The 144,179-nt window shown below is 37.4% G+C and overlaps 1 protein-coding gene across 3 annotated transcripts; it reads right to left on the bottom strand.

Annotated features, from left to right (window-relative positions):
* Positions 1-34,994: 34,994 nt before the first annotated feature.
* Positions 34,995-135,749, bottom strand: LOC113589306 (leucine-rich repeat transmembrane neuronal protein 4). Of its 3 annotated transcripts, none has more exons than XM_027028888.2 (3): positions 135,121-135,749; positions 130,810-132,350; positions 34,995-35,950 (listed from the first exon to the last, which is right to left on the bottom strand). In XM_027028888.2, exons 1-3 carry the CDS (start codon positions 135,122-135,124, stop codon positions 35,729-35,731), a joined length of 1,767 nt encoding a protein of 588 aa, XP_026884689.2. In that variant the 5' UTR covers positions 135,125-135,749; the 3' UTR covers positions 34,995-35,728. The 3 variants fall into 3 exon arrangements, with proteins under 3 accessions (XP_026884689.2, XP_026884691.2, XP_026884690.2); XM_027028890.2 differs by having other exon boundaries at positions 35,879-35,950; positions 130,760-132,350; XM_027028889.2 differs by lacking the exon at positions 34,995-35,950 and adding an exon at positions 129,494-129,727.
* Between the last annotated feature and the right edge of the window lie 8,430 nt (positions 135,750-144,179).

Raw genomic sequence — 144,179 nt, 5'->3', positions numbered from 1 at the left:
CCCATCACCTTGCACCTACATGGAATGTTGAGACATCGGAACTTATTTTTCATTAACCAATAAGACAGCATCTTAGTAGTGAGCAACTGCCTATTTCAGACAGCTTCCAAAACCAATGCCACTATCCTGGAACAATAAATTATAATTAACAATACAATGTTTAAAGAGGCACTCTTCATGTTCATTCTCTGCTCTCTGTCTGTGAAAAGCTGATTAATTAATTTCTCTCATCTCATCATTGGAATTAATTAAATTTAATTTTGTCAGCATTAATGTAATAGGAATGGGGAAGAGCAAGGGACCTGCTAATCAGTGAGCAAATCTGGCTGTGATCTACTGGGAAAAAAAAATTGTCCCTGTTTATAATTATCAATAATAGATGGATAGATAGATCACACAGAAAGAAACCATAGGATTTTGAGAGAGCAGTCTGGGGCAAGGCTTATTTTTATGGAATACCACTGCAGGTGTGCAGATCTGGTGATAGCACTGCTTTTATACCGCCTCATAAGCAGGGAGGAAACAATAAGAAATCGATAGTCTGCTTGAAATGCAGAAAAACATTCCATAGAATTTTGGTAAAAACTATGCATATGAATCATGCATCATCATAAACATAGTGTTAGTACACAATCTAATTATATTTGCCCAATAAAAGCAGTGTTGGACCTACAGAATAGTCATACAGTGAAGATTTCATGGACCCTATGTACAGAGGAGAAGCCAGAGAAGAGTTTGCACTGAATTTGTAATGCCATTTTTCTCATGCTTCAAGATTAGACCTTCACCCTCTACTAAACTGCTTTTTTTTTCTTTACCGATCACCATGGCAACAACATGACACACATGAAATCAATTTACATCTGCAGAAACTTTGCTGCATGGACAAGTGCTTGTGACATTGAGCTGAAAAAAGCTGATGGCAGTTTCTATTGTCTGAGCTCTAGCTGGCATGATTCAGGTGAGATATCCATGCTTACTCAGAATATTATGGCACTTGTATGTAACAATTTATAATACAATAATTCATTTTAATTTTTAGCCTGGTATAGCAATGGGCTGCAGGTATCCAACATCCACAATGTGATTTATTAATTAAAACCAAGATCCACAGTCTTTGTGGAACATTTCTATGTATATCCCCCATCCAGAATTATTTGCTGTCTTAATGAGTACAACTAGCAGGCCCCTGACCCTCCTGCTGCCTCTCTGCTGTGATCCAGCCCCTGACTCCAAAGCCATTCATCACAGAGCAGGCTGTTGTGCAAATTATGAAATGCCAACATAGCTAGACAACAAGCAGGCAGAAATAAATCTTTTAGACATGAAAAGTAATCTACCACAATATCTATATCATTAAAACAATGCTAATCAGTAGCATCGGCAACAAGCTGACATTAGTCCGAAGGCAACTTCACAGTAAAATGAGAAATGCTCTGCAGAGTGTAATTGTAACCATTAACATCTTAGCCTTGTGCTTCTTCATTTTATATCAAATAAAAATTAATTAAGCAGGAGTAATTATCTGTCTGTCAAGCAAAACACAAGCTAATTCAGTATGTATTTCAGGTCCTGTATCTAGCTCTTTCCACCTCTAAAAAGCCACTCTGATGTTTGTCCTTGTTTTATCTTGGGCTTAGTGCAATTCTCTCATTTTAGCTTGCTTTTCTGTCTTCTGTTTACTTTGTCATGTGAGCTGTTGTTGGCAAAGGAGGGATGGGCAATTTTTCCATTGATGGTGATTGTTTATCCATTGGCTTTGCAAAGTAGTGAAGGCACTCACTTGACCTAGGGACCGCATGCATGTATACAAGCAATGATTGACATTCCATCAGACATTTCTCCTGGCTCTGATTAATTGTTTGCAAATGGCATTAGGAGGACTAGGTGGAACCAATCTAGCCTGATTTTTTTTAAATTTTATTTTATTTTTTAAATTTTTTTATTTTACAGATTATGTCTCATGTACCACTGTCAGGGAATAGTGGCAGTTTTAACAAATATGACATTTTATTCAGGCTACCTACTTAAATAAAGAAAAAATATATTAATAATATAATGTTTATCAGCTTGATCTTATACTTATAGTTTTGGTTCATCACAGTTCCAGAGTCATTAATTATAATTTATACAATCTGCTGGATATTTTTGAACAGATATTTGTACTGATTTTTTTTTAGAAGAACATAATAAACACCACCAACACTCTCAATATATCTGTTAAGTCCACCCAATATGGGATTTGATAAAACATTGATTATCAGGACCAGGTGTGCTAGATGAGGTTCAGAGTAAACTCTGCAGGAAGGTAAAATCAGAGTTTAACTCTGTGAATGTGTTAGAGAGTGTAAAAGATCCTCCTGCTTCTCAGGTGTATTGTTATCCTCTCCATCCCCCAAAAGCAAACAAAGAGTGGAGCACGTGTCTGCTACAGGCCTGCAGTGCATGTCTCTGACTGTCAGCAGACTACACAAATGTCAGTTTCTCTGTGGGATTCAGTATGTCCTATTTAACCTCTACGACTACATGCCAATCCCATGTGGGATTGAATGTGCAAGAGCGAGTTATACATGGCAATGGGCTGGCACAAAATGCCTGTAGACTGACATCTACTTTAACGCACACAAACACACACACACACACACACACATACACACACACACACACACACACACACACACACACACACACACACACACACACACACACACACTGTCTTAAAGGTGTTTTTTTCTAAAACTTGGTATAATAGTATGTTGAAGGATGGCCATACACATAGCTTTTCTAATTGTAGTTAAGGTATGCAGTATTCATGTTTTATTAGATATGAATGAATTTTTCTTATTCAACAAGACCTGTAGAACATGTGTTTAAGAATGGCAAAAAATAACTGCCACCTTATATATATATATATATATATATATATATATATATATATATATATATATATATATATATAATTTTTTTTTTTCTCTTGGGTGACCTAAATCTGTGTTTTCATGGAACAGTGGCCATGATTGCCCAATCATAAATTCTTTCCTCTGTGGGTGACCAACTGCCCAGCTATTTTCTGTACAACTTTTGGCATTTATCGTCTCCAGCACCCAAAAATCTATTTTCTACATGTGACTGTGATATGTAGTGGGACCAGCCTTCCTATTTTGTGCTGCCATATAGAGCAAAAATCATAAATTAAATTATTCTTTGTATAGAAAAAGCTTTGTGGAAGGCTATTAGTGCACATGTTGTGTGGGTGTCTGATAAATATGTGCTAGATTATTCCAGTTGGAACTGAATGAATAATGCTGAATTGTTCTGTACTGAAGTCAATTTCAGTGTCATTTCCAATGTGTTTCCAGAGAAAGACCTTTTGTTTTCCTGTGTTTAGTTTGAGACTACAACATATTTTGGAGGGTTCAAACAAATTCTAGTTTTGGTGCTACCTGAGTTGTTGTGTTCATCAATTTCTTGCTTGATGAATTAGAATGGTGCATATTATAATAAAGGTAAATTTTAATTGTTTTCCTACTGACAAAAGAGCTAGCCCACTTTTAGTGCACTTTTCAAAAAACCTTTTTCCAGTAATGTAGTATATTGTTAATATTTCCTGTGTGGGAGTTCTATGTGTATGTCAATAACCCATTATAAGGCAGATGACATATCATGGTTGGCCCCTCCCAGCAGCCTGTCTCCATGTTTTTGTTGCGTTCCTTACTTTCATTTTCTCTGCCTTTTATTTGCATCACCTGTTCCTTATTTAGTTCTTGTCCTTACATGGATATATACCTTTTGTTTGTGCAGTCCTGTGGCTGGTCATTGTGAATTTATGCCTCTTTCGTTGTTGCTGTTCGTAGTTGTTAGTCCTAGCCATGGATGAACGAAACCTTGTTTGTCATGTTTGCTCTAGCCTGTGTCGCTTTTTTCCAGTTTGGATTTAGTGTTGTTTTGTTCTAGCTGTTTTGTTCACCCAGATTTTTGTTTTCTGTAACACAAACTAAACTGTAGGGCTACTATCTGCAACTAAACTTCTTTTTACTTTACAAATTCACAGTAAATAATTTGAATTTGTTTAAATAATTGTGCAATGCCAAGAGAGTGTACAGAACCTCTACCAGCTTGCCAGTGACTTGTAATGGTGAGCGGTAAGGTGGCGGACGCATGTGTGGAGAAGAGCGAGAGTTATTGGGGTAAATCCAGAGTCAGTGTCGCTCTAACAGTCCAGGGTCAAATGACCAACAGGGAGAGTTTGGGAATACATGACAACAAACTCATGGCCACAGAAAAGGGAAGCAGGATATAACAAAGAGGCTAGGATTAACAAACGGACTAAACTTACAAACAGCGACTAGGTTTTAACACAGACTATGAATCACACAAGGTGGCTAGGAATAACATAACTGCTTCGATTCACAAACAACAGCTAAGCTTATAATCAAGAGCCACAAGGCCTTAAATGCATGAACTAATAAGAATGAAACAAGACACAGGTGCAAACCATAAGGGGTGGAGAAAACAAAACTAAGGAATGGAACCACAGCAAGGAAGTAACGCAAAACAAAGACATGAGATATGGTGACATGGTGGCCAATCGTGACATAATTAAATCTGTATTGCATAAATATGTTGCCTTGCTGTCTTCTGAACTGAGATTGATGTTGTCATTCTTGGAATCTGTTGATGCCTCTCCTCCATCTTAGGTGTCAAAACATTACACCTATCCAGGAGCCAGAAGTCACATCTCTGATCTCATGCTCAAAATCTTCCACTTGCTTATTAGATTCATTGCCCACACACTTTCTTAAGGAAATCCTACCTGAAGTAATTGAAACTTTACAACATTTAATAAACCCCTCCTTAAACATTGGCTACATATCTAAATCATCCAAATTAGCAGTAATCAGATCACTTATCAAAAAATCTAACCTTGACCCATGTCAGCTGTCAAACTACAGGCCGATCTCAAACCTTACATTTATTTCCAAGATCCTAGAAAAAGCTTTAGCTCAGCAGCTAAGCTTATACCTGAATGAGAATCAGATACATGAAGTCTTTCAGTCAGGGTTTAGGGTCATAGTACAGAGACAGTACTGATTAAAGTAGTTAAAGACCTGTTATTGGCTTCTGACCAGGATTATGTCTTTTAGTTTATGTTGCTTTATCTGAGTGCAGCATTTGAGACTATAGATCACAACATTTTAATAGATAGAATCAAAAATGTTGTTGTTATTAGGGGAACAGCCCTTTCCTGGTTTAAATTTTATCTAGCCAGTCGCTACTAGTTTGTTAACATACATGGAGACTTCTCAGTATAACACAAGGTTAGCTATGGTGTCCCACAAGGATCTGTTCTAGAGCCTTTGCTTTTTTCTATTTGCTATGTCTACCTTACTAGTTTCCACTGCTATGCTGATGATACTCAGCTATATGTCTCAGCCAAACCAGAGGACATATATCACCTTAGTATTGTTGACAAATACATAAAGGACATCAGACACTGGATGTTGAGGGACTTTCTCTTACTTAATCCTGACAAAACAGAGGTGCTTCTATTAGGCCCAGAGACAGCTAGGTCCTCACACTCTAATTATTCAATGAATCTCAATGGTCTCCCAATCACCTCTTTTCTAACAGTTAAAGATCTTGGAGTAATTATGGATTCCAGTCTCTCATTCAAAGCTCATGTAAATAATATTTCTATGATTTCTTTCTCCACTTTAGGAATATTGCAAAGATTAGGAATATACTCTCCTGACACGATGCAGAAAAGATAGTCCATGTATTTATCACTTCAAGATTGGACTACTATATTGCATTACTATCCGGCTGTACCATTAAGTGCCTAAACAAGCTCCAGCTAGTTCAAAATACAGCATCCAGAGTTCTTACTAGAACTAGAAAATTTGATCTCATCACTCCTATCTTAGCTACTTTACACTGGCTCCCAGCTACTTTACACTGGCTCAAATTCTTATTGATTATAAAATACTTCTAATGACCTACAAAGCACTGAATGGTCTTGCCCCACAGTATCTTAGAGAACTCCTAGTGCATTATGACCCACCATGTCTGCTTATATGAAAAGGTGCAGGCTCTTGATTAGTACCAAATATAATAAAAATTGACTGCAGGAGGCAGAGCCTTTTCCTGTAATGCTCCCACACTATGGATTAACCTTCCTGCAAATGTTCGAGACTCAGACACAATATTTAAGGCTAGGCTGAAAACCTAAATGTATAGTCAGGCATTTTATTAACTACTTCCCATCTTAGGTAAAGGTGTATATCAGGGGGTCCATGGGCATTGATTGTCCATGGGATGTTATGATGCTGTCACTGCACCTCTCTTTTGTCACTCAGGTTTGTTGACTGAGAGCGGCAGAGTGCTGTTGCTCCAGGGAGCCCTCATGCCTGTGGTTCCTTCTGGCTCTATGCTTTTAGCTATGCTGCCATAGCTAGATCTGCTGGAGTCCATCTTTGCACATTATAGTTCCCTAATTTACACACCCTTCTGCCTGGGCATGCCTAATAATCTATTAGTCTGGTATTTGCTGTTAGTACAGTCCATGGAGGGGATTATTCCTAAATGAAACAAGGTGGTGCCACTGAGATCAATGGTCATCTGCCATGCTCCCTGTGCAAGTATTTACTTATTTTTATTGTTTGCCATGCATCAGTCACATTAGCAAGTACCTTAACCAATGAGCTTTCTTGTAATCGTACTTGTTATGGCTGGTGGATTCTGAGGGCAAGGACTGGTGCCAAATGGTCCAAGATAAGGTGAGAGCAAGGGTTGAAGAGCTGTGTGTAGCCAGGATGGTATGTATGAATCAGCAGGGAGCATGGAAAAGCCATTGCATCAGATGATCTCCTGGTCTGAGTTTTGGCAGTCTGAGCCCTTCCACATTAAGTTCCAAAACAGTCAATCTATGATGTCCTTTCAAATCCCTCTAACCTCTTAAACTGGGTAAAGGTAGATGCATTGGCATGCTCTTTGTGCCTCAGGATAGGAATTCTAAAGCACATTCACAGTTGCTTCCCTTAAGGCACTAGGTGAAGGTTGCAACTGCTGGTGGCATGACTGAGGGCTATTGCTGGTAGTGGCAAACTTAAATTTATGGCATTTAGCTGATGCTTTTATTCAAAGCAGCTTTATGACTGAATACAACTTGGTGGTTAAGGGCCTTGCTTATTGGTTCAGAGTTTGTCAGAGTTCTAGAGAAACCTCAGGCCAAGCCAAAGGCAGCAGTACCAAGGTATGATGATCACATTCACCATTTAAACCTTTACTTATTATTTCTTCAAACAGCCCTAATAGAATGTGTAGTAATTAGTACAATTGCACATCTAACTAGGAAAAAAACTGTCACAAAACCTCAGCATACATCACATAGTAGTAATAAGTTAATCATTTTTTAAAACGAGAAAATTAAGTACAATAGAGATAACATTCAGAGTATTAATGTGGCATCGGGCAGTTACAAGGAGATCAGAAAAACCTTTCCAATAAAGTGTCTAGGACTCTTATCCAAGACCCTGAACTAACATCTCTGATCTCACACTCAAAGTCTTCCACCTGCTTACTAGATTCACTGTCACACAGTTTCTTAAAGAAATTCAATATGAAGTAAGTGAACCTTTACTAAATTTAATAAACTCCTCCTTGAACCTATATTCAAATTAGCAGTAAACAGACTACTTATTAAAATCTAACCTTGACCCACGTCAGCTGTTAAATTAAAGGCTGATCTCAAACCCTTTCCAGGACAACTAACTTTTCTCATCCCACAGAAATATGTTCACAGATATATGTTTATCTTTTCCACAAACAAACAAATTGACATTTAACCTACTATGATGTCAAATGATAATCTGCCAGTAATGTGTGTTTTAATATTTTAAAATTGTCACGGAATGCTCCTCCCCCACGGGTCACATGGTACGGCCAGCCACATGCAGGGGGACTGGCATGTGTCATTTGTAACCACGCCCCCCCCGGGGAAGCGTACACTTGGACAGGTATGTTAGTCTGTCTACTTAAACCCCTGTCAGTGTATGATCCCAGCTGGTCGTTGTCACCCTGTAATGTTGAAACGTCTGTGTAGCTGTCATACCCATTTGTATCGTCTCCCTTTGCATGTGAGTTAGCCATGTTAAGTGTAGAGTTATGTTATTCGTAAATGTTATATGTGAGTGCCACTGTCTAAATCGTATGTTAATAAATGACACTGTCACCATCAAGGGAGTCTGCGCGTTCTGTTCCATGCCCTACGGCACTCGGGCCAGTGTTACAAATATAATCTCCAAACTGTGACGTTTGCTCCTGTTATTTGATGTGTCTGTTGTTTCATTATTCTGTTCATTACCTCTTCTTTTTCAATTTGCATTATTCACCCAGATCAATTCATTCATATGTTGCTTACCTCATGATTGTAAAAAGAAATTGTTAATCACTTCTAGTTGTTTTTGCTAGAAATTCTATATGAACAAAATTGGACAATAATTTCAAGTTAGTAGTTTGTAACTTCTAGAAATTCCAAAAGTAATTAAGCTTATCCAATTGCTCTACCCCTCCCAGGATTTGTTTCACAAACTTCATTCTAAGACCAAGAGGTAGAAAGTGATAGTAAAAGTAGGATTTTCTTGGTTTAGTTGTTTATGTGGATCCTATGTTTTCTATGTCCTAGAGAAATAATTTTCTCACATCGCAAAAAGGCTATTGTTTATGCATTAACTAGGCATGCCCTGTCTACCAACATATAGCTAGAAAGGTTCTGCCCCCTTTTCAGACTGGTACAAGGTGTGAAGCGGCAAAGTGCCTACTGGATCAAAAACTTCTGTGAGGGAAGACAAAGACTCTGACCTTTTGTTTTCTAAACTAAGTCAATAACCTCTAGCTAAGCAGCAAGAAAGACTCCAGGTTATCTTAGTTTGTTTTACCATGTTTCAATTATAATGTTTTGTTTTTTTTAATTATTTTTGTTTATTAGGTTACTAGTTTCTTATTGTTAGTGTGTGTTCATCGGAATTTGCTTATCTTGTCTTATATCGAGCAAACTCATCTGGATGGGCTAATTAAGAGTGGCGGCTCTGCCGGTAACGAACACAAACTACTGCTTTGGAAAGACCTGCCCATGAAGGCCTCTGGCTCCCTGTTCGAATATCCAATCCTTCATTCTAAGAATCCTGGACTTCTCACCATAATCAGCCTTAATCGCTCATGTACTGCCATCCAGAATGATTTCAAAGAAAAGTGAACTCTCAGAGCAATCAGACAATACCAAGGAAAGGACGCTCTTTTTCAGTGCCATTTCTGCAGTTGGATGAGACTGACCCTTTCTCTTGTTTGTGTTAAGTTTCATTTGGTTGCCTTGTTTCGCTTGGTTGCCTTGATTGTTATACTATTGAGCTCGATACTCCTGGTCATCAGTAACATTTTAGTCAAAGATTGTTGTGCCAGTTTTTCCTATTTATGCTTATTTGTAATGTTCTTTGCACATGCAGACATGGAGTCCCTCGCAGTAAGGAGAATGCAGAGAAGAGAAGATGGGAATTCCACAGTCATAATCCAAAGTACTAGCCAAGGTCAAAAATCCAAAAATCAGTCCACAAAGCAACCGAAAGAGAGAGAACAGGCAAAGAGGGAAATCCAAAAAACAGGCAGAGATCAAACAAACCAGATATCCAGACAAAGATATACAAGGGCTCAGAAACATACTGAACGAGTACACGAGACTTTGAAAAGACAACTGAACAAACAGGGCTTATATACAGAAAGACAATGAGGACTAGCATGATACAGATGATTACAATAACAGGAGATTCTAACCATGGGGTGGAACTGACAGAAACCAAAACAAGCAAGCATGAGGAAACAAAATTGTGGGAACCATGATGCCAGGGAGGGGCGAATGTGACATTATTCAATAAACATACCTTGTTTATTACATCTGTGAGTGAAGAGTGATATTTTAATGTATGGTAGATGAGAAATAATCATGTATCAAACTGGCAACTTTCATGAATTGAGACTGAATCATTAATAAATTCATTGAAATTATTACATTTCCCATGTTACTCAGGGTGGTTCCCAATTAATTTTATCCACTGTAATTGAACATTTATTAAAAGTGTTTAAACCACTACACATAGTATAGACAAAAATAAGCTTCCAAGTTGTAAATCTGTTCATTTCAGAATTACATAAGTTATACACAAGTGTAAGACATGTATTCAATTCAAATTTATTTATATATATCACTTTTAATAACAGCCATTGTTACAAAGCAGCATTACACATGTCTGAATCCAAGCTTACAGTGAACAAGCCAAGGGCAACAGTGGCAAGGAAAAACTCCCTAGAGTATAGGGAAGAAAGCTTGAGAGCAAGAATCAATCCTCTGGCTCAAAATGGATAATGGACGTGCTACTGGCCAAAAAAAAAATTTTTAAATCCTAAGAAACATTGCTATTTGATGTGCAAATTTTGATAAAATAAATATTTGAATATATTTTAAAGTAATTTGTTTCTTTTTTATTAGGAATTTAGAGTTCTGAATAATGAAAATATCACATCTCAAAGATCAGTTTAAGAACTATGTATCCATTGTCATGGGTGACAGACATGCATAAGAGGGGCATAAATGAACATTGGGTATAGCATATGTTTACCATATATGTTTAGGCAGGTTGATGAGGAATATGGTTAAAGGACCCGTTTGTGAGTTATAGATGCAACGCAAAAGCCACAAGAAACATGACCCAAGAGACATGACCCAAAGCAAAAACCACAAGAGACATGACCCAATAAAACTTTTAGGGGGCCCAGTGTCTGTAGGCCCCCAAAAGCATGTGCCCCAGTATGAATGAATGACTAAGCAGGCTCCCCCAGGAGTTACAACACTGTGCTGAGATTGTGCTATGGGACAAGTTGGGCCAGTGTGGTACATCTCGCAATTTAGGGATTTAATATCCATGTAAAATGAAATTGGTGGAAGATGGTGTAGAGGATTAGTTAATCTATGTAAAACTCAATCTAAAATTTATTTCAGTTTAGTAGTATTAAATTGTAGTATTTATTCGGAATGTTTATGATTGTAATTTTAAAGTTTTATCTTTGTGAAAATTGACATTCCTAGCTAGGTAGCTGCCTAGTTGTCTAGGGTCAAACTTGGTGCAAACAGTGGAAGCGAATATATTAGAGTAGCTATTGTTTGAAAAGTTCCCCTCATGTGATTTTATTTAGGTGTTTTGAAGTGAGTTTATTTCTTTTGTGGAGAAGAGGTGTGGCAGTTTGGGATAAGAGGGCAGAGTAGTCAAGGTGAGGGGCATAGTCAGAGTCCAGTGCTCCTGTGCAGTGCTTCAAAAGTAGCTCACTTTAAGTGTCTTAATTTAGCCAGTTAACTACATAGACTTGTACAGACTTGTACACCAAGTTGGCCTCTTATATGTAAGGAAATGTAGGCCCACATGTACCTGAGGTTAAATGCTCATATGGGAGCTACCTGAAGCCCACCAATTAATTAAATAATTTGATTGCTCAATAAAACAAATAAAATGAATTAATTGTTCCTGTAAAATGGAGTAAAAAACATGTATATTTATGGCAATGTAAAAACATTTTTCAGAAAGCTTGCAATAATAGTCTCACAGCTTCAGATATAAACTAGCTAGATAGCTATAAAAGTACAATTTGAACTCCAAACAGGCCTTAACTGTTCAACTAAGTGGAACATTGTGTAAACAGGAGTATTCACTGACCCATTCATTTTTTTACAATTTAAAATTAAATTAAAAAAATGTATTGCTAACATTTGGTGTTTATCTTTCGATGCTAACGGTTAATGGTTGCTCTAGGTTTGTTTAGAATTAAATTAAAGTCAGACTTACAAACTCTCAAGCAACTTCTTCCTCATAATGGATGTACTGCAATACACAGTAGTTTCCCTAGGATAGGCACATGTGTCACATTATAATGTAGTGTTGCCATTATTCTGTGGTAATACTATTCTATCCTTGATGCATCGTTCTTTGATAATCCCATTTAGTGCCATGCTGTGTAGAATTTTATTGATTTATTATGACATATTGTATCATCAGAGATTTTGCTTATGGTTCATTTAAACTTAAACTGGTCTGCACAGGAGGCTGACTATTTTTAACAAGCTATGCTGAGCTGAATTATTATGCCTTATTGTTTGCAGTAGAGACATATAGACTAAAAAGTCTGGTTCCCATATTATTTATAGGATATATAAACACATTAGACATAAAATATTTATTTTACACAGCAATGGTACCAAAATTGGTCTAAATGTTGATTTCTGACTTCAGAAATATCTCTAAATGTCAGGAACATCAAATAATCCACAGTGACAAAAAACAATCCTGTTTACAACAGGGGGGGAATTAAGGTGGGAATACTCCAGGCCTTTGAAGGTTAGGGGAAGAGGAAAGTGAGTGGAGGGAAAGGGTTGTTAGTGGCTACTTATTATATCACAGATCACACTGTGAATCAGTGATTTTGACAACATTTAACATTCTGAACAATTTAACCAGCATTAAACTGACCTTGGATTATTAGTTCAACTGCAGCATGCAGGCTATGTCTCATGCAATTCCTTTGTTTGCATGCTAGAGCAAGTTTTGCCATTCTTTTGCATAAACTGTGGCACACAATTATGTACTATATGAATCTCTCATTTGTAATAGTTTATATAAAAATTAGGCTACACGTTTAAAAAACAATGTTTCCCAAATATGGCTATGTGGGTCCTAAACATACACTGGTGTGAGTATTTATAATCAAAATGGGCCCTGAATACTAGCCATCAAGATGCCCACTCCAAGCCCATGTGCGGCTCATGTTGGTTGGGTGGCGAGCGGAGGAGGATTCTCTGCAGAGAATTCCACCTTTCTTCTGAAGAGTGGAGCAGATGTGGGCGCTCATGCTGTCAACAGGTTGTCAATGTTTTTGTTGTCACTATATCTCAACAAAGTAAGGCTAGAAGTAGAACGCTAATTATATGCATCAAGTGCTTCAAGCTTCACTGGAAAAAAACAGGCAAAATATGAAACATATCTCTGATATACTCTATAATATTATAGAAGTAAATCCCCATAAGTCTGGGGGAAAATAGCATTTAAAGCCATGTCTGTGGTGACAGCAGGCAGTGGGCTATATTGGTATTCACTAGATGGGAGCCAGTTTACCATGCTGCCAACAGGAGGTCTGTTACCATCATATGCAGGCATATTGGGAAAAATTGTGGTTGTTGTTAGGGAGAAGGTAATGAGTATGTTAACCTGACCACTAAGAACAACATGCTATTCCTTTGTAGAGTACAACTTTTATTCTGATTATTAAAAACTTAAGTGCTCATGAGTTATCTTCATTCACCTATCAGACTTTATACATTATTGTTTGGTCAGAACTACTGTGCTATTAGTTTATTATTATCATTCTCTATTTCTTCGGTCAGAAAGAGACTCTTTGAAAAAAAAATGCTATAGAAACCATAGCTATATTACATTTGAATCTTTATCAAGCAACCAGTAAGTGTTAATGACAAATGTGACGTCCTGTGTGATGCCCTCTGGTAGAGGTTTAGAAGTAGTGAAAATTAGATAGTGGACATAGTATATTTTTGCAGGTGACAATTCACATAAAAAAACGTTAGGCAACTGGTGAGAGATGATCAATGGCCCTTCATATATATTCTCTTACTGCCATTCTTACAAATACCTGTGATAGATGCAAATGCTAATAGAAAAAAAGGTTGTGGTAGATGAGGTTGGGGAGGGGGTGGGGAATCCTGGATTTCCGCAAGTCATAAATTGCTGCTCTGTCAGGAAAATGTAAATCAGTGTGACAGCACCAGATTGATAGAGCCCTTTTTGGCTGGCTGCCCTTTTATTTCAGGCACAGAAAAAAATATCCTACACTGCCACTGACTGACACTGAGGTATAGAAGTTCAGGAATCATATTATGCTTTAAAAATGTTACTGTGTCGTGCAGAGGTTAGTTAATCATCCTGTTGGACGTTTTTAATATAGTGTAATATTGCTATGCATGATATTGTGTTGACCATTTTTATCAGTTTTGCCATTTTCCTTCTGTCTGGATTCCTCACAGTGATGGCTGGTGGTGTGTTGTTTTGTCTTCTCCATTTCAGGGGGTGTGATATGGTCTCTCGCATCTGCTACTTGCCCCTCATTAGGATGCAGTAGCACTCAGACCAAAACAAACAGCCTCAGCAGAAAAAGTGGGGACAAACACCAGCGCAACATGACAGCTTCACTTTCACCACCCATAAATCCTCACTGCTCCACATCTGAGAAAGAGCGAGAAGGAGAGAGAGAGAAGAAATATAACCTGCCCATGACTCTACAATATCAGCTGACCTGGGACTGACTGAGCAGTGAAACTGACAGATCATAGCTGAAAATCATCAACTGATCTCTAATCATTATTAATCATACTTTTTAGCTCCCTCTATATTTGTTGCTTCACATGTATGTGATTTAACTTCTCAAGCATCTCAAGGTATATCTTTATGAAATGTATATTTAAGTGGAGTAGTTCTTCCAAACCCACTATTTGGAGAAAATTGATATTTGTGTTCAGTTATTAGGTTGTGATGTTTATATTGCAGTTTCAGGAGTTTTATGTTACTTACAGTGAAAATCTTCCACCTGTCATCCCAACACTATGCCTCAAAATAATAGGACACAATGAGAACCACGTATGCACACACAGTCGAGCACTGATGGATGCTAGCCATCCTGTATTCTTCTTTTCTGATATGAGTCAGGTTTGTGTAAATTTCAAATTTCACTGGGAAAATCCAGGGAACACACAATGTCTGAATTATTTATAATGCGTTTTGTTGAACCTTTAGATGCAAATCATTTTGCACAATTTTTCAAACGAGCAAATCCTGAAAACTCCAGTTCAGTCTTCCCCATTTCAGGAGAACAAGCAGTTAGGTGCCAAGAGTCTGAGAACATTACTATTTATATGTACAATCCACAGACCACTCTGAGTAATGTATATCAAATGTCTGGATATTATGTAAGCCTTTCACTGAGTTTAAGTACCTGGCTCTTGCACTCTCTCAACCTCTGTTAATTGTGATATGGGATAGCCATTAATTGCATTGCCATGAAATTGCATTTTGCTCGAATCTGGGTTATCATTCTGTCAGGAACCAAGAGAACATTGCCTGAAGAACTGGCAGACAGAGCCCAATTGTTTACTTAGAGTGTCATATGGCAAACAAACATATTAATAACAAAGATATGTATGGCTGCTTTCTTATTCTTCCCATCTGAAATTATAAATATTTGCTGAATGTATCAGTTCAATCTGGGATGGTGTGATGAAAGCATGCAAATAACTGCATCCTCAACCCTAGTTGGGGTTTTTACAGCCCACATCAAAGTAGAGGTGTTAAAATTCCTGGTAAACTGTGTGATGAGAGTTTTCAGATATTCTAAATTCTTCAAAACCTAAGTGAAAGAAAATACAAGGGTTGAAACATTCATGGGATATAATACAGTATAAAGCCAAAACTGAAGACTTTATACTACAGCCTTTGCTTTGTATCTGTAATGTATAGAGCAGAGAATACATCCCACTTCCACAGTGTGCTTAGACAATTGGCTTAATTAACAATAAAAGTAGTGCAATCCCCCAGCACCTACACATGTGCATTACACTTTGTCATGCATGAATGCAAGCTTGCATACATCCTCTTCCTCATAATGGATGTACTGCAGTACACACTAGTTTCCTTAGGATAGCCACATATGTCACACCATAATGTAGTGTTGCCATTATTCTGTGGTAATCCTATCCTATCCTTGATGTATTGTTCTTTGGGAATCCCCATCCAGTGCCATGCTGTGAAGAATCTTATTGATTTATTATGACACGTTGTATCATCAGAGATTTTGCTTATGGTTCATTTAAACTTAAACTGGCCTGCACAGGAAGCTGACTATTTTAACAAGCTCTGCTGAACTGAATTAATATACATTCTTATACATTTAATTTGCATAATATTTACACAGAGACCTAATAAATATATCTCTGTGTCTTACCATGGGTTATAAGTGATCAATGCCCTGTTGTTTGCATTAGAGACATATAGATGAAAAAATCTGGTTCCCATATTATTTATAGGATTTTTAGACACTTCAGTGAGCAAGCTTTTTTGCATGATGGCTATCATTTATCATATTAACCTTATTCCTGATCCTGAATTAGCTTTGGAATGTTATTTTATGTAATGGGATGGATGTTTAGAGTGCATCATATAAAAAATAGTCTAGTCCTCGGTTTAAATCCGATTTAATCGAGGTCTTTTTAGAGTTTCAAGATTGAAGATTCAAGAGTTTTATTGTCATATATTCAGCTACACTGAACAATTACATTCTTATTTTGCATTCCTTTTGTTCTAGCTAAGAAAGAATATTGTAAAATATATAAATATAAAAAGCAAAAGAAAGAAGCAGGTGATAAAATAAAGGATCAGTAATAAAATACATATGTGGTAGGCTGTATTAAGCAAGTGCAATAAAACACATAGAAGAGTATTATTAAGTGCAAAATTCTCATTGAAATACAGTGGCTGACTGAGGGCAGCAAGACTTTTGAGTGTTCTTGTGCAAAACCTCTGCATTAAGAATGTGTCATGGGTTCAGAGTCCAGAGTTCAGCAGAAAAATCATGTGTGTGTGTGTGCATTAGATTGCATCATGCAGTTGGAGAGGTAGAGTTTTTGTGCCAGTGATGTTCATTCACAAGTCTGATGACCTGCGCATAAAAATTGTTCGTGGCCTGTGCATAAAAATTGCTCATGGATCTTGAGTCCACGCTCCTGTACCATCTCCCTGATGGTAGAAGTGTGATTTGTGTCCTTGATGATGATGTATGCTCTTCTGAAGACCTGGTGTTATAAATGTCCTCTAGTGATGGGAAGGCAGTTCCTATAATGGTTCTGGCAGTCTTCAACACCCTCTGGAGGGCCTTTCAGTCATGGATAGAATGATTCCTGGTATGATATGTACAGCAAACACACAATGATGACTATACACAAAAATACTACAAAGCTATGTACTATACACAAAGTCCAAGGCAGAGGTACAAAAAAGGCAAACCAAAGTCTTAATACCAGCAAAAATGATCAAAACATGAAGCAACAATTAGCAAAAGATGAGCAAAGCCATAGCAATACAAGTGAGCTCTGGGCTACTTATCAGAATCTGTGACATCTCTATTATAGTTGTCAGCTGCCTGGATGAGCGACACAGAATTGATGATGTCATTTCAGCAAGGAAAACACGGGTGGATGTAGTTCGGGGGTCTGGTGCAACAACAAAGAAAAGAAAAAAACAAGCACAAATCTGGTTCGTGCATTACAGGGCAACCTTGATGCCAGTGAAGAGGGCTAGGGGTTTGCATAAGTTAATCTACCTGGAATCAGCTATAGAGCACACACCCGAAACCACTGCATACAAATGCAACAAAGCTTAACATATGTTCTTCTGGATGTGGGTCAAGGCTACCCTTTCGAAGCACCAGTTGGTTGTCATTGAGGCAGGTTATTGGGCTCTTTTTGGGGAGGAGGATGATAGTCATTGTCATGAAGCAGGTGGGTTCTGTGGCTTGTGCAAGGGACATGTTGAATATGTCCACATCATCAGCCAGCTCCAGCAACCAAATCCTGATGGCCTGCCCGGGGGTTGCTGTCTGGACCAACTGCTTGGCATGGATTAATTCTCCTCAGGGTCCTGCTCACTTCTGCTGATGATACTTTGAATGAAGCACTCTGTGTGCTCCCCATTGCTACAACGCTCCATTGTGGATCAGTGTCGAGGACTTCAGAGTGGGCATAGAAATCATTCAGTTCAACTGGCAGTGTGGAATGGCAGTTTGTTTCCCTCCTGCTCTTGTCCTGATGGCCTGTGTGTTTCAGTCCTTGCCTTTTTGTAGTTGTGTCATCAGAGACAATACACAAAATGCAGTGGAGTGGGTGCGCAGTAATCCACAGCTTGGTTGGGATATGTCCTTATGTGTGTACAATGTTGTGTAAAATGTACAATGGGCTCATCCATACTCAGACACAGTTGCTTGTTCTTGGTCTGGGTGGACTAGGGGTCATTAGTGAACTCTTTTAAAGGGGGTGGATACATTAGTAGGAAAACATCTACTGAGCTGTGTAAGCGTTGTTTTATATATTCTGCAGCATTTGTGTTGTATACTAATAGCCTCTTTGATCATTTGAACATTTGATCTTTATTTTTTACCACCTGCAGCTTTGCCATTGGCTCTTCCAGATGACCCTTATTGCTTATAGAGGTCCTTGGCCCTTCTGACTGGAACCTATGGAGGGTATAGTCCCTTGGCTTGTCAAGATCAACAATCAGAGGAGGTGGGGGAGGGGTGTGGTGAATGGGAGAGGCAGACTATCCTGAACATAATTTTTCTCATATTTTTTCTCCTTTCTGTTTCTGTTCCCCACCTGTCTCAAATTCTAAGATGTAAGAAAAATTTTGCTAATAACCTTATTAAAGTAAAGATTAATCAATTAGATGCCAGCAGCACTAGCATCACTTGCATCAAGTTAGGTTTATTGAATGGTCAATCATTGTCATCTAAAGCAGTCCACTTGAACAATATGGCTAATGACAATAGCTTTTATGCATTGTGCCTAATGGAAAAGTGGGCCAATCCAAATTACTTTAAAGCCCTTATACCCCTCCTGGATATAATCCACATATGCATGGCTGAGGCAGGTATATGGCTACAATATGATCAGAGCTTAAGTATTACACAAAATAAAGACCATGAAGCATGGTCCTTTAAAATACTTCACCTAAGGGTGGTAGACGCACCTGGTCTCTATTTACATTTCCTTAATGAATTTGTTGATTTTCTTTACAAAGGTGTACTTGCTACAGATAAGGCTCTTATTGTATGAGATTTCAATATCCATTTTAACAAAACACATGACCCACTCAATGTGGCTTTCATCCAATTACTAAATGCTATGGGATTCACTCAGAATGACATAGTGCCTATACACTGATGTAATCACACTCTATATTTAATACTGTCTCTTGCTATTGAAGTAGACAAACTAGTCATTGCATAGCAGAATGACTTCATCTTGGACCACTATTTAATCATATATGAATTTTCCCTGAACCATAGCATCAGCCTGCTTCCCTGTTATAATAGCAAGCATATCACAGCTTCAAACATTAATGTGTTCACTGATAACCTACCAGAACTTTCAACTGCCTTTTTGTCTAGTCCTGATGATCTTGAAAATATTATAGAAAGTTTACAATCAATACATAATGTTGCATTATCAATAGATAATATTGCACCATTTATGATGAAAAGAGTTAGGAAAAAAGGATAGCACTCTGGTTCAATGAGAGTACAGTCACTGAAACAAAATGCTCAAGGCTGGCAGTGTAAATGGTCCAAAATAAAACTTGAATGCCTCCGTGTTTAATGTAAGAAAAACCTAGTGAAATATAAACATGCTCTCAACACTACTAGATCAAGGTATTTATCATGCATAATAGCGAATAACAAAAACAAACCTAGCTTCCTCTTCTCAACTATATTTAGATTAACCAATAACATTAAAAAGTCTGAAGACAGATTTCTAACAAATTACAGTAATGATTTTATGAAAATTTCCAATGACAAAATAGAAAAGATCTGACAACAAATTCAAAGTTTACCCCCAAGCACAATTATGGATGCAAATGAAATATACCACAATTGCTAAAGAGCAGTTAAAGTTATTCAATCAATCTAAATGAGCTGATTATCCTGATCAGCTGAACTAAACCATTGATATGTACAGTATATTTGATTCAGTACCAACACAGCTCTTCAAACAGATTATTCCCAATATTGCTGAATCACTCCTCACTATAATTAATTCGTCCCTCTCCATTGGCTATATTCTTAGATCATTAAAACCCACAGTCGTTAAACCTACAATCAAGAAACCAAACCTCGATCACATAGATCTTACCAATTACAGGCCTATATCAAACATCCCCTTTATTACAAAAATTCTTGAAAAAGTAATCTCAATACACCTTTGCTCTTCCTTGCAAAAGTATATTTGAAATCTTCTCGGCAAGATTCAGACCTTGCCACAGTACTGAAACAGTGTTGACTAGAGTTGTCAACATTCTTTGTCTGCCTGTGTCCTTCCTGTTCCTGTTTTTGACCCTGAGTTTGCTTCTGTTCCTGCTCCTTATCTTGCCCATTCTGTTCCTGTTGATGTTTTTTTGTTTGTTTGTTTGTCTTTCATTTCTGCACTTTGGGGCTGTCACAGTTGGGGCTTCTTAGCATATCTGTCTCCATGGCTTCCCTGTCTTGTGTCTTTGTATTGCTTCTGTGTATCATTTTCTCTGCCTTTCATTTATATCACCTTGTGTCTTGTTTAACGCTTGTTGTACCACATATTCAAACCCTGTGTCTGTTCTGTCATGTCACTGGTCATGCCTCGTTTGTGTTTTCTCTGCCTGTGGTTGTTGTTACATCCCTTCCATAAGTCCTGTTATTTGTTATAGCCTACTTTCTTTGCCCTTAATAAATCTCGGTATTTTCAGTGTATGCGTCCGCCTTGTTACACCCTGGGAGGGGCAGGACAATTGGATAATCAATTACTTAGCTAATTTCTTCACATTACAAACTACTAACTTTAATATATTGTCAAATAGGTTCATATAGGATTTCTAGTAAACACAACTAGGAGTGATTATCAAGTGATTATCAATTTGTTTGCATTGTAAACATGAGGTAAACAACATACAAATAAAGTGATCTGGGTGAATAATGCAAATTAATAAGGAACAGGTAATTAACAAAACAATGAAACAACAGACTCTTAGCAAATAACAGGAGCAAACATCACAATTTGGAGATTCTATTAAAATAGCCACAAATTACTGGCTGATTATTATTTGACATCATAATATAATATAATATATCTGTGAACACATTTTTGTGGCATGAGAAAAGTTGGTTGTCCTGGTAAGGGTTTGAATCTGATGGATTTTATGGTCAGTTACTTGAAGTATAACCAGGCAGGTAAGAGCTTCTTGCATTCCAATCTGTGGGTTTTATGACACCTAAGCAATGGTGGAAGGCTCAGAATGCTGTACACCCTCAAATGTAACTAGAAGATGAGCTATTTTTATAATATTAAATGTAGATATATGGTTAGCAACAAAATGTACAGCAACTACGTATATATTTATTTTTAAAACCTAGTTAGCTAACCTGTTACTAAGCCAACATTACTATTTAGCCTTCTGAAAGGCTGCACTTAATGTATCACTCATTGTGTTTTTTTCTCAGATGCCTGGAAAAAAAAAAGAGGCCAAAGTCTATTACTGAAATGTGGCAAAAAAGGGTTTTGAGTAGCTGTTGGTTTTACATAAAGAACATATGTTCGTATGACACATAGCAATTACATTTTGCATCAAACATGAGTGCATAGTGTTACTTTAACTCAAATAAATGGAGTTTTCATGATACTTGAATATTTCTTGTAGACACATCTTAAGTTGTTTGCTTTCTTTCCTTGAAACTATGCGATGCAATTACTTGGACGAAGCCAGATATGATGCTACAGAAATTGTGCATCTTCACAGTGCACGTACTTTGCATCAATGGCATCTCAAGTAATGTGAAACATTACAAAATCGACTTTCATCTATCTAAATACACACCAGCCAGTATATTTATCTAAGAATATTCTCATTGGCTGAATAATATTAACGCCAAGCAGTGTTGGAACTTGACAAGAAATTATAGTCAGGTGGTTTCATCTGACACTACCATTCTTTACATTTCACTCAATTTAAAATTGTGTAGCTATGTAGCTACATATTTCGGGAATATGGCTTGAAATCCATATTTCAAGGATCCAGCACAAGGTCGAGAATTATAACTTGTCACGGTATAGAGCCTCCTCCCAAATGTCTCCCCGTGTGCTTATGTGTGTGTATGTTCGTCCATGTGGCCACACATGTTCGTCCATGTGGCCACACTCTCCCTGTGTTCCACAAAATATTACCTAATACTATTATGTACAATTGTTTCTAGTATCACTTTACGTGACATTACATAATTATATATAAATATTTAAACCTTATACTTTATCATTTTTTATATATACATATCTTCTTCAGCCTGTCTTTTTTCCTTCAACCTCCTGAGAACTTGATGGTCCTGCATAGTACAGTTTTATCTGTTCCCAGGACTGCACTCTTCTGGACAGAGATCTCAGATGTTGTTCCTGGGATCTGCTGAAGCCTTTCTCCCAGTTTGGGGGCCTCAGCCCCAATAGTCTGTTTACCACGGAAACAACTGTTGCCTTTATTTACACATCTTTTCCAGGTCTTCTCTGCCCTTGATTTTCATGTTCCTTGGTCCTGATGTTGCAGTCACTTGGGATAAATCTAACTTTATGGCCCTCTTCTGCTGTTTATCCATCACTACTATGTCTGGTTAACCATTACCATTTTGTCTGTCTGTATCTGGATGGCCGATAGAATCTTTACCTGGCCTTTCTCCACCACCTTTGGGGGTGTATTCCACTTTGACCTCTGAACGTACAGCCTGTACCTGGCACACATATTGAGCTTTCTGCCTAATCATCTGAGCCGCAATGATGCCTAACAGGAGCTTCATTGTTGTGCAGAGGCAGGTTATCGGCCAATAGTTGGATGGAACTGAACCCTTTCTGGGGGTCCTTCAGGATCAGGACTGTCAGGCCTTTAGTTAACCATTCAGGATGGGTTCCATTCATTAGCTTATTATACTTCAATATTTTTTAAATTTTGCTTCCACAGCCGATGAAGGACCTCTGTCCAATATGCCCTGTTTCTCTAGAAATCTTGTTTACTGCCTGGCCAAAAAAAAAAATGTCACACACACTAATATTTCGTTGGACCGCCTTTAGCTTTAATTACGGCATATATTTGTTGTGGCATCATTTCCACAAGCTTCTGCAATGTCACAACATTTATTTCTGTCCAGAGTTGCATTAATTTTTCCCCAAGATCTTGTATTGATAATGGGAGATTTGGACGACTGCGCAAAGTCTTCTCCAGCACATCCCAAAGATTCTCAATGGGGTTCAGGTCTGGACTCTGTGGTGGCCAATCCATGTGTGAAAATTATGTCTCATGCTCCCTGAACCACTCTTTCACAATTTGAGCCCAATGATTCCTGGCATTGTTATCTTGGAATATGCCATCAGGGAAGAAAAAAATCCATTGATGGAATAACCTGGTTGTTCAGTATATTCAGGTAGTCAGCTGACCTCATTCTTTGGGCACATAACATTGCTGAACCTAGACCTGACCAACTGCAGCAACCCCAGATCATAGCACTGCCCCCACAGGCTTGTACGGTAGGCACTAGGCATGATGGGTGGATCACTTCAGCCACCTCTCTTCTTACCCTGATGCACCTATCACTCTGGAACAGTGTAAACTTGGACTCATCAGACCACATGACCTTCTTCTATTGCTCCAGAATCCAATCTTTATGCTCCCTAGCAAATGTTTGCCAGTTAGGCTACACAGCTGTTTAGTCCCAATCCCTTGAGTTCCCTTCACATTGTGCATGTGGAAATGCTCTTACTTTCACTATTAAACATATCCCTGAGTTCTACTGTTGTTTTTCTATCATTTGATTTCACCAAACGTTTAAGTGATCGCTGATCACTATCATTCAAGATTTTTTTCTGACCACATTCCTTCCTCGCAGATGATGTTTCCCCACTGTCCTTCCACTTTTTGATAATGCGTTGGACAGTTCTTAACCCGATTTTAGTAGTTTCAGCAATCTCCTTAGATGTTTTCTCTGCTTGATGCATGCCAATAATTTTGCCCTTCTGAAACAGATTAACATCTTTTCCACGACCACAGGATGTGTTTTTCCACATGGTTGTTTAACAAATGAAAAGGTACTCACTGCATCAGTTCGGGTTAAATAACTTGTTGTCAGCTGAAACATAATCACACATGCAGTAATTATCCAATGGAAGGCTCTTACCTATCTGCTTAGTTAATCCAGGTGGTGACCTTTTTTTTTTTGGGCCAGGAAGTGTGTGTGTATATATATATATATATATATATATATATATATATATATATATATATATATATATATATATATATATATATTGTCAGTTTCTTGGGTTTATTCAGTTTACTTATGCCTCTTTTCAAAATTATGAGCCTTCGACATTAGTCTGAAAATATCTGTTACTCAAGGACCGTGTTTACAATAGTAATTCAAAATGACTGAATAATATGTGGGTCATAATATGTATGTCTTCAAGAATAACATTACCAATACCTCCTAAATTAATTGCATTTGTTATTATTTTGAGATGAACCAAGAGAAGAGACAGTACACCCATCTACAGGAATCCCTGAACAGGAGGAGGCCGCTGGTTACTGATGAACTCATGCACAGAATGACAGCAGTGAAGACCACAAGGGCCTGGACTTTGAAGGAGATCACTCCATAGACAGGCAGCTGCGGGAAGATTATGAAGAGGATGATAATGAAGAAGAGCAGAGTAATGTGCTATCAACCTCCATTTGGTAAGTATATCTTTGTGTGGGTGTGTATGCATGTGTGCATAGAAACACTTTAGTTGTAACATTAAGATTGACATTTTTTAAAATATTACTAATAATTACATTTGTACTAATAATTATTATATATTATATTGTAGTTTTTTAGTAATTCATGTCCCAGTTCAGGTAGGAAGTGGAAATGCTTATCTGACTGTGTTTCCTTCACCTCTTATGCTAACATACAGTAGACACAGAAGCTCCAAAGCCTATTCTGTTTAGTCCTCCCCATCCATTAGAAGTAGATTTAGGAAGCATACAGCAAGCTGTGTGGTCAGCTACAAACACTTTACGTGAGCTTGTCATTTTTTATTCATGCAATTGTCACTGAGATCTGTCAGTTTACTAACTGGAAAGGATAGGAGCAAGTATTGAATGGTGTGTTGTGGGAAACCATGAAGGTTCTTGGATGAAATGACACCAGATTAATTCTATGGGTTTCTGGGGCTCCTTATTTACATGGGGTTAATTTCTCTACTTCATATCCACAGACACTGCGGAACCAATTCCCTTGTTCATGTCATGTGAATGTTTTAAGGCGTTATTAGCAGCCGTGCAGATGGGGATGCGGCTACAGAAAATAAACAGAATTATCTGAGGAAGTCTAAATTAATTATAAATTTTGAAGAATAGAAGGTAGGTATATCTATTCTGATTTTTTTCTTAAGTAACTCACAAAAATAATAAATAAATAAATAAATAGATACATGTATTAATATATTAATTAATATAACCACAAAACTCATCTCCTTCACCAGAGTGTCATGACTTAAAACAGGTCTATGTGTGAACTAAACAAAATGTTTGACCTTGACACTCAGGGGCCACACAAAATATTTGATTAAATATTGATTTATATTGTCTTTATATATCCTTATGAAGTTTTATATCATTAAAAAAATTATTGTCCGATTAAAATGCTGTTTATATATTGTCCCCGCCATTTACTATCATCACACAGCTGTTTCGTATGCTCCTGTGCCAAAAAAAAACAATGTTCCACTCAGACAGAAAAGGGTTAAAATAATAGGATGGGAGGAGGAATCAATAACTAAAAAGGAAATGTGTTCTGCATGTAAGGCATCTGATGACTGCACCTTGAAGGAACACAAAATGTTTATTCAAAATTGCTAAGTCAAAAAAAAAAAGAAAAAAAAAAGAAAAAGGACTTTGTAAGAAGACATGAAAACAAGGCTTGCTTAGTCTCTAGGATTCTGGGGACTTTCAATGTGGAGCACTGAAATCAGGCACCTGTAGGAATTAACTAGGAAGGTAAATTAACAAGGTACATGATTTAATACATGGGTGATTGAGAGAGGGCGCATGAATGGCATGTGAGTGATCGGTGCTGTCTGATTGGATACCAGCCAGGGCATGACAGACTGGAGTTGAGGTTTTGCCTTCTCCTCATCACAATGACAATACTGCGTTTGTTTTGGCTCCTCAACCTGGCGTAAATGTGTTGAAAAACTTAGTAGATCTGAGGCACATAGCTCCTTTACTCTTTCAGGCAGACTCTAATAACCTCCAAATAACGACTGGTATTAATAAAAAAAAAGGGACAACGTTATCACCCCACATGATTAATAACTAAATTTTATAATTGTATGATTAAATCATCATGAATAATTACTCATTTTTAAAAGTACATTAAAATATGAATAGTACATGTGACAGTTGCATAAAACTGTGGTATCTGTTAAAATGAAGTCTGCCTTAATATGCAGTATAAGTAAATGGTGAAATCATGGATCATAAAACATTGACAAAATGTAGTGTTATGTTTCTTATCCAGATCTGTGCACTTATCCCCTTATCCATAGCATATTCTAGCTGTCATTTAACTTTCAAAACTCACAATGTCTCTACTGCATCTCTTTCCACCATGGTTTAGAAACACTTAATGCCTTAGGGAACGTTCAATGCAAAGCACTGAAAAAGCTGTAGAAAATAGGCCAAGACAAAGCTATCCACAACAGGAGACTGGTGCTTGCCTTTCCTCAGATTTAATGCAATCTTTCAACCAATCTCCAATCCTTATCTTTCTCCCTAAACTATAAATAAGCATGGTAATATGGGGATAAATATTGAATCTTCTTGCAGTTTTACACTCATAAGAAACCTAATTTCTTTAGTTTTATAAATGCATACAAAAGGTTTATTGGTCCCTGTTGCTGCCACTGTAACATAACACATCAGTCCTCTTTTTGTCAAGGATGTAAATAATTACATAGGTGATGTCTGCTTGTTTAGTGCTAATATGTGAATGTATAGGGTCCTAAAATGTCTTAATCCATTCCTACCTCTTGGGTCTGTTATCAGAAACAGAGCAGGAGGTCTCTGTGCCAGAGGTGTCTTCATAACGGGCTTTGATGTGGAGAATCAGCTGTCAGATCAAAGCTTGAAGTACAGATCCACAAAGGGCTCAGCAGCCCAATCTCCAGCCTCTCCTTGTTTGCAGAGACCAATTAACACCTGCCTCTCAATAATCGTAAAATGTCTTCTGCAAGCAGAAATGGTTAGCACCTTATTAGTGATGCAAAATAAGACCTGGCCCTTCAAATCATGTGAAGCCTGCTTATTTAACCACTTCTGAAAAGCTGGAGCCATCATTTAGAGTGCAAATCCCTGGCTGAAGCTAGAAACAGGCCCCCAAGGCACAAAAGGAGGTCATTGCAAAGCCTGTGGGAAATGTGCTGCTTTTCCCAAACACTATACCTAAAAACTAATAAAAAACTAAAAGGGGATGCATAATATTGTGATATATGATGTTTGGAAGTTTTTTTTTTCTTAGTACTAACATATTTTTTAATGGAGTGTGGAGAGTGAAAGCTGATATGGTCTTGTTATAATGATCCTAAGATCAAATTTAAAGGCCTAATTTTTAAAACCTGGAATTATACTGGCTATTCCTTAGACAGGGGCACTGCTCCAGTTCCAGCGACAAGGACTGCAGCTTTTCTGAGAATGTGTAAAGAAGAGTATACTGAACTGTTCTGCTTTATGCAGCGTAGCACATTTCTGACCAGCTAGAGCTAACATAGAAGCTGCTAGATGATGTAGAATGTCTGCAGTGGAATAGTAAATAGATTCAGTGTAATCAAGTTGCGGCTTTTTTTGGGGCACTTAAGATGGCTTGCTAAATAAATTTAATGGCTACACTGAAGCACATACACAGCTATGTAAGCAGTGGCAAAAGGTAGATACATTTTTATTTATGATTACTTGTGAAAGTGTAAAACAGGAACAGGAAATAAACAAAATGTGTTTCTATCAAAATCTATCATGTTTGAAACAAGCATCGCATGCGTTACCTTTCCTTCCATTTGCATTCAATAGGCTTTTATTTATGTCTTTGAGAATATATTCCATTTTTAATCTTTCATTTCATTTAATTGCCTTAGCCCAACAAAAATCCACAAAAACTTAATGGATCTGAGGACTAAAATGTAATATCAGAGGTACAAAGGGCAATTGTTCATTGCTGTATCAAATAAAGTCTGCGCTGTCCCCCACCTCTCATAACCAAAAATATATGAAGAGGATTAAGTATTCTGAAGATGTACACTGATAGACAGTGCAAGGTATGCTGAATAGCTTTTAAAGTCTCAAATCCTTTAGTGACTGCTTTGAGGTCATCTATCCCGGTTGCTCATGCCAAACTTTAAATAGCATGTTCTCTTAGAAACAGCAAAGACCAAAATGTATAATAAATAAAAAGGTGACAGAAGATACACCAATTGTTATTTGTCTCCTGTTATGATGGCATAAATTTGTTATTCAAGAAGATATGCTAAAATGATGATATATTTGTCATATCTGAGGAGACTTGAGTTGCATTTTCTCATGTATTTATATGATTTGAAATATGTCTTGTGTTACAGTGGAGAGAGTCATTCACCATAACATTAAACTGATATGTCTAGTATTTTAGAACCAGCATGTTAAGTTCATGTTGACTTTCTTTTATACCTTATGTTTACGTTCACGTGGATAATAGAATCACTGTCAGTGAAGTGAAGTGCTTTCAAAATCAAAATGAGACTTAAATAAGAGCAATTTCTGCTGTACCTGAAATCTGATTCTAAGGATTCCATAACATGCTGTAACTCCTAATATCTGTGGGGCATTTTCGTTGTTTTGTAGTCATGACCTGTTAGGAAACATGCCTGGTTTGATCAAATGATTAGTGATTAGTATACATTTATTTATTTATTTCCTAGCAATAAATCAACATGGAAGGGGACAGAGGTTTTTTGGAAGTCCCAGATTTCATATTGTGCAATGGTTGTACGTTTGTTTGACTAAGATTTTTTTTTTTTCCTTGAGGTTGATTGAAGTCTTCTTTCATGTTGACTTCAGTGAGTGAAATTAACTTTGCTCTAATTGAATATCCAACAGACTGAGCTGGGATGAAGAGGATAGCAGCGTTTTCAGGTGGTGAGTCATTAAGCTGCATGATTACAATTCATAATTAGACAGTGATACTGCAATTATAGGAAGAGTATAAATCTCATACACCGTGTATTCATTTTGAGATTTATGGTCTTTTTCTATGGGTGATTTGGCATTAATATTAAACCCAGAGATGAGTGATTTTAAAATTGCTGTGACACTGTTCTTTGGATGTTATGAATCCCTCAAATGATATCCCACTCTAAAGTAGTACTTTTTAAATGTTATGTACATTTTGTTGCATGCTTTAAATGACAGAGGATCCTATTGCAAATTGCATTGTTTTTATTTCATGTTTAGCAGGAAGCTGATTATTCCTAAAACAGTATTAGTTCTCTCATCAAGACTCAGATACTGGAAAAAAGAATATTTATTCAGTATATATTTGATAAGTATCTGCCTATGCATTGCTGAATGAAACTGTCAGATAAGCAAAAATTGCAGTTCTGTAATCACAATAGTATTAACTAAACTGATTTTTTTGTTTTTTTTTTGTGTCAAATCTTGCCTGTACAAATCTACTGTAAATATATAAAGGTTTTGTCATCTGATACAGCATAGTATCGGAACACCTCTATTTAAGGAGCTACAGAGTAGAGAGACTGTAGTGGAGATGTAGGATAGAATGGCTCTATTTATGGAAAAGAAACATTGGTCCAAATACCTACTTAGTTTTTGACCTAGTTTGTCACTATCTTCCTCCACATATCATGTAATCTATTTTTCAATAATACCCAAGGGGTGCCTATTATGCTTTAGAGTGACAACAATCTTTTCCCTCTGAACAGTTAAATGTTCACACCTATTGTTAATTTTCTCTCCACTGGCATGTGAAACTGTAGAGCCATGAAACCCTATTAGAATCTTGGTCTATGTTTTTGTTTTGTTTTGGCAGTGCTTTGTGCTGTGTGATCTGATTTTGGCTCAGGCGAGGTCATTCGGCATCTTTGTCCATCTCCAGATAAGGGGCATAGTGGAGGAAAAGTGATCATAATGAAGTGGGCAACTGCCATTCATCCTGCCAAGGGCACTTCATATCTCCTGCATTCAAACTCTATCTATGTAGTTCTTCATTATGATTAATCCCATGTGAAGTTTTCAAATGAAGGCAAAACAGAAGGACTGATTCCCAGTCATGTGTTCAAAATGATGTTGTATATTTCCACACTCCTTCAAAAGGGATGTGACCTGATTTTATATATTTCATTATAAAATATAAATCTAATAGTATACAGTTCATTCTTTAGATGAAGAACCCATTTCTGTATGTGTCTGGAATCTGTGTAAAACATCTGCTTGAATGAGTGGAAAATAAATTCCTGGAGTATGCTTTGTTTTTTAATTTATTTATTTTTTGTCAGAGATGTTGTTATCCACAGCTATTCCTTCAATAGTGTTGAGATATATTAGACTTAAAAAAAATATCTCTTGATTTAGAGCATAATTGTGTGAATCTTAACACTCACTACATTCCATAGGTTATTGCTTCATGTGAAAATGTTTACTGTTTTTGTGTTAATTAAATAAAAGTTTTAAAAAATTAATCTTAATATATTGCTTTGTACTTTGTGTTTCTGTTTTTAAGCACAATGAGAGATGGCCTTCTGCAGGCAAACCTTAGCCAGTGTTGTTTTCAGGCACCATATACTCAGTAATTTATGCCAAAGTGTTTCATTTAGTCAAAAGTGAACTGGAAAAAAATGATGAATCATATTTTTCACTGAGGAAAATTGAGGATGTATTACTTTTGTCTATCTGCAACATTAGATTTTGGTATTCTTTTTGCGCAAAATGAAACATAGACACGCAAACCATAAAGGAAAAAAAACAGTGAGGTTGAGAAAAATAAATCCTCTGCGGTCCATTACCGTATTTCCGTTTGTTTTGGTTGTTGCTATTTGTCATGCTTTCCCCCCTCAATTTGCTGCAGCGGGCACACTATTATTTACCTTTGTAAACATTTGCAGTGGCAACCACTCAGCTTCCCTCATTTACCACAATGACTCACTGCCCCATTCCGACAAATTACAAAAAATCAGAGCTGCTAAACTGAATAGAGCACAGAGAAGCCCGCATAGAACAACCTTGACCCAGAGAACAGAACCCTCAGACCTACCTGGAGGACAAAGAGCTTTTGTAAGAGAGCAAGATCTGCCACTGAGGATTTAAAAATAGACTTGGTGGTGGCAGAAGTGGTGTCATTCTACTGTAGGCCTGTGGCCTGTCTACCTGCAACAGTGCAAAGTAATCTCAGTGTTGGCATTGCTCTCTCCTTCTTTCTCTACCTACTGCCTCCCCTGGGAAATCAGGGCCCTTCACAGTTGCCCTGCCTTCCTATTCCCATCCCTGCTATGACAGGACCTTGAAGAGTTGCAGAGAAGACTGAGTATACTAACAAAATAAACAGCAAAGTATTCAGCCTTCACACTTTCCCCAAACCACGTTTTTTTTTTCTCTGTTAAGCCCCAAAATAAGTCAAGAGTACTGCTCGGCCAGTTGGGTGTAAGCTGGCCGCACTATGACTGGAAGACCTGTTATTTTGTGAAAAGCTCTGCCGACTGGATGGATTTGTCAGCTATTCACACATGACAATGTGCAGTCTAGAAAAAAATCCTATTAAACGTGCATGGACACATGGCAGACGTTTACAATTCATGAGCATTTCTTTCCATACTATTGACTAGCAAATTCTCCTGTCTGCTTTTCACAGTGGTAATGAAGCACAAAGTTCCATCTATTTAGACTGATCATTTACCTCAGGTTACTTCCAAGTTGCCCTCATATCTTTAACATGTTCATATCCCTGATATACTATTCCATACACTAAAAATGAATCCCATCTAATCCAACCCAATCTCATTATTTTTACCATCCGATCAGCCATAACTGTAAGATGTAGAAACATCATGATATACATTTTAGTGCAATTTGTGAATGTGCAAAATATTGAAGTAACTTTGCATGTTGTGCATCTTCAAGTAAATTAGGTGAACCAGGTAATAGGACTCAAATCTAGATTGTGCTTTTGTGCATATATGATACAGAATAGCACCCTTGCTATTCAATTGTGACACAACTCTCAGGGCAATTTCAATAGCCACCTTTTTCATTAAAGGATTTTATAACCATTTTTAAAACAAAATTCATAATAGGGATTTTAATTTTGACAAAATAAAATAAAATATGCATACAATATACATACAAAATATACCAGCTATAAAATGAAACATGTGAAGGTGACAAATTCCATGTATCTTAACGTAAATTAATGTTCTCTATTAAATGTGAGCAAACTACACAAAACATCTTGTTCATGTATTTACTGATTTGCATGTTTTTTTTACCCATTAAACCTGAACTGTATTCATTCTTCATCAATTTATATCAATACAGAGATACGAGGCGTTTACGAATGCTAAATTTGCAAATACAGGATAGAGAGAGCAGCAAACAAAAGAGCCCTCAGGGGCAGAATCAAAGCACTTTTCGAAGTCTCTGCTATTGTATCTGATTCTTTGCCCTGTGATCATCCATACTGATAGAGTAGAGCATCACTGAAGTGAAAAAAGATGAAAGATACCAGGATAAATAATTATTTATTTAAATAGTATTTTTAAAAGGTATTGTGTGTATGAATCACTATATGGATGTGAATAACTACTGTATTGGTTCTTTATTTGCGTATGCTATCATGAGGCCAATTGAATCTTGGGGACAATGTGAACAACAAGCAAACAAAATGATGAAAGCAGTTAATGTTTCAGTGGAAAGTGTATGAAATTGCATAGACTGTTTGGAACAAGTGTGGAACAAATCTAAGTTAATGTGTGCAATTCAATATGAAAAAAATGGTTACATAGCTGTGCTTAATTTTTCTTTTCAGAATCTTGTACTGTAGAATTTATGAATTTGGGAAGAATAAAAAATGAATAAAATACACTACTGCAAGACTTTAGGGAAGCTCATCCCAGATGATTATAACTAGAGTGTAGATTTACTGCTGACAGAAAATAAAATGCTCAGTATGAAAATGCTTGTGCACTGATGAGAAAAACAGCGGATTACCAAACGTGTCTGCAAAGAACTGCAAAGAGTAATTTACTTTTGCTTGAAGCTGGGGGAGGAACAATAAGCTAGCATTTGCTGTGTTGGGTACTTTCTGTCTTCTCTCTCATCAAAATAAGGCCTGTAGTATAAAGCAGAGACAAGCTGAAATCTTCTAGACAGCAGTGGGTGAGACAGTTGATATCCTGGTGCTGTTATAGAACGCACACACTGGCCAAAAGAATCTTAACCTTTAAAAAATATATCTCTTCTTTCTGTGCTGACAATTTTTTTTCTGCCACTGACATATTTCCCTATGGAGAAAGAAACTAAATTGCTGAGAATATTATGTTCCACAGTGAAAATAAAATATCACATTAGGCTTGATTGAACATGATCAAAGCAACTGTCAAAATCTAGATGATATGATGGATGCATGATTTGTAATATTGCTGGAATGCAAAAGACAAAATGGCTGTTTAGGAAATATATAACCACTTCCCATTAACATGCTGATTTACTTTAAGTGCAAACAGAATAGTCATTCTATAAGGTCCATTATTGTCTGCAATGACATAGCTATAGCAATCATTTTGCATAGTATGTATAAGAACAACTGAGTATGTAATAATCCAAATTATGCTTATTTTTTTAAGCAAAAATCATGTCTCACACATAGGTTGTCATGTATATACATCATCAAGACACAAAATAAGAGACCAGTTGACAGTCAAATTTTAAGTTTTATACCTAATTGTATAGACAAAATGAACTTTCTAATTGCTAGCATACAGGGAACACAGTCAAATGATTTAAATGATTTTCACAGTCTTTTTCACAGAAAAGGAGGTGACCAGTGCCTAAAACATTTAATCTATGGACCATGGAAACAAACTAAATTATACAGTAACTTTTTCTTTTGTTTTTCATCACATAAATACTCATATAAAACATTTGGTTGGAAAAACATGTTGAGTGGTTAATGGAGAACTGAATTCTATTGCACACAGTTTTAGCTGACAGATGCATCCAACATATGTTGCAATTATTTAAAATGGTAAAAGAAATCAATGGAAAAAATTCTCCACATTTAAAACAGCAAGCCTAATATTCCAAAAGATATAGTCCATCTCTATTTCTCTTTCATAGACACAAACGCATATGCATGCAATTACACATGCATATGTGCCTGTGCATATCCACACAGAGACAGACACACGCTCAGCAGTTTACAATCTTACCTTGAATAAAGATAAGGCTCCTCTTCTAGATCACAAAATTGTATTTTTGAAGAAGCAAAGACATCCTTTTTTATTTACAGATTATTTACAAGACAAACAAGTCCAAGGGGGCAACGGCTGTACCTCTCCCTCTGTGTGTGTCCCTGTCATTTTATAGTTCTCCCTGGAATGTGTTGTCCAAAATTATATATATATATATATATATATATATATATATATATATATATATATATATATGTGTGTGTGTGTGTGTGTATAATATATATGTTTTATGTATATTAAAATGGGGGGTGTCAAAGCGATTCATAAAGGCACCTTATGAACATGAAATCCCCCCACAGGTGTGGATATTTCAAATTTTGCCAAGTGCTGGAAAATACCCCGCATTATCTTTTGGGGATAAAATGATTGACTACTGTATTCAGTTATCAACAATAAACACAGACAAAACCAGAAACATAAATGTTAAATATTTTATATATATATATATATATATATATATATATATATATATATATATATATATATATATATATATATATATATATAGACACACACACACACACACACACAAATATTAATTATTAATCAAAAAGTATGGAAATTTATATAATCCATTTTCAGACTAACTTTTTCTCATCTTACCTTGAATAATTGAATCTGGGTAGCTCATTTTGTGTAATTCACTCATGACAGGCTTGATGGACCATAAGCCCCACTGGCTGGCAGCCTCATTAGACAGAGCTGAAAGGAACTCTTTTTAGCTCTACTAAACTTTAATTTGTTCTACGATTCCGTCTCTCATTGCTCTGTTTCCCCTTCAATTCAACCTAATGAACACTTCTTATTTAATTACTTTCTCTGTGTAAATGCCAACATTCATTTATCAAAATGCGTACACATGATACAGTTGAGTCAATGCAAGCAATAATGGTTATTAATCATTTTGAGTCCTTTTAGGTTTTGCATTATTATGTCATCAACAATCAGGTGATGAAGTTAAAGAATCTAATGACCATAAATGTTAAATCGCTAAAGGGCTGAGAGAACACCTTATCACATTCCTAAATCACACAAATCATTTGAGTGAATCTCCGTCACCCACACCAAGAAAGCCCCAGTATAATCATTTAGTGAAGTTTTATTGGAATTTTCAGTTTTGCTGGACAACATACTCTGCCCCAAATCCCTTTCCCAATCAGTCCAGTCTGGTTCTTTGGGGATGGAGCATCAATCCTCTGGTGACATTCATGGAGGATAGAGGGTGTCTGCTTGTCTGTCCCTAAGCGGGGTTCACTGAGGCAGGGTAAGGATGTCTGAGAGAGGGGCTGCAGGCTTGGAGGGGAGGAGGCTGGAGTTAGTGGCAGAACCACAAACTCGTACCCCCCGCTCCTCCAGGGCCTGTGACGGAGCATCGAAGCCCATGGTGATGTGCAGAGGCTGGTGGGCTTGGCAGTAGTTTATGATGGGCTGCTCGTACCTATAGAATGACAATGTGCCCATCTGTTGAGGTGCCTGGAAAGGAGGAAAAAAGAGACAGAACGAGTGAGTGAGAAAGAGATTGCCATTGCACTGACACATTGAAATGGAGGATGGTTCTCTGTGTTATGCACCATATTGCACAAAGATGGGAATGCACTGTAAAGGCACTGTCCTACTGTAGTAAATACTTAGCACTAAAACAATGACCATGTTCTCATAAGTCAATAAATACATTTTTGTCATGGTACGGCCCCTCCTCCCAAACATCTCCCCGTGTGTTTGTGTGCGTATGTTTGTCCCTGTGGCCACGCCCTCCCTGTGTTCCACACCTGCTCCTTGTTGTGTGTCATTAGTATGTGTGTATAAATGCCTGTTGTTTATGTGTGACGGTTGTTGGTGTTTGACTCAGTGTTGTCTTCAGTGTTGTTTGTATTAATAAATGTATGTTCCTGTTTTATACGACTCGTCCCCACATCCTGTTTTGCCACCAAGCGTTACAGAAACACCAACCGACGAAGGATGCCTGAAAAGGGGGAGCAAAAGAAGGAAGGGGCAGAAAGGAGGCACATGCCCTTCCACAACCCTCGCAGAGAGACCCTCCATCATCCCGGCCTCACTCCATACTCACACAACAGGGGAGAAGGCCACTGGTGGATTTTGGGGGGGCCCTGGGTATGGTCCAGGGTCGGACTCTACGGAGTCCTACAGACCCCAGCCGGACTACGGGGAGAGGTACGCTGAGGATCAGTACTCTGACATGAAGTTCACTGAGTCCTACAACCCCTTCACGGACTATTGTGAGGGTTATGCAGATTATGGAGGGAACGGGGAGTGCAGCGACGTTAGTCTGCGGTCAGACTTGGGGTTCGACTGTGTGGAGGATCTGTCAATGGAGGTGGAGGAGGTCCTCTTTGGGGATCCTCCCACTGACAGTGACGTTGAGTCTGCAGTCTCCAGGAGCGACGAGCCTCCAGCACCTAAGATACCGCCCAAGGCTCCGTCCAGGAAGTGCCGCTCGGGAGCAAGCAAGCCATCCCTTGTGGCGCACAAGGGGTGAACTCATTTGAGGAAGAAACTCCCTCCACTAGGGCACACAGTCCTGGAACTCATGCGCCTATACCGAAGCCTCATAGAGGCAAGAAGGAAGCGACACCAGTGCCCACCCCAGAGACGACCAAAGTAACTGGTGCACCTCCTGAAAAGTGGCAGGAAAAGTTACCGCCCCCCAAATTGGCTAGTGGCGATCCCCCACAGGTGGTTTGGACTTCAGCCCAGCTAACGACTGGAGGACAGGCCAGGGCGCTTTTCCAGCTTATTTGGACTATTTATTAATTCTCTATGTAGTTTTGTACCTGTCCCTGTCGCTGTGTCTGTTCCCATCACGCTGTCTGTGCCAGTTGCTTTGTTCCACTTTGTGTCAGTGCCTGTGCCTGTCAGTGTGTCTGTTCATGTGTCTGTTGTCATCCTGGTCTCTGTCCTTCCCTCCTCTGTCCTGCTCGCGCTGGTCCGTGTCAGGTCGCTAGGTCCTCCGGCTTCACCATTTGGCATTGTCTTTAGGGCTGTAGCCTGTTGGTGAGGTGCTCTGTCACGGTATGGCCCCTCCTCCCAAAAGTCTCCCCATGTGTGTTTGTGTGTGTGTATGTTCGTCTATGTGGCCATGCCCTAGCTGTGTTCCACACCTTGTTGTGTGTCATTAGTATGCATGTATAAAAGTCTGTTGTTTATGTGTGACAGTTGTCGGTGTTTGACCCAGATAGCCTGCGAGCTACATCTTTAGTGTTGTTTGTATGCATGTTCCTGTTTTACGTGACTCCTCCCTGCATCCTGCTTTGCCTCCTAAATGTTACACTTTTCACCCAAATACATTTAGAACTGATATTAAACCCTACAAGAAAGTGTACGGAAGCAAGAAGCTTGGAAAGTAATTGCCAGTAAATATCCATTAAAACTACCAATTTCTTTCTTCAAACCACTTTAATACTGCTAATGTGGCACATGGAGTCATGGAATGAAAATGTTAATAATGTGAGGTACATGGCATAAGGATTGTATCTAAAGTGATGAGGCAAGAATTTGATAATTGAAATATTTAGATTATATATTTTTTGTATTATTTTATTATATGTAAGCTCCAATTAATCACTGGGTATCTTAAGCAGTGATAACTGTTTAACAATTGTAATGGCCCGAGTGCCGCAGGGCAAGGAGCAGGATGTTCAGACTCCCTCGAGAGTAATAGCCATTTATTGTGAAACACAGAAGACAGGGGCACTCACATACTCATCCACATCCAACAACTGACAACACAGCACACACCAACGTCGGTTTAAATACGCAGACAATATACACACTAAACCATCTGCAGGTGTGCACAGACACCAGAGGCGTGGCTAAAAACAAAAACAAGTACACTGCATTCCACTGAACGTGGCGGGCCGAACCATGTGACCAGTGGAAAGAGGAGCAGTCTGTGACAACAATTAATTAACATTATCATTAATGCATTGCTTTTCAGGGAAATTGTACCATGTGATGAATTTATAATAACATAATTAGCAAAAAATAAAACTCTTGGCACAGCACTGTTAGAATTAAGATGAAATTATAATCAACCATTATCAACACAAATCTTTTACGTTACTTTTTCTCTGATGTCTATGGTGCATGTGTGCGTGAAAACCTTGGAAGTTTGGTAGCTGTGGATGACATTTGAAGCAGATCAATGTCACAAACAGGGACAAACACCAGGTAACATATCTATCAAAGACTTCATCAGTCTCTACCCACATCTGTGGCTGGCCCACTCAGCTGATGTAGTGCTGATTTATATGCATGTCCAGACCTGACAGAAAGAGAGAGCACATATATACCATTTCCTTTATTCTCTTAAATGGAGAGCCTGACTCCATTAAGCAGAGACTGATTATTACATTACAACCACTTTGCTGATACTATGGGTCTCCCACTTCCTTTCCAACCTCTGCCTCTTTGCTGTTTTGCATTACATACAATTAAGTGATAATTACACAATATTAAGTTCATTCCAAGTATTTCTAAACCCCATATTAGAAATAAGTATGGTGTGATGAAAATAATATTCATCTTAACAGGGAGATATACATATACATTAAGTATATTTCACAACCTTATAATCAATTCATGCCAGAAGAGTAAGTGAGGAATAGGGCATACTTTTAAGTAAAATTCTGACAATAGCAATGTATAAAAGAGAGGTGCCTTTCAATAGATATTTGGAACAAAAAGGACTGACACACAATTGATCATCAATTGTTTCACCATATGCAAACTCTCTAAACCAGTCACATACAGATAATGGCCTTTAATTCCCTAAAAGCCAGAGACATGGGAAGCCCAGGCACACCACCCTGAAACATAGGGAAAGCATCTTCGATCAGATGCCAGTTTGATTTCTGCTGGTGCATGGTTTCACTGAGCACAACAGTGCATTTACCATGAAGGCTTGTCAGATTAAATACTGTCCTTGTCCCACTATAAGTAATGATTGTGTCTGAGATATGCTTATGATGTTTGAGGGTCATTTAGATTTTCTGTCGCATCCTTAATAGTGCTCACATTCCTTCTGTTTGGTGTCTTTTGAAATGCTGTCCTTGGCTCATGTATTTCATATATTCATATATTTAAGTATTCATGAACAAGCCTGCCCTAAATGATGACATGCAATGCAGATGTGTTTCCTAGGAGGTTTACATCAAGGAGTGACTACACATGAATTGCCACTGGAACTACTGGCTTCAGGGTAAGTTGCCTAATTAGTGAGATAGCAGGGGGAAAAAGAAAATGGTGCCATTAGCGCTTTTAAATGAGCTTATGGCTCTATTGTGTTGAGCAAATTGCCTGCTTTCCATGCTTAATGCGGTTAGAGGAAAGGGGAGGCCCATGCTTTAAGTGCTGTCAGAATTGGTTTCACATCATAGTGTTTATTACAAAACAATCTGCACATGCCGTTACACACTGCCATCATGATTTCATTTTGGCAGTCCAGTGAACCTGGATTGGCACTGTGAACCTGGACATCCAAGAACCTTCTAAAAATATTATATACACTTAAGTAGAAATATAATGTGTAATAGGTTAAAAATAATCTTCCTGCTAAAAGAAGTATTTAATGAAGTGGTGACTGTGTAGGAGTTGTGACTCACTCTACAATCCTGGGGGCATCTGGAAACAAGAGTTGTAGCAATCGCCCTTCCTAAATTCAAACCCTATTTGCACTGCCTTGTCAATCCTATTTCCCCTCTTTAATGGACTGTCTGAATGGCTATTCCAACTACAACTGAGCAATCAATTTTCCATAAATGTAAATGGGATTAAAGTTAAAGTACTGCCTGCTGTCTTAAATTGAACTAAAAGTCACAAATATTCCCATTTGCTACGAAACAATTGCAGTGGGAAGAGTATACATAGATGGCCCAAAAAAACATACCACTACAAGCAGATATATTCCTTCACTGGGTGTGGGTAAAGTGGAGGTGGTGGTGTGTTATTGTTGCATTTATGATTGGATCCCCCCAAGATGCTATAACAAATTCCCCCTCCCCTAGCCCCTTTTGAAAATAAGATTAAATACACATCTGAGTGATGAATATTTAAAAAATAAAAGGCTTTTTGGCTTCACATCCTTGGTGTCCATTCTAGTTTAATCAGGAATATTGGGTACTGGCTGCTGTGGGCAAAGCTTTTAAAGATGTGACTCATAGGTTGGTTGTGCCTGGGCCTTTGCCAGTATTTTGTATTAGGAGCTGAGTGCAGTAAATGTGTAGTCTCAGAACCTCCTGCATTTACTGCACAGTATGAATGGTTGTAGATGTGTTTGCTTGTGTTATGTAGAAAATATTTGACAACTGACCAAAAATATATTTCAGAAAGTATGTTCATGGAGCTTTTTTTACAAGCATTAAATCTGAAAGCATAATGTACACATGACCTATAAATGTTCAGTGAGATCAGTGTTTTGCATGTGAATTTAAGAAAGAGTTAAGTAATGGATTAATGTAGATGTCAGGTGAAGACATTATTTATTTGAAGAAGGTTTAGTGTTTAAAAGTCTAAAGTCTTTACAAAAAATAGATTATTATAGATGATTTATTTAAAGCGAAGGATGAAATAACCTTTAATTACTTTTTCCCTTCATATTTTCTTCATTTCATGAACAGCTGAAAAAGCATGAGTCATAGTCATCATCATTAAAGAGCCATTGCGACATTCTGTAGCAATAATTAGCCTATTTCCAGCTTTGTGTGTGTTTTCTTGGTAAATGTCAAATGAATAAAAGAAAATCTTGGAAATTTTATTAGTTTAATCTACAGCTGTTATTAATCTGTCATTTTAAACTCTACAACTTGGAAATGAAATGACATTAAAAATACATTAGTATGGAAAAAGGGCCCTCTAAGCACATGTGTATGTCTGAGATATCACTGGCCCTGCCTTATCTTTTAATATTCAGCAGTATATACCCACAGGTCTTTATGTGAAATATATAAATACTGGAAGTAATTTGCTACCAATATGACAAAGGCCCTCAAGAGCCATTATTGATACACTTATTCCTCTTACCAAGAATGAATAATAAATAGAAAAACTAAGTGTCTGTCATTTAAAAAGTATGTATACAAATACCCCTCCATACTGTACAAAGTATGCATGCACATATCTCCCATGCCCTGGACAAATTATGTATGCGAATACCCCCCCCCCCCTCACCCCACACACACACTGTGCAAAGTATGTATGCAAATTTACCCCCACACTGGACAAAGTATGTATGCAAATATCTCCCCCACACTGTGCAAAGTATGTATGCAAATTTACCCCCACACTGGACAAAGTATGTATGCAAATATCTCCCCCACACTGGACAAAGTATGTATGTGTCACGAATGGTTTCCCTGTCATGTCTGTTTTCCTTTACATCCTTGTTCCATTCCTTGCTTTGGTTTTCTCCGCCCCTCGTCCATAATTCCAGTCCTTGTTTCGGTTCTCCCTGTTCCTATGTTCACCTGTGTCTGGTTAGTGTCTAATTGTCTTGGTAATTTAAGCCCTGTGTTTGATTTCCCAAGTTGTCGGTTATTTTGGTAAGTTTGGTCATGTGTGGAGTCGTTGCTATTATTTTATTTGTTTGCTTAGTTCGTGTGTTACGTTGTCTTAGTGTTTTCCCCGTGTCTGTGTTTTATTTGCCTCCCGTGTTTAGTTTCCCTCATTTATTAAAGAACCTCCTGCATCTGCATTCTGTCTCTTGCTTCAGCCCTGCTAAAATGTTACAGTATGCAAATATCTCTCTCCACACTGGACAAAGAAATAGTAGCCTAGTCCACAATGACATACAGTATGTCAACTATATCAATTCTCTACTGTTTTCATTAGTCCTAATAAAAGCTTGTGGCTTTTGAGACATCTCGCATGTTAAAAAGATACCAATCTTTGTTCTAAACCAAATTTCTTACTAAAAGCTGCTTTGGAATTTCACTGATTAAAACTTTCAACTACAGTTCATTGGAATTTGTGCTTCTGAACAGAAACTGCCAAAACAACAGTTTAACTTGATACATTATCTCAAACATGTTCCAAGACATTATTCTATAAACTACATGCCATTTGTAATAAATATGAACATACAGTAACTACTGAACACAACTGCAATTTGTTCAATGGATATGCTTTTATCATTACTGAACAAATGCATTATACGGTCACAAAAAGAAAACTTTAATATGTGCCATTGGATAAAAAGCTTCCTTCAAGCTGGCTAATAGATTGACAGTAGCTGGTTTAAATAAGTCACAAGAATAAATAAAAACATTACAAAAACATATGCAACTTTAATATATTCAATTTTCTGTGTATTCCAGTGTTTACTGCATCACCCAAGCTCTTCTCTTTAGGTGTTTATGAAACAATGAAACCCAGTTATTTGATAAATACTGATGTCTGCTTGACACCACAGAAAGAAAAAAGGGAGTTAATAAGATCCATTTTTAATCTTGGTTCATGTGATTAATATACATGACATACTCAATGAAGGAGGATAAGCAAAAGTGGGAACTGTCTTGTTTGGATTCCCTTTGAAACAGACTAACGCATTCACTGCCTGGATTTTTAACAATAATTAATCTTGTTCATAAAGCCTAACTGGCAGACTAATTGAAAAAAAAAAAATCATATTCTAGTTAACATGGTAAACCAGGGGTAGCTTTATTGACTTAAATCAATTTCACTAAAATATGAATCTGATTTCATGATTCTTGAAAGGAAACATGCAATCTGATGTTATTGAAAATTTCTACTCTGAATCATATATATTTCACTATACTGGGTTTGAATTTACAGTAAATAATGAAATAGAAAACAGAAATTAATCACAGTCATATTACACTGCTGCTTGTTAATTACTACTCCGAGGTTAATAAAGTATAGTTAAAGTAGTAGAGTAACTAAGAGATATGTTATGATTGCCCAGGATATTCAATTACAACCAGTTCGCTTTGTTTTCTTTGAATTTCCACAGTGTAAAGTTTCTCTATGTGAAAAGAGGCCACATTTTCACATTTTTCTACTGTTTTTTACTCTCGTTTTTTACTATGTGCAGTAAAAAAACAAGGGTACCTGTGTGCTGATACCTTTTTGAGACCTACATTTCAAAGAGTTAAATTCTGTCCCAGTATATTAAAAAATCTCTCAGAATATTCACGGTGAAATTTTTAATAACATAAAATATGCAAATTTTCCTTAGAGAAATCACAAATTCAGTTTCTAGTGACTGACTGAGCATGCAAAAATGCATATACGTGTGTGTGTCTGTATCTGTCTGTCTCTTTAGCTTATCTTCACATGGACTGAATAGAGGAAAGACATACAAATAACACAAAATTATAAGTACCACTGCCCTTCATATAACAACAACAGATAAAAAAGCAGTGTGTTCTGGTGAGGATGTGGGCAGAGCAATCCCAGGAGAACAGGACAGATCCACATTTTAATGTCATTGTGCACTGCAATTAATTCCATTTTCTGAGCTATTAGGTTTGGATTGCTCATGAAAGCATTCACTCAGATCATTTCCCTGTGTGCATGTGGTGCACTGCAACAGGGGTCAGGCCACAGTAAAATGATTTCCTATTAAGAAGGTGAAAAAGGGTCAGACATGGTGAGAGATAGGAATGAAGAAAAAAGATAAAAAGGAAAAAGAAAGAAAGAAAGAAAGAAAGAAAGAAAGAAAGAAAGAAAGAAAGAAAGAGAGGGGGATGACAAAGTGATTCAGATAAAGGGAGTCAGAAAGAAAGAGAGAGAGAGAGAGAGAGAATGTATGACAGAAAAAGAAAGAGGAAGAAGGAGGATCACAGTAGGAATGAAGCCAGAAAGAGGGACAGAGACAGGCAGCTGCATGGCACTTCAGCTCTCCTGGGTCTGTGGGCAGCTGAGCCCCAGCTATGGCATATAAACTGTGTCCTGCAGGGAGCCACAGCCTGCCCCTTTGTCAGGAGCATAATTCAGTGTGAGGCCGTGCTGTGCTGGGCTGCTTCACTGCAGCAGAGAGGCAGCTTGGACAGCCTGCTATTAGCATTGCTGGCCATTGCGCAGCCTAACACATACCATAGCATGCTAATGAATCACATTAGGAGTGGACTGCTGGTACAGAGACTGGAGAATGAGGGCTGTGAGAGAAGAAACTCGTGACTGGAACTGATGCTTTACTTAGAGGGATACATGAGAACAGGGGGGTTAAGCAGTTAAGGATTAATACAGTGGAGTTTGGTAGGACTAATCCAATAAAAAGGTAAAGAAGAGAGGAGGAAAAGACAGCCCTAGTTGGCTTAGCTTTCTGGATTTTGTAGAGGAATGATAGCATAGTGTTTTAAATACACAGTGAAACGATGTACTACAGGAGAGCACAGTATTACAGGTATTACATTGTAATATTGGCATAATAGGTGATACAAGAAAAGAGGAAGTTTTTAAAACAGTGGCTGAATAACTAAGCTGAGTCAGCAGGGCATTCAGCCTGATTAAGTGGTCTGACTTGAGAGCAGACAAGTGCAGTACATAGAAACTGACCAGTGGGGTGGAGGGTGATGACTGGATTTCTTTTCCAGGTGGCTGCATGCAATGCCCCTTTCAATGAGCAATCATAAAATGTGATTAGACCTGGACCACTGTATCTGCAGGGAATAAATGGATGCTAAACATTACACCAGAGGCGGCTCATTTTAGGAGAGAGTTTGACAAAAGAAACTAAAAAATAAACAGGGGTGACAGAAAATGTGTATGCTTGATCACATTTTAGTCTCATGTGATTAGTACAGGTAGTACTGTTAGTATCAGATGGTGCTTAGTATTATACCATCTTGTATGAATATTGGATAACAGGTGTTAACATGGACTACCAGCTAACTTATGACAATTTGTAAAAATAATGGTTGTTGTTTCCATATAGGTAAAATCAGGACAATGATTTTTAAGTGGCTAGGTATTAAAAGCCACTAGTCAGATATTGCAGTGTTCATATCTATTGCCATGGGCAATTGTCTTCCCTAACTTCTATTTAAATGATCCATACTGCTTCATTTTAAGTATAGTCAACCACTATGCACACAGCTAAGTGTTCCGTTCAGGGAGTAAGTATTAGACATTAGAGCCCCTTTGTGTAGTACTTTACTCCATTGATATATTAGTACTCTCAAAGTGTGTCAAGACAATTTCCAGGTGGAGACACTGTTAAAAGATATGAAATGAGACATAAAGAATTTGAGAAAAGGAGGTGACAAAAGATAAAATAGTTCTATAACACACAAAATTCTTTTAAATTTAGAATACTGAGTGTAGAGCACGTTCTCATTTCACCCTCATCATAAAGCTTAGCTTAGAATCCTTTGGTGTAAATACATATATGCCAAAGGTGCCCTTTGTGTCAGAGTTGTATGACAGTCCCACCGACTTCAATTTAAATTCTACCACATCCAAATGTGACGCTGATTGCAAACTGATACCAAGAAATGATACCAAGAAATATTTGTTTCCCTGTTACCTACCGGAATTCTGACCTGCCTATGTGATATTTATTCCCATTACGTCAAAATGGAGATAACAAAAAAAAAGACAATTCTCTTGTCTTTTTCGGTTTAGTGAATAAAAAGAATAGCTAAATTGTCTTAATTTTACAGGAAACATGTAAGTAGACAATATTATTCAGTCGTGGTACTGTCAAATAAAACGAGGACGTCTTTGTAGTTCTCTCTCATAACATGGCAGTGATACAGGGATTTGTATATCTCCCATAAATGAAAAATTGTGATACTGTTGCATAATATACAGTGGCGTTCTGTACCACCACACAAACCAGGCAAATGCCTGGGGCCCCAGAGATCAGGGGGCCCCTACTGGCCACAGATTGCTGGCTGAAAAAAACAACAATAAAAAAACCTATCAAACACATTCATTCTTTCACTGTTTGAGACTAAAGTGATACCGTAACACACTAACTAATCAGGACCCTACAACTCAACCATGAAATGCTTGTATCAGCAGAGCCTAAAAGGGTTTTACTGTAAAAAAATAAAAATGTCTTCAATTAGGTCACCTAGACATAACTTTGCTTGGGGCCCTAGAAATGTCAAATCTGTCCCGATAATATAACAGATATGTGACTGTTATGAAATACACTCTACGATTTATGTTACTATAGGAGTGAAACTGGGATGATATTAAATATTTAGGAGGTTTAAAACTTCCAATTTGCTATGTGAATAGACTGACATTTCTTGATTGGCATGCATTGAATAAAGCCTGAGTTAGAGTGGATTTTAAAAACAGGTGGCATTTTTTGGCAATTATATTAAAAGTATGCTGAAATAAAATAAATATAATTAAAAGAGTAAATCACACTCAGCATTAAACCAATCAATACCAGATATGCTACTAAATAAATTTGACTTTAAATATTATGAACAGCTCAGGTTCCATTTTGCTATCAGTGCTGATTTTGGATGCAATATAGTTCATCTTAAAGTCTGTGGGACTGCCATGGACACACAGGAATTTGATACAAAAGGGCATATACATGTGCTTCAAAGGCTTCTGCCCAAGCTTCAATATATGATAAGTTCGGAATGACAATGGGTCACACTGTTCACTGCAAAATTAGTAGTGTTGAATTAATTTGCTAAATTTGGATGTAATCCATATATAAACTCATCCACACATTTTGCACCTGAGCATGACAAGTTCATCCACTTCTCTGTTGGGATAGATGTGTATCTAGAATTGATAAATACTGTTGACTGTTAAATAGCCAATCTGTTAACAATTATGAATAGATGCTTGTGCAATTGGTGTTATGTTTGAGAGAAAGCAGCATGTGTGTGTTGGTATCAAATGAGTGCAGACATACATAACAGCATGCAGTGCATAATAGCTGACTCTGCTCCTTTTGTAATTTACATTTCAATCCAAATGTCAAGTAGCTTTAATGCATCAGCTGGAGGATTTTTCTTTTTAAAGCCTATTTGTAGCTCCTCACTTTTCCAGGCACCTGCAGGGCCTTAGAGCAGTGGCACTAGCCAGGCATTAAATTCTATATATGATCAAACACTGATGAAGATAAACCAGTGCATTTAATGTAGAATTGGATGTTAGTAATCTTGATCAAGTGTGTTTTTTTATGTTATAAAAAAGCTATAAAATGGAGATTTAGCAATGTTCAGCTTGGGCTAACCATAATGGCAATTAAGGCAGCATTCTTTCCAACACACACACACACACACACACACACACACACACACACATACACACACACACACACACACACACACACACACACACACACACACATCAAAAATGACACCAGACAAATGCTGACTGGCAAGACTAAGGCAATCTACAGAGATGCTTCTTTAGCAAATTGTAATTAAAATATCCTCAGTACACAAATCTCTGGTAAATATTTCATTAAGCCACTCTGGGTAGCTGTTATTGTTATGAAGCAGCAATATTTCAGGGACATTTTCTGTAAATTAATTCTAAATTGTGAAGTGATGTGTGAGCTAGACAGGGAATTAACTTTTTGGTGAAGTAGAAAGCCAATGATTTAATGATGAATGGAAAAAATACATTGGCGTTTTGGGAAAATAATGAAAATCTAAACAGGCATTAGCAATATAGTATAGGCATCCTAAAATCAAATGAACAGACTATAAACCATTATATTCAAAAAGCAATTCTGAATTATTTATTAACCATCTTGCCCTCAGTCTGACTCATAATAGAGAGAGAGAGAGAGAGAGAGAGAGAGAGAGAGAGAGAGAGAGATATCAAATCACTCCCCTAAATTACCACTGAGGAGGGTGCTTGTTTCTCTGTGAAAAAAAAAAAGCGCAGTTGGCAGAGAAGAGAGAAGGTTGAATGTTGTGGGATAAAACATGACATAAAGTAGTATGGCCATGCACTTGAAATGGGGGCTCATTTTGCAGAACATAGCCTTTTCTAGAAAAGAAATGCTTTATACTGAAAAATGTTTCTCAGTGTTCCCCGTTGTGTTTTGTTCTGTTAAATCATGGAAATATGCTTAAAGGGGTACACCGTATGATTTCTCATCATTGTGTGCATTTGCCCTTATTCATTAAAGTGGCCTATTTTGCAAAGTTGCATCTTTTGGTGTATATTTAGGATCTAACCTGTAACTGGCTGGAGCCCAATGAGACAACAACCTTAAAATGCTGCTGAGGATTTACAGTTAAGTCCTCACCATCATTAATAATATCTGTACTCACAATAAAAATAGCAAAAAAAAAAACCAAAACAAAACAAAACAAAACAACCCAAAACAAAACAAAACACATTTTTTTGTGCCAACCTCAGCATTTACAGCTCACCTTCATCAAACTTTCTGTTCTTTCCTCTTTTGTTTGCTAAATTCTGTGTCCATCATTGATGGCTGTTTTGTGGTACATTTTCCTTTATTGATCACATTTAGGGTGTGTTTCATGTACCTGATATACAGTTACATGAAACACACTCTAACTTATATGTGTATGTGTAGAGAGAAGTGACGTTGTTGACAGTGATGAACGCAGTTAGTCAAGACAGTATTTCAGGCACCCTTTGGTGGAGAAAATACACGTTGCTGAGTAGCTTGCTAATATAGCTGGTTAGCTAACCAAGTTGTGTATTGTGTATTTTTCATTTATAGTATTAATAAACTAGCCAAGTTTGTTTGCTAACTGTTAACTAACTTGTTTAGCCAATACGTTGCTAGCGTTAGCTATGTGTTTTAGTATTGGTCCTGGTGAACTGAGCTAAGATGAGATCACTTTACAACTGCGAAATTTAGGGAGTTGTAATGTGTGAGTAGGAGCCTTTGATACCTAATTTATAGTTAGCTGATATAAGGCCACTGCATTAACTTTTAAAGTGCAAGTCTTCTATTTGTTTAAAAATTATTTGTTCCTTTAGATAACAAAATATTCAAATGTTTTTCTAATGATGCATACTGTACCCACTGGAGCACGATAGAGCTGCAACTAATGATAATTGTCATTGTTATTCTTTTGATTTTTAATACCTATTAAATCATTACAGGCTATTTCACAGAGCACTAATAGTTTATGTTAAGTTATATTGGGACGGTTGAAACTGACTATGTTACCAATAGCCCCACCTAGAATATTTTTCACCAGCTGCCACTGTGCATGTTTATTTCAATGCAGCTGAGGAACTCAAATCAGTCGCACTCAAATCTCTGCTCCATAGCATCCATGTTAAGGGTGGTGGTAGCTCAGCGGTTGAGGTACTTGACTTGTAATTGGAAGTTTGCTGGTTCAAGCCCCACTACCACTGAGTTGTCACTGTTGCTCCCCTGAGCAAGGCCCTTAATTACTGTAATTGTATATCGCAAAATGCTGTGAATGGGCATTATTTTCTGCCTCCTATAAAGCAAACAAGAAAGAAAGATTGAAATATATATATATATACACCTTCCTAGCAAGGGGCAGGGTCAGCCCCCTTGTTTAAAAAATCCTGCATCTTCTCTCAAGGCTGTTCCATATCTTATTCATGCTGTACCTCATTAAGGAAAGTTTTACCTCATACAAAAGAATGACACAAAGAGCAAAAATCTAAAACTGTAATACCCTTGAACTGTATTCTCTGTGTCCTATGCAAAAGTATTGCTCTGAAGTACAGCTTTTTCTGTTCACACTTGCTTTACAGTGTATTTTCAAAACTGTGCAAAGTAACGTTTAGTAACTTCAATTCCAGCTAAACATGGGAGATGCAAAAGTCAGAAAGGAATGGCAGAATGAGGTGTTCTATGTAAATGAAGTAGCAGGAGGTGATGTGTTATTTTATGATTTAAGAAAGTCTTTGTTTTCACAGACTAAAACTTAATTCCATGTGCTATACTGATTAAGGCAGTTTACACACTGATGTGATCATTGTAGTAGGTCATCAAAAAACATGTCTTTACATATTTATGACACTGTATGTAATTGTGCATTACTTGCAGTTACATAACAAACATACTTTATGATAAAGCTATGATAAAGCAACCTAATTAATTGGAGGTTTACACACTCTAAAAACCTTTTTTTAGAAATATTTATCTTGTACTCATTGGGCACTTTATTAGGAACATTTAAAAATCTCAAGTACTCAAATGGGTTACATTCCTGAATATTATCTAGGCTAGAGCACTTAGATATAAATATTTAGAAGAGGAGAAAGAAAAAATGAATGTGTGGGATGGTGGAAGACCTAGACTAATTGTACAGATGTGCTTAAAATGAAATATCCATGAACATACATGGTGAGGACACAATAAACCTGGCATGTAACTGGAAGATTGTTACATGGACTAAAGATGTATGGCTGCCATATTGGGTGACATTCTAAGAGTGACTGTGTGTCTAACGGCCAGAGAATCAGATCAGAATCAGAGTTGGATTAATTTGCCACATGAGTTATACATATGAGGAATTTGTCTTGGTGAGTGCATATGTAACATACTAATCCAAGTGAGCAGTCACACTGGACTATTACATATATACAAAGAGTAAATAAATAAATTAAAAAAAGTTAATTTGAAACTAAAATATAAAAGAGCATCATGCCCTGGCTGTTACCTAGTCAGCCCCCTCATCCCAGCACACCCATCATGACAAACATCCACTTACCCAGTCCCAGTAACCCATTTATTAGCCATTTCCTTCACCTGTGCCTTGTTTTTGTCTTTCTATGTAAACCCCACAGGTGCCTCAGTCCAGTGCTTTGCACTGGTTCTTAACCCTCTGTTATGGACTTAGCCAAGCCTGCTCCTGCTTAACACACCAATAGTGTTTCCTACTTGTTTTTGGCAATACTTTTGGTTGCTAGCTTGATTTGTTCTTCAAGCTGCTTAGGATACTTTATTTGTTTTTCAGTAAATGCCCCGAGTTTCATTACACATGCCTCACTCCTGACCGAAATGTCACAGGGAGCATTCAATTTATACATATATGTGTAAGGTTTTTAAAATTTAAAAATACTGACTTTGTTGTAATTTTGGTCAATGTTGTTGATTGACCAAAATAACTATTGTTATTTATTTACCTATTAAAAAACAAAACAAAAAAACCCAACCCTAAAACACAAACAATAAAGCATTTACTGTAGGTTTGTAGAATATTGCTTAAAATACTGAAAAAATTTAACTTCATTTGGATAAGAGCATCAGCCAAATGCTGTAAATATAATATTCACTTAATAAAACAAAAGACTACTGTGAGCTTACTGTGAGCTGGACATTCACTGCTCACTAGCTGAGGAAAGTGAGATGACATTTATCTTCCAATCAACCATTTTATTTCTGTTTAACTTATTTATGTACAGAATTTTTTGTACCTATTCAGTCACCCATGTCTGTCTTTATGTAACATGAGTGAGGTGGATAGTGAACACATGTGCAAAGTACCAGTGCCTTGGACTTGAGAACGAGCAGAATCCAAAAACGGGAAGACAGTGAAAGTGAGAAACAGGACAATGTAAATAAATGACTAATTTAGTTTAATGACAAACACCAGAAACAAACAAAAAGGATAAGAGACCAATTCAGGGTGATTATAGATCAGGAAAGAAACATACGAGAGCACTGAGATAACAGAGTGGACAACTTAACGAACATGAACTGGGAGGGCGATAGAGACAAAGAAGGCAACATCAACTAAAACACCAATAGAAATCACGTAGGACTAAACAAGAGACATATCTAAGCAACAAGAGAATGACAATCATAAATGGAGAGAGTAATTTAACTTGGAACACAGAGAATGAGTACAGCGTATCGAGAAGTGAGGCAGAATCAGAACATCAAAGATACATAGACCTAGAAATAGAAATGACCAACAAAGCTGAGATGCAGTAACATGGTTTAAATACACAAAGCTAACAAGAATATAAACAAGGGGCAGGTGACAACAATGATGGGCGTGGAAAACAAATGAGAGGTGCAGAAAACCAAACTAAGGACTGGAACGCACGGAAGAGATCATGAAGCCAGGGAAACAGGAGAAGCTCCAGTTCACAAACATGACACTTTAAAGTTTTAACAGAAATATAGGCCAGGTATTATTGGTGAGTTGAATTAACTTGGATGAAATGTCACAGACAATATTCAATTTATACATATGTGCAGGTATATGATGATCAGTTCTGTAAGTGATTTTCACTTCTAAATAAAAACATTACGTAATAACAGTACTCTACAACATTTTAGCACTGTGTGAAATGTTCTTAGACACAGAAACATGATTTCTATTGTTCTTTTTTATACTTCCAAATATGTCCAGCTTGCACCTCATACACAAGCACATCTGTCTCCTTTGAAATGTTCCTGCTAGTGCATTTTGATATTACAGCATTGTATTTAGTACAGCTGTTTGAGATATAAGAAGAGTAATATGATTGGCTGAGGAGATACTTATTAATCTTCACACCCTTTGAATTACATTTCACTTCACTCAACCTTTTGAGCATAATGATTATGATTGTGCCTGCATGAAAACGTGGCATGTCTTTTGGACAAGCACTTATGGCAAAGCAAGAACAAATTTCCTTTCAGTGCCCTGTGCTCTGTACCCAATATTCACAGGATATGCAAAGGCATAAAATGGCTTGAATTAAATATGTATGTATTATGGTCATACTAGGGGAGGCAAAGTGCTTCTAGAGTCATGGGTGCCAGCCATGGGAAGTAACTTCATAAATGGTTTGTCAGTTACTATAACACATTAAAGAACATTGCCACATCAGTTGCTAAGGTAAGTGACCAATGCTTATTTGCTCTTAGAGACGATATTAGAGCAGATATGAACTATGGATAACTACACAAACACTGTCTACACTCTATTTAAAACTTTATAAAATAACATTGCAGATTCTTTGATACTTTGATATTGGCTCTTAGCCGAGCATTCTTAGAGGCTTTCAAGCCTTTCAGACTGTAGGTAGAAATGTGTATATCTAGTATATTCTGTTTAGTATATCTCTGTATTTCTGTTTCACACTGGGGAAAGAAATGAAGATTCCTTATCAACATTGATTGGTGCATGCAAGTTTATAATCTGATGGCCTGCCTAATCTGATATGACCATGTAAACTGGTAAAGATCAAATGAGGAGACAGGTTATGAAAAAATAAAAGAAAGAGTTTATATTTTAAGATAAAAACTTTTAATTATTTCTGCCCACGAGATACTGTTGAAATTTGGAAGTAATGTGGGCAAATTATGAACAGTATAATTTCTCTTTGGTCAACTCATTTAATTGTCCACTGCTCTTTACAGTAGACTTTACATCCTTACACAAGTCTAGATCCAGTCCCCTAATGAGCACACTAGGGTGACAGTGAGAGGGACAAACGTGGTGATAAGGAATAAGGGAAAAACTTTGAGAGCAACCAAGACACAGAAGCTTAATATCCCTTATGTTCCATGGGGTGGCACTCATACTGTCTAAAAATCACCCTATGGTAATGATACAACACAGGCATGTTTGCCTGAAAAGCACAATGCAGGATCATTTAATTGGTTCAAATGTCTCTTTAAAAGACATTTGAAATCTTAACTTACAATTAACAACTTAACACCAATGATGGTACACATTGGCCCAAAACCGATTTTAAAAACATTGACTACTACGGTATTTTTCTCACCATTGGACTTAATGCATAAAACATCTCCATGTAGTATAATCATTTATCTATAAAATATAAACCAAACTATAATTAAAATAGAATATACCATAATGTTTTATATACAAACAGTACAAAATATATTAGGATCTCCTGTACCATATTTTCCTGTGTTTTCTGTTTATGTTTGTGAGATTGTGGTATAGCATTTTAAATGTACCAAAACATGACAAACACATTCCTGACAACTTCTGGAATACTAATATTTCTCCTTAGTATCAAGTGATGCACTGATATATGCCAAATGTTCACATCTGAACATGTGATTAGTATGAACATTGCTTTTCTCATATGGTGACATCTGACATGTTCATTCTAATTGTTGACATATCACATCCTCTGAATTTGCCTTGAATTTACTAGGTTTCTTAAATTGTACCCTGAAGCAATCAGGAGACTTTCAGCAGAATGTCTCTTCACCTTCTTAACTGAACATAAGCAATGAAGCTTGGGACACTATCTGCATTGCAATTAACAAGGCTGGGAAGAATAAGACTGCTTTGTCAGGCAGGGATTCAGAGCATGTGTCCATCATGTCCGTCTTATCTTCAGAAGGGCTCTTGTGAGTCAATCAATAAATCTCAATACAAATTTTTTCAGAGATAACAATGTTATGCTTGCATTTGCCTCATTTTCTTCAAACACACATTATCATTTTCATGTACCTTTTCACAGTAGACAACTGAATGTGCACGTCTTTGTACAAACATTCCCATCTGATGTCTCTACAAGATTATGACATGATGAATACAAAGTGCTCCTATGTGCTGTTTTTTTTTTTTTTCTTTTTTGTTGCCTGGCAGCCCCAGATGAGTGCCACGTGCATGCTGTGCCCTCGCCATCCCCTGAGACGTCTGGAGAGGGAAGATGGTCATCGACAGAGCATTTGAGAGAAATCACTGGGATTACAGAAATTATGCAAACACATGCTGTTAATTCTATACACTGCTCACTGTGGTGGCAGCGACATACATCCCGGACTGACTCTAGTGCTAAGACAAAAATGACAAAAAATGCAACATTGAAAACCTTTGACTCTGCTTAAATTTAATTTAAAAGCTGGCACATCTGAGGAAGGCTGATTACAATATACAATAACATAAGGATCCAAAGTGAGACATATGGAGACTCCCTGAGCTCAAAGAGGAAGAGAGATATCTCATGGATGGCATTAGCTATTTATTTAACACTGATAGGGCTTTGACTCAAGGGGAAGACTTTCTACACAAACTAAAAATTATTTAATAAAATGTATTAAAGAGCTGCTAGTGCACTAACTCTAGGATATTATAATGAAAACACTAATATATTAATATATTACACAATATGTTATACTGGTATCATATTGTGAGAAATACAGTCTAAGTGCAAGAGGGCTATAGTTCCTTGGACTGAAACTGAAGGCATGCCCCTACTAAAAGAAATAAAACCAGAAAATAACAATGGCAACTACTCATGTTAAAGATTGCTTTGAACCTTAGGGAATTTGGGAAAAAAAAAAATTAATGTCAAATGGTCGGTAATAAAGCAGATAACTGGCTGTCAGTGCTGTTCCTACAAAATTAAAATGAAGTAAGCACACTGTATTTATAACTGCCTGTATTTATATGCTTATGGCACATATGTTTTCAAGAGCCTTCAGCTGGGCAATGCAAAAGAAGAGTGTTTCCTCCATTTTCTTCCTAAATACTTGATCTCTCATGTTAAGATAAGGCTGAGACTTCCTCTGAAAGGAACATTTTGTATCAAGATGCGTCATCTTAAGCAGCCCTTTTGCATTGGTGATTACAGTATTTTCAGTTGAGGGGCTTGGTAAAAGAAAGGCTACTTTTTGTGCAGCTTTGTACACCAGGTTTGAAAGTCTGTAGTTCAGTGGCACCAATGAATCTCAGTTTGCACATAAAAATCACAGAATACATTTTAGACAGGACACTTTTAGAAAATCCCAGGGACTTGGTGGGCTTTCTTTAAATCTATTGCAATGGTAGAAATTTGATTTTCTAATTTGATTCCAAATTAGATTAATATTTATTCTACAGATTTTATGGATTGATTTTAGGAATACTATTGTGAGCAAGTTTGTTGCAGAGGTAATTAGACCTTGGAAAATGAATGTTTAAGAGATAGAATAACCTACTCACATATTAAGCATAGAGTACAGAAGAAACTAGTGACTTATTTTTTATGCTAAAAAATATATCTTTTTTAACTTTATTCTTCTTTGTACTTTAGTGCCATGATTGAATTTATTTCTTTCCTTTTCTATTTTCCTTCATTGCATCCATTTATGGTGCCAATCAATTAGTTTGAATGCATTATACATTTTGATCTTGGTGATTTTTCGTGATGAAAATAACCTGGACTCATTTTTGATCTAGTCATCCAGAATGACTGACACAGCAATACCCTATAATTTATTAAAAAGTACAAGAAACACATGACATGAATTTTTTATCATCAGAGTTATAGCCATGACTTCTTTATGACCCCTTTGAGGGCTTGATGAACAGCCATGCAACTCTATATGTAATTATTCACCATCAAGTGGGGAAATATATCACTGTGCAGTGGTTTTATTGTAGCAGTGACATTCCTATAGTCTCAGTGCTGTACAGTGGTTGTACATGGGAACATAGACAAAAAATCTTAATCTTTAGTGCAAGTGATTAATATGAAATATCCACATATTGCAGCAACAAAACACCCATGTATTGGGGAGGATTACATCTGTAAAGAGATTGTAGACTTATCTATGTGCTATTATTTAACATATTAATGATTTACAACTGTATGTTGACAGTCATTACCCAGATCTCTAAATGTCTCCATAGAAAATTTCATGCCACTATAATCACCTCTGCCCACATTGCCCTTTATCTAAATGATGGAATGTGACATTTGTGAGATCCAGTGGTTTCATAGATATCTGTTGTAGATTAAGTTGTTGACTAGTGAATTCAGTTCTAAAATGCCCCAAATAGGTCTCACATTTAAAAACGTTTCCCAAGAGGTTTATGTTGTTCAAGTTTGGTTTATTTGTCACATACATAGTCATACACAGTATAATTTGCAGTGAAATGTTGTGTTTTATGTCTCTTGACTACTGATGACTATGAGGCATTTACTAGTAAGAAACCTATAACTGACAACTGTTTCACAAATTGTTCCAGTAAACATTTCTTCCTCTGGGCTCATCATAGCAAGAAAATGCACAGATACACTTGCACACACACACACACACACACACACACACACACACACACACACACACACACATACACACACACACACACACACACACACAGCCATACATTCTCAAATGTCAGTCATTGTGCACAGTTTACTAGTGGTATTTTGAAAAAGGTATTAATTTGTTTACATTTATTAATTTGTTTACATTTGTAACAACAACTATAACTGATAATGTTTGGTTTATGTCTCAAAGTAGACAGGTGTTCTAAAAACTATTTTAGTGTGCTTTTGTTTATTCAAAGCTTTGAGAATAACTGAAGGACCAGTGGTGACACAGTCGTATCATACAAGTTAAAGTGATTCCTGATAAGCCTCACTCTATATTATTGGAGACACACTTCTCTAGTTTTAAGCCTCCAAGTCAATATCAATACATTTCCAATATTGCAGTGTTTTTATGAAAGTCCTCCCAGTCCTCCTATTGGAAATAAATTCTGGGTCTGGTGAAGAGCAGATCAGACCTTTGTTAGGAATCACAGGTTTCTCATCCTCTCTAAGACCTCTATGGCCAGGGTCTATGGCACGATCTCCACCTCTGAAATCACACTCTCTCAACCAGAACACAAGTCCAAAATTGAACTCTGAACATTTCCAATAACCTCTGTCACATTCAATCAGTTCGCTGTGGCCTGATATTACCTGAAAAGCAAGGACATTTCTCTCAAACTACTTTCCTTTCTAAGAAAGTGGTGAATTAGTTATTTAAATTTCATTTACTTTCTTTAGAGTGGCTGGAACTCTATGACAAAAAAAACACTTGGTTTCTAATCATACTGATTTCTCTGTCTCCTCTTTACTCTCTCCTTTACATACTCCACAGAGGTCAATATGTCATGTAATTCATATTACAACATAAGATATTTCTCTGATGAAAATGAGTGGGTTAAATGATTGGCAGGTGATCATTCCTGCTTTCTAAAGCTCTTAAGCTCCTAAGTTAGCTAGTCTTTAATGAGAGAGAGAGAGACAGAGAGAGCGAGAGAGAGAGAGGTGAGAATAAGCAAAGAAGAATGGATCATGATTTGAGGGCTGACTGGTATGTAATTGAAAGGTTGTTCTGAATATTTGCTAAGCTGTTGCTGTCATAATTTTAATTTCATATTAGCTTTGCTATGTCCAAAGACAATGTTTTTGTCGAGAAGCGCCACCCCCCCCCCCAAAAAAAAACCCCAGAAAAATATATACATTTTGTACACACAAAACGTAAGGCTGTAATACCATTGTAATTTTAAAGAGTGGTTATAATAAACATGACACAGTAATTTCTTCCTTTTCATCATGGAAAAGGTGTCCTGTAGTTGTCCTGTAGTTCAGATCCGCTTATCAAGACACACCACTCCCTGAATCTCCTCAATACTTGATAAGTCATTTCTAATCCTTGACTGTGATGGTTGTCCAGTTGTGTTCAGTGGGGGGAAAAGCTCTTCCTGGCAGAGGACATGCTCCCTGTGCTCTGGGTGTCACTCTTTAGTCCTGCTGTTCCTGCATGCTGATTCCAGGCACCCGCCCCAAACACACACACACACACACACACACACACACACACACACACACACACACACACACACACACACACACACACACGCAGCATGCTATCACACTGCTTCAGTTTCCATGGTGATGACAGCAGAATGAAGACTGTACATCTAAATCTAAGGCAATAGCTCTCAGAGAAATTACCATGAAGGGGGGAAGAGGGAGAAGGGGACAAATGGTGAGAGTGGCAGGGCTCTATGAGCTTCTCAGCTGCCTCTTCTCACTTTCTAAACTCCTGATGCTGCCGCTTTAATGAAGTGCCTTGTGTGAGCCAGGGGAGGCTTACAAGAGCTTATATCCTAATGTATTTATCCTTCATGCAAAACATTATATTTACCCGGGATTTGCATGGCAGGCTCCTTACTCAAGCCTGCTTTACCCACCGTGCTCCACTTATTTAACAGGATAATGGTGTATATTCCTGTCCCTAATGGATGCCCTATTCTATTCCATAATAAAAACATAGTATGGAGATCACCACAGTGTGACTGAAAACCTATTAGATGCCAAGCTATAAGCTCAGCACAAAATACCTTGGATATAGACACAACAAAACTGAACGATTTGGTGTTTATGGTACATGGCAGGTTTGTTTTAAAGTACCAATGAAGGGCAGCTAAGGGGCGTTGACAGCATTTGCAGACTGATAAAAGTTATATCACAACTGGACTGTTGTGGAATGGCATCTGGAATCTAAAAATATTGTAACAGCTGGATATAGCTTGTGGGCATGTTCCTAAACATTGTATGACTAATATTAAATATACACTGCCTGGCCAAAAAAAAGGACCGCCTTTAGCTTTGATTATGGCATGCATTTGCTGTGGCATTGTTTCCACAAGCTTCTGCAATGTCACAAGATTTATTTCTGTCCAGAGTTGCTTTAATTTTTCCCTAAGATCTTGTATTGATGATGGAAGATTTGGATCACTGCACAAAGTCTTCTCCAGCACATCCCAAAGATTCTCATTGTGGTGACCAATCTATGTGTGAAAATGATGTCTCATACTCCCTGAACAACTCTTTCACAATTTGAGCTCGATGAATCCTGGCATTGTCTTGGAATATGCCCGTGCCAACAGGGAAGAAAAGATCCATTGATGGAATAACCTGGTCGTTCAGTATATTTAGGTAGTCAGCTGACCTCATTCTTTGGACACATAATATTGCTGAACCTAGACCTGACCAACTGCAGCAACCCCAGATCATAGCACTGCCCCCACAGGCTTGAACGGTAGGCACTAGGCATGATGGGTGCATCGCTTCAGCAGCCTCTCTTCTTACACTGATGCACCCATCACTCATCAGACCACATAACCTTTTCCATTGCTCTAGAGTCCAATCTTTATGCTCCCTAGCAAATTGAAGCCGTTTTTGCCGGTTAGCCTCACTGACAAGTGGTTTTCTTAAGGCTACACAGCTGTTTAGTCCCAATCCCTTGAGTTCCCTTCACATAGTGCATGTGGAAATGCTCTTACTTTTAAACATATCCCTGAGTTCTATTGTTGTTTTTCTACGATTGGAATTCACCCCACGTTTAAGTGATCGCCGATCACGATCACTCAATACTTTTTTTTCTGACCACATTCCTTCCTTGAAGATGATGTTTCCCCACTGTCCTTCCACTTGCGTTGGACAATTCTTAACCCGATTTTAGTAGTTTCAGCAATCTCCATATATGATTTCTCTGCTTGATGCATGCCAATAATTTGATCCTTCTGAAACAGATTATCATCTTTTCCATGACCACAGGATGTGTCTTTTGACATGCTTGTTTAACAAATGAGAAGCTGCATCAGTTGGGGTTAAATAACTTGTTGCTAGCTGAAACATAATCACCTATGTGGTAATTATCCAATGGGAGGCTATTAACTATTTACTTAGTTAAATCCAGGTGGTGACCTTTTTTTTTTTTGACCGGGCAGTGTATTTCACTGATACAAATCTCCCACTGAGTCACTAGTATAGCAACTATAAAGCAAGCAAAAGAGGCAGTGAGTAGCCTAGAGCGAGCAGCAGCATGACGGCCACGGCAGAGGAGTGGAGATGGGTGACCAGGGAAGCTGTGCTCAGTGGCCCCTGAGACTGAGCCCAGGCCTCCATCACTATATTAATGCAGTTGAAAACAAAAGCTGACAGGAGATGAAGCAGCCAGCTGTCCTTGTGTTATGGTATTACTGCAGAAGAATAGGCTTCAGGAATAGATGGCAAAAAGAGGAAGGGAGGGAAGGATGAAGGAGAGGAGAATGCAGGAATTATAGGACATGCAAGCTTGAATATATGAGTTTATAAACCATATATATATGTGACGTTTGGAGGCTAAGCAGGATGCGCGGATGAGTAATGTTAAAGAAACATATATATTTATTTGTACACAACACAACAAAGACGTAGCACGCAGGCTATCGTGGTCAAACACTGACAACACAAACACGGAAACGGTAGACTTTTATATTGAGACACTTTGACGAACACACACACACAGGGAGGCGTTCGGGGGGAGGGGCCATACCGTGACAGAGACCCTGCCCAACGGTGTGACTCGCGGCGTGCCAGCCTATGGGGCCGTGGCCCCGAGACCAACGCCAAATGGTGAGGCTGCAGGACCGAACGACTCGACATGGGCCAGCGCAAGACAGAGGGGGGAAGGACAGGCACCAAGATGACAACAGACAGGGACAGACACGCTAACAGGCACAGGCACAGACACCAAAGGGGACAAAACGACTGGTACAAAGAACATGACGGGGACAGACACAATGACTGGCACGGGTACAATATTAACAAGTTAACAAGTCCAGGTAAGCCAGCGAGAGCCCCGGGCTGTTCCCCAGTTGTCGGCTAGGCTGCAGTCCAACCCACCTGCAGGGAATCGCCCCTCGCCGATTTGGGGGGTGGTAACCTTTGCTGTCCTGCCACAGTGGGTGCACCAGCCACCTTGCCCGTCTCTGGAGTTGGCACTGGTATCGCCTCCTTTCTGCCTCTACGAGGCTTCGGTACGGGTGCAAGAGTTCCAGGGCTGTGTGCCCTAGTGAAGGGAGTTCTCTCCTGGAACGAGGCTGCCTCTAGGTGTTTTGTGCTGGCTGGCTTGCTTGTGCCTAGGTGACTTCTCCTGGACAGAGCCCTGGACTGCCTCATAGGTGCCGGAGGCTCGTCGTTCTCAGAGATGACAGACTGAGCATCACTGTCCGGTTGAGAATCCCCATGGAGGACCTCCTCCACCTCCATCAGTGGAACCTCCACATAATCGGACCCCATGTTCAACCGCAGACTGATGTCACTGTACTCCCCTTTCTTTCCACAATCATCGCAGCCCTTATAATCATCCATGTAGGGGTCGTAGGACCCAATGGAGTCCACCTCCAAGTGCCGGTTCACGTAATTCGTCTTATCTCTTTAGGACTCAGCAGAGTCCGACCCCGGACCATAATCAGGGTCCCCCAAAATCGTCCAGTGGATTCCTCCCCTCTTGTAAACGTATGGATTGAGGCCAGGATATGTGAGGGTCTCTCCGTGGGATAACAAGAGCCTACGGAATCTGACTCCGAGTACTGGAAATTATTGTACCAGTCCCGGTAGACAGGCGTGGTTCTGTAAGACTCCCCAGCGTCTGCAGAAGGACCACACTCACCTGGACTGCTCTCCCCTACTGTGGGAGTCGGGAGTGTGTCCAAGAACATGGAGGGCTTCCCTGCGAGGGCTGTGGGGGGGCGCTTACTTCCCTTCTTACCCTTCTTTTTCTTCCCTTTCCCAGGCATCCTTCGTCGGTCATTGTTTCTGTGACTTTAGGAGGCTAAGCAGGATGCGGGGATGAGTAACGTTAAACAAACACATATATTTATTTGTAAACAACACAACAAAGACATAGCACACAGGCTATCCTGGTGAAACACCGACAACACAAACGCGTAAACAATAAACATTTATACATGTATACTAATAACACAATGAGGAGTAGGTGAGACACAGGGAGGGCATGGCCTTTGATGAACACACACACACAAACACATACACACATGGAAGCATTCACAGGAGGGGCCGTACCATGACTATATGACTTTAAATACAGTCAGCTGTTCATATTCTCTATTCGTTCTATTGTGCATGTCAATGAAATGTCATGATGTCATACTTTGACAGGTTTGAAAACCTAAATCAGCAAAAAACAACCAAGAGTGTGAATTACATTGCTATCTTGTGTCTTTATGTAGTATATTAAAAAAACCCAACACATTAGGTTAAAAGTAGTATGCTTCATATGCTTTACAAGTGGATGCAGAGAAGTACAATTGTATTACATACAATAAGAAACATGGAAACGATTAACTTGTGCTTCAACTGCACTCAAATAAAACATTAAACGTGCAATATATACCAATAAATAGGAAATCCATTTTACACCTCTAAAATGTAATGTAGGTTTCAGTTCCAAAATTTTTTGTACTGTTTTGGAAATTACATAAGCCTAATGATTTTTATTTTGTTAGTTTGGAGGTATGTAACATTTAACAGACACAGACATACTATTAGGATATTGTCAGGAATAATATTATAGACGTCTGAGTGATTGCTTTTTACTGTATGTATTCAGTAGACTGCTATACATTTTACAGTCAACTGTAAATTTTAATTCGCCACTCCTGGCACCACTGTTATGCTCTGGATTGCCTGACTGCAATACAGTTTTGCTCTGTACCAAATAGGTGTATCTGTTAATGCAAATGCTGTATATAGGAAAGAATATATATATATATATATATATATATATATACACACACACACACACAAACACTGCCTGGCCAAAAAAAAAAGGTCTCACAGTCTAATATTTCGTTGGATCGCCTTTAGCTTTGATTACGACATGCATTCGCTGTGGCATTGTTTCCACAAGCTTCTGCAATGTCACAAGACTTATTTCTGTCCAGAGTTGTATTAATTTTTTCCCCAAGATTTGTACTGATGATGGGAGATTTTGACCACTACGCACAGTCTCCTCCAGCACATCCAAAAGATTCTCAGTGGGGTTCAGATCTGGACTCTGTGGTGGTCAATCCATGTGTGAAAATTATGTCTCATGCTCCCTGACCCACTCTTTCACAATTTGAGCCCGATGAATCCTGGCATTGTCATCTTGGAATATGCCTGTGCCATCAGGGAAGAAAAAATCAGTTGATGGAATAACCTGGCCGTTCGGTATATTCAGGTAGTCAGCTGACCTCAATCTTTAGGCTCATAACGTTGCTGAACCTAGACCTGACCAACTGCAGCAACCCCAGATCATAGCACTGCCCCCACAGGCTTGTACGGCAGGCACTAGGCGTGATGGGTGCATCACTTCAGCCACCTCTCTTCTTAGCCTGATGCACCCATCACTCTGGAACAGGGTAAATCTGGACTCATCAGACCACATAACCTTCTTCCATTGCTCCAGAGTCCAATCTTTATGCTCCCTAGCAAATTGAAGCCATTTTTGCTGGTTAGCCTCACTGACAAGTGGTTTTCTTAAGGCTACACAGCTGTTTAGTCCCAATCTCTTGAGTTCCCTTCGCATTGTGCATGTGGAAATGCTCTTACTTTCACTATTAAACATATCCCTGAGTTCTACTGTTGTTTTTCTACGATTTGATTTCACCACACGTTTAAGTGATCGCCGATCACGATCACTCAATATTTTTTTCTGACCACATTCCTTCCTAGAAGATGATGGTTCCCCACTGTCCTTCCACTTTTTAATAATGCGTTGGACAGTTCTTAAACCGATTTTAGTAGTTTCAGCAATCTCGTTAGATGTTTTCTCTGCTTGATGCATGCCAATAATTTGTCCCTTCTGAAACAGATTAACATCTTTTCCATGACCACAGGATGTGTCTTTCGACATGGTTGTTTAACAAATGAGAAGCTACTCACTGCATCGGTTAGGGTTAAATAACTTGTTGCCAGCTGAAACATAATCACCCATGCAGTAATTATTCATTGGGAGGCTATTACCTATTTGCTTAGTTAAATCCAGGTGGTGATCTTTTTTTTTTTTTTGACCAATATATATATATATATATATATATATATATATATATATATATATATATATATATATATATACGCACACACATACATTTTTTATACTTTTTTTTAATTAATTTTTTTAGTGTATATAATTTTAGGTTTAGCTAGTCTAGACACCAATAACAAAGCAAGTATGAAAAAACAGTGCAAATTATCCTGATAAAGCTTCAGGAAATTGTCCTTTCTCCCCAGTAAACTTTCAACTCTTTATAGTAAAATCAGCATCAGCAGTGTCATGATTTTTATATGCACTGAGTAACAAGGCATAGTACTATCTTAATTAAATTAATCTGTAATTAATATCTGCTTAGAAACAAATGAGTAATGCAGCTAACAAAATTCTAATGAAGCCAACAATTGTGTTGTGATTAGAATAATTACATTTTTTATGTATTATGCTACTTTTTTATAGAAAAAAATAGATTACAGTAATGTATTACTTCTTACTGTGTTACCCCAACACAGAACAAATAATTCCAAACATCTTCACTTTTACTTAATCTTCCCTCACACCATGATCTTCCATTAGTGTATGGAAATATGAGTTAACTTCTATGGAATTCAGGCAAGTTTTATGCTAGTTCTGACTAAGCTAATGTAGATGTATGACTCACATGGCCATATGCTATTTATGACTGTACTTACAGAGGTACCAGTAAAATTACCATCACAGTTTTCAGTGAAACTGGAATAATTACTTTTAAATAGCTGAGACTAAAAAGCAGAGAGGTTCTCTGGAAAAAGAAGCATATAACATATTGGAGATGATCCCCTTACCCATAAACTCCTCTGCCAGTGACCAAGGTCTTCTACATAAAGAATAAAGGTGGCTGATGTGCACTGTGTAAGGACAACACCTTTATGTCAGGCTGTAGTGAACTGTACAGGTCGTTTTTCTGCGAATCTCTTTCAGACAGAACTGCTATCACTTGTGTGCAATGCTACTACCCTCCTCACCAAAAAACAAATCATGCTGAAAACTGTAGGGTATGCAAAAACATATGTCACTTCATAGAATGTACTGTCCTAAACTGTAGAGTTCTAGATTACATGTTCAACAGCAACATAATATCAGAGAAAATCATTGGATTTAAAGGGGGTCATTTATTCTGTGACACCATAGCAATGTGAAGCAAGGCTGGAAAAAAAGCATACCCTTTCCCTTGCAGCGTAATCATCCTCCCATCAGCTAAGCCATATCCCCAGGGTGCTGTGTATATAAATGCCACTTCAAAACCCCCTCTGTCATTTCATGCTAGTTATCAGTAGTATGTGATAAAGTTCACCTCCTTTTAAGTCTAATCAATAGCTCGATAATGCAGGGAATTTGATCCACTCAGTATGTGGTAGGAACTGGTATATCAAAATGCATTTAAATTTTAAGGGAGAATGACTTACATGTAATGGATCCAAAGTCTGCCTTCCTGCTGAGCTTTGTTTGCTCAGGCTTCAAGTTTTCACAATTCCAATAACAAACAAAAACATCCCCATTTTCATCGGGATTTAGAACTTAAGAACTGCAACATTTGCATTTAATTGGACTTGTATACTCTGATACCTGTTTTGTTCAGTATTACACAACTAGTAGCTTGCTGCAGCATCTTAGGTCTTCAGCAGAGCATGAATTCACCTTGACATGGATGCAGCAAGATGCTGAATGCATAGGGCAGGAACGTACCATGTGGAATTATTACATTGTGCAGTTGTTACAAATTGGATGGCTACACAGTATTGCTGTGCACAGCTCTTTCTACCCCATCAAAAATATGTTCAGTATGGTTGAAATCTGGGCTTGTGCAAACCACTGAACCAATGAAAACTTGCTCTCATCTTCCTGGAAATGTTCAGTGATTAAACATACCTTGAGGCATGTTTCACTATCATACTGCAAGTATCCATATGAATGTAGATAAACTGCATGAATGAAGGTATGAGATTGGATAACAATATTCAGATATGTTATGGCATTCAGGCATTCATTACTGCATATCAAGGACCCAAAACATTCCCCACATCATCACAGGACCATGAACCCCACATTCCCTACACCATGACCATAGCCATCATAACCAACTGACATTAAATGGCATGGCTCCATTGACTCATATTTTCACATTCTGATCCTTCAATAAACTTAAAGCCCAATAAACCTGAATTCATCTGACCAAGAAACTTCTACAAAAGTTTCAATGTTCTTCTGCTCACTGGATATATACTTCTCTTTAGTGACGACAGCATTGGCATCCCACATGTCTTCAGACATTGGAGAACAGCCTTACATTTAAATGTTTAGGGGACATGGCTATTTGACCTTTAATGTTAGAAATTTTTGTAAGGGAATTGAAGCCACTTAAACAGGAATAAAGGCTATTAACTGAACTCAGGCATATATCATTTAAAAATATGGATATATAGATTTAGGTGAAACTTAATCAAATAGTTTAACACTGTAAATGTTTTGTAATTTATTTTACACACTTGATGTTTATGAACTTCAAACTATGTCTTCACACATTAGGCAATTCTGTATAAAATACCAAAATACTTAGCAATCTATTCAAATCAGCTCAGTAGTACTGTTAAAAGTACATTGTTCTGATTTGTTCCTTTATGTTTCAACTTGATTTAGTTCCTGGTAGAATGGTGGAATCAACTGTGTTCAGATTAGATAATGTTTGTGTGCATACATTGAACAAGTGAGTAGATGTAATATTCATGTAATTATAAGTTTATTGTAATTCTAGGCATTGCTCATTTTGGGTTTGTGAAGGCTTATGTGTTTAAGTCTTTGTTAAATTTTTTTTTAATGCAAGGATATATTAATATAATACCCAAATGTATATCGTTCATATGATGGATGCACGTGGATTCACACGTGTAGAAGGTCACGCTTAATTAAAGCGGATTAGCTGCTTTACCAATGTATGCTGGTAATATACGCACTGTTTCTGTATTTGTCCCGCGTAACCGGATGATTACAAAGTGAAGTACCCTGGTCAATGGGGAAGTGAGATAGCCGACTTGACACCCCCTGGTCATATCTCGGACCAGGAGCGCATAGACTATGAGGAAGAACCCCCACCAAACTCGGAGATTGGCACTTCTTCAGACTTCAGATTTAAGGGTTTGGAAGACACAGAAATGCAGTCCAATGGCATCGCCATGTGCACCCCTACCAGTTGAGGTGATGAATGCTACAGAAGCTCTGAGAGAGGAAATCCGAAACAAAAATGCCATAAAAAAACTAGATGAACAGAACCACCACCTCAGTGTGTAGTAAATTCCCTTCAGACAGATCACCCATTACAACTCTCCAGACATGTGAATGAAAGAGGTGTCTCACCTCTTAAGTCTCTGCCAATAAGAGCACTGTGTTCCATCACCAAGAGGCGATGTCCAACTCCAGTGCGTCAGACATCTGCTAGTACACCACATTCTCCTGTCCCTGCACCACGCTCCCTCTTCATGGCACCTCTTCCATCAGAATCAGATGCTGTTGATGATGTTACAGAAGAAGTGAACAGGCGGCAGTTGTGTCCTGCACTGCCCCAATCACATCGAGTGCAGCCATTCTTCATACCGCATCAAATGTTTACCCCAGCTCAGGACTACCCTCATGCACAATTACAGCATAAGATAAAGAATGCAGCAGAGCAATCTTTTTCCTACAATCAATACTACACTAAAAATACTACTGCTAAAATTGAGTATTACTGCATTCATCCTCCGCCAAAGTGGACCTGATATCCATAGTGAGGATACTCAAGCATTTTGGAGGTTTGCCTTGAGAGTTCAAGCTCTGGTGGGGATGTTGGACCAGATGGGACAGGAAGGATCCATTGAGCTTCATTGTGGGTCACACATAGCCAGGCTTCTGACTAAACTGCCATACGATATGCAAGCTAACTTCAAAAGGTACGCTCATCCATGCAGACAGCCTATACCAACCCTGATAGACTTCGCAAACTGGTTGAGGTTTGAGATAGAGGTACCAAGCACTGACATGAAGGCAGGTCAGAAGGAAAGTGCAGATATTGGAGGTAAACAGAAGGAAAGGAAAAGGGACCATAGACAGGCATCAAAAACCTCAGCAGCTCTGTTTGGTGTGAATCAACCACACAGCTCTAGCACAGGGGATTCAGAAGCTAGGACCTCAGAGATCAAGACATTCAAGGTAGCTAAAGTTTACTGTCCATACTGTGACAACAATAAGAATGATCTCAACCTGTGTACCAACTTCGCACAAATTACCTGTGAGCAGAAGACCTATGGATTAAGTTGAGTCTCAGATGTTGGAATTGTGGGCATAACCATCAAGCAGCACAATGTAGGCAAAGGTTAATTGTCAGACCAGCAAGGTAGACATCTAACTGCACATCATGATCTCAATTATAGACCAATAAATGGAAATGAGAAAGTAACTAGCACCAAAGGCATCCAGTGAGACCTTGTATTTGGACAGGCCTGGCAATGGAAATAATGTTCCTCTTAAGATTGTGAAGGTTTGACTATAGCATGGATCACATTCCTTGATTAAATATGCCTTTCTAGATGATGGGTTGGAAGGGACTGTCTTGCTCCATAAAGCGGCAATACAACTAGGCACACCAGAAAACCTGTCACTAAGAGCCATTAAGAATGATTTGCAGGTCATTTCTAAGGAATGAGTTACATTCCACCTGTCTCCAGCAACACAACCTGAGAGGAAATATAGACTGAAAGGTGAATTCACTGCTGAGCACCCAGGACTTGCTAATTATACATATGCTACAGCAATGCTTCAAGAAAAGTACAGCCACCTCAGTGGAATTCCCCTTTAGTCATTCAACAATACTGATAGGCTCTGACTTCCCATATTTAATTGCACCAGTATAGCCAGTGAGGCTCCACCAGGGGGACCTGCTGCTGTAAGAACAAGGCTGGGCTGGACCCAACAATGCCTCTTCAAATCCTTCAAATCCACAATTAATTCGGAATTTTGAACTGTGTGAGCATGTTGAGAGGCTACGGCAGTTGGATATACTTTATTATAGAAATGAGAAGGAGGTGGTTCATTCCAGATGTGACCAGGAGGCCCTTCATACACTCCAGGCTAGGACTGTAAGAGAAGAGGTAAATGGTGTCCTTCAGTATGCAACTCCTCTTTTATGCAAGAAGCCCATGCCCGATCTGAAATCCCCAAAGGAAGTCGTCCTGTCATATTTAAGGACAACAGAGAAGTACATAGGTAAGGACCTGGAGACAGCAAAGGTATAGAGGTACTCAAACTAGAAAAGACAGGATATGTCACTAACGTGCCACACGATGTCGCAGTCTTCTGAGTCATGATACATCCCATGGTACATCACATAGTGACCCATAATGGCAAACCTAGAATAGTTTTAATTGTTCATTTCAGCATCAGGGAAATAACTTGAACAAGTGCCTTATGGCAGGGCTTATTTTAGGGGCAACTCTCCCAAGAGTATTATTGAGATTCCAAGAGCACAGAGTAGCATTCGCCAGTGATACCAAGAGTATGTTCCATCAGGTCCAACTGCTTCCAGAAGACCGGCCACTTCCCACATTCCGCTGGTGGGACATGGATCAGGAAGCTCCCGTCAACATTTACCAATGGAATGTTCTCCCTTTCGGCACAACATGTAGTCCCTGCTGTGCAACATTTGCACTTCAGAAGCATGTCCTGCATATTAGCAAAGAGAGGAGAGGATGTGCATACAGTAGTGCAACAACACTTCTATGTAGACAATTGGCTGCAAAGCTTTCCCACAACAGGGGATGCTAAAGCTCTAATCAGCATTATGTCAGGGGGCCAGCAATGACAGATGATTAGTAATCTACCTGTGGTAGAGCACACCATAAATGTAGAACTCTGGCTCTCTCACAAGCAATCAGGCATGAGAGAACCTGCCTTGGGTTTGCACTGGCATTGTCAGGATGACACTCTGACCTATAAATGTCACCCATTAGAGCCCCAGATAGCCACTTAGCCACTATGTGGAATATTTAGTGCATTTTAGCTAGCCAATATGATCCACTAATCCTACTATATCCACACTGTACCCTTCCCTATGAGAGCATAGATTCTGGTCCAGAAGCTCAGGTAAAAACAAAGAGATTGGGACGATTCTTATGCACCCTCCAGTCTACTTAAAATGTGGCACACTTGGGAGGATGAACTAAAGCATGTATAGAAACTCTCATTATTGATGTGTTATGTTCCCACTACATTGAATATTCCCTCATGCCAAAGAGCTATCCACGTATTTTGTGATGCCTCTCAACAGGCTTATAGAGCAGTGGGCTACCTCTGCATTGAGAATGAATCAGGGCAAATTAAAGTAGCTTTCTTGCTGGCTTGTTCTAGAGTGGTACCCAAGAAGCACCTGTCAATGCCTAGACTATAGCTCTGTACAGCACTGACTAGAGCCCATCTGGTCAAGATACTTCATAAGGAACTTATACACTGAACATCCAGGAGAAGCACCTGTGGACAGATTCATCCATTACGCTGACATGGATTAAATCTGATTCATGTCCGACATGTCTTTGTAGGAATGAGTATAGCTGAAATCCAGAACCTTACAGATATATAGTGGTGGCAATATATACCTACTGAGGATAACCATTCCTGTGATGGGAATCAGAGATGTGGCCCATCCAGCCAGAAACAGTTGCCACTGATCAAGATGAACAGGAACAGAGACCTGCTTTTTAGTGGGGGTCTTACAACTGATAACACTCCTATACCAGACATCACAAAGCATATTAACTTCAATGAGATAGTTTAGGCCACTGCACAGGAACTGCATGCAAGAGCTAATAAAAGTTGTAACACATCAGCAGAAACATATTAGGAAGCTGAGGTTAGTCTTCTTATACATGCTCAACACACCAGTTTTCCAGACAACATTAAAGCTTTATCGGCAGGGAATCCAGTCCCTTCCATGAATAGACTCTTTGGCACCTGAATTTGACCAGATGGTCTTAATAGGGTTGGAGGTTGTCTGCAACATAGTGATGTACTGGAGCAGGAAGCTGTTCACCCTGTTGTATTAAATCCCAACCATCCCATCAGTCATCTCCTAATAAAGTATTACAATAAAAAGCTACGCCATACAGGTCCTGAGTGAGTCTATTCAGAATTGATAAGGAAATACCTTGAGGGGTGTTTCTTTATATCTTCTCGACCCCTCAAAATCCAGTATCTCCTTCTCAATGAATGCTGAATGCCAAAAATGGAGGGGGAAGTCAGTAGTACCAGGAATGCCTGACCTGCCACCATGCCGCCTTCGGCTGTTTAAACCCAGATTTTATTCGACTGGTGTTTTGGGCCATTTATAGACAGATTAGGCCACCGTAATGAAAAGCAATGGGGCATAATTTTCAAATGCCTAACTACAAGAGGTGTTTACATAGATCTCATTAGCAGTGTAGATAGTGTAAAGACTAAAAAGGTCTTGTCCAACCAGAGCATCAATTTCAAAGCTGGGGATAAGGAGCTCTCAGAAGCAATTACTACTCTACAACCTGCATTGTATCTCATTTTACTAAACAACAGATTAAATTCCTCTTTAACCACTCAAAGTCTAAGGGCATTTTCTGTTTTTGCGTATTTTCTTAAATTCACTGTAAAGGTTCTTACATATAGCATGATACCCATATGTTTCATATCAAAACGTTCAGACCAATCTCAGCTCTCTTCCTAATGAGGTACCTAGAGCATTGCAATAAGAAATGTGGCCATAAAGCTGAAAATATGATGTTAGAAATTTTAGATTTTAGAAATTTCTATACTCATGTGAATCAACTGTGTATATATATATATATATATATATATATATATATATATATATATATATATATATATATATATATATATATATATAGTCGGCCGGATAACAGGAGGAACATGCCCACTCCTGCTAGGGATCACACCCCTCACCAGCCCCACACCAGATTACTGACCGAACTCACCTGTTGGTAATTATAATCTTATTTAAACTCCCAGATCCCAAGAGACTGGGCTGCACATTATACGACATAGGACGCCAGTTTCGTCTGAGATCTGTGCTCACCAAAAGGACACCTACTGTTTGAGTTTTGGTTTAAGTGTTATCATCGCTAGATGGCGATGGAAAATAAAGAGCACAAACGTCATATATATAGTCTACTAGTATATAGTATAGTATGTATATAGTATAAACTTTTCCTAATGGATGTCAAACAAAAGTAATGACAAGCGTATTAGAAATCAATTTCCCGAATTTTGCACAGATGCAGCAATTAAATTACTGGCTAGCTAGTAGCAGACATTGTGCCTAAATGTGACTAAATCCACTATTATAGTGATATTGTAAAATAACATTGATTTAGCCATCGATCTCTTTTATTTTTGTATTGTTATTCATCAAAGGACTCTAACCCCTCAGGCTCTAAAGCTCTGTTACGTTTGTCACTACTTTCCAAAACTTGCTGTACACTGGTTGCACAAAATTTTTGTCAGCTGGCTAGCTAGAAGGAAATGTTTCCGACATGAAGGATAAATCCTTAGTGATTTCATGATTATTTATTGGTTAGTTTCATACAGACTGACACACAAATTCACCAGGCACATGGCAAATAGATGGCTAAGACCTGAGTGACACATGAACACGTGAATCATGGTGAGAGGTGAATAATGTGTTTCTTAACCTATATTCCCAACTCTATATCTAACCTCTCACTGGCTCTTTATTCTTACCATTCACAACATTTAAAGAGCATGTTGCATAGATTCAGGAATGTTTGAACCATATTTCTACGCTGTCTTAGTGCAAAGGTATTAATAAACACTTAGCAAAACATCAAAAATGACATAACCGCTACATGTTAACCCACTCGGACCACCACACTTTGGTGGTGTTTGGGAGAGAGAGATTAGATGTCTGAAAGCAGTCCTACATGCAACTCTTTGCTCTCAGACTGTCACCGAGGAGGTCTTGAGGACAATCCTGATAAAAGTAGAGGGGATATTGAATTCAAAGTCACTTACATATGTGTCCACTGCTGTATCTGACAACAGACCTTGTTACATTTAACAGCCTGTTTTTGGAGCGGCTGGATTGAGCACTCCCTCATGTAGTGTTTCCAGCCTCACATGTAAATGTGATTCTCACATGTAAATGATGGAGGCATAGCCAAGTGTAAGCAAATCATTTCTGGTCACACTTCATTAGGAGATATTTACTGACTCTTCAGCCCAGAAACAAGTAGACTCAGAATAGGGACTGTAGTCATGATGAACACCTACCTAGGTCTATGTGGCCTGTAGGTGTAGTGACTCATACTGCCTCAGGAGCTGATGGAAGGACACGATCTGCAGCAATCCAAGTGAGAGACCGATCCTATTCACGGCCTGTCTCATGGCTGGTCTCATGGCATGCCTACCATCTCTACCTGATACCTAATCAAAGAGTCCTTTTTCCAGCAGTCAAATTTACTTTTCAAATTTGGGGGAGGGTAATGTTAAAAGAACCACGATTGTTCGTGGTAGTCATGTGACGAATATACAAGATGTAGGAATTCATTTACTTTACGTTTCAACTTGATTTGGTTCCTTGCAGAATGGTGGTCTCAACTGTGTTCAGATTAGATAATGTTTGTGTGCATCCATTTGAACAAGTGAGTAGATGTACAATTTATGTAATTATAGGTTTATTGTAATTCTAAGCATTGATAATTCTGGGTTTGTGAAGGCTTATGGTTTAAGTCTTTATTCTAGTTCCTCTGCTGATGCAACTGTTTTTTATGCAAAGATGTGTTGACATAATTGGCAACACTACTGTATATCATTCACATTATGATGTGGCGGTATATTTCTTGCATGATTTAAGAGTATGAGATGATGGATACACATGGATTCACACATTCAAGGTCACGCTTAAGTAAAACAGTTTAGGTGCTAGGTGGAGCCATTTAATGATGTATATTGATAATATACCTACTGTTTCTGTATATGTTCTGACTTTTTTCTTTGTATGCCTTACGACCACACATACACACAAGACACAAGTGTACACATAGAAAACTAAGTGTATATTCCAGCGTGCAACTGTATATCATACAACCTCTGTACCACCAAATAAACAGGAAATAATTCACTCCAGAAGGACAATGGTTGCTCAGTAGTTAAGGTACTTGACTTGTAATTGAAAGGTTGCTGGTTCAAGCTGAACCACTACCAAGTTGCCACTCAGGCTCCTGAGAAAGGCCCTTAAGCCTCAATTGCTCAAGTTGTACTCAGTTATAATTGGAAGTTGCTTTGGGATAAACGGAAGATAATCTGGAATTTTTTTCATTCTGATCAGATGACCCATACTTTTTACAACTATACTCTGTACCCTCACTAGCAATTACAGTTATTGAAACACTAAATAGAATGTGTTAACACCCTCTTGTTCAAAGTGAAGTCTGAAGACTTGGTCTTAGCAGGAGTCAGCTGTGGTTGGTCAAGCTTCTCTTTACTGAAGATCCTTTAGTGGTTGTTTATGTACACAAAATTACAAAATATACAGTTTAATTGATATTCATTACTTTTATGAAGACAGAACTTTTCCTGTTGAATAGACTAGTGAGCAAACTCAAAACAAACCTGTTACTACAATTAAATTTAAACACAAATTTGGGTTAGGAAAATTAAATGTTAAAAAGAAATGCATAAGATAAGCATATATATTATAGTTGGTCCAATGTAGGATTTAGCTACTTAAACCGTATTCTGTTACCCTTCTTATTGACCCAAATGTTATGGCTGCATACAGCTTCACAGTAATTACAAGCATGAAGAGCACAAAGCCAACAAGCCATTACTGGGACCTCAGTTCAGCTAAAGCACAAACAACAGGTCTTTTACATCACAGATCCAGACAATAGCTCATATGTGCTCAGAGGGAGTCAAGGGAGACGTGTGTAGATGTCAGATCAGTTTCAATTAACAATGTGCTCGGAGAGACACGTGCTATGCCTCCTCCAAAGTTCAAATCACAACTGACACGGTGGCAGTAGCAAGGGGCATACATAGCCACCTATCAAAGTGTGTCAGTGAGAACACTGGGAATAATTGGCAGGGGACTATGGCCAAATTGACAGCTTCCTTAAGTCTTGGATTAGACTTGCATCTGTCAGCATGCCAGAGAGACAAGAGACAACTGTTTTATCATGCTCCCTCTGAGGGAAAGATGTAAGGGATATTTTGTCAAAAAGGAAGCATTATGTGAGGAGGCTCCAGTAGAAGAATGAGTGGAAAGGGAAAAAAGAATGTAGCTGTGTGTAGCTGATGTGATTTGACTCAATGGAGCTAACATTGATCTTACAAGGTGTCACAAAGTCTACATTTTCTGAATTTGAACTTAGTGAATAATATTTTTAGCCAAGTCAAATGATATTTAGCTTATATTGAACACAGAGGTAGGAAGAGGGCGGGCGGGTTGAACTGAATGTTATATGCCAGTATGATCCAAGTACACAGATATAGGGAAACATTGGTAAATAGTTGTAAAATGATGGGGATAGTATACATACAATGGTGAACTATATTCTGATTATTTGTAAATGTAGGTTGAAATATGATTCATGCCTAAGCACATTTACTAAACTAATTCACCATGGATTTTAAGCAGATAATAGAGATGCTATTCCTATGTAATTGAGGTTATTATGTGTAATCTTGAAAACATTAAAATAAGTACATTTAAAAAATAACATGATCTAATTCTACAAAAGTGCAACGTGCAGAGACACTGAGTCAAAACTAAATTATTTTCAACCCACAGCTATTATTTTTTGCATGTTGAGCTAGGCCCTCATGGGTTCATTTTTTCCAGATAATAATAATAATAATAATAATAATAATAATAGCAATAATAATAATAATAATAATAATAATAATAATAATAATAACAATAAGAGGAAGAAGAAGAACTTACTTATTTCATAACTCATTTCCTTGCCTTTTTATCCTTCCTTTTGTGACACTCTTCTATCCCAGGATTGATACCCTGGCCAAGCATGTTAACCTGTCAGACCTTCAATGCTGTCCTCAGAAACAGCGCCTTGCACTGTAAGCACTAGGCAGGGTTGCCAAGGTTGACATGGTTGCCAGACACTGAGTGATCACAGCTGCACTGAATCACCATGGAGCAGTGGTGGAATAGAACTTCCCAGTCAGCGGATTACGCTCAGCCTGGGCAGTCTTTCAGTCTTTCTCTCTGCTTTAGACCACTTCGTCCACAGAATTTCTTGACAAAAGCTAAGCCTGTCAGTACCCATGACCATCTGTGAAGACGTGCTGCACTTCCAACCTAGATTTCACCTGTACCTTTATCCTTCCTTCCACACTTGCACCTGTTTAAATTTTAAATTAAAGTCTCATCTGGGGTTTATTTTACTGGCAGTATATGTGTTGAGTTATGGGTTCATGCAGTGGTCACAGATACATTGGTCTTGTTACACTTTCATAATTATATCCAACTGATTATAGCCATCTGCCCTAAGGTATATGACAGTGTTTGCCTTTCCATGCAAGCCAGCTCCAAGAATGCTTATATACCTTATTATACTAACTGCACACATGTTTTTGATACCCAAATATGTATTTTAGCAACTTTGTTACTTATAACAAAGTAATGTAGGGAAATAAATAACTAAACAAATTGATAAGTAGATAGAAAGAAAAAATGAATGAATGAACAAATGAGCTAGATTGACAATCATAATACAGTCTGGACCTATTGTGCATTTACTAAGGTTGAACCAGATGTGTGAGCCATTAATTTTGCTGATGGAAGATTTTATAATACAAGATGACCTTCATGTCACCAGAGAGGTCTGGAGCAGGAGTAATGGATTAGAGCAGTGCCACTAAAAGTGCTTGGAATCTCACCATGCCCTTTGGTTTCATAGGCACAGCATGTTATTACTAATACTATGCTTCTCATCCCTTCAATTATTAAAACACAACTATTGGGAATTCATTTTGTTTATTCTGCTTTTGTGAGGATTTATAAGAAGACATCTTCAGCTAAAAGTCTGAAATAGTTTGATCAATTCTCACTGATAAAAATGAAATCAATTAAAATAAGCAACAATATATGACTACAAATTCAGTGTATTTACTCCATTCTCCTGGCACTCTTACACCTATCAAGGATACCTATTGTAACATGGAGTGAATGAGAGATGGACGCATACGCTGTGAAGCGCGAGATTTATTATGGGCAAATCCAAAGTCAAGAGTTATTAAGACAGTCCAGGGTCAAGGAACCAGTACAGGCAGAACCAGAAGACAACAAAAACAAAAAGCTAAACACAGTGCACCGAACACAAGCAGACAGAGAAAATATGGAAAAGGCTACCTAATAACAGCAGCTAGGACCAACAGATACTCAATACAAACAATGAACAGTAATGTGAAATGCAACACACAGGGTTTAAATACACACACACACACACACACACACACACACACACACACACACACACACACACACACAAGGGAGCCCAAGGATTTGCCCAGGGTAAGTAGAAGCATAATTTGCTCAGGGTGAGTAGAAGCAGGAAGCATAATCAGTTGAGTCAGTGTGTGATGTTAATGTTGCTACACATCTGACTTGACACTGCTGACGAGTGGCCATAAATCAAACTATGCTTTCTTCCAAAACCCTTGGGGCCTCTGTGTAGCCACTCCATGTTTCCATCATGATGCATTACAGAGCAAACCATTCAGAATGCAGTTCCTTGGAGAGCCCATTGTGGAGGTTATCCTTCTATTTCACTGCCTCATTTTTCTACAAAACCTGCTGTATCAATAGCACAGACTTTTTACTAGCATGCACCTTGGATCAAAAAATACATTGTTAGGGATCTCACAAATCACCATCATATACATCTAACTAAATGATATGTTAAGAATACAGCAACAGGAATACATAGAAAATAAAGATTTGCGGTAGATGAGGTTTGGGATAACTGTTCTCTTCATGATTAATTCATAATAAAGAATAAATGCATAACTGGGACAATTACATCAAAGTCAGAGAAGAAATGCAGTTGGTTGTGTAACAAATTATGTAAAATGATATCAAGAAGGACATGAGCCCAAAATACTATTTGTGGTTGGGTTATTTTATGCAACAATGAATGAGAGGGAAGGCAAGGGGCACTTAGAGAAAGGGACATTTGGGGGAATGTCTAAACTTAATTATTAATGAACCAGAAGCTGTTCTGGACACACAGGGCTACACATGCCCACAGCTACACATGCCCCTGCCCCACCTTGCCTTGTGTTATCATTAATTTTTTGTGTTTTTACAGTTTATTTTAGAAAACTCTTCATGCATGTGTCTAAACTAACCTTGTCTCCCAAGCCCTTCTTGCATGACTTTGACCATAGCAGCAACTACAACAATACCATGAGGAGAAGAGATAACAGCAGGAATTTCTTGAGCTCCTCATAAACTGGAAGTTCTGGTTCAGAGCAGCTCTGTACCTCCACAATTCCAGCCTCAGGCAGCGGTGGTCATCAATGTCCCACAGCAGGCCAGCACTCTTTAAGGGTCCAAGGTTGTGCTGCCAGACAAACATGAACATAAGGATACTTGCCGTGGTTTGCAGGTATCCAGTATCTCACCTGCATGTATGATAGATGCCCTGCGTGTTTCATTTTCTCCCAGGTCTCATCTTCCAGTCTCGGCTAGCAACACCACTGTCCAGTGGCCTGCTTCTTAGAGAGTTGCTTAAGTGCCAGGCTTCTCACTTTGCACTAAGCTGTCCAGGCTTAGATCCATCATGGGTTTTTTTTATCACTACAGTTTGCATGAGGACAGTTTGCCAACAATTCAACTTCCAGATCTGGCAAAATTTTATGGTGAGATAGAATGTAACATTGCATTGAATACCAGACTAAACTAAAGTCCAGGTTGAACATCTGAACCAGGAACTCATCTAGTGCCTGCACAGGTACTGCACTAATAGGAAGAACAGCTGGCCAAAGTTCCCTCCTAGAAAGAGTATGCTGAAAACTCACTTGTTGATTCAGGTCTTCTTCAGGTCTCACCAATCCACTCCACACTCCTCCTGAATTACCATGCTTCACTGTTTCCCTGGAATAACAAAACTCGCAGTGGTTTTCGCAGTGAATAAGATGTTTCATTTTAGTGAACAGATCACCATCTACATTGAGCCATTCATAGAAACAATCAGCAGGTTCACAGCCACCAGACAGGTGAATACCCAGAATACACTGTTTCTTTTAGATGGGCTCAGCAGCACGTGTGTGTGTGTGTGTGTGTGTGTGTGTGTGTTCCTTGTTTTTGTGTTTCCCTGTTGTAGAACAGTGTTCGTTGGTTCTCCTGGCCAGTGTGTTGATTTACAACTATGTATTTGCTAATGGGTGTCATGCAACCATCTTTTATGAGAGCGCACACAAACAATATTCCCCATCTGTCAAAGGGGAAAAGGTTTATTTGCAGCATGGGGTGTAGATTATGCCCCCCATAATCTACCATGGCCCATAAATATTTTTTTTTCCATAGACTCGCATATTAGATCTAATAAACAGCTATTCCCCTTTCCCATGTAGTAATACATGGGAAATACATGGGATATGCAGTGTTTCAAAAAAAGTATCAACTCTATTAAAATGAAGGCAAGCCCTTTTATGACAGCATTTATTTTTTAACACCTGAATAACCTGATAACGAGGATAATTGTTTAATTGCAACTTTGTTCAGAAACTCATTTTTATGCAAGTCATAACAATCCATAAACTTTTGGATCAATTCATCAGCATCACTTCACTGAGTCATAATTTCTCAGTAAGTTATGTGACTTCATTGTCTTTATTTTTGATTATGATAGCATTTCCAGTTATTTAAGATAGGCACAAATCTGCAGTTAATTTTACCTAGAGATGTGCCTTTTATACATTATTCATTATAGAGTGAACCCTTTTTTCTAAGGATACTAGAGCCCTCTGAAGTCTCGGGGTTGTTTCTGTTTTTGCATATTTTTTAAAATTCACTTTAAAGGTTCTTACCTATAGCATGATATCCATATGTTTAATATCAAAATGTTTAGACCCATTTCACCTCTCTTCCTAATGAGGTACCATTTGACCTATAGCACTGCATAAAAAAAGCTGAAAATATGAGGCCCATGTTTAGAAATGTACCATATTTCATGTGAAATCATACCTTTACTCATATGAATCAACTGTTTTTGTGTTTAAAAAAGGTTTACTTTGGTGCACTTTGGGTCACACAAGCAGGGAAATAGTATACTAAATTATTATAGTGATAGAGTAAAATAACATTCATTTAACCATTCATCTCTATTATTTTCATATTCTTCGATGTCAAAGAAATCAAACCCTCAGGCTCTAAAGTTCTGTTACCTTCATCACTACTTTCCTTCACAACTTCTGCAGCTGTACACTTGTTACGCAACATTTCAGCTATCTGGCTAGCTAGTTGTCTATTGTATGAGGAAGGATATGGTTCCGATGTGAAGGGTAAAGCCTTAGTGATTTCATTTTATTGGTTAGTTTTACACAGATTGACACACAAATTCATCAATTTTGAATAGATGAATAGATGGATAAGACCTGAGTGACTCACGAACACATGGAAATCATTGAGAGGTGGATGTGTATCTTAATCTATAATCTAACATCTACATCTAACCTCTCATAGGCTCTTTATTCTTACTATCGACAAAATGTAAAGAGCCATTTGCACAGATTCAGGACATTTTTGAACCATATTTCTGTCTTATCACAAAGATATTAATAAAAACATGCAACATCGAAAATATGGTGCCGGCACGTGTTGGACGCATGAAGCTAGTAAACTGAAAGAAGACCTGCAGACTTCCTGAGATAAAATGACAGTTGACAGGATGCAGCTCACACTAAATGACCCAACATAAATATGCAAGGAGACAGGGTGGTTTACCCAGCGATTTACATAAGTGCATTGGTTTCTGGCACATTTTTAGAGAAAGACTGTTAATATGTATTTAACTAGAGAAAATAAAACAGAAATACAATAATAAATACAACAGTGAAATTTCACTGTATAGCCAGCAATAAACTATTCCAGAATCATCATCAAAAGCAAGGACGGGACACTGATACCCAAAACTCCTACTTCCGAAAGGCTTAAGCAAAAGGTCTAGGACTTTTAGACCTGCTCTGAAACTCCAATCCCATGGATCAAGGAGCCTAGTCACATCATCGTCATTGGTCTACATCACTCCTGTAGGATGCTCCCTCTCAGAGCCACCCAGATGCTTTGACATGGTCAAATCCAACAAATCATCAGGACAGGCATTTCCCCTTTTACATTACCAGTTGGTATCAATAGTAACGCTACTGTTTAATACTGCCTCCTCAATCCTAGAATTAGTTCTATCTCTGTCAGTTCCACAACAGATTCTCCTTCTCTCCTAAGTCTTCCTGTTATACTTTTAGTCATGCTCTCTCACCATGAATTTTGTTTGGTTAATAAGTTCCCATTGTTGGTCATTGTTTGCTTTGATAAGTATACTGCCCGATTGGTCCTTCTCATTGGTTACTTAAACAGTTTTGTCTTTTCTTTCTGTTCTTTTCTTTCTCTTATTAGTTAGTCACTTTTGGTCCACCATGAATCTCAATTTGGTAATTTTGGTCACATTGTTACATTTGTTTCACTATTTCACTATTGTGACTCTAGTGAAATCAATACCTCTGGTCATTAGTAGAATCTTAGTCAGTGATTTTTATGCTTGTCTTCCTATATCTGTTTATTCAATAGATATAACTTAGTTATTATGTCTGAGAGATATTCTAATTTTTGGTAGATGAAAATCACATTGTTGATCTTATAACTTTCATTAATTGAAACTATATTATTAATCATTAATAAATTGATAAAAATGAATTAGTTTTCCCAGTTAATCATGGTGGTGCCCCAATTAACCTTATCAACTATGGGTTGTCAATTTATTAGTGTTAAAACCACTACAAGTCTATTGTACACATTCATCAGATAAAACAGCAAACAATTGCTGATTTGAGAGAGCATGCCCCCCTGCTGCAGGATTTGATTAGTACTTAATGACACTTTTCAAAAATTTGCAAAGATTACATAGATCATTTACTGCATAACATATGTCTAATGGATTATTTTTTTAACGTCATTGAGGAGTTTTAATAACGCCCCATGTTAACTTAATTATTGCCAAGTCAATGCTCACTAATATAAAATATAATCATATCCTTAACAAGCTTAAGATGGGGGATACTCACAAAGAAAACAGAAGAGTAATCAATGGCTATTCCTTTGTGAAAACAAATGACCATACACTGCGTTTTGGCTGATTAAACACTATCCTAAATGCCACTTCTCTTTTACTGACAGTTGTAAATAGCCTCTCTATGATATTCTCTTTTTTGTAGTAAATATTTAGTGGCATAGGCCTAGTTGCAAGGTGCTTTGTACGGTTGACATACCTTATAATGTTGCTGGTGAAATTTGGCAGATTCCTGTATTTGAAATATTCTGTCAGATTGCTGTATTTGAAATATTCTGGCACAGGATATATGTGGCTATGGGTTTTATGGAGTTTTAAATCTCATAATTGTAGCACATTTACATCTGCTGTTGCAGGAGGTAATATTTGGAAAGACCTGCATGCAGTTGTTAGAACATAAACCTTAATGTTAAACCTTGTAATGATGGACCTTAACAATGCACCGTGTCAACTCAAAGGCAATACAATGCCCCAGGTTTAAGGAAATCAATGGGTATTGTGCAGGAAGAGCTCATACGAACAGATTTGTTATTAAATTGCTCATTTTGTGGCCATTGAATAAGATAATTCCCACCTAATAGACCCACTAGAGAAGCTGAGACTCCCACATCTATAATGAAGTGGCTACTTGGACTAAACATAATGTAATAAAGCATGGACTTTTTATTAGCTGGGCTGCCCAAGGAGGATGGGTTTCCTCTTGAGTCTTGGATGAAAGGATTAAATCCTGCCAAGATTTCATCATTTCCACCCAGAGAGATTTTTCTTGCCACTCTTACCTCTGGCTTGCTAATTAGGGACATAGACCCACACATTTGACTTCTTTGTGTCAAATTGTGTTGTAAAAAGCCTATATAAATAAGTTTGACTCATTCACAGTTCTCATGCTCATGATTGCCTACTCTTCAAACAAGAGGCTAATTTGATTAAACTTGCTGAATTACATATGGCACAGCTGTAGGAACTGACCTTACAACAAACTTACAATAAATTTAAGATAAAATAGAAAAATATTCTGGTATGTGGCCAGATGCTCCAGATAAAACCCTTGGATTATGTTTAAATGATGCAAAAACACAAGTTTAAAAGACTTAGACTTGAGAGCATATTTGTAGACCATCAACATAAATTATTAGGTCAGTAAAAATATTAAAATTATTAAAAATAACTGTAGAAAAAGTGGAAAGTATTGAACCAGTTTTGGGCTTTTGTGTATTTCATTTAACCATGGCAACATCAGGAAGTCTCTTCCCAGTGAAAGGCAAAGGAGCCATTTTACAGAAGCAATCAAACATTGCGACCAGAGCATTTCCTGAACAGGGTATTAATTCCAATTAACTCACGAGCAATTCTCTTTGTGATACATAATGAGCAAATGGATTATTTTAAAAGGGAGAATGAGGAACCAAACCCAGCAAGTCAATAATAGATCAGAGAAGTTGAGAGAAAGAAAAAAGACCACCCAAATACTCATCCACTTTCACAGTGGTTGTCTTTTAAGTAATATTTACCAGTGTCTAATTAACTAGGTTAATTTTCTGAATACAGAAAGTCAGTACTGAATATTTTATTTTGATTTTGCTTTAAATGCCAAGCATGAATAAGAAAGGATAGTGTGTAAAAAAGCAAGATGTTGACCTTTAATTATTTTAATGCATCAGCTCAGCTCCTAGCTTGTGGATTTAAGTAGCTGTTTTAGTCACATAAACATGAGTTCCCTTATACCTGGCCGCATCTGAAATTACATATTCCTATACTAAATAATATATCAAAATAGTGTGTTGGAAACCTTTGTATTAACAGCCAGTAAACAAAAATACCTAGATTATATATTTTATGGCAGGTAAAAATTTGAAATGTGTGAATACTGGACACTAGTCTGTCTTGTGATTACAATGTCATGGGAGTTTTGGAAGCCTCACCAAACAATACAAAATGATGGATGATGAAGCCTCTTTCAATGTAAATATAATGCTTAATAACGTGATTAATGTGATTAATGTGTCAGTTATTCTTCATTTATTCTGTAAAACATTTATTTTTAGTGTGAAGTACCAAAAAGATGAAAAAAGGAAAATGTGCAAAAATATGAATTGCAGGTATTTGATTCACATGAGCTAACATTGTTTGACTAGCTAGCTAACTGTGCTATCCTAATTGCTATAACATTACATCAAATACTCTCAGTATCTTATAGTTTCTCATTTCTTATCGAACTTTAAACCCTTGCATGCTTTAATTTATCTCAGCTCATCAGTTTGAATATTTTCATCATGAGATTCTAAGTTCATGAGGCATTCAACTGTAATGGTAAAGTGTGTCTGAAACATTCTACACTCATTTCTAAGTAGTACTAAGTACATCATCAGAATAGTATTTACTACCATTCCAAATAAGTACATAACACATAGTACCTGAGTCTAGATTTAGCCTATGTATTGCAATGTGGAACAAGGCCAGGATATTACTTGTGTAATATGAGGGGCCAGATTGCCCCTGCCACCTTCTGCTTTCAAGGGGCACAGGCAATATTGCAAGTCGAAAAGCACGCACAAAGACTTGGAAATGACAGAAAAGGTTGAAGTCAGTAATGGCACGGTTGCCCTCCCCATAGTATTATCAAACCTTAATTTCTCAGCCAGACAAACAAAACAGGACTTGCACTATCACTGCCCATTACCATGCCGTTAGCTTTTAAATTAGATTCTGAGCATATGTTGTAAGAGTCCATCAAAGGCTATGCATAGCACTGCTAGTCAGACACACTGTAAACTGTACATGCAAAGAGAAGAAAAAAAGAAAAGAAATGAGAAATGAGAAAAAAGAGCATCAATGTGAGAACAAAGCAATGCCCTTTCAAACAGTACAAGATCTCATGAGGTTTTTCAAATATACCTTTTGATTGGCCTACTCCTCTATGGTTTCTCTGGGGATTTTCTTTTTCACTTCAGCCACTCTCATTGTTCACTCACTAATCAGAAAGCATTTTGGCAACATGAGAAAGCAACATAAAAAAAACCCTTCCATTTTAGGCATTAGCAAAAGATTAAAAATATACATTATTAGTAGGGATTTTGATGATAAAATAAATCAAAACCAGTAACACTAGGGACTTGCAAACAGATGGTACTATCAATTAAACTGCTTCTGTGTATGCATTCAAATTGTTGCACTATAGATGTAACACACTGTAAATGTTTTGCATTTATCACATCCAAATGCTACATACAAAACATACATATTATATATTGATTAAAATGTTCTGAAATATATTTTAGAAAGAGTTTTAGAGTAGCTTTTCACTTTGTGACTCTCCAGGGTTAGCGTGGCTGCATAGTGGATATGCATCGCCAGTGGGTTCAGTTATGAAATGACCAGAGAAAACATTTGTAATTTACGTAGTGCTAGCCTCAATCCATGTAGGAAACAAAGAGAAACATTTTTGGAGCCAGTGTGTTTTAAAAGGTATACTTCTTGGCTTGCAAAAGGGTTTAAGTTACATCTGTGCAAGCCAAAGGTATGGACTGTTGTGCACCTTTTCTAATGTACCATTACCTCTCCCACAGCACTAAGCATGTTCATTGGTGTGAACTGCATACATATAAAATTACATTCTGTTCACAGTTACTAAACAAGTATTCTGCTGTGGTGCACAGCTCATTTTTCTTATACATCCTATTCAGAAATGCAAGCTATTATCAGAGAAATACCAATAACTATCTAAGAAATAAAATATAAATAAAACATGGAAACTTGAGGTAACTTCTAAAACAGACTGAACAATTGGTAAAAAAAAAAAATCAGAATTATGTGCTAAATGGGACATTTGTAAAAGAAACGGGTTTTGTAAAGGTTTACTTAATAAAACTTTTTTTTTTTTTTTTTTACTGTAGGAATTAGTTGACCATTAGATGGCTCAGGACAACCAGGCAAGTTAGATGTCTGAATAAATAACTGCACAACTAAGCAGTTTATTTGTAATATATATATATATATATATAATACAATTACATTAATTGTCATAATTAATATTTTCCCACTAATTCTTGGTGCACAAGAGGCAATGATAATTAAAGTTTAATCAAAGACAGACTCTTCAGCAATCCAGTTGAACATGAACATGCCCTCTGGATCATGTAAATGCAATTCTGCTGCAAAATCTTCACTGTATGAACATTCCCATTATACCTGGCAGGCATAATTATATATCATCTGTAACTACTGGATACATAAAGGATAGTTGTTACATAATCCCCTTTGCAATTTTCTTAAAGTCCCTGTGGTCTGCTAAGATAAAGTATGTAAACATATTTATTAAAAGGCTAGTTGTCATATGAGGTTATGTATATATGATATAATGTACATGTTATCAGACTGAGAATCACCCTACTGAATGCATACTTGTTTTCCAGCACTGGCTTATGAAACAAATGTATGTGCCAATGTCAGAATCTTTGGTGAATGAAACAAAACTTTTGACAAATAAAGTCAGCTGGTACTTTGGGCAAATCTACACTCTGCTGGGACCTTATTTTTGTAATATTTTGTAAAAGTTATGATGTTAACCTTGTTATTATGTTTAAGGTTAAAATTTATTTACTAATGAAAATCTATTTGATTTGCCTCTAATATATGAAAACACACCTCTAAGAATGGATCATGACTAAAGAGATTATATTTTATGTTATTAAATTACTTGATTAATGAGCATGTAGTAATAACAACACCAAAACACTTCATGACTGACCATGAAATGCATTAAATGTCTCTGAAAATCTCAGAAATCACTTACATAAAATGCTAAAAATATCATATCCTTACCCAAAAAGCTTTACACAATGTTTCTAAAATGTAAAATGCTAAAGACTTCTATTTAGAAATAAAAGCATATACACATATGTTGCAAAGTGAACTGCCATCTAAAAAGTTCAAGTATCATCAGTATCTCCTTGATACAGAAACTGACAGTCTTGATCTCAGTAAATCATGGCTCCTGTCAGAGTACCACATCTGACAGCTACAAAATTTGGCCTTGAACTGAGCAAGATAATGAAGCTGATAACATACTTTAGCCGACACACTTTCTCAGATGATATCAATTCTGCTGCAGATCCCAGCCAGAGTAATTTTCACTCCATAATACCATTCCACCTCATATAAATAGACAGAGAGGGAATGGTCAGAAAGAGAGGCCACATTTGTTAATCCCTATGTTTTTAATCCCTATGTTACCCTATGTTTTTACTTTATTTTAATTGGATGGCAAATAGTACACTTAATATTCCAAACATGTATAATGGTGACAAGAACTGCATGATCATCATTTTTAGCAACCAGTACTAGCCACCCTGGGTGTAAAAGTGGTTAGAGAATTTGACTGTGACTTGGCCTCGATTCAAGAAGTGATAGATGCTGCTGTGATTGTTTCTGTCATTGCATCCTCGAGCAGAGTGGTTGGTTTGCTCCAGAGGGACAATCCGTGCAGTACAAATGACTATACGGAAAAACATCATCTAAATGGCATATCTCAGCTGGACTGTTTTTGTGTGTGCAAAATGTACACAGTGAAAATATTCACTACGGTTTCCACTGAACTTTTGCTATCAGAATAATAGCAACATGACCTATGACTAATGCAAAGAACAAGCACCAAAAAAGAGGAAAAGAACAAACAGTTAAACCTTCTGTGCACTTCCAATTTTTAGCTAGTTTTTAAATGGTGTTTAAACTGTGTTTGTTTAGGCTGGCTGGTGAGGGATATGGTGAAGTTAAAGGATCCATTCTTGAATTATAGATTTGTAGTGTAAGCTTCAACGCAAAATCCCCAACTGGAATTGTAGGGGGTCAAGTTGATGCCTAGTTATGTGTGTGTTTTGCTAGTGCTATTGCAACATTGTAAAGGGTTAGCAAGCTCCTGACAGAACTTTAGTTTTAGATATTTAATTTAATAGAAACTATTGCAGATTCCACTCTCTCATGCACTGAGAAACCCTTTGGAATGGGTCCTGCAAGTGGCACAGGATTAGTTAGACAAGTATATGACCATAACCACTCATTAAGCATAAAGATCAATAAAGTTCATGTTCTAACACTTGCTGATTTATAGATAGAATTCAGTGCTCGTCACTGATAGTGCCTGTCCTCTGAAGTGTCTCCACACTTCTTAATTCACCTTTCAGGTAGGATGCATATGATTTACTTGGTACTTCCATTTTAGTTTGGAATAAATATCTTAAGGTGCTAGCCTCAGAGACTCATAACAAAATGGCAGTCAATAGAGAAGAATAAGAAATCCATCAAACCCAGACATTTCCTAAGCCTCCCACAGGCACTGGTTGTACAACATGTTAAAGTCTGTGCGATCTGAGATGAAGAATGGGGAGTCCTCTGTGAGGTTTGCACTTTGCCAGCTGGTCTCTTAGGTCTATCTTTACCATTCCATCAACACACAATGCAACCTTGTCCAGAGTGCACATTGATCATAAGGCCTTAGGTGCGGACAACTCAATTCACAATGTTATCTTTCACTCCTGGGTTTCTAATCATTTGTAATGTAGGGGAACTGTAATATTTTGATGTAGGTAGTGGTGCTATAATGCTTTCATTTTTAAAAATCAAATTCAAGAGATCTAAAGAACTGTACCCACCACTCAATCTATCCACTTATCATCATTTACTTAAAAGTTTTTGTTAGCAATGTATTGTTAGCAATGTATTGAGGTGTTATTTATTATCATTTATTGGAAGTGTGCATTAGATTGATGATTATACCCCATAATTTCTTCCTCATTTATGGACTCTGTGAGACATAGTATATGAACCTCTATGTAATGAATGTTTGAAGAAAGTACAGTCACCTTAGTTTGTGAGTAAAGAATATGTGAGTCTGGTTTAATAGCTCATTACATAGTTATGAAAATTGGGTAAGAAGCCTTACATTTTAATTAGTGGTGGCAGGCAACTCCAACACAAACTCAAATGATATACCATAATTGAGGAGCACTTCAATATATTCAACATAACCAACATTTCTTAATGCTTTAATATTGAGTTCAAATTTAGAGTGTGTGGAAGAAGCTCAGATATTCTCTTTCCACATGAACATCAGAATAATTGCTGTTTGCTTTTTGCCAGGTATAATCAAAGAGGCTATGAGAAACTTATTTTGTTTTTGTTCACACCCTATGACTACTTATTTCTGGCGACAGATTCAATATTTAATAAAAACAGATATTAGTTTAAAGCAATTAGACATTTGTTCCTAAAATTATACAAAATAAACAAAAATAACCATGTCTGGAAGATAAACACTCTAATGAAATTCCCAATAATTTCTAAAATCTTTGATGTGAAAGTAAAGCTCCAACATCTCCTAAAGTATCACAGTTAGTAATCAGCACTGTGATGATGTACCCGGCTACTGATACTGAATCAATAAAATGTGTCTCCTCTTAGGGGTCCCCTAAGTAACTGCTTTACATAATTTTCTCCACTGCTAACTCTGCAATAACATTTCATAATTTTTAGACTAATATTTGCAAATCAGATTGTTGCGTAACCACAAGAGGTTCCCAATTGCACTGCATCTTTTCTGAAAAGCTAGTGTTCTTATACATATGATATCAAATAATCACAATAAGGTATGCTTTATAAATGCTAAAAATGTTCACAATTGTAGTACACCACAAACTATATTTGATTTTGCAGCATTCACCATGAACACTTAAAAATACAGGCACTTTTTGTTGCTTATTTGATAAAGTTAATGAAAGATGTTTCAGTGCCATTCCACTAAGGACTTTAAACATTTTAGTCAGGGAAATGGTGCATAACGAAAATTGACAAAACCAGTGAAAATAGGCACATAATTAAGATACATTTTCCAGCTACGGCTACATTCTTATTCTTCATAGTTAATATTTCCTCACATATAAGACTTGAGAAACTATTAAATAGTTCTGATCTTACTAGGTCAAGAAAAGTCTTTTTCCTCCCTCCTCCCTTCCCTCCTGCTATTCTATTGACCCAGTTTAGTGTAAAAATACCAAGTGAAAATGAAGATATTAATTTTATGAATATATGCTGACTACATTCAATGTGCAATGAAAAATGTAACAAAAACATTATGTATATAGTTTGCTCTATAGTTTAACGAATAACAAGCCAGTAGAATTTGTTAAAGTCAAAGTGAGCTGATAAGACTCATGAAAGTCTGGTCTGCACTGAAAAAAATGTCATAATCAGCCCATCAGACATGTCTCACTTTGTAATACTGAATGTTATCTTTCTTTCTCTCTCTCTCTCTCTCTCTCTCTCTCTCTCTCTCTCTCTCTCTCTCTCTCTCTCACACACACACACACACACACACACACACACACACACACAGAAGTACACATTAGTATTCCACTGACATGCTCCCCATAGCAGTAGCTGGTGCCAGCCACTTAATTTGTCATTTATTGCTCCACGAGAACTGAAGTAATTGAACCTTTTGTCCACAGAGCCTCTCTACCAGCCTGGTGGCCGTTTTTCTCGGACAGTGCAGCAGCGGCTGCATTAGGGGGACCTTGGGAAGAAAATGGAGGGCACAGATCTCATTTAAAGGGCTGGTGAAATGGTTAGCAGGTCTTATCAGGTATCCCCACTACTGAGCCCCTCTGGACTGATCTCTGAATGTTTGACCTCTCATGAAGTTGCTCATGAAATGAAGATTTGAGGTAGTAGAAGAGATGACCCCATAAGGAGCTAAATGACATTGGGTTCCAACATTGCTGCTAAGGTTATATCCTACAGACAGAAAGGGATCAGTCAGAAATTATAAAAGGAGATATACAATAGTTCATAAAGGACTTCAGAAACATGGTATGTCTAACTTAAAAACATAACGTTTTGACTGAATCTGTTAGACTTACATAAATATATTGAATGAATAGATTCTGGTCATGTTAATGCAGATATTAATTGTGAAGAATGTCCAGAAGTACAGAACTGAAAAAAAACAAGCATACAAGCATATAATCCAATCTAACAAATTTTCACCATCTTAGTCATGTTTTGATAAAAATTATGCTTCTGTCCATAAGAACACAGCAATATTATTCCTGATACTGTACATATTATTTAATAAGTTCCATATAGTTACGTCTATTGGCGTGATACTTATTAAAAGGGTTATAGTTTTTCTAGCCTAGTCCTTCTTCCATCTATGGTTGATTAAACTGATGAAACCAGCATGAAGCTTCAAGACTTGTTCAATATAGTCCAGCCTGATGTAACAATGTTGAAACCATGCTTACAGAAAACTGGCTTTAAAGCAGCTGAGTTTGAAGAAATCGGACACATCACTTGTTAGAAGATAGTGCATGTGAATTTGGAAAACATAAAACTTGTGAAATTTGAAACATGAAACTTCACTCCAGTTCAGTAGCACATTGAACCATTATTGGTTCTAATCATGACTGTCACATGCTGTAGCAAGGTTAATCAAGGATAGTGTCATGATCTTAAAGCTGACCATGTAGACATCAATGTTTTGAGCAATTACCCAAAGCAGATGGATAAACACTCCAAAATGCATTCAAGTTCATTCTAAAAGTGTTTCTGAAATTGTTATCAGAGGATTGTACTAGCCATTAATACCATTTTTCCTGATTTAGGATTAACATTAGAATTCCATTGCCTCATGCAGTTTATGCAACAACCTAAGTCTTCTATTTTAATGATGTATTTGAAACAGTGGATCAACAAATCAGATAACCTTTTTTCTAGTCACCAAGAGTCCAGTGCTGATGTGTCTAATCCCACTAAAAATGCCTTTGGTACTTCACTTTGGAAAGGAGAAAGACCTCATACATTCATCTGATGTTATGCCAGATAAGCATAAGATGTTCTCATGTAGCTCAACTGTTAGAACAGGAAAGAAAGGCACTAGCAATATCAAAGTCAAGGCTTTTATTCCCTTACTGTAATATTGTTAAATATATATATATATATATATATATATATATATATATATATATATATATATATATATATATATATATATATATATATATACACATACATACACACACACACACACACACTACAATACCAATTAACATAAAATTTCCCTGTTTACTATTAATGAAGGCAACAGATATCAAATGCATGGATGCCAAGGAAGCAAAATATAAGTTGCCCCAATGATTAAAATATATAAATCTCCCCCAAAATAACAGCAATAAGAAAACAGCTAAATTCAAAGCTGCTCAGTGATTATACCATGCTCATTAAACAACAGTTTGAATAATGATTACCAGCAGTCAAAGCAATATAAAAATTGCTAACACACTTAAATGCAATCTACTGATTTTGATATTTATTTATGCATTTATTTATTTATAATTTTGAGGAGTTTGAGGAATAGCCAACAACCCCTGTTGCAGGAAGGGGCACACCTGTCAGTGCCACGAACCTGAGCTAGTAGGAAACAGTAGAAGGGCCTGCACAGTGGGAGTCATCAGCCTCTGGAAAGAACAACGCTCAGTGTCACAGCCATGAAGATCCACTGTCACTGCGAACTTTGGGTCAAGTGCAGAGTAGATAGGAAACCGCTCACTGCCCTCATTGACACAAGCTCGTCAGTGTCACTGCTACAACCAGGTGTATCCCTCACACCAAGAAAGGCACACCTGACAATTAGGAGGTGATGACTGTCCTACCCAAATCTGTCACTGACAGCCGAGTCAACTTGAGAGGTAGAAAGTGGCTCCTGTTTATAGTGGGGAGTCTGAGCTGAGCACACATGTTCTGGCTTGTAGCTATACAGCATGTGTGCATACTCAGTTTGGATTTCAACAGAGAAAGTGGAAAGCACAGCAGCAGTGGCGAGTAAAGAGGAGTAAAGAGTAATACCGGCAATACTGCACTGATTCAGTGCTGTCTCCACTGGCTTCCATTTGCTATAAAAGAGGCTGCAGAGAAAAAAAGTAAATAAAGGAAATGGTAGATTCAAGAACCATCAAGCCGTCATGCAGCCCCTGGGCAGTGCAGTTGGTGCGTTGAAGAATTCTTAGTGGATTATTGGTGGTGGAAAACTGTTAGAAAGCAAGATTTCTACCTACTTTCACACATCAATGATGCCTGGTCGGCTTTGTGTGGTTCAGATTGTTGGGAATTGCCAAAGAGAAGATGGTGCTCACGGTGCTATGATGGGTCATGTTAACAACTTTCGGGCTCTGTATGGTACTTGGAATATTGAAGCATTTGATGCTCTCTGGTGAGTACTTGCTCTCAGTTATCAAGTGCTTGCTCTCTGTCATCTCTCCACCTGGTCTCCTCCGCCCACAACTTAAATGGCACACTCTCAGGTGTGGATCAAGTATTCCAGGCTATTAGGTCGATAATCTGCAATGCTATTTCCACTCCTACCTCTAAAGAATCCCTTTCATCCTGTGTAATGAGTACACCTCACTGACTTGGGTCATGCATTTTAAGGAGCATGAGGGTGAACACGCAAGATGTACTTTGCATACATGTGGATCACAATGCTTCAGACACCATGCTGGATGCCTACATGGTAACACCAGTGTCCTGTTTTACTGCCTATGTGCCACCAAAGAATACTGGTACTGTGTGCTTCTAGAGAAGAGAATAGAGCTGGCTGGGACGTGCTTGCTGTGACACCAGATTTGACACTGTGAGTTGTGAGGAATTCCGCTACACCCATGAGGAGTATGCGGAGCTCTCCTACTGTGTTTGGGAGGAGCTGTGTGTGGGAGGAGCCAGTTCCTGGGCAAAATATGTGGCAGCTACTGGTAGCTCTCAGCTTGAAAAAGACAGTGGTGGCCGTGGTGCATGGGCTGGCTGGTGTGGGGCAATTCAGCATAGGCAAGAAGTCTCTGGCTGCATCCTCAGAGCAACAGTCTTGTGGAGCATTTCAACCAGATCTCTCACCTTTCCAACTTCACTGCACAACACTAGCATGACAGGGACCGTTGTGGTCCCAGTAGTCCTGGTTGTGCTATTGTTGACTCCAGCCCTTCTGATGTTCAGCCATGAAATCAGGTCACCTATGGAGTTTGTGTTCAGCTGTCCACCAGGGTCAGAGGAGGATAGCACACCTGGAGTGTGATATGCCAAAGAACTCTGCCACCAGTGCATCATAGATCAACAGGGCGATATCAGTGTTTTCAAAAACCAAGTGTAAGACACTGCCAGGGACAGTGACTCTCTCCTGTCATGTGAGCATGGCTATACAATGTGCACTGCTGGAAGGGATGCTGTTTTCCTTTTCTTGTTTGCTGTCTATATGCATTTTATACTTCTTTGTGCAATAAAAGAGCAGAAATTGCATTTGCTGGTTCTTTTTCTGCCTAATATATACTTTCTGTCTAATATATACTCATGTTAATATACAGTTTTAAAGTTTTTTTCTTTTTCCTTAAAGCTCACATCCTCTACCAGAGACCTGGGAGCTTGATAGACCTGTGTAGTATTTTAGCTATTTCCAGGACTGCTCTTTTCCAGACTGAGATCTCAGATGTTGTTCCAAGGATCTGCTTGAGCCATTTTCCCAGTTTCAGGGTCACAGCCCCTATTGCTCTGATATAACCTTTCAGGCAGTACATTTTATTCATTGAAATTTCTCATTTCTAATGAAGCAACATCAACTAGACTATCTGGGGCCCTATTTCTCACCTATCCATAACACCTCCAAATAGAATTTGAACTGTACAGTTAGATGAACTTATAGAACATCAGAAAATGCTGTCCTAATAAGATTCTATTCTCTGTGTTTTTCAGTGATATGTGTAAATAACCCTTTTAAATTAAATCAACTATTAATCATTATTTACTATTAAATCATTAATTAAATCAATTATTAATCATTAAGTGCCAGTGTTCACTGCAAAGTTCCAGAGGTAACAGATGTAATGAGAATTCTGTGAACTAACTTGCAGTGAAGTACATAGGGTTTCCAGCAAAATAGGACATTTCAGACAGTGGTTCCTCATAAGCTGTGCAAGCAAAATGCTTCTGAAATTCTAGGTGAAACCAGTTTGTGTTAGAAAAAGTAGATGTTAAATTATAAGATTAATTCTATAGGGTTCTAAAGTTCTTGGAGTGTAGATCAGTTTTTTCTTTAAGTTTAATAACTTAATTGCTGCCATATATATCATGAATGCAATATCCATCAGCCATTAAAATGCCTTGCCACTGAAAATGACAGATCCTTAATTTTGATGGTATTACCATCACTGATGGAGATAAGACAAACACTGTCAGAGTAGTGCACTGACAATGATCTCCATCTTCATGTCAGTCAAAATGAAGGAGATGATTAGGAAGCTGCAGAATGAGGGAAGACAGCAGCTTTGGTGTTCAAGTCAGCAATGACCTCACCTGGTCCTGCCACACTGACAGAATTGTGAAGTCTGCCCATGAGCAACTCTACTTCCTCTGGTGGCTGAAGATGTTTGGCCTGCCCTTCAACATATCAATATCACCATTTTCTACCGATGCACCATACAGAGCATTCATCTGGTTGCATCACAGCCTGGTACAGCAGCTGCTCCATCGGCAACCATTAATCTCTCCAGAGAGTGGTGAGAACAGCAGCCTTACAGAACATCTATTGCACACAATGCCTAAGGAAAGCTCATAAAATCACATCAGACTCCACTCACCCAGAACCCAACCTGTTCTCCAGGCTGTCGTCTGGTAGGCGGTGTCAGAGTATCCAGTCACGGACAAACAGGCTAAAGAACAATTTCTATCCACAGGCTATCAGATTTAATCCTGTCTCAACATCAGTTATTTTCATTCCTTCGTGGCAGACATACATATATATTCTAATATCCAGGCAAAAGTGTTCTGGTCAGCTGCATACACTATAAACTGTTGCTGTAATACACCTACTGTAATTAAACAAATGCACATCTGAACATTTTATAATTTGATATTTTTAGACTTATACATACTGCACATATTTCCTTTACATCTATTGTTTAATTTTTTACTTTAAAATGTAGTCACCAATTCTGTCATAAATTTTCCCTGAGCCTTACTACAAGCATTTCAATATATTATGATGTCTCTATTTTCAATATATGATGTTTCTTTGTCATTTATCATATGTGTGCATATTATAAATATAAAGACGAAACAAAGATTTAAAAATGACCAGTGAGCCTTTTTTTCCCCCTAAATTAAAGGTGATGACATCTCTTGCCAGAAATACAACTGCCAATGATACATAAGGATGAATGAGTGATCACAATTAAGTATGATATTAGCCAACTTTCTAATATGAATTATTGTTGTCTTAACAGTAGAGTGTTTATAGGTCAGTGTATCTGTTCTCTAATCAGGTAAAACTAGATGTCAAATCATCTGTCACTTCCTAAAGAATCCACAGATTAGAAAATATTCATTCATTTCTATACCTTCATTCTCACTGCAAAGTTAAGTCTTATTAGATGTGAGTAAGGGATGGAGTTTTTGCAGGCCTTGGAATGTGAGAGGTTTTGCTTTTATATATATATATATATATATATATATATATATATATATATATATATATATATATATATATATATATATATATATATATGTACACACACGCACTTGTATAAAACTTGTTTCAACATAGGGCCTACATTATGTTCATTCATCGCCCTCTGTTAAAAGGCTGAATCATAAAATTTGTCTTTGAATTGCAAATTCATGATCCTTTAATATAAAATATTACCCTATAATATAAAATATGATACTAAAGAAGAACTCCAAGTTTTAAAGGGTTTATGGAAAACTCTGTGGCAAAATGAATGGCAAAGTTAAATATCACTTCTATCATACCCTGTGATAAAAAACGTTTGTCAGTAAGTTACTTGAGGCAGGGTATAGTGATCATATATACCTCTTTATTTGGTCAGTATTTATCAAGGATCACCAGATAAATAGTCTATTAAAAGCAGTGAAAACACTTTCAGTTTGGTCACATCAAGCTGTGTAGTTTGTAATATTGTCTATTATATCTTTTTTTTAATCTATTTTATATATTTTGTTTCTAATGAGCAACAGGGGCAGTGCTAGCCTAGTAGAGAGAACTTTCCGCTATCATTTGGAAGGTTGAGGGTTCAAATCCTGGCTCTGCCATGCAGCCACTGTTGGGCCTCTAAGCAATGCCCTTAAACCTCTCAGCACATCACTTCCATCATTCTTCTACCCCCCAATCCCTGAATTTTGCACATTTTTGCACACAGCAAAAAATGTAATTTATTCTCAAGAAAATGATGGTGGTACTGTAAGTAAAAAATAACTTTTGATGTGCCTCTCTACCCTTACAGGCCATGTGCTAAAGTTCCAGGTTCCTTTGAGCTGGAAATTAGGTGCAGGATCCTCAGTTATCGAGAGGCCTTGAATTGTTATTTAGATATTTATCTGTATTATTCTGATGTACACCTGTACCTTTAGAGAAGCTATCAAAGAAATGTTCTGAAAATAAAACACCATATTATTTGCTATACTGTAACATTTGCTTAATTTTTACCTACACTTATATGCACATGTGCATGTACACACACACACACACACACACAAATGCACAAACAGAAACACAGGACATTACATCTGTTTCCAAATTTAATTAGAGTGTGGTATTAAGGAGCAGGAAGAGCTTCTACCAGGGCTGTACATGCCAGTTTATTTGCATGTCTTCTATTCTGTGATATTATATATATATATATATATATATATATATATATATATATATATATATATATTACACACACACACACAGCGAGAGAGAGAGAGTGAGTGAGTGAGTGTGTGTGAGAGGGTGTATTAATGGATGAGTGCTTGGGCAAATTAGTCTCTTTGTGTTAGTCTGATAATGGGAAGGAGATAAAATCTTCCATTAAAAAAGTCAATCACAGCCTACACTGAAGGAAATGATGGATAAGAATATGGACATTTCCAATAAAAATGTACCATGAGTTTAGTGTGTATAATAGTGATCAACACAGATAAGTCATATGATGTAATACATGATTTAAGGGTTCAATCATTTTTATAGGACTGTCAAAACCCAAATGTATTGTAAACTCCTATTCACTTAAAAAGAGAACCAAAGTTTTTTTGGTTTTTTTTGGTCTGTCTGTTTCAGCATTTTAACCCTTGGCGGGCAACACACATGCTGGCGCATTCTTGTCGATGTTTCACAATGTTTCTTTTGCTGAGAAAAAAAGAAACAATAGAAAGTTCCTTTAGGAACTTTGAAGGATTGAAAAAAAAAATTATAAAATGGTGTGAATTTGTTTTGGCAGAGATACTTAATGTGTCCTAAACTGATCTATCTTGGGATACTGGGCAGTTTTGCATTTCAAAGAAGCTGCTTTGTCCATTTGCACATCTAAGCTCAAATATGCTTGCATCTTTTTTCTCTGATGGGCTCTAGATTAATTGTTATTGCTGATGTTTGACAGAAGTTTTTTAGAGGATATGTGAGGTAAATTGTCAGTCCACTTTCCCAGCTTTTGCTTCCAGCTTTGCCCAGAAAGACAGGGAAGACTACATTTGTTCATTTTGTGCATTGTGTGGTAACTGTGATATGGTTCTGTTGTGAGTAAGAATGATTTTTTTTTTCACTCATACACCTTGACTTACCTTGAAAGGCACTCCAAATAATGTGTATCATGCAAACATTAAATATTTAAAAAACATTTATTATAACACCAGATAGTGACTTTAGAATTCATTATAAGAGTCTTAAATAGGTTATTTATATAGAGCTGACATTGAATTAAATTTAGGCCATGCAAAATAAACAGATTTTACCAACAGGTACAATATTGTTTAAACTCATTGGATGATGATGATGATGATGATGATGATGATGATGATGATATCTAGTCATATAGACAAAAACAACATGCTATGAACTGTGGAAGAAGTGATGGAGCCAAACAGAAAGTAAAGTACTGGACATACAAAGAAAATCTCTTGTAATGGCCACATAAAAATGATTACTGTTGTCATATTGTTGACATATTGATTAATATGTTCTCATAAAACAGTTATATTCTTAACTGGCACAATGACATGACACAATGCTATAATGTGGGGTAAGTGCAGATTTATTTCAGTTGTAAGGCCTGACGTTATGGCCTGATGTCCTACTGAAATATATGAAATACTGGAATGCATGAACTCAAGGAACCATACTAATTTCTACTAAAATCTATTTTTAAGTGTTGTGTATTAGAAAATGTAACTCAGTTCTACTTCACCAAATCAGTATAAGATGATATAGATTTTTGGAAATTAGCCTTATACATGTTACTTTAAAAATGATACAAAGTATAGCTGTAGTATTGGGTCTTATTCTACAAGATTATATGACGAATACCAAAATGCAATCAACAAAATCAACAAACTCTGGTACAGATTTGACCAGAATTTAACAAACTTAGCTTTACCAAATAAAAAAGAAAAGTAAATGATCATGATCAAGACTCTCATTTCAGAAAAAAACTGCATCAAAGTCGCTGGTTTATATACAAGCCCAGTACATATTATATATTTTAAATATATATATATATATATTTCATTGCCTCCTTCTTTCCTAATCTGCTCCAATCTGGTTCAAAGGGGAGAGAGGAGGACTAGCAGTAACAAGGTTTAACTACAAATATTGGTACTTTTAAATTGGAAATTGTCTGTGTATTGGTATTGCTGACATGCTGCACACACTACTCCATTTTTTAAAGAAAAAAAGAAAACATTCATAATATGGAAATTGGTTAGCTTTCAGAGGTTTTCATTGGTTTAACTGGTTCTGAGGCCATTCGGGACTTATCCCCAATAAGAGCAAACACCCAATACGTATGTTTTAAACATTTTTTCAACCGCATTTTAGAAATACTTCATATAACCTTTGGAATGAAACTACAAGCTTAACCTCAGTGTATCCATTTATAATATATTAAAATCTCATCAAAATTACTCTAATATCTGTTTTACACTCTTTCACTCTCTCTCTCACACACACATGCACACACACATGACTGGGCCAGTATGTAGACCTCTCTGTACCTCATGAATAACCATTTAAGTAATATTAACTTTAATGACACTTAGAAAATCCTATCAAATAAAAATATATAGTATTTTATATGGTTAAAATATACTTTAAAATACATTATGTTATGAGCCTGATGAATTAATTGCTATATTTTTCTTTCTGTCATTTAATTTTCAAACAATGATGTGAGGAGGTGCAGTAATGTTAATGTCAGCACATTGGCCAATCAATTCCTGGCCTATATGGAAGCAAAATACTACAATGGGCAAAGCTATATAGGCTACTCTTCACTAGCAAGATGTTAAGAAGTGGTTATTCTTCATTTAAAATTGATACATTGATCAAATCGATAAAGAAATAGCCTGCACAATTTCAACAGTGTTGTACCACGCAGAGCATGCATTACCTTTTCATACATTCAGCACTGGACAATGAAAAACCAGCACAGCAGAGACACTGACTGGCTGATCACTTTGTTGCACAGAATACCCTATGTTTGGAAAAGAATTTGACTTGGTGCTTTATTGAGAGCAAGTATGGATTTGAGCATTATATCAATAAATATTAATCCAGTGCAACAATTTCTAACATCGGAGTAGAAATTTATTGAAATGTCAGGTTTCGCACAAAGATATACATAATTTGTATCTATCACAATATCACAATGTTTTCCTATGTTCTAACATTTTCTGTGTTTTTAACATAACATTTTTAAAAAAATCCACAAAGTACAGCTGAGCAAGAAAAGTACTTCTCCTGTATCTGTTTTTGGGGAAGGAAGATGCTAGAGTCTGAAGTTTGAACCATACAGAATCACCACCTGAATTCCACTGCTTCACACTTTATTACTCTAATAAGTTGAGTTCTGCTAAGAAAAATTATGATGTGGAATTGTGAATTGCTAGCACTGAAGTTCGCTTTTGTGGAATGTAGACACTGGCTGAAAATTCCATTCATCTATTCCTGGTACTGAGTGATCACTGCACTGTAGAATAAATCATATCTGCCAAGCGTTTGAATCCTAGATGAACCAGGTGATTCCTTTTTGTTAAATCGTTTCTATTTTACAGGTACTTACCATTCAGGTTCCAAAAACTGCAAAGGCTGTCGCTGTCTCACAATTCTGGGAAACTGAAACTGAACCATCTTCATCCAGAATTAATACCATCTGAATGCCCTCTCATAAAGAATTTGTTCCCTCAGCAATCCCTCGGAGATCCAAAATTTAATATTTTTTTTTATCACTGACCTCCCAATCTCCCAAGGATTCACAACCATTTTGGTAATTCTTGACAGGTTCTCTAAATGACAGGTTAATCCCTATGTAGAAAATGCTCACTGCGATGGAAACAGCTAAAGGTCTTTTCATAATTTTTCCCAGTTACATGTTAAACTGAGTATCCCGATCAGAATGTCCTCTGCTTTATGTCTCATGGAAAGATTTTTGTGCTAAACACTGTCATCTCACATCAGGATATTACCCCCAGGGCAGTGGAAAGGCTCAACAAAGAAATAGGAAGATTTTTCATATTGTAACAAATCACAAAATGACTGGTCTTGTTATTTGCCTTGGGCCGAACTCACCCACTGGTTCTTCTACAGGGATCACACCTGTGTTTTAGTCTGTCAGCCCCCTATGTTTTCTAGGATTGGATGTGGGGATGAAAAGGCGTGATCAGACCAGGGAGGAGGCACATGTTCAGCTACAGGGGCTGTTCATAGGGAGGCCATTCAGAAAAACTGTCAGCATCATAAGGTAGCCCCTTTTACTCCCAGGTCAGTTGGTATGGTTAAGATTTGAAAATGAAAATGCCATGCAGGAAACTCTAGATTTGAAGGACCTTTCAAGGTATTAAAAAAATCACTCCAGTTTCCTATACATTACAGCTCTCTGCTTCTTTTCATTTATCTCCTACTTTTCATACCCATTTATTCAAGCCTGTGTCTTTCCTCTGATGTTGGTACTACTTGTATGCTACCTCCTCCCACTGTGAATATGGATGGCTCTCCTGCACGCACTGTCAACACAATCTTGGAGTTCTGACACCATGGTAGCTGTATATTTTACCTGGTCAACTGGGAGGGATACAGCCCCCAGAGCAATGATCATGGGCCCAAGATAATGTACTTATAAAAATAGCTACATACTGTATATTTAAGACAAGTTTAACATAAACATTAAGGAGGTTAAAAGTACTGGATCAAATGGTTAAAGAGGTACAACAAATCCAAATTCTACTCTTATCAAACCACAAACATAGGCAGCTGTAAGTACACTGGTAAGAGCCAAAGCTCTATAGCCACAGTCCAAAGTATGAGATAAAAAAGGAAAAATTCAGAAAATAAGCAAGCCCTCACTGTGAATAATGGTGTTAAATATGTAAATATTTAAGATGATTTCTTCAAAAGACCGCAAACTTTTTTTTTTAGGATGCATAGCATCATTGTCTCTGCCAAGTTCTACAACATTTTAGAACAAAATGCAGGGCAGTGATCCTCCCAGGCATTATCTCAGATCTTCCAGTGACAACAGAATAAATACAATACAATACATTGTATTTTATATAATACAGTGCTAATCCAGTCCATGGAGGAGGACTGCATGGAAAGGTACTCCCAGATGTTCTCTTACATCCTTAGACATTATATAAAAAGATGCTCAGTATCAGTACAAAGGCAAAGTCCACAAATCACTAAATCACAAAAAAGTATTTCTCAGACAAAATATTTTTTCAGAAAAAAGAAAATCAATAAATGATTCAATCAATCTTGATGACAGCATGGTCATTCATACATTTTAGACATATTGTTTGATTACATTGGAACAGATCCATATTTAAGCTAAAGTCCTGTGGCAAATCATTTTTGAGTATAAAAAAGTATTTTTTTAGTATAAAAACATCTTCCTTGTACCATCAACATACCATACAATTTAAATGTTTTAGTCAACTAGTATTCTTTTTGTCTTAACTTTAATCCATGACACCATAATTAGATTTTAAGTGATCAATAAAGCGAACACAGCCACTACTAGGCTGATCAAATTTTGATGTAAATAAAGCTTTTGCTTCCTGGGCATAATAATGGTTATGCAGATTAGAGATTAAGGGAGAGTGTGTCATGTTGTGTGTCGTGAGAGTGTCATTTGGAGAGGTGTCATGTCATGTCTCTGTTTACATTTATGTGATATATGATATATGTGAAGATAAATTCAGTCGTAATTCTAAATAATACTTAAAATAAATAGTTGAAAAAAGGCTATTAAACAAACTTTCATTACCCATTATTGGAATTTCTCACTAACCATTCCTATGACACAAGAGCAGACCAAGGTCTTAGCCTAGTTTGCTGTTTGTCTAACTCCGTGACATATTTATGTTTGCCAGCCATGATGTTCAGTGTGTGCAGCTCTGCGAAGGCCAGCACTAAAATGCAGGCCTTGTCTAACATTGCTGCTGCTCTTTGAGGTTTATCTGCTGATTCACATGGCCTGACCTTCACACTGAGTGGGCCTAAGCCAGTGTCTGTGTCACTCACAGACAGGGCCCGTGATAAATTATGGGAAAGAGCAGACAAGAGGCAAGAGTGGTATGCATGGGAGATTTGGGGTGTGTATGTGTAAGAGAGAGAGGTAAAGACAGAGACATGAAGATAGAGAGAGAGAGAGAGAGAGCATTACGAGAGAGAGTGTTATAACTCAACAGCACTCTTCTGGAGAAGTTTCTAAATTACTCTCACGCACAGATAGGTTGTCAATTCCCAAGCAGAAGCCAGTCCTCAGTTAGAGAGCCCTGGTTTCATTAGGGTCCAATATCAGGACTGGCCTTTAAATCTCATGTCCCTACATTTGTACTCTCATAATTTAATTCTGGATGCCCCTTCACAGAGACTAGCAGCTCCTCGCTGTTAAAAAAAAAAGAGTTCAACCTTATTGAAATAAGTGTCATTAAATATGAACATTGTAACATCCTGTCAGCATAGCAAGCTGAAAAATAAGATGGAAAAACAATTTCAAAACATTACAGAGGAAATAAGATTTCATAGAGATGATACAATGATGACTGCATTTTCTCCTTACATATTTGTGTAGTGAAGATAGACTACAAATTATTCCCCTTATGAAACTCTGACCTTTTCAAAGGGGGCTCTTTCCCACCCCTAGGCCACACACCAGACCCAAGACCCACTGGTGCTTTGAGGTTGAGTAACAAAACCATAAGATGGCCCTTTTCTGATTGCTCTCTTCTGTTTTTGCCTGCCACTTTGGATTTGTCTGCCTGGATATTTACTGCCTTGCTGGATTTTTACCTGGACTGTTTTTTGATCTGTTTGTGAGTTCCCTGGCTCTGTAAATGTTACTGGTTCTGACCTCAGCCTGTATTTTGACTACCGTTTTTTATTATCCTTTTCTGATTAAAACAGCACCTCATTTTATCTGCAAGCATCTGAATTTCTCTGAAACTTCACACCCTGCAGATACAACACAGATGGTAGCAACTATGATGTGAAATAATAATCAATAATTTGTGGTTATTTTAATATAATTCCAAATTGTGACATTTGCTCCTGTTATTTTATAAGTATCTGTTGTCACATTATTCTTTTCATTACTTGTTCCTTATTAATTTGCATTATTCATCCAGATTACTTCATTTGTATGTTTCTTTCCTCATGCATGTGGTAAACAAATTGTTATTCATTGCATTAAAAAAATTCCTATATAAACAAATTAGACAATATCTTAAAGTTAGTAGTTTGTAACTTCAAAAAATTAGAAAAGTAATTAAATGAATTATCCAATTGCTCTGCACCTTCAAGGGGTTGTTTTCAAATTTCTAAGACGAGGAGGCAGAAATGGGTTTTAATGTATGATTTTCCTTATTTTTTCATTTGTTTAATTATTTATAGTTGATTTTGGGGTTCCTATGTACTAGAAAAATCCCTCTTGCCCATTGCAGGAAAAAGGCTATTGAATATGCATGAACTAGGCATGCCCTGTCCCCAACATATACTTGGAAAAATTCAACCCCCTCTTCAGTGTTAAATCAGTGAACTGCTTACATGACCTTCCGTAAGGTTAGACAAAGGCTCTGATTTTTCATCTTCTGAACCAAGTCAATAACCTCTTGCTAAACTGCTATAGAAATTCGAATCCAGGCTACGTTAGTCTGTTTACCATATTTCAAATTTAATGTCTTCTTTGGTTTCTTTCATTTATTAGTTAATAGTTAACTAGTTTCTTATCATAAGTGTGTGTTCATCTGAATTTGCTTACCCTGGCTTATGTTCAGTAAACTTGCCTAGATGGGTTGATTAAAACTGGAGTACTGCCAGTAACGAATGCAAAACTACAGCTTTGGAGGGACCTGCCTGAGACAGTTGGTGGCTCTGTTTGAGACAGCTCTGAAGGTCCAATTCTCCAGTCTAAGAACCCTGGTTTCCTCACTGTCATTGGATTCCATCTCTCTCGGAGTAACTTGAATGACTTCAACGAAGAGCAAACTCTCTCTCAAGGCCATCAGACAATTTCAAAGAAAGGACGTTACTTTCATTGGCATTTGGGCAGTTGTAAGAAAGACTAACCCTAACTTCATGCAGTCTAACCTCATGTCCTGAAGTTAAATGGACTTTCCCTCACTTTCTCCGCACTGTCCAGATGATCTAATGGAACACACGCATGCATTTACAGATGTTTCAACAGGGTAAAACACCTGTGAGTCATAAAAACCGACATTCCCGTCACATGTTACCAGTTTGGTATCAATTGTAACTTTAGTGTTTATTAATCAAATTAGATGAGTTAACTCTTTCTCTTAAGATGTGACACAGCATCATCACTCCTAATTATATTTCACTGTTCACAACAGCTATCTTTCTCTCCTGATCCTCTTATTATACTGTAGGCATACTTTCATTACAAATTTGTTGATTAATAAGTTTCCTTTGTTGGTCTTGTTGATTACCTGGTAGATTACCTGGCTGGTTACTCCCAGAAGCTGCTTAAATAACCAATTTACTTTTTGTTTCTCTTTTCTTTATTAGATTAGTTAAGCTACCTATATCCACCATTAATTGTTTGTGTTAAATGTAGCCTATTTACATTGTTATGATTGTTATTATAGTGATTCTAGTGAACTAGACACTTCTGGTCATTTAATAGAATCTTAGTCAATGATCGTTGTGCATGTTTTTCTTATCTCTGCTTATTCAATAAACATACATTAGTTAGTACGTCTGTGAGCCAAGATTGATATTATGTTTGGTAGACGAAGAAAACAAATCACATTTCGAATTGGTAACTTTCATGAGTTGAGACTGAATTATTAATCATTAATAAATTAAATAAAATTAAATAAAATAAATCCCTGTTAATCAGGGTGGTGCCCTGATAAAATTTACCAACTGCTACTGACAATTCATTAAAAGTATTAAAATTGCTTCACTTGTAAATAATTCTTTAAAATAAATATACAAAATGAAAGTGAAACTATGTAAGAATAAAAACATCTTTTTGTAGTTCAGTTTGAAGCTTTGATTTAGTAGATTGGCTCATCCAAATTAGGGAGATCCACTTGCATGAGGCTGTAAAAGGTCATTATTTTTTTCTAAATGATCATTTAATTTTAGTTTCTTAACTCAGCACTTTTTTTTTCAACTAAAAAGACTTTCATTTTGTCTAGTGAATTGTTATCGTCACGGAATGCTCTCCTCCCATGAGTCAGGTGGTTTGGCCCGCTGTGTGTATTGGGAGGGTCTTGTTTGTTTGTTGTGCTTGTAACCATGCCTGCAGACACCTGCACTTGGTTAGTGTTTTGTTTTTGTGTATTCAAACCCCTGTCAGTGTGTGCAGTGCTATCGGTCATTGCCTTTGTTCATGTTCGTGTTGTTTAAATGCTTGCACTTTTTCACAGAGTTAATGTTAAACATGTTCATGTCCGTTTTCACTATGTCAATGCCCGTGCTCATGTTCATTGATTACATTATATGTGAGTGTGTTGTCCTCCGTCTTTTTGAATAAATGTCTGTCTACGTCGATGGAGTCTGTGCGTCCTGCTCCTCACCCTGTGGCACTCGGGCCTTTACAGTTATAAGAAATCTAGATATGTTAGTTGCATAAAATATTTACCTGATTCATAGCATTTAGTAATCCAAGTGTGAAAAGTGATATTCTAGCAATAAACATCATTTTGAACAGTTCCATATTTCTGCATACTGCAAGCTTCCTGGATAGGAAACAGCTATAGTAAAAGATGTACATTAATCAGAAATAAATACTTCTCTCACATCACTAATGAATAATACTTGTTTAAGATGGCATAGCTCTAAAATTTGCATTCACCCTTACAAAGTTTATGGTAGACAGAGGATAGCATTTCCTATTAGCTTGGCAGATTTTTGTTCATAGCTGTGTACGTGCCATGCTCAGGTCTCCATTTCCCGGCACACTCCGCTATGCACTGCTTGAAGCTGTGGGCAGACATGGCTAATAGAGATAAGTTCTTCAGTAATTCTGGGGGGCTTAAGTGACAGTTGCCAGAGACTGGACTGCAAGGAAATATAGAGGAGCAACAGCAGCTCAAGGTCCTTCCAGATTCGGAGAGAAGGTCAACTGCAAAGTAAGGTAACCATTTACTTTAGTGGCTACCTGAGGGATTTCTGACTGAAGCATATCCAGGACTTAGCCACTATGGCACCTGTCTAAATGTGATTAAATGAATCAAGTCTATGGGCAGCTGCCATCCCCAGATCAAAAGTCCCCCTCCCCGTCAATCAGAGCAGAGACCTCTGACAGTTTTTGAGTGGCATCTGGTACCTCTGTATTCTGTTTTAAGCATCATGGTGGTAGATTGCCTGCTTATGACAGAGACCTATTCTCCTCTGACCTAAGATACTGCAATTGGCATTGCTGGGCAACCTTGACATCAATCACTTCAACCAATTAACAAGCAATTAACCTTAGTGGAGGACCGCCATGCCAATTAGTAACAACAGATTTCATTCAAACTTGTTCAAGAAGTAGCTAAACCAGGCAGTGGGATATATTGAGTGAAATACATTCCTTCTATTCAAAATCAGATCAGAAACATTTAACTAAAATCAATGTTTTTGTGATTACTACTGATACTTCCTTTACTTAGAGAGCCAAAACAATATAAGGTCACCTCCAATAAAAAAACATATTAAGAATATTTCTGTCTCTCTCTTTTAATGATTTGAGAGAAAGAATTAAATTACCTGTTAAAAGTCATCTAATATATGTTGTCACTTTCATGTTTACAGTTGGAAGAGTATGTATCATTATGCAAATTATTGTATTTATCCCATCAAAACAAACAAACAAACAAAAATACATTTTGTTGCTACATGCCAAATGGAGTGGGAACAGAAAGTGACAACTGACAACATGACATTTCTTTAATTGAAAAAGAAAAAAACTAAAAACAAAAGAAAATACACTGTGTGAACTTACCTCTGGCATAACAAGTGAGCTATACACAACTTGTACTGAGTTTTGAGTTTAATTAATTGTGAATATTAATTTGTAAGTGTAATTTGTTAGTGAACTTGTAACTGCATATTTAATAGATTTAGCAAAGCACTACTAAAACTTTCTACCTGGCAACTTTCACAGAAATCCAGTGAATTTGGAGTGGATCTGAAACAGTTCCATAATTCAGCTGAGCATCTCTTTGTACTTTTGAAGAAGTGCAACAGAAGTGTCCTGGGGCTGCATGGGAACATGTCTGCCTCGTATCTGCACTCTCTTCTCCCACCTCTACTCTTTTGTCACCTGGAGTACACTTACTCATTTTCTTACAGGCTTAAACAATTTGAATGGACATTCCTGATCATCACACAAAGCTCTCACCTACAAGAAATCTTAAAGAGTATCAGCTGGAAATAAGAGGGAGAAACCATTTTAAAAATTCCAAAACACATACCACTGGGGGTACAAAGAATGGGAATCCTAACCACGAGTGACACCACAGGACACCACAGGACTGTCAACTCCAGCTGACCAGCTAATGACTTTTCATCAACACCCCACCAATATCACAACCACCAAGAACTCTTGTGGGATGACTGTAGTTCAGCCTTCCCTCAGAAAAGCAGCCAGAACATATCACAGTGTAGAACCTACCATAGATGCAGCCACCTAGCCTCAACAGGTTTTGACAAGAAAAAACATTTTGTTTGGTAAGTAAATGTGTGTTGGTGTGTGTGCTTACATGAGCAGGAGAGGGCCAAGTAAAAAACAGTGCATTGCTCACATATGGCTTGCTCCAGTGATGGCCTTGGATCATAACAGTCTAGGGGTCGCTGGTGTTGGAGAGGGGGATGATGTGGCTTTTTAATGTGACAGGCAGGTATTTATAGCAGCCTAACCTGCAGCTCTGCAGGAAAATTAGATGTCTCCACGGTTTATCAGGAGGCTCATTAGACAAGGGATCACTTGCCATGGCAGGGGCAAACAGCAGAGATGACACTAGCTTTGTTTCAAGAGGGAGTCGTCAGACTTCACAATAATGTTTTACAACCCTAGTAAAAAAAATCTGTGATTAACATTCTCAGTTTCTAACTTCAGAACATCTTCCTGTTTCAGAAGAGTATAATTAATTTATTAGTCTGTGGGAGTTAAACAAAATGTGATTCAGCAAGTCAGTCTCAAAGGAACATAGTGTAACTCTGGCTTTTTTCAGGTTTTCAACACATTTGTATTTGAAGACAGAACTGTTCTTTTTCTAGAAATTTAAGAACTTAAAAATATTCATTATAAGCTTTAAAGATAGTTTAAATATAAAAAAAAGAACTATAAAAATGTTATTTAATTTTAAATATTTTACTGTGCACTGCATGACACCCTCAAAATAACAGATAGTCCTAATAACACTTTGCTGTTCATGCCACTCAACAAACTGAAAAGCACACTCTAAAAATGAGGCACTAAAACACTGGCTACTTCTTGTAATTCTCAATATCACCATCTCTCTTCTAAGCAGCAAGGGAATGTAAGAATGTGATAGATGTGGAACCTTGTGAAATTAGAGTTGCTTTTTCCATTTAAAACACTGAAATTGATGAAATTGCAGCTTAGTTGACTAAAAAGCAATGATTATATATTGACCAGTCCATGATTCCAGTACTGTGCTTAATACCAAAGTACTGAAATAACAGCACATGTCTAGTTATTGGTTAGCAACAGGATGGTCTTTCACTCTGAGTAAATGACACACTGTGCTATCATGATTAATTATTTTTTATTTTTGCTGTTGCATGATTTGCATTTTTTATGTTAGTGCAGCTTCAGAGCCCATGCATGTAATATTTGATAAAGCAATTGAATAACATTCAAAATGAATAATTGGGCCAAGAATAAGCAGACTAAAGAAAAGCAAATATTCTAGTGAGGCTGAAAACTGCTTCCATATAATCGCCTGCTCTGCTGACAAGAACAGTGGGATACTACAGCTATGGTTAAACAATATGGGAGCCATGGCACACTGTAAGCAAGCTGTTATGTTATTGTGGTTGGATTTTGTATGTGCTTTCATATTCACTGGGTGTATTTTATATTAATTCTGGAATTGCTACTCTATAGCTGCTCTAAATAGAGTGCCGTTTACAGTCAACAGTAAGATGTAATCCACTAATGCTGGCATAACTGTCATACTCTGATATCAGATTGTACCCTTTGTACATTTATGACACTTTTCCAAGACATTGTACCAGCTTGATTCTACTCTAGTCTATTTGACACTACTTTTCCACTACAGTCATATAGGGTATGCATGTGACTTAGTGTTAGTGTGAATGCTGCAGGTACACAAAAACATCAAAAATATGAAAGAATGTTGTGCTTATAACTGTACAAATACAAATCTTTTAGCTAACCATTGAAAGGTAAAGAAAAGACAAGACTGCTAGCAAGATAAACCCAGTTTAGACAGTTAGTAAACTTTATATATTTGAACGTTAGCTACACTTGCAATGGAGAAACATTAACCATAACATTGGAGGATGCAATGTTTTTTTGTTTTTCCTGCATGAATACCTGAATTAATTAAACCTGCACATATAACATTACATAACATTACTGGGTAGCAGTGTTAGCTACAAACAAAGCAGGCCTTACATATTTCACAATAAAAGTAATAAAATACAGATATTTTTCCAAACTGTCCACATACAACTGGAAAACCCATTGGTGTCCCAATCACTCTCATTTCACCAACAAATCCTGCCTTATAGTATGATCAAGTGTCAAGGCCTTTGTAGACTGTTCTTAGTGCATTTACCCAGCATTGAAATCAAAATCAGGTACAAATAAATGTCAGGAAACCCAAAACCTGGCAACCCAAAACCCACACGTCGATATCCAATTAGTAATTTGGGTGATCACTGACCAACTGCCATTAATTTTGTAACCATGTTGCAAAAATGCTTTGCCACTCAGTCTCACCAATCAGTAGTCTGCAGTGTTCGTATTGCCTAGGCTCACTTGGAACCTCAATGGGAGCCAAGATGGTTGTCACATAGGAGAGCTCCTTCAAGACAAACTCAATATATCTATATATAAATATATATGGATAAACACACAGTAAATTTGACTTTAGAGTTGTAATTTTAAGTTAGAGGATCTATAAGCAGGAAGAAAAAAAAGCAAGATGTGACTATGTTGGAAAGTTGAGACAGTGCCGGAAGGCAGCCCTCCAATAATAATAACTCCATGCCTACAGGATCTGCACAAGGTGAGAAAGAGTATGTGAGTTCCTCGCACTGGTTTTATGCAGACCCAAATATAGATGCTGAGGTTCTAGCTGTTCTGCTCCCCGCCATACCCTTGAAACTGCTGGCAAAAAAAAAAAGCTTAAATAAATACCTAAATGCAAGAGTAATGATGGGATTGAGAACCTTTTGGCCACTGTTCAAGACATTTCTTAGTGATCAAGATGAGATGTTTTGCAAAATATCAGAACTAGTTTTCATTATATGTAACCTTTATGATCACAGCTCTCGTTCATCCATCAAATAGCTATTTGTTCAAATAACTTCCGTGGTTAAAGGGTGGCTCAGTAAAAATCCTGTTTCCATCACACTTTTGGATGGGACTTTAATGAATATATGGATGATACTTTAGAAATATATGCTCCTAGGTTCATTCAAGGCCGTCAAAGAAGAAATCTTAACATGACATTGTGTTGGCTCTCTCAATGACATGCTGCTAATCTGAATTAATTTCATTGATTTTACCTGGTTAAGTGGAAATTTGTCCACAGAATTTAGAATATATATTTTCCTAATTTCCATCTTGGCCTTGCATTTTCTTAATGAGGTCTCACACTCATATGCTCTCATATGCCCTTATCAGATCACAAATGTTTTACACAAATGTGTAGCGTTAAAGAGATTTCTAGCTTGAGAGGTTACTTAAAGATTGTGACATTTTTTATAATGGCTTTATGTAACTGCTCTGACTGCTTGGTACATGGTATTCCAGTCAGAGACACAGTTAAGTACCTCAATTCAAAAATCTGGCAGCCAGATTGTGGCTTCAGAGGGACATATGGTAGACTTTTAGCTAAGGCAGAAGGACTGTCTTGTTTTATATATCCTTCCCTATCTGTTTTTGTTAAATATTCTGTTGTTCATAAGTTCATAAATGTTCTTGAGTTTTGCCTAGAAGAATAAATCACAAACAACAACAACAAAACATTTTATAACTTGCAAAGCAGAAGGTGGTTTGAAGGTTTTACATTTTATTGATGTGATAACACACTTTTGGGTTTAAAAATGTCTTACACATTCTACTAAAGTTTTTTGTCCTAAACATATTCTTAGTCATATATAACAAAATTGGGGGTTGAAATTTCTTTTAAATGTAAGGCTGTGCTTTGTCCACAATTTTTCACCACACAACACACTCTTATGGAATACGTCTGATATAACTATAAGGAATAAGTCAATGTTTCTTCCTAACTGGTTTTGAAGAAATATTAACAACATTCTTTCTGTGTTGGATGACTTTGACAACCTTCTTTCATACGAGTAGTTTATGATGGTGCATGACCTTCCTGTACCCTTCAAAGAATTTCACGCAGTTATGTACACTACTCCTAAGGGCCTTACTCACCTGATTAAAAGTCATTTGCACTTGGTAGTGAAACATATCTGTAATCTGCTCTAAAGCTCTAGGGGTAAGTTTTATTGGATATCATTCGTTATCAACATTGACTGGAGAAGGACTTGGCTTTTGCCTCAAAGGTATTGCATCTCTAACAAGGCCAAAGAAATTCACTTTAAATTATTACACAACATATATCCAGTGAACTCTGTAATTTCCAACTTTGAGCACATTGATTGCTCATGCTTTTTTTTTTTTTAGATCTGGTGATGAAACTTCATGCACCAATTTTTCCAATGCGACACAACTAATGGACCAACTTTTTTTCTGAAACACTTAGTGAAAATTGAATGACTTCTCAAATACATGGAGCTTATAAACACAAAGAAAGGCAACAGACTTCTCAATTACTAATTACTTATAAAAGTTTCATTGCTTTCCTCTTGAGTGCATGCATGGTTGTGTGTATGTGTAGTGCTGAAATGGCTGTGTGATGAGCACATAAATTACATAAATCCTGTGCATAAATCACATAAATCCTGTTTTCCCTAACCCCTCTGATCTGGTATTTTCATTCCTACGTGCTGTACTGTTTCAATTGTGTCAGACTTTTTTTGGATTTGTGTGCTACATAATCCACTGTTCTGACATCAGATGTATATCTGAGATTTCTATATGCATGAATTAAAAAAAAAAAAAGACTTGGAACTTCGACAGAATGATACCAAAAAAAGTACCAAGTAGTCTACACAACGTTTCCAAATGGAAAACCAAAAAAAAAGCAAGTTGGGTTGAGCCAGTACCATGAGGTGGAACAGTATTGTGTAGTTTGGTTTTGGCCACTTCCAGCTCGGGTATGCGGCACCTGCAAGAGTTTCTATTCTTTTCACTTATGGTTAGGCTCATTTTCAAAATTTTGATATACAATTTCCCTTTACCACACTATCTAGTAATTTGCAGTTGCAAAGTTGCAGCAGTAAGAGTAAATCAAATGGGAAATACTGAAAGTACTTTTGTGAGTAATTGTCTCTTAAATATGCATGCATTTTTATTTCATTTGCTTATGACATTAAACTGGATAAATGTGATCAAACACAAAATATATGTGTATGTGTTTTACACTTAAGATGAACAGATAGTATAGCCTAATAAAGACTGAGCTGATTCAGGCCTCTACCCGGACTATAAAGTCATTGCCATGACTACTGGACAACTGTAACATGGCAGACATGCAATGTGATCTGAGTGGTAAGCAGGCTGTTTTAGACAGAGATGTCTGACAGGACTGTAATCAAGACTGACAGTTACAGGAGATGGTCTGGGCCCTACCACACCTTTAGCCCCAATGAGGTATTCACAGTTCTGTCTGAGTCATCTATCAGAACAAATGATAATGTCACATATTTCTACTCCTGCACTAAGACTGATGGAGTGTAGTTGGTGTGGTTGTTGCATGTTAAGGGCTTTATTTACATATATAGCGGGGCATTATGTATTCTTATGTATTCTTTTCTCTCTCCTTTTGCTAGTTAATTTTAGGACCAAAGAATGCCTTGTTCACATCTATTTTTTTTCCTTTTTTTTGCATCTTTTGTCTCTTTTCTTAGCGAATTACTTTATTAAAGGATGATGATTTATTAAAGGTTTTTTTAAGTAGTTCACTTTAGTAGTAGTGCTTTTTTTCACTTGTCATGATGCTGAGCTGATCATGATAGATAGTTCTGAACTGTCATTCAGAGATGTCAATTCCAACAAGCTTTTTTGAAGGTAACTAGGTATTCAATCACAATATGTAAGTCAGTAAGTAAATAAACACATAAATAAAACAATTACAAAGGCAGATCTTGCCAAATCAAACATATGATGCTGTAAGAGCAATCTTTTTATTTAAAAATGCTTTTTTCCCCCATGTTATATACATGTAATATACAATTTACTTGTGCTGTTTCTTGTGCTGAATACATTTGTTTTATTCTATTGCTGATGGTAGAGCCTAGGAAATGCAACGTCAAAATGTTAATTGTACTGTAGTTGTTTACTGCCAAGAAAAGTTTAATAATGCTCTTTTATCATCCATTAACTATTGGTTAAATGTCATTAGAAGTACTGTCTTACAGTGGCCCACAGAGCCACTAACTGAACTCTAGGTGCTCCAGTTCACTATGCAATTGTTGTTTGATGCAATTCTGTGTACAACTGTATTGTAAAGATTAAACAGAAGGTAAACAGATTCCAGTTTGCTTCAACTAAGTAGCTGTGGGTTGTAACCCAAATTGGCTCGTTTTTTATGGATTGCTAAATGATTGGGAATGAGAAAAATGTGGGGTCCGTGCTCTAAAACTACTTCTATTATATAAAAGTGATACCACTCTCAAGCCTTCACTCTCAATGTAGGACAAAATGCTTTTATTTTATTTCTAGGTTTCAGTGTGTGTCTTTTAATTAAATCAATCTGTGAATCTTATACAATCCAAAAGAAATAAACTCCCTTAAAAGTGGTCTGATTATCTTGGAATACAAATGACACACATTTTTAGTGAGTATTTTAATTAATAGCCAATATGCTCTTGTCTGCATATCTTTTTTTTTTTTTTTATATGAACTAAAAATGCTGCTTGCATAAGCATTTAACTACTTCAGAATAGTACCCGTAGAGCTTTGATGCAATAACCGGTTTATGTCTGCTGAAGTAACTTTTTTTACATTCACTTGGGAGTGATTTTCTCCCATTTTTGGCAGATTTGTTCCAAGTTGTTTGGATAACGCTTGTGTACTACAATTTTCAAAAAGTCCCTTGGATTCTTGATTGGATTGAGATCTAGACGTCAACTTAGCCAATGCAGAACATTCACCTTTTTGTTGTTTACCTATTTCTGCATTGCTTTCAATTTGTATTTAAGATTTTTGTCATGCTGAAAGCTTTCTCCTAAGATTTCATTTTTAGCAGATTGTATTTCAGTATCTCCCTGTATTTTGCACTGTGCATTTGTCTTTCAGTGTAACAGGATGCCCAATGTGTGACTGAGATTGCTAAAGTGATTGCTGAGGAATAATATTAGGTAGGTAGTATTAGGATTGAACCATGTATAGCATTTTTGATTTTATCCAAAAAACTAAATTTTTGTCTCAACTGACCACAAAACCTAATCACAAACTTTAGCTGGTTCACTCTGCCACTTTCTGGTAAACTCCAAATGTGCTCTTATGTGGTTTCTCAGTAATGGCTTCTTTCTAGCTACCCACACATACGTGCCAGTTCTATACAGAGGTCTTGATATCAGTAACTGGTGCATCTCCACTCCAGTCTCAGCCACTGAACTCTGTAGCTCCCTCAAAGTAACTGTTGGCCTCGTTGTGGCTTTCCTCACTTCCTTTCTCGCTCTGATGCTGGGTTTTGAGGGACAGACTTGTGTAGGCAGTGTCTGCGTAGTATGATGCAGCTTCCATTTTCTTACTATTGATTCAACAGTGCTCAGTGGTATCTCTAAACACTACACTTTGAAATAATTTTGTAGCTGTTGCCTATATTTTGCACATCTCTTAATTCTATAAAAAGATTCACAGGCTTCACATGTACCGGAAGAAGAACAGCCCTCATCCCTCACCCTCAATCACTCATCCATGAATAAAAACAAATACAGTAACATTTAAGACACTTTTATCCAAAGCATCTGTTAAATGTTACTGTATTGGTTTTTATTCATGGATATTTCTTAAATTAACACTACTAATAAAGGGAAATACAAGAACTTACACTCACCTACAGTTCTGAGTGAACACAACATGTGTCATTGAGGGGTAGGGGTCTTGCTTAGGGGCCCAACAGTGGTAACCCGGCAGAGGTGGGGCTTGAACTGGTTACCATCCAATTACGCTGCAAGTAGTTTAACCACTGAGCTACCACTACTAAGCTTGTCTGTTTATTTTAAAGCCAAAATTATTTGTTTATGCATGGTTCTATCATCATGGATATTCACTGAAGACATAATTTTCTTTTTGGGTCCCAATATGGTACTATTTCTAATATTACAATCCTCAGTTTTAAAAGACTCTTGCTTTCATTCAAGCAACAGACACTGATTCCACAGATATTACTGTCACAAATTGATTAGATCACCATTTCCCATTCTCTGTGATCTTTTAATACAGGTTTAAGTCAACAAAGACAAAGACTAGGATGAGCAAGGGTGTATATGAAAGTGAGAGACAGCAAGAACCGGCTAACATGCAGCAGTGCCCAAAGGATCAATAGCAGCTCCTGATCTGCCATTGATGAAAAGCTTCTGCTCTCTGGTCTTGGATAATCTCATGCTCTGATTTATCTGTGCAGGTAATGCTTTACAGAACATGCAACATTGATTTTGCCTTCCCTGCACTTCAATCCACTTTCACCCTCCCCCTGTCTGATTTACTCTATGCCTCAGGTTCCCTGCATTACTACTTTTTCATTTTGTTTTTTCATCCCTTACTTTCCAGTGTGATGTCTTTAGGTTTCTCCCTCTAATCAGTTTACTTATCTTTTTTCCACTATTTGACTTACTAATGCTGCATACCTGTGATTATAACTATACACTTATTAAACTGATTACCCTTACACCTATACACTTATTAAACTGAACAATCATTCTTACACTAGAGAGAAAGGGAGCTGTTGAGAAGATACCTTAATATAATATAAAGGCAAATGCTCTTAATATAAATGGGTAATGGGAGAAAAAGCCTCAGTATGACTGGAACTTTACATGGTTTTTATTATTATTATTTTTTTTTTTTTTTAAATTTATAATCATATATAAGATTTTGACAACTCCAAAACAGTTTTGGTTTGCTTACAGTAGCTAACTGCATTAATACTTCGTCCACCTCATTCTCATAACTGTATAATGGACTTAAAATTTTGTTTTAAAAGAGTCACTGAAAGTAAGTGGATACTATACTGCTGGACACAATGCAATTAGCCGAGTAATTAAAATAGTTTAAGTAGTCTTATAGAAGAAAAAACTATGTGACTGTTTTGAGGATACTAAGGATAGTGGGGTTTTTTTTAGTTCTCTAGGAATGTGGACGAACTGAGACAATAACTGAGTACATTAGGTTTTGTGAAAGTAATGTTCCATTTGATAAAATGGCTAACATTTATTCTAACAGCAATGTATGAGTTTCTAAGAAATCTAAGCAATATCTCATAGAAAGGAAAGTTGAATTTATTAGTGGTGATGTGTGTATAGCATGGGAAAAAGGAAAGAACTTAGAAGCACCATTAAAAAGGCAAACAGCAATATGGGAATAAGATGGAATATGAACTTCTTACTGGCAATGTTAAGATTGCCTGAAATTGCCTCACAAATTTCAAGTAGAGAGAGTAGGACTAAAAAGCTTTCCCCTTCAGATACTGCCTCTTTTGCCAATGATTTAAATCAGTTTTATTTATCAGATTTGATTGTGGACAAAATTATTTGGTTCGTGATAATGTGTACATTGATGTTATCAGACAATTTAGCCAGTTTAGCAAGGATTAAAATAAATAATGCCCCAGGCCCAGGTGGGCTGAGAGGACAGGTTATTAAGAGCCATGTCCCACAAATTTACCTTTGACTTTATTAAATTGCATCAGATGCTGCTTGACAATTATGGAAATTGTCCACAATTATACCTATACCAAAATGTTCGGAGCCCCACTTCTAAATGATTTTAGACCAATTATTCTGACCAGCATTCAGCAAATGCATGGAAATGGTCCTAGCTCATTTGATGTGGTCCACTGGTAAAAACCTGGATCCTTCTCAGTTTGCCTATATGAGCAGAGCACTCACGACACCTGCTTTAGTTAATACACTTGCTGAACATTTCGAGAAGGCCAGAAGCTATTCTAGGGTTTTACGCTTACATTTTAGTTTAGCTTTCAATTCCAAGCAGACGCACATTCTACTGCAGAGACTCTCTGATCTTGAAGTGAATGGAGGGCTTATTTTATGGATTAAGGATTTTCTTTCTTATCGGCTTCAGTGTGTGTCTGTAAACGGCATCACATCAGAGCAACTTCTTTTAAGTACAGGGGCACCTTATAGATGTGTCCTATCACCAATACTGAGCACCATCTAATGAGATGCAGATTTAAGACCCCTCCTTTTATTTTTGCATGCAGATAACATGGCCCTGTTTGGTTTATTTTAAGAAGAGGATACTTTTAAGAAGGCTGCATACTTTATACTTTGATAATATAATAACACCAACTAATTAAATTATAAATAACACTAAAACTAAAGGGTTGGTAATCAATAGCAATAATGTTCCAATTTGCAAAACAGAGTAATGGTTGATTAAGAGGCCAGTTGAAATTGTGCAGAAATATTTGGCAATGCTACTTGACAGCAGACTGAGGTTCACAGCCAACTCTGAGTGTATCTTTAAAAAGGCCATGCAACACATGAACCTGCTGAGGAAACTGAACAGCTTCTCTGTGAGCAGATCTATTTTAGAGGAGTATGGCTGAGAGTGTTTTGACATATAATACATAACACTGGTTGGAGTGTTTTGACATAACACACTTAGCATGGCATCCCTGGGGCTAAGGCTAAGATCAGATTGTCTGTGTTTGTAAATATGGCTGAAAAACTTTGACATAAAGCACCAGAACATTGTTTGAGATATATAATTGTCTAGTAGTAGGAAGAAAGCAAATCATGGGGGATCCTACTCATCTGTTTGTCAAATTAAATCTGCTCCCCTCTGGAAGGCATTATAGGGTACCTCAGGCCACAAACGTATTTAAGTATTAATTTACTCCTTATGGAATTTCTCTAATGAATTCTTAAATTACTTATTGATCTGATGAAAGCTAGCTATGGTTTTTTATATATATATATATATATATATATACACACACACACACACACACAGGATAAGATGTATAATATCCTATGCCATTAGAGCTTCACATAGGGCCCTGCTTACTCTTTTCATCCTAGCAGCCACATCGCGAGCTCTTCTCAGGGGTCATCAGGTAGACACCTCCCTTTATCCCTGTGTTTCCTTGAATTAAGGCTGCGACACCTCCAGAAGGCTCAACAGTCTGACATCTCATCCTCACCCCCCTCCAAGCTCACTTTTAAACCAAGTCACACCTCTTTAAGCAATATGCCACTAGCAAACACAATCTGTAAAATCCATGATGGCCTTCCCACCTACTAAGCCCAAACACATCCCCACTGGCCAAACTGCACAAGCAATGTCGTGGCAGACTTTGCTACAAATAGGTTCCATAGCTGAAGTTACAATATGTTCAAAATAGTAGACTTTAGCGTGCATTATTCATAAATAATACATGCTACACATCTTGGATGTTACACATTCTATTACTGTTCATTATGGTAATTTTTAAACCTTATCTAATTAATACATTTCTTCCTGAAATTCAAGTCAAAATTTAAGTGACACATCCAAAGGCTCTATTGACCTGTCACTCTCCATATCTTCATGTGTGGAGTGAATAAGAAATGACAGGCTCATTCTTGACTACACTCCATGGATGAGGGAATCCTGTAACCAAGGTAACCGATATTGCTCACGCTATCTCCAAGGCAGCACTTGGTGATCTGTATGGCATTGTCTGTGCTGGCACTGTTGCTCTTTCAGCTGTCAAGAGAAATCAGTTTACAGAAGAGTCAGCCAGAGAGGGCCCCTTGAGCTCGCCTGCTATAAAACTTTAAATCCCCCACCACAACTGAGGAACAAAATCTGAAGAAAAGATGCTAAAGGGGGATTCCTTCACATGTTTTTACTGTTTACTTTGTCTTGTGCTTTGAATGCCACGACTTGAGTTTTAGCCCAGACAATGCTGTCTAGTCCTGTCAAAACGAGTCAGGCTCAGCAAGACAACAGGTAGTAATGGTGCTGATGTTCCTTGAGGTATATGAAAACAGAGCAAATGAGCAGCTGAACAAAACATTCTATTCATTGCTCAGCGCAGCCAAGGCTTAATCTGTCAGGCCTCAGAGGTGCGCGGTAAGCCCATGGTACATTTTGGGGAGCTAGCCACATAAGACGCAATCTTATAAAACCAAACACGAGCATGAAAGGCTGAGATCCAATGGATGAAATTTGCTCTACTCATCACATAGTGAATCACCATAAATAGACTTCTTTTTTACTGCAAGTTTGATTTCTAATTGCATTTACAATAAAACTAAATGAATTTGAGGTGTTGATATTGTTGGCTGATGTTTGTTTTCCATGTGCTCAAGTATCATTTTACTCCAACTCATAAAATGCAGTTAAAATGATGGTTAAAAGCAAGTGTAATAAAAAGCCCTTCTTATCACCATCACTTTGTGCTTCTTGCCATATTAATGGTGTTGCCTGTTACTTGCCAAAAACAAAATTTCATAATAGTATGTGCTTGCCACCTCACCTCTATAGAGACCTCATGAAGTGGAGCAGACAAAATGTTTTGCCAAAGTGGTTGGTGGCACTTAAAAACAAGTGAAGTGTTTACAGCATGCAGCGTGCTTGTTCATTGCTGAGAATAGGCTTGGGCAAAGTAAGCTGGGTAATTAGTTTTCTAAAGCCCTCCAGGCTAGGAGAGAACCTCAGGCTCCATGCGAGCTTCTTGTTTTGTATTTTGACTAGATTTAATTAAATGCAACAAGAGGGTGGACAAAAGCAGAGGACAATCCTTTTTTTTTTTAAATGAAAAAAAATTTTTAAGTAAATACATTATGTTGAAATAAAATATAACATATAGTATAACACAGCAGTATATAACTGGTGTCATTGCATAAATTTGAAATATTTTACAATTGCATGTCAGTCTCGCTAAATAAATAGGAAATAGGTTTCTTTCCTCATGCCCATCTAGTCAAAGATAACTACAGGAGAAGTGCTGGTTGAATTACAAAAATCAACTGCAAAATACTTGATAAGCAAGAAGTGAGGTGCCCATTATTTAAATTTAGAAGGTGCTCATCAATCAAATTAACCACAAAATCATTAAGCATCATAAACAATAATAACTTGCTCATACTACTCTCCAAGCTTATGTCAACATCCACAGCTCATACTTTTGTCAGATTAACCATTTCAACTACCTGGCCATTATCATCTTATATCTTCTTCACAAAAACACATCTGTAAACCCTCTTTGGCACATAAGGCTATTTCAGTTCTAACAAATGTCAGCATTACTGCTGAGGCATTGGACTAAATATGTTTTAAAAATGAAAGAAGAAGAAAGAGAGCCAAGAGACATTAAACTTTTGATTGTTTAATTAATAAAAAGAAATGTATAGTGGAGAACAGCTTTCAATAGTTAAACAGAAAAAGAATATAAAGAGAGATTAAATAATTATGAAAGAGTGATGAAGAAGCCGCACAGATAGCAGAGACTGAGGAAGGGTGAGAGGGGGTGGTGAGGTGGGGACTACTGCAGCAAGACTAGCCTGCTTTGGGCTGCATCATTAAATCTGCTCAGTCACAAAGTCACTCACTGACATTGGAAGGCAGTTTTTAAACAACTCAGTGCCAACTTTTTACAGTGAAAGGATCTGGAGAATTTACATAAGGAACAAAATCATTCTACTTGGCATTCATGCATGTAGCATCATTACAACCTTAATTGTCTCTCAATCAGAAAAAGGAGGAAAAGAAAAAGCATGTTTGTCATGTTAAGGATAGATCTAAGAGATTTTGGATGATTTCAGATGATTAAAAAAATCCTATTAGGATTTAACAGCCCCTCAAGGAGGCATGAGCACAGTGGATCAGAGAGATGCCAAAGAAAAATGGCAGAGGAAGGGACTTATTAGTTATTCTAGCCAGAGGAAACACCATTAGGGTCTCGCGATTAACACTCCCTTGCAGAATTCCCACATGAGAGCTCAGAAGCACACTGCCTTACACCAAGCTCTCCACAATCTTTTCTTTTTAACAGTGCACTTGCAACATGATGAGCCTCAGACTCATCATGCAGAATGCAGAGTGTATGCAGATCTTCAGAGCCACCTATGGAATCAATAATAAAATGACGTTAAGACCTATTCATAGCATAGCATTGATTCACCAATTCATTGTGTCATGAAAAGTGCCATGATTATATCAGTTAAAAAACATGATAGATGAGAAATAAAAATATTGAATAATTAATTGAAACATTACTAAATAAGACTAATGGCCAACAAACCCATAATCTCGTCAAGTCATCTACTGCTGCATAGCTAAATGCATATAACATATGCACTTATATTCTCTCACCCGTTCTTGGCTAAGGAAACAATTTGTATGTTCTTCTAAGAATAAAAAATGCATTAATTTCCTAGTGCAAAAAGACAAGATCTGAAGTTTCCCCTTTTTTTTCTGCATTAGGATTATTAAGAGTTGACTTCTAGAGGAGCAATCTAGGCCCCAAGTAACAGTTGTCCATTAGTTAGATGGGAAGGCCCTAGTGTCACTGTTAGTGTCAGTGTCGGAATCAGTGGTCTTTATCAGAACACAAGTAGAGCCCATGTGTTGATTTGGGGAAAAAAAACTAAAGTTTATTCACTAGACAAATATAAATAAAATATATTGCTATAGTTAAAGGTTTGCTTATAGACAAGGATACAGCCTGCACTTCTGTGTTTCTTCTCTCTCCGATACCAGGAATGAATTACTGACTGGGCCAATGGGGCCAGTGCCCTGGAGCCTCTGACTGCCAAGCCTCAAACCACAAGGCTCAGGGCAGTGCAAAGACTGTGTAAGCACCACCACAGGTGCAAAAATTAGATTAGAAGATTATGTACAAATCAATAAATCAATGAATGTGTGAAAGAAACCTCTAAAAATTAGGAAATATATTTATTTTTTCTTGCTGGTTCTGCTTCAGTATTGAATATTAGCACATTGTTTGGACAGGGCAGATATGTACCACGTTGTGCATTTAATTTTTAATTCAGTTGTTGAATGATGAAGCTATTGCATCATTTCAATTTTTCTATCATTGTATCATGAAATACTGTTGCTGACATTCCAAAATGATATTTTGTATGGAATGTGATCATGGTGTTAGTGTTTACCATGTGTGAGGCTAGGTTTGGCTTTGTGCATGTATCCTTACACATTTTATACAAATGTGTGTGTTTGGGGAGGTTATTAGGAAGTGGCCTTCAAAGATGCTTGTGCCTAGGGGCCTTTCAAGCCAATGATCCATCCCCGACCATCACATTGCCAAAACACACCAGCAACAAGAAGAAAGCATAAGAGAAACAGAAAAAAAGGAGTGAAAAGCTGACTTTTTGTTGCAATAAAATGCTAGGCTTAAGTGATACTTAGAATTTCTATTCTTCACTGAACACACTGTTTAATAGAACTGAACAGCAGTTCAAGTCAACTGTTTGTGTCTGCTTGTTACAGCAAAAATGGACAAATACTTAAAAGTTTTCATGCATACTGCAGTCCAAATTATTATAGTCATTGGGTTGAAAGCACCAATTGTGGGTATGTTTGTATGTCATCAACCAACTGACCGTACAACAAAAATCTCTTAAGGTATTGTCAAGACAGAACAAAAGAGGTACATTTCCAATCTGAGTACTTACAAAGCTATCCACTTTTATGAGAAGCTGCTTTTATCTTGATGCCATCTGGGCTCTAAGTGCTTGGGTTGCTTGAACTTAAATACTTATCTTTGCTTTCTGACGAGAACACTTAATTTTTTCACACTGGAACAGAGCTAAGGGTAGGCCTTTGGCTGCTCCAGAGATTTATTTTCAATATGTTTCTATAATATTAAGTCATGACCTGAGTGAAGTAGAGTCATGATTTTTCTCTAGTATCTTTATTAAATGCATATGGACTCAGTATGTGTCCGGAGACCATTGTCCATGATTTGTTTTTGCTCTATAGTGTCATACAGAGATCAGCAGTATTCTGCCATCACTGGAGTGATAAATATTGAATGTATTTTAAGGTTATCATGGTTACAGATCTCTGCATAGCACACCATGAACATGTTTAAATGATACCAGATGTACAGTATCCTCCATAAGTGAAAGTATGCCTACCCTTTGACTTGTACAAAATTGTACATTAATTACAAACTGTAATTAATCCTAAACTGAGACTATTCTTAATAATAAACAAATAATTAAATAAATAGAAACCCAGTCCACAGGCTTCACATGTGAAATGACTCAAATCCGATTTTTTGCTTTAATGTGACACACATCAGACTTTTCTTTTCAAGGCTGTATGAGCACACAAATCCAATCTTATGTCAGATTTAAATCACTATTGTATGTGGTCCTAAATTGGATTCGATTCACGGCCATGTGACTTCAAAGAGAATAGTCAGATTGGAACTCATGTGGCTTTTTGCCTATACCCATGCACTTAGCACTGTCATCAGCCAGCACCAGCAATGTGGCAAAACAACAATGAAGAAGAGCAACATCAGAGACAACAGGAGGTGTGAAAACAGCAAACGCTAGCCGTATGTCTTTATTCGCCTTTTCGACATGATAATATACAGCTGATGAACTATTTGCAAAATGATGCACATATGAGCTACTAACACTTCCATTTTGCTGGTTTTAATAACCTTAGTCATCTCATAAATATGTTTTTACAAACAGGTCACAACTGTGAATGTGAATCGCCAAGATAGGCAAACCCGATCTGAGCAAGAAACTGGAATGGAACAATGAGGCTTGTAATGTGAACACAATCTTAAACATACTATAAGAGAACTCCACTTTTCAGTTTCCACAAAGGGGTCCTACTTGACAAAAACATTTCCCTAAAGACAGCGATCTAAGAAACACAAATAATTCTGTGTCATTCATAATTAAACAATAAGACATCTACATTACATTACCAACATGTATATCCACTACCTTCACATCATGGCTGTTACATTCTCACCCTTTTCTTTCCTCCAATTACAGTTCTGTTCCCAGTAAGAATAGTCCCAGCTATCCTGTAAGAACAGTCCTAGCTTCAAAATGTTGTTGTTTATTTTCTGAATAATTAAAATAAACAATAAAAATCCATTAGCATTTTTCCACTAACATGACACTCTGATTAAAAAAAATTATTCCAGCAAAAAGAAGGCTAGTTTCTTGACCAGCTGAAAAGACACCACATTAACAAAATTAACAAAATTTGATGTAAAAGAGATCATCTGCACTAATTCAGCCTGATGCACCACAAAGAACTAGTTTTATTTTATTTTGCTCTCATAGAGCTGTGTGAAGTCTGTCAGGTGAGACTGATCTGGATGGCTGCCGTGCTGTAGATGAGATACCGTGGTTAGGGCCAGAGACACTGGGAAACAGTCCAAAGCTCAAGGACAAAGCCTTTGTCTTTTGAAGCAAAAGAAGACGACAAACTGACAAATAACAGTGGGACACCCCTGTTCCACAAAAGAGGACATTTGTAGTTTGAGAGACGTTATTCATTTTAATGTTGTGACGCCTTTCTGCCATAGCCTCTTTTAGGAAACTTGCATTACATCAGAGAGATGTGTGGTATTAATGCAGGGATTTCACTGTGGAGTGAAATATTCCACATAGCACAAATATGCTCATTGGTTGATTAAAAATAAAATGGTACAAAGCAATATGTGAAGCTCTTTGGAAAGCTGTGCAAGTTTATCTTTTAAACAATAAGACAAAACCAGATTTGGATTTATGACTGAACAAAGAACAATAGTTTTGAACCCTGAGATATTTCTAGGAAGCAAATGACTAATACTGTGTTTCTGCCCTCTGCTAGGAAATACCTGCACACCTTTAAGCAACTGCCATGCACATCTGAGATCTCACATTATGAGTCTGAATATATCTGATGTTACTTCTTTGTTGTCTTTTCCATTCATAGTGTTTTTGTTTGTTTGTCCTAAAAAAAAAAAACCTTTAAAATGAACCATTTAGCTAGAACTGTTGCATTTTGAAACGTGTACCTAAGAAAAATATTTAAAACAAATGAGCTATCCCCCTATTACCATATGCAAGAATGGTGTATAGAGGAGCTCCTCCTCACATTGATGATAGTGAGGTTTAACTTCAAGCTCTCCTTTCTGTGTTCTTTCTTTCTATTGTAAACTCAGAATTTAGTCCCAAAAGGTCATCAGTTACTATTATAAAAGGTACAAATGGACTATGAATACTTTTACAACTTCAGATAATTCATTTGTCTTCAGAGCTCTGTTCTTGATGCTTCCAATGTCCTGAGATCAAATCTAGGCCTCTCACACTGTAAATACAGCAGGCTGACTGTGCACATCATCAAGGGGGCTCTTTAATGGCCTCCAGCCCAGGCCTCCTGTGGTCCTGCCTCCTCAACAAAATGCTGCCAGTATCTGCTCGGCTGGTGACCAAAACAGCACACGCAATTAAAGGACAAGGCAGACATTTGGCAACTAATCTCATTTTTCGCTTGTTTATCATACATTAAATAGAACTTGTGATGTGAACAACGTATTTTCATAAGTGTATGTGTTCATGTAAGACAACCAAATGCATTTTTTTCCAATAGCATGAGGATTTTAGATGGATTTAGATGGATGGATTTTATACTCATGACTAGTAATTTCTTTTTAATACAAAACCTTAAAGGTTTTTAATTATATTTACTTCTTTTGCACAATGAAGGAAGGCAGTGCATTTTCCATTAATGTGGAAGTAGATTATTTTATTAAAATCTTAAAATATAAGAAAATGAATAAATAGATAAATAACTAAATGTGATGAAAAATTTATAGCATACTTCCTGTGCAAGAGGAGTGAATGAGTGAGCAAGAGAGCGAGCAAGAGAGGGAGAATGGTTAGGTTAACAAACAAAGGTTCGGTTAACAAACAGAGCATTACCTTTTAAAGATCTATAATTAGTAGGCAACAACAATCTAATTTCTTTCATTGGAAACCAACTACATTTTAAGACAAGTTAGGTAAAACTGTTTGTTACTGTATAAGTGTAATTAAACTGTTCTGAAATATGATGCATTTGTTTCTTTGTGCATTTGCTAATTATTTATATCATTTAACATTATATGCTGTGCACCAAAACACCACTGGCCTTCCACTAAAGTGCCAAAGACTTACATACCCAGAAACCACAGAAAATTTGGACCAAATGTTGATGAAATATACTTGATGTTACTTGTTGTTCCATAATCAGCACTAAATGAAGAACAGATGCCCACAAAAGATACCTGCAGAAATTCCAAAATCAGAGATCACTACAATATTATCAACTTAGAGTTATTAGTCATAATTCCCAAGAAAAGCTTTTGTGTTTCTGTCCTTATAACTATTATATGCAAAGGGAAGATGATAAGACAAAAATAGTTGTTTGGGTGAAAAAAGCCAATCAGCAGATAACAGGTTAAACACCACAAATTGCACACACACTTAGTGTGCACTATATTAGCTGCATAAAAAATGCATGTTTTTCTAAACATTTGCACAAAAATCATGGCACCTCTAAATAAACCCCAATTTCTGACCTTAAGCATTCAGCCTATATCAACATTTGTTAAAACTACATAGTCCCAATTTCAGTATTAGGTGACAATTATTGTTGTGTTGCTCTTTACAGCTATACTCTAGGTTTGTATGACAACAGCATAGCCACAATCAATTGGAATGCTTATGACTTTATGAAGAAAATATATGAGAGCACAGAGCTTCAGCTCCCATAAAAAAAGACTTAAATGCTATCTACTTTCATAGCAGATGAACAGAAATATTAAGGATTAGTAGTTTGTTATTAGCTAGGCTCCACATTACAAAAATATAACTATAGTCAGCAATAATCAATATTTACACTGAATTCAAAATAAAGCAATACTTTAAGAGCAGCTCTCTCTCTCTCTTCTCATTTAAACAAATCAATTTTCCTCAAAGCAGAATATGCTGAAATGATTGTAAAAATGAAATTAGGATAGGAATGGACCATTGCACAGAGACTTGATCCAGCCTATAATGTGCAATCTTTACCCAATTGTTGATGTGCTCTGTATTTTGTTTCAATGTGATAGAAGGCCGCAAACCAGTATTGACCTTTAATTCAATCATGTGTGCCTTGTAGCATGCTTTTATAATACCTGAGGATAAAACAAAAAAGACCTATGACTCAAGTCATCATGCACTGACCCATATTTCCTAGGGAAAGGGAAAACAGGCTAGCAGGGGGAAAAGGGGGAAAACAAAGAAAAAAATCCTCATATTAACAGGACATTTACCTCTTGTTCCCAGCAGTGGAAATGGATTTTAGGAGGGTGACAGATCATACCTCACATTCTCGGGAGCCAGAGATGGTATAGGTGCATGGTCCTGTCCCATTGACCAGTACGTCCATGGTCTCAGAGTTTGTGGGTTTGTAGTCCACATAATACTCCTGTAATGGGGAACTGAGGGTTCGTTCCGTCTCCCGTGCCTTTTTCCGGCGCTTTCTGACCATGGTGTGCTGCTGCAACTGCTTCATACTAGTTGGGTAACGCTTCCAGGAGACATAGATCACAAGCAAGATCATTGCCACTGATAAGAAGAGTGCAACACTACCTGCTATTATCTTGTGGAAGGAAACATGTTCATAGTCCTGCTCAGGAACAGGTGGGAAAGCAATGGTTGGGGTGGGAACAAAAGGGGTGTGGTGGACGCTTTCTTTGTCCACCCTGAATAATGTGGGAAGTGGCATGTGTCCAGGTTTGGAAGGGAAGATGACTGTAGTGGAGACTACAAGATATGGAGTTGTGGTAGCCTTGCAAATACCAAACGTGTCCATAGCATCCATAACTTTCTCGCCTTGAGCCTCCTTAGGTCCAGCACAAATCATGGTTGCCTCCTTGTTTCCTTTGAAATTCCTCAACCAGGCAACAAGAGGACAGAGGCTTGGACTGCAGTCCCAAACATTACCTGCTAGACTGATGGTACTGAGAGAAATCCAAGCGGTCACTGCCTCCAGAGACACGTTGCTAAGCTTATTGGAGTCCAGGTTAAGAGTCTGCAAATTGGGTAGACAATGGAAGATGTTGGCATCCAACACCTGTAGGTCATTTCCTGAGAGGTCAAGCTTTTGTAAAGATGTCCAGGTCCATGTAATTCCCTGTGTTACAGATTTTATCCGATTCCACTGCAAATAGAGAGCTCGAAGGTTGTTTAGACGAGGGAAATGAGAGAAATTGATCTTAGAGAATTGGTTGTGCTCCAAGTGCAACTCAGTCAGCTTGAGCAGTCCAGCAAAAGCATTACGAGTGAGGCTTCTCAGTCGATTATAGCCCAAGTCAAGAAATTCTAGATTTCGACAATCCTGAAACACACGCATGGGAACTGCCTTGAGGGAATTGGATCTCATATGGAGACTTAGCAACTTGCGTAAGCCTTGAAACTGGTTAGGCTGTAGTACCTGCAGCTTATTGTAAGAAAGGTCCAAGTTGCGCAGGTTTGGTATTGAATGAAATGTGCTGTTATCCAGCTGCGTGATCTTATTTGAGCTGAGGATTAACTCTTTTAGTCTCCTCACACCCTGGAAGGCTTGACTATCTACTGTATTTATATAGTTGTGGTCAAGATACAGCCAGACAAGTTGACTAAGGCTGGCAAACTGATCAGCCCTAAGGCTAACCAAGCTGTTATAGCGCAGAGAGAGTCCCTGGCATCCCATGGACACATTCTTTGGCACATCACGAAATGCATTTGACTCACAGTAGACTATTTTGCCATCGCAGCGGCAGCTTCGGGGGCACGGGCGCTCTCGGACTCTGCTGGGGGATGCAATGAGCCAGGCCTGCACCAGCAGAGGGATCATGAGCCAGCGACTTCGCACCAGAGAACCTTCAGAGACAGAGGGGCAAAAAGGTAAGAACTAGGTATGGGTCAATAACGAACCTGATGAGGTAAATAAGTGGACTGGTTAATATCATTCACACTTAGTAGCTAACATGACAATATTTTTCTTTTACAAAGCCTGAAATGTACAAGTAGTACACAATTAGGATACCATATAAATATGTCAGCACCAACATTCATTCTGAAGTTAGCTTTTGAATGTGCAGCAAGTGATGCAAGTTCCTCATGTACTCTATTAGTATCCTTAATATGCAGATTGTTTAGGTAACTCGTAAGGCAGCAATTCTTAATGAAAAAAGATTCAGTTTCTAGGTGTCTCTTATGTATACTGAATGCTGGATCTCCAACAAAGAAAAGCACTAAACAAACTAGACAATATGAATTTAATGAAAATTATTTTTGTTTTTCTTTTCAAACTCAATTCCTCAAAGACAATTCTATAACTATGAATATACATTGTACCAGCTACAGAACCTGAGTACTAATCAAGTTTTCCCAAAAGACCATGTAAAAGTGGTTAGAGGAGAAAGGGTCCATTTTAGTATATTTAGGAGCATATTTATCATTCTGACAACCTTTTAAACAGTAACAAATTCTGTAGTTTTGCTTGATTATATAAAGACAATGTGTATAAAAAAAGTAATCTAGATTTAGTGCAGCATGACATAAGCAACTACTGATTTATAGTGCTTGAGGAAAATAATTCTTAAATAAAATAAAAAAAAAACCCTTCAACCTGCAGTAAAGTAGACTGGTTTCAGATACCATTAAAAACTACTCCTTCCAAATGAAGGAAACTGGTCTCTAATCCAAAATATTTTGTGTAGGTCAACTGGATGAAATAGACTAATCTAATGCTCCCCGAGATAGATCTTGGGTTGGCAGATCAATCTGATACCTACAGAAGAATTCAGTTTGTTTTTACAAGCCATCTCTAAACTTTTTTTAATTCACTCATTTAGCATTATTATTGTACATACCCATATTGCTTAGTTTTTCTGTAAAATAATCTGTTTACTGCCTCACATTTGCTATTTTAAACTACTTTTGTAGTAAAGCGCTCTCTCTCTTTCTATTATATAAGAGAGAGAGAGAGAGAGAGAGAGAGAGAGCGAGAGAGCGAGCGAGCGCTACATACACACCCATATACACACCCAGCATATACAGTATATACATGTTGTTCCTATATTATCACTGGGATAAATGAGACACTTTCCAGATTCAAACATGAAGACCAATTATTTGAACAGAGATGGAGAAACAAACTATTACAAACTATTGAGCTAATTAAGAGAAATACAAATGCAAAATATACTCTTAGTGGGGCACCTGATAGGTTAACAAGTCTTATTTCAATGATATTTTAAACACACACAAACACATGCACATAAACACACCAATGCACACACATTGTCATGTGCTTGTAATGTTATTTTACAAAATTGCTAAACTCTACTTTCTTGTCTTAGTAGAAAATAAGCTGGCATGCATGCCACTTGGGAGGTCTGTGAGCTGTCATATTTTCAAAAATAATAAACAGGGAGCATTATAAATTGCCTCCTGTGCAATGCTCCCAACCATACATAATATTTTTTTTTTGTGAAAGCCATAACAGGTTAAGCAAATAAGGCACTGGACTACATTAGACTCATTCCCAACATGGCAGTGCTAATCATTCAAAAAGAAATTACTTTGACATTCGCACATTTTAGTAAACATGTCATAATGAATATATATATATATATATTCATTCATGAGGACTTGGCTTTGGCATTATTGAGGTTTTTTTATGTAACAACAAACAGAACCGGGTTTTTTTTTCCACTTCTTGTACTGACTCAACACGTGAAGATAAAATAACTAGAAAAAAGCATACAGAAAAGAAACCAAGCTTTTGAGTAAGTGAAAAGACTGCAAGAAGCCTTCTATGTATCTATATAACATTAGTTTAGTAATAATGTATTGTTTGAAAGGTTATATTTAAATACGGGGTATTTGATTACTGCTCCGCGTTGCTGCTTGCGATCGGATTGGCCATATGTGCATGTCAATGGGAAAAGATCGTGCTGTTACATTTGCCCGATGCAAGAGACAGCTAATCGCATAGGTAACAGGTGAGAATTACTAGTCGTCTGCTGAAAAAAAAAAAATCGATCGTTGTCCGGAGACAAACAGCAGAACTGAGCACGCAGTGCCGCCTTAAAATGAAGAAGGAAAACTGCACATTTAAAATGCTTTAGATGTAAAGAACTATTTGGAATAACAGGATCTGATTACGACAGGGAACCATCAAACCCGCTGTTAACCTGTTGATCCTATGGTAAACCCATAAACGATTTTTCCCTCTCTATCCTACATCTAGTGGGATGTGCGCATCAGCATAATTACAAATGCCAAAGTTGTCACGCAAGCTTCACTTACCATCAAATAGAATCTGGGGAGTATTTGGGGGAAATTAACTAATCATGAAGAACCAACTTCATATTACAGTTGTATTTTTTAATAAGCGAGTCCTGTGTTAACCACTGCGCCTCACACTAGGTCTACCACTTTTACATGGCCAAATGTGCATGGCTATACTATATGCCAAGGCATTTCTTGATATCTGACGACATCACTGCACGACCAAATGGCAGGCCAATTCAGTTGTAGAACAGCAGATACTTATAGACCCCGACATATCCAGCCAGAGTGGTGACTCCGATTAGATGTTTATTTAGAAAAAAAAAAATGTTTAAAAAAATCGTTAACATACCCATATCTGCGTGTTATCCGATTTTTGCAGGTTTGGAGTGCTTAGTTGTATGAGCACCGAACACGCATGGTACGCTCACCCAGCTTCGTCGACCTCATCCAATATCTTAAACCAGCTCGCAGAGATCCAGCCGGTATAGCAAATCTTACTAACGAACGCAGGCAGACCTGCCAGGGACTGCAGAGCCCCGAAGCTTTGGTGAGACAGAGAAAACTCAGTATCCGTTTGATAATTCAGTTCCGCAATTTTGAAAAGCAACATGTCTCGCTGTTTAGATGAAAACAAGGAGGAAATATCTTACTTTCCCTGTCACTTATCATTGTTCCTAACATGAAAGAGACTCACTGTTTCCCAAATACGCTAAATTGTAGTGACAAAAATGCCTAAAAGAAAAATATTTCCGTCATGTTTTAACATTATGTTGGACAAACGAGCGTTGACAAAAACATAGCCAAGCAATATTTGTTAAGAAAAAAAATCCTGTGGAAGTATTTTATCCCGTAAAAGCCACAGTAGAGGTCTGGCTATGATGAAAATATTCCAACTGAAATACACGCAGAGCCTGTCTAACACATGCGTCGTTAAACCTGATCTTTTTCTTCCTCGAAAATCTTTCAAAAATAAGAGAAGGGTTTCAGAAGAGTCCGTGTGCCACTGCACTGCTGGTGCACTAACAAGAACGCTTAGTCTTATTTTGCAACTTCGCTCTGCACGATGAATCGGATTGCCCTCTTCTGGTGGGAAAGAACTCCCACCGGAAGGCTGTGATTCAGGTGATTCACGCTGAGGTCCGTACCAATCAATCTCGCCTAGTCTTTTTTTATTTTTCTCTGACTATTTCAAAGGCCAGCTTAATTATGGTTTGTTACAGTGTCATGGCGTAGGAGTATGAAGCACATATTTCAGATCCAAACTTAGTCCACCTTGTGTCATACCCCACGTAAAGAGAACCTTTGCCACATTATTGCATCACTAATTTAGACATAATGCTCAAAACCTTACTTATTAAGAAACAATTGATTTTGATTTTTACATTTTCATACATTGATGAGTTTTATTTGCAACATTTACACATCTAATAAGAACTTTATTATGGAATCTATAGCATGAGGTTGCACAAATATTTAGGATCACAATGACAACAATAGTCAAACTGCAAGTGAGAGACATAGAAAAAGTAAAATACAGACACTATTGTAGTCTGTTTCTGAGATATGACAAAATCTGACACAAAAAAATTAAGAAACACCTTGCAGGCTATGCACTACTAACAATAAATAAAAAATCTACACAAAACATTCTGCAGTATTTGAACCAATAATTCCAAGTAGGGTATGCATTGGCTTGCTACAGGCAATAGTTAACTATGAAGAAAACTTTTAATTCTAGTAGAATTGACTATGGCAGGGATACTAATGGTTAGAACTTGAATACTCTAATTTTTCATAGATGTTGTCCTTAGTCTCCAGGGCGACTGATGTCCTACACATATTGTTCCATCTCTGAACATACAATCAATTAAGGAATGTAGAATGTTGATTACCTAATTTAAGCAGTGATGAAAGAAAGACTTTAAAGTTTTTATTTGGTGTTATAGTTTAAAAACACTTTGAAATAATAAAAAAAAATCTTCTTTACAGAACCAGTTCAACATCATAGCAATAAGAGATTACTGACAAGGGAAGGTTGATGAGTGCCAAACTGAGTCTAGATGGAGTTATTTTTTAAAGCATGGAGCTGAACAGTTAAGCTAAACAGTGCTTGAATCCATCCAGTAGAGTGGTGACATACTGCTGAATATCCAATAAGATTTGAAACATGGCATACAGTAAGGTATTAAAAACAAATAGCTACAGCACCTTGGTTAGGTGATAGCTTTTCTATATGTACCATATTAACTGTTTGAAATGGTTCAAGACAACAAATGCCAAGAGCGTGAACTTTTAATGGCACTCTGCATTAGGGTCATATACATCATTTGAAGTATTCACCAGCACCTTCCATGTATAGACTAATTAGAAATAATCAGCTCTTGAGGCTTTTGTCCCCGAATTTGACAGACATTTTGTGCACTTTTTAGAAACTAACCTGAACATGAGTCTTGCTAGGGATTTTTCATTTTGTGGTAAACACTCTTGTATATTCTTCTCTTTACTGTAGGCTTTTATACAGATCATACAGGAGAACATTCTTTATGTGTTCAAGTTCTTCATGATTTGGTCATCCATCACTCCTGGCAGAACTCCCTTATTGAAGTTCCAGAATGAAGTTGCATTTATATTCAGTCTTTCCAGTTCTACCACATCTTCCCACTGTTATTTTTTCCTGTGGTTCCTGCATCAGCTACACTGTAAAACTGATTCTAACTCAAAACAAATTATACTTAAAACATATAGTTTAAAAAAGCACAACAAAAATGATTTCCTACTTTTTCTAGATTTTATGTTTATTGTAGACCTTAAATTATAAATTAACTCAACAATCTTGTCAAAATCTACTTATTTTTTCAAGACTTCAGAGCAGCGTGAGTTTATACACCTTATTATCATTTAGTTAAGATGGCAACTGAGGCACATTGCAACACATCTGCCATCGCTGAGGGCTCCAAGCGATTTTAACAGCCAAGCTCCAATTTGGAAGAACTTAATATATCATAATAACAGTATTTTTTTTAGTAGTAACAATGTAGAAATGCTTTGTTGTGTTATCCATAGCTAGTGATTTGATTTCAAAATGGTTATCTGTCTGTCTGTCTATCTATCTAGCAATAGATATATCAATGATACAATGTGGATAAATGTTGTACATTGTGTTGATCATAAACACATCACATATGGAAGGGATAGGTGCAATTTGGCAAGTCTTGCTTGGTAAATAGCAATTAGCTAACCTAATATCTAAAATACTAGCGAACTTATATGATAGCTAGATAGACTGGCTAGTTTGACAAGACATGCTTGCTAAAAATGCTATCGGGTTAACTTGATGTGTACACATGGATTACGGCATTTCAAATATGGAAATTCAGTTCATTTGAAACACAAAATGCATGTTTGATATGATGGATTTGTAAAATATATTATGTCTTATTTCATTTAGAAAATGGCTGCAAACAAACTTCAAATTAAACAAGTTGGGTTGAAACCTGTTCGCAAGTAATATTTAGCTAAATGGTGCATTGATGGCTTTCAGCAACCATGCTCAGTGCTTACATTGTAAGGATCCAGATAATGATTCTTTCAATCTGTGTATAGTTTACTAGATCACTAGCTAGCTATGTTAGAAATTAAAATTAAATTAAAATTTGAAGTACAAGGTTTGGTTCCAATTGACCCTCCCACTCATCAAATGGATTTGTTAAATTCCTTCACCAGCACACATAATGAAGTACTGATTAGCCAGACAACAAATATTACTGGCGTGCCACACAGTGAGGCTTGGAAAGGGTTAAATGTTCACACTGACAGTTTAAATCCCTATTTCTTATATTAATCCTATCATATTAATGTCTAATATTTGTTTAATATCTAAGTTTAACAGGCAATGTTCTCAACCTGATTTTCACCTGGATCACCACAACATCGGACATTGCAGTCACCCCCCTCCACCTCTCAGACCATCACTTTCTATCCTTCTTTCTCTCACTCCCTTTTCTTTCCATCCATACCTCCCCAACGTGTTCCTCTTCCTTCCATTGCAATCTGTACTCCATAACACCCTCTTCCCTTACTTCTACTATTTTGTCCACTCTTCCTCACCCTGACTCTCTGTCTTCTCTCTCTCTCTCTCTAGATACAATTACAAATACTTTCATTTCTATGCTCTCCTCATCAATGCTCTCCTCATCAATGAATCTTCTGTGCCCTCTCTCCTTTAGACCTGCAAGATCTTCCCTACCTGCCCCCTGGCTAACAGAAACACTCTGCTGCCACAGAAGAGAACTGAGGCTGTGAAGGAAAACTCACCTAGAATCAGACCTCAGCTTATACCAGTCTCTTCTTTCCAAGTTCTCACTAGAATTAACATTTACAGTCATTGTACTACAGAGTAAAATTTTAATCATCAGCATCTGATCCATGCAACTGTTCACTATTTTTTTTCTCTCCTTAACCCTCCCCCTCCCCCTCCTTCATCATATCTTACTCCTGAGGATTGCATCACCTTCTTGGAGGAGAACGTTGCAGCAATCCACCAGTCCTTTTCCTCTGTTCCCATTCTTCCAACGAGTGCTCATTCAACATTTAACTCTCTGGCTTCTTTTTCTCCTCTCTCCTGAGATGAAATTCATCAACTGACCTTCAGCAATCTGACTACATGTCTGCTGGATCCCATTCTTTCCACTCTGTTCCAGATTATCTCAAAAGATCTGCTTTCTTTCATTTCTGTCATCATCAACGACTCCTTATCCTCTGGACATGTGCCAACTGCATTCAAAACCACCAGGGTGGTACCAATCCTCAAGAAGGCCACACTTGATGGCTCAAACATTACTAATTACAGACCAGTATCACTTCTCTCTTTCCTCTCAAAAACCCTTGAATGAGCAGTTTACAATCAATTATCTCTTTTCCTCACTCAGATCAGGCGCATGATCCCAATCAGTCTTGCTACAAACCGGCACATTCAACAGAAACTTCCATAATAGCATTGACAGAGAAACCTCATGCTGCTAATGCTGCCAAACTGTAAACCACAACATTCTCCTCTCTGTTGTCTGCAGCCTTGGTGTGACTGGATCTGCATGGAAATTGTTTCAGTCCTTTCTGGAGGGACGGTCCTATCAGGTAACATGGAGAGGATCCACATCCAAACCATGTAGACTCGTTCTCTTGGTGATGTAATATCTTCTCATGGCTTCTCCTACCACTGCTACACTGAAGACGGCCAATTATTTATTTCTTTTCCACCCTCCAAAACACAGGTCTCTAGACATATCTCAGCATGCTTGACTGACATTGCATCATAGATGACAGCCCACCACTTGAAGCTTAACCCCAGTAAAACCAAGCTTCTTTGCATCCAAGGCACTCCCAACCCTTAGCATGACCTCACAGCTTCCATCGAGAACTCCCTGGTATCACCATATGAAGCTGCTCGTAGCCTGGGCATAACTTTGGACAACCAGTTGTTGTTGTCAACTTAAGTCTCAAATCTGACCCAGTCTTGCAGATTTGTCCTTTGTAACATACAAAGGATTCAGCCCTTTCTCTTGCAGGAAGCTACCCAGGTACTTGTGCAGTCTCTTGTAATCTCAAAGCTAGACTAGTGCAATGCACTACTTGCTGGTCTTCCTCTAAGAGCCATCAGACTTCTACAATTTGTCCAGAATGTCGCAGCATGACTGGACTTCAATCATCTGAAGTTCACAAATGTCACTGCACTGCTGTGCTCCCTTCATTGGCTTCCAGTAGCTGCCTGCATTAGATTTAAAACCTTGATGCTTGCCTACAAAGCCAAAAATGCACCAGCCCCTTCATACATGATGTCAGTGGTCAAAGTCCAATCTGTACCTCAAGTACCTCGAGCCTCGATTACATCTCTGCTCGAAATACCATGCTTCAGGTCTCATGGAAGACAAGCATCGAGACTAATATCTGTTCTGGCTCCTTGGTGGAATGAACTTCTGCTTGCTGTCCAGACAGCAGAGTCCCTTGCAGTTTTCAAATGCAGACTGAATACCCATCTATTTGTGAAGTCTTTAAATAAAAACTGACCCTGCTCCTATGTTGACTAACTGAAGCTGGTACTTATTGTAGGGTATTGTTTATTACAATGATGTTGACTGCTCCCTTGTTGACTAAAAAACTCTAGTAAATATTGTTTATTGCACTTATTTTTGTCTAAGATAGAGCTTATGTATTTTGTATTTCTAGGCATCAGAATTGATCACTGTATTTCAACAGTATTATAATTCATTGGTTTATTGGACTCTAACGTGCTGTACTGCCTTGGATGTATTCTATGACTAAATGACAGTACTTTTGTAAATCAGTCTGGATAAGAGCATGTAAATATATATACACACAAGAGGCATCAGAAAACACAATAGATATAATAATATCTGGATAATAGCATGGAATGAGATATGGAAAGAGCACAGTGTAAAATCAGGGATAGATTAATCTTAAATACATTCAGTAAATGTGCTGAGATTAATCTTTCCCCATCATGTAGTTACAGTAACAGTTTTGATAGTTATAGTCTTATGTGTCAGGTAAACAGTCTCTTTCTCACTTGACTTCTCAAATCTCAGCTTCACTCTTTTAGGTTCTCAAGGGATGACAGAGTAAGATGCACAGCAGCATTCTACAGAATAAGGGTGCTCTTTTAAAGCATTACAGATTACAGCATGGCACTTTTCAGCAAAGTCATTCAGTACCCTGAACACATGCCTATGACTGCCTATGTTCTTTAAAAACATGGCATGTACTGCTTGGATAGGGTTGATATATGACTTGTATCTACAGTATCCAAAATCACTGAAATACAATGAAATACTGAAACCAGTGGGCTTTTGAAAAAAGTTTCATTGTATTTCATTGTATTCCAGAAAAACTTCAAAAGCCCACTGGAAACCTGTGGTCTGAAACCTTCTGCAAAGGTGTTGTCTCTAAAAAATTGCTATCTTAAGCCTTGGATTCTGGTTTCTGGGGTCTTTATAGTTCTGTTATCTTTATAGACTTTAATTAGTCAAGTACCATGGTTTGGCTTTATTGGCTTCATTACAATGGGAAATCAGCTGTGAATAAAGTATTTTGAATATTTTGAACTCTTAATGACATCATTGCATTGACTTAGTACCCAAATAAATTATTCTTTACACTTTACGTGACACAAATGTTGAGAAATATTTTGCTTGTTGTTACTTTAAATTGACAGCTGTATATTTTAAGCCTTTGTGCACTATACAGTATCTTAAAAATCCACTGACCTTTTGGTCTGACCACTTTATCATCATCATCATCATCATCATCATCATTTTTTATGAGAAGCCTCTGTTGCGGACTTGCTGAGCCTGCTCCTGACCAGCACCCTAATAGCATTCCTGCTTGTTGCTTCTGACAAGTTTTCACTTATTCTTTGCTTCTCCTCAAAGCTGCTTTTTTTGTGTGTGTGTGTTTCCTTAATAAAAACCCTAAGTACTGTCACTCACACCTTGCTTCTGACTAAGATAACACAAATTGTATGGCTGTCTGATTGCTGCTTGTCAATTACTCTGATTATGTATAAATACAGATGTGGAATTTGAATTTTCTAGGGTTGTAGATCATGAACTTGAATTTATAGCACTTCATTATCATAAACTTAATTTAGTTGTATTTGGTAAAACATTTTTGTCAATTACACAAACATTTCAAGATGATGGCAAACAAAATGTTTATGAACTTAGTGATATTAGGTCTCCTGTGGTAATTTATTGAGGTAAGGGGCTTAAAGTGATGGTGGTGGCACAGAGGGATCAAGAGACGAATGGCCACCCCCCTGGCGTCCCTGTTTCCTTAGTTTCCCTGTCGTGTCTGTTTTCCTTTACTTGCCTGTTCTGTTCCTTGGTTTTGTTTTCTCCACCCCTTGTCTGTTCCTTAATTCCAGTCCTTGTTTTGGTTCTCCCTGTTCCTATTTTCACTTGTGTCTGGTTACTGTCTAATTGTCTTGGTTATTTAAGCCCTGTGTTTGGTTTCCCATGTTGTTGATTATTTTGGTAAGTTTGGTCATGTGGCGTCGTTGCTGTTATTTTATTTGTTTGCTTAATTTGTGTTACTTTGCCTTAGTGTTTTCCTCGTGTCTCTATTTTATTTGCCTCCCGGATTTAGTTTCCCTCGTTTATTAAAGAACCTCCTGCCTCTGCATTCTGCCTCTCACTTCATCCCTGCTAAAACATTACAGAAATGACGCTGAAAGAAAGTGCCCTTTATTGTCCATATCTTAAACAACTACAAAGCAGCAACAAAATTAAAATAAAGGTGTTTGAAGTAGCATTGCACTTCGTCGTGATACTTGGTTGAGTAGTCCAATAATGGGCAGTGCTGACTTCAGGAACCTGCAGATTTAAATAGTGAGAGAATGAAACAAGGAACAGGTGAGCATGATTAATAGGTTAGTGATTGGGAGTGGGTCAAGTGCGTGCTTTGATTCTGAGCAGGAGTGGGCGTGTGACTGGCCAACCGTGTTACTTAAATATACTTAATTTACTTAAAAGCCCTGAGTTATAAAAATCTATGCAAGTAGTTGCCTTGATTTTTAACTGTAATTGTAACACTTTTTTTTTTTTTTTTTTTTTTTTTTTTTTTTTTTTTACAGTGTAGGCAAATCCTGATAAAATCCAGATGCTGCATGCAAAACTGAACCAGGCCTTACCTACATGAAAGCACTGATTATTCATGGAGGACACCAAGTAGCTTTTGTGCCACAGGCATAACCACCATCCCTCAAAGGATGGCCTCCAAAAAATGGCCTCTTCTCTCTACTGTAACCCAGGTAGTGAAAATAATTTCCTGAACAAGCACTAATCCTTGACTTAATTTTTAAAAATAGAAGAAAAAAAACCTATATAAAATATTGTATTTTTTACCTTTTCTTATACTGACTCCTGATTCTTCAACTTGATTCCAAAGAAGTTATAGTAGAACAGGGGAAATATTTCCTGTAACATCTTCTAGACAAGAGCATCTGCTTGATGCTGTAGCCTTTTGTGTTTTGTCAAGCTGTTGCTTAGCTCAACAATGACAACTGTTTGTTAAGACATCTTGTTAATGGTGCATGGCATTTGCTAAGTTTAATTTATTAGGAACAAATAAATCATGATAAAAAGCTTAGGCAAAAACAACAACAGACAAAAACACACCAGGTAAATTCATACTACAACCAAACTATTGGGAAGTAATAGTTTGAATAAATAGTGTAAATAACCGCTAGAAAAACAGATAACACTAGTCAAATTGAATTAAAGCTTGCACAACAAAGACGTCCCCAGCTAGAGATTTAAGATGTGAAATTTGCAAATATAAAAAAGCCCTAAATGGGCAGTAATTGTGGTGAGCTAAAGGAAGCCATTAGAATGA

Source organism: Electrophorus electricus, chromosome 23 (assembly GCF_013358815.1).
Source record: "Electrophorus electricus isolate fEleEle1 chromosome 23, fEleEle1.pri, whole genome shotgun sequence".
NCBI classification, from domain to species: Eukaryota; Metazoa; Chordata; class Actinopteri; order Gymnotiformes; family Gymnotidae; genus Electrophorus; species Electrophorus electricus.
This window is presented reverse-complemented; position numbering and strand designations above follow the sequence as displayed.

What these genes read in the sequence shown, in the direction of transcription:
- LOC113589306 (XM_027028888.2), bottom strand. An exon ending in CTGGCTCCCGAGAATGTGAG is followed by an intron (nt 35,951 to 130,809) that starts GTATGATCTGTC and finishes CCTCCTTTCCAG; the next exon opens with GCACCTCAACAGATGGGCAC.